The 116,815-nt window shown below is 44.6% G+C and overlaps 5 protein-coding genes across 7 annotated transcripts in view; 2 read left to right on the top strand and 3 right to left on the bottom strand.

Moving 5' to 3' along the window:
• LOC119648728 (ankyrin repeat-containing protein kinase A) overlaps positions 1–8,216 on the bottom strand; it is an 11,096-nt gene extending 2,880 nt beyond the window's left edge. The window contains exons 1-4 of the mRNA XM_038050543.1: positions 7,735–8,216; positions 6,287–7,674; positions 6,153–6,215; positions 5,948–6,096 (exon numbers count right to left, since the gene is read on the bottom strand). Coding sequence (XP_037906471.1) covers positions 5,948–6,096; positions 6,153–6,215; positions 6,287–7,674; positions 7,735–7,951 — 1,817 coding nt within the window. The 5' untranslated portion in view covers positions 7,952–8,216. The remainder of the gene's footprint in view (positions 1–5,947; positions 6,097–6,152; positions 6,216–6,286; positions 7,675–7,734) is intronic.
• A 14,233-nt stretch (positions 8,217–22,449) lies between these two features.
• On the top strand, positions 22,450–32,341 carry LOC119647621 (alanine--glyoxylate aminotransferase 2, mitochondrial). Its single transcript, XM_038048664.1, has 6 exons — positions 22,450–22,693; positions 30,114–30,414; positions 30,479–30,602; positions 30,832–31,399; positions 31,489–31,871; positions 32,139–32,341. The coding sequence occupies exons 1-6, from the start codon at positions 22,672–22,674 to the stop codon at positions 32,238–32,240; spliced, it is 1,500 nt and encodes a 499-aa protein (XP_037904592.1). The 5' UTR covers positions 22,450–22,671; the 3' UTR covers positions 32,241–32,341.
• Positions 32,342–38,440: 6,099 nt separating this feature from the next.
• On the bottom strand, positions 38,441–76,741 carry LOC119647623 (transmembrane protein 64). Of its 3 annotated transcripts, none has more exons than XM_038048668.1 (4): positions 75,837–76,741; positions 54,259–54,382; positions 54,029–54,190; positions 38,441–38,571 (listed from the first exon to the last, which is right to left on the bottom strand). In XM_038048668.1, exons 1-4 carry the CDS (start codon positions 76,346–76,348, stop codon positions 38,461–38,463), a joined length of 909 nt encoding a protein of 302 aa, XP_037904596.1. In that variant the 5' UTR covers positions 76,349–76,741; the 3' UTR covers positions 38,441–38,460. The 3 variants fall into 3 exon arrangements, with proteins under 3 accessions (XP_037904596.1, XP_037904597.1, XP_037904595.1); XM_038048669.1 differs by lacking the exon at positions 38,441–38,571 and adding an exon at positions 38,620–38,742 and having other exon boundaries at positions 75,837–76,729; XM_038048667.1 differs by lacking the exon at positions 38,441–38,571 and adding an exon at positions 49,117–49,339 and having other exon boundaries at positions 75,837–76,655.
• A 98-nt stretch (positions 76,742–76,839) lies between these two features.
• On the top strand, positions 76,840–86,784 carry LOC119647622. The gene is made up of 3 exons (XM_038048665.1): positions 76,840–77,107; positions 85,730–86,335; positions 86,395–86,784. Exons 1-3 carry the CDS (start codon positions 76,917–76,919, stop codon positions 86,723–86,725), a joined length of 1,128 nt encoding a protein of 375 aa, XP_037904593.1. The 5' UTR covers positions 76,840–76,916; the 3' UTR covers positions 86,726–86,784.
• Positions 86,785–93,148: 6,364 nt separating this feature from the next.
• Positions 93,149–101,337, bottom strand: LOC119648301 (gram-negative bacteria-binding protein 1-like). The gene is made up of 4 exons (XM_038049960.1): positions 100,962–101,337; positions 93,937–94,671; positions 93,526–93,875; positions 93,149–93,470 (listed from the first exon to the last, which is right to left on the bottom strand). The coding sequence occupies exons 1-4, from the start codon at positions 101,104–101,106 to the stop codon at positions 93,267–93,269; spliced, it is 1,434 nt and encodes a 477-aa protein (XP_037905888.1). The 5' UTR covers positions 101,107–101,337; the 3' UTR covers positions 93,149–93,266.
• Between the last annotated feature and the right edge of the window lie 15,478 nt (positions 101,338–116,815).

Here is a 116,815-nt window from a genome sequence, read left to right as displayed (position 1 = left end):
ATCAGTGAGCAGTACCGAAACAAGGGCCCAGTTTCATGGCACCCAGACATATCAGGTACCGCTGCCATCTGGGTTCGGAACGGCACCCTCCTGGGGGTTCTTGCCCAAGGCCGAGGGGACGGCTTTGTCTGGATTCGGTGTTCAGGGATAACGTTTTTTAGTGTCTATCTTACGCCGAATGAGACGATGCCGGACTTTCGTTGGAGGCTTGAGGCTTTGGAGGACGCTATCTTAAGCACGGATGGGCGGATCCTGGTCGGGGGTGACTTCAATGCTAGGGCACTTGAATGGGGCATGCCTCACACAGATTCCAGAGGGAAACGAATTCTGGAAATGGCGGCGAGAACAGGACTGGTAGTTCTAAACACCGGATCCACCCCAACGTTCCGGCGCCCGGGCGGCGAAGGAAGCATTCCAGACGTAACCTTCGCATCGGAATCACTGGTGTCGCTGGTGGAGTGACCACTAATACATTGCTTTCGAAGTGGTGGACACAAACTCTCGGTGTGCGCCACCCCAGCGATCTTTCTGTGTATGGAACGTCGCGAAAGTGAACACCGGGAAGTTTGTCGAAACTCTGGGAACAGGTGGGGCCACGCTGAAGGGTACTCCTGGCGGTGGCGCCGCGGCTGACACTGTCGTAAATTCAGTTATGAACCTGATAACGACGGTCTGCGGAGCCTCCATGCCCAGGAAGACATCGAGGCGCGGCAAACCTCCCATGTATTCGTGGACAGTGGAAATCGCAGAGCTCCGGAAGGAGTGTCACAGGCTCCGCCGCTTAACACAACATCTAGGCGAACGGGAGGAGGCATGTGCCATAATGATGGAGTACAAATCAGGCAAAAGGAGACTCCGCAGCGGGATACCGAATTCTCTCATGGCCGTGTACAGTCTTACCCTGGCTATGCTATCATAGGCGGCTTTAAAGTCGATGAAGAGATGGTGCAACTGTTGTCCATATTCCAATAGTTTTTCCATCAGTTGCCGCACAGAGAAAATCTGATCTGTTGCCGATTTGCCTGGAGTGAAGCCTCTTTGGTATGGGCCAATGATGTTCTGGGCGTAAAAAATATTCATAATAAATAAAGCAACATTAACCTTTTATTTTGCATTTTTATTGGCTTGGTTCCGTGAATATTGTGTTTGCTTGCGATCTTCCTTGTTTTCGTTTGCGGAGCTTCTAATCTAGGTTTACAACATCAAAGTAAGTTGATTTCTGTTACTTCTATTATTTCCATGCTTCTGTATGAGGTACTTATACAGGTGTTACGGGTTGATGGGGTGTCACTTGACCCGAGGCTGTGGTGCAACTCAGTTAATGGTTTCTTCGAAATTATTCCTTGCACGAAGTTCGGATCCGTAACAGATTAAGACAACAACGAAATCCAAAATCTATCAGAGATGCATCAACTTCAGCGATATTTCACCCAGGTCGCCCCGTCGCCAACCAGCAAACGGGATGCGCGACGCATAAAGGTAATCACCCTATGAAAATGGTTTGAAACGTGCATCTGTAGCACGGGAAATAACTCCACAACGATGACTAAAATATACACTCCTGAACCGTATGAGTAGAAAACACTCCAAAAAAAAAACTTAGTCGCGACAATTTCAAATTGGAATCTCTGAACCTGAACCGCCTCTACCATAAAAACCAAAACACAAATTGTCTAGCTCCGGCCAAGCTTTGGCCCCAATTGTGGGCGGATTTACGTTGGATATAATTCGCAAACTTGTCGTGTTACGAATTATAAAAGCTAGCCGCTTCGGTGACGCTGCTCCCAGGACAGAGATGAGGCGGCGTCTGATGAGTTGCCTCTGCCCTGGTACGCAACCGTAGCTGCTTCGTTACTCTTTTGACTTTACCGTAAGGCCAACCGACAAGAAAAAAAAGCGATGGCTGTTACCCGAGCGGTCCATTACAAAGAACTCCACGATGAATTGGACACTCTGCACGGTGAGAGAGACCTATATCGACTTGTCAAAAGTCGACACCAAAGCAACTTTAAAAGACCGACCCCAATGAAACAGGCACTACCATTGTAAATGGCAACGACATATGGAGAACTGAGCGAGTTAAATAGCTCAGATCAATACTATCAATAGTGCGATAGTGAACCGCGGTTAAAATTGCTCCACGTAACAATGCAATGTAGACGAAGTAGCGCTCCAAAATTGGCGTTCTTTTTGGTCGACGCAACAACAAACGTCTCAAATACAAAATTTACCTTAGTGTCGGCTCTGTCGCTCCGTATGATCGTAAGTGCTGGCCAGCTATCAAAGTCAATGAACGACGCTTCGCAGCAGTAGAGAGAGGAGGAATGGAAGATAGAGGAGGATATAGTGGCATAACACGCCATGATCATATTCAAAATGAAAGCATTCCTGATCAATATGAGACTACACCGCTTTTGAACGGGACAGAGGCAGAAGAAGAAGAAGACTAGCGTTACGATCTGAAAGAAGTCTCCAATGGGCTGCATTGAGTTGCTCACAGAAACCCTCCTCGTCTGCATAGGAAATGCTCGCCATTCTCGCAGATAATATTATCACTACCGCAGCACCTCCTCCTCTTTCATACGGGCTTGGGCACGTCTTATAGGGGGTCTGTAAATATAAAACCTTATAAAGCTCTAACCCCAAAATAAACGATGAAGGGTGAAACACGCAACAGACAAGCTGAAAAAAAGTGGGAGGACACAATTGATCTCTACAACAGTCAATTCTCGCATTCGCGAGCTGGATGATGCGGTGCCAAGATCGAGATAGTTCAAGGAGAATATTGCAAGAGGCTGTACCGCCATCAATGGTGTCACTAGACAAAACAAATAACACTACTTTTTCGTCCACTTGTTTAGCACAAAAATCATAATCCAGCCTGCACACTTGACCAGTCTTAAAATCAAAAAATGTTATAATAGTAAATGGAGTGTACAAACTTTGTATGAAGAAGCTCAAAGCACGTCGGAGATCAAGGATCTCTCAGGGTTAGCCGAGATGGCAGATAGCGTGTTCGAAGTACGAAATTCGGCCCCCCCCAAACCACCTTTACAGTTGGATGCTCTGCAGAAGGAGCTGACCGCTCTCTGTTCAGAATTTAGCAAAACTGACGCCGGCCGGGGCTCTCGCTCATTTTTAAACAGGCAGTTCACCGTGGCGCGATAGGGTCTGCTTTTATCATGCGCGGTTGGGAAGTAGTCTTCGCAGATGGGCTACGAAGACGAGGAGATCGGGAAACTAGTACCCACACTGTCAAGAATGGCAATTGGTAGCGTTCAGCAGCCAAGTCGTCTTCACATTCGCGACGAGTCAACAGATCGCCTGTTCCTCATTGACACCGGCGCCGACATTTTTATGATCGACATACGAGCTATAAGCAGCGAACGGGTCGAGAATTAGCACCTTCGGGCAACAGTTGTTGTCGCTCTAGTTAGGTTTCCAGCCTGCCTTGAAAGTTTTGTGTGGCTGATGTGTTCCAGCGATTATAGCCGCCGATTTTATTCGCCATTTCGGTCTAGTGATATATCATATATCCGAAATCAACGCATAATCAACCCGACAACAGATGAGTCAGCAAAGAGGTTACGTGTGGCATTGACCTGCGTTAGTCCCAGGGTTCCAACCCCACGGCCATCGGTGGAACATCACAACATAACGGCGGAAAAAGCTCGCCGGCTTACTCCCGAGAAATTGACCACAGCAAAGTTAGAATTCAAGTAATTTTTGAAGATGGGTCACTGCCAGCCATCGAACAGCTCGTGGGCGAGCCCGCTGCACCTTGTTCCAAAAGAGGATGGTTCCTGGCGGCCCTGGGCTGATTGTCGTCGCCTTAACGCGATCACACGGCCCGACCGATATCCCATGAAACATACCGAAGACGTTTTGGCTTTTCACCAAATTCCCCCTACGGAGAGCGACATACCCAAAACAGCGGTCATCACCCTGTTCGGTTTGTACGAATTCCAAGTGATGACATTTGGGCTTCGAAACGCCGCCCAGTCTCGAGAGGAGAGGACTCGATTTTTGGTTTTATCAGTGAGCCCAGAGCAACACAAGCAACACCTACGCATACTTTTCGAACGATTCAACAACCATCGGCCGGTCGCGTTCAAGGAGCTTCGAAGGTTCGAGCGCTGAACTATTATCGCCGTTTCATTCCTAATGCAGCGAATCTTCAAGCCCCGCTTAATGACATGCTGTGTCTGCAGCCGAAAAACGACAACGTGCCGATCGATTGGACTGACTCCGCCATTCGAGCTTTCGACGAGTGTCGCGAGAGCATGGTTTCCACTAGATTACTAGTTTATTACGAACCAAACAAGCCGTTGGCCTTGGTTACCAACGTGTCTGATGTGGCGGTCGGAGCTGTCCTCGAGCAAAAGCAGGGCGACCGTTGATTACCGCTCGCATATTTTCAGCGGAAGATGTCCAAGGCTGAATAAAATTACAGCACGTACGAACGCGAGCTCCTCGCGATATACACAAGCATCCAGCACTTACTCGAGGGAGCTCGGTTTGTAATAAAAATAGTTTTCGCGTTTGCCCAGATATTGAGCAAGTCAACTGCTCGACAGATTCTCAGCTACATCTCGCAGTTTTCGATGCAGATTAAGTATAAAGCGAGACACATAAACACTGATGCAGGCGCTTTATCTCACGTGGAAGAGATATCTCTGGTCTTGGACTTGGACCTCAAAGAACTGGCCGACGAACAATCTCGCGATCCGGAGTTGCAGCAGTTGATGACTAGGGACGACACATCCTTGGAACTGACAGCTCTTACCAACCAATACGATGTTTCTGCCGCATAGACCTAGGAGCATGCGGAGCCGAGTTTTCGACCTATTTCATCGTAATTCGGACCCGGACGATTGTTCCACCCAATATCGAAGAAATACGTTTGGCCTAGAATGCGTAACGACATTCGGCAGTGTCAGCGCTCGAAAGTGGGAAAACACACGAAAAACGGCAGCTAACCGTTTCCGATGCCCGACCAGCGGTTCTAGCAGGTTCACATTGACATCGTCGGACCATTTACTCGGTCAGGCGGTTTCCGATACTACCTCAACATGCTCGACAGGTTTTCGCGTTGGGCCAAGGTCTGCCCTTTGATGGACCTGTCGGCGGAGTCAGGGGCCAAAGCTCAACCTGAATATCACGGTGCACCGGACATCGTTACCACGGATTAGGGCGTACAGTTTAAATCCGCCTTGTCAAGTCGCTAGCGAATCTAATCGGCTGTAAACGAATCCGCACCACCCCGTACCATCCGGCATTCAACGGAGCGATCGAGCGGTGGCACCAGTCGCAGAAAGCATCCCTAATGTGCCATGAAGACAAAGCGAATTGGGTCCAGCTGCTGCCTAATGTGTTAATTGGTCATAGAAACAGTGTTAAAGGGGGCCTCAGGGCGTCGCTGGCTGAGTTTGTGTTCAGAACCACGTCGTTAGCTCAAGTTCCAGGTTTGTTACCAGTCACTCCTCCGGCTCAGCTACCCGTTACGCCAGACGGTCTAGTTCAACTGCCAGATTCAAAAGCTGGCTTGCATCGACCAACTCATTAAACATTAGCGGGGCGGAGTGCAACATTTGCGACAGCAACGGATGTGCAGCATTTCCACTCAGCCGAGATGCCGATAACCGTTGGTTGTACCCTTTCGGGGCGGTTCGCTCCCCATCAAGACGTCTCGGCGTAACTTGCGGGTGTACGCCCCTTCTCGCCAGCGATGTTGCGCCACCCAAGATTCATCGATTTTGTGAGGATAAAATCAGTTCTACACGTAGCGTTTGATCTTGGTCCTTTACTCGCGCGCCATTCACATCCAAACAGCTTCAAAGGACTTTGTGAAAATTGTGGAAAGAATTTTGATCGTGCCAAAGTCCCAAGACCAGCTCAATCCTCTCCATTTGGTCAATCGAAAATCATAAGTTAAACCACGACTTACCTTAAATTATTTTCAGCCGTTGATGCAGCTCGTCTTAAGTCCCTAGAAAGTTGCTGCGTTCTAGACGGTCTTCGCGTCACTCTATCACCTCCGACCGCCCCATCTTCACGTAAGGACTCGTTCTCCCGTCGTAGCGTGTCCACTTCCGCCTGTAAAACCAACAATCAAAATCGACTCCGCCTATATTCACATTCACACGATTTACCGTCAACTGCTTAACTTGTTGTTTCAGTTTCGACACCTGATTTTGGGCAGCTACCGCTCGTTTCTAGATTCAATGAGAGGTAAAGGCAGGATTAAAGCGATGTTCACTCAACCTCAAACAAAGCCGTCCCTTACCTTACTCTGATCTAAAGTCTCCTCAACTTGCTCCATGCTTTGTGCCAAACTCGCACTGTACGCGCTCTCATTCGACCTCTCCTGCTCTAAGCGTCTTTCCAGTTCGCCAGCTCGTCGTGTCTGTTCAGCCAGTGCCAGCCTACTCTCATCCAATTCCCGTCGCAGTCGTTCATTCTCTAACCTAAGGCGTGATAACTGTAAACTTGGCGAATTCTCTTCGGGCGAATCAAGTCCCGGCAGTCCGGCCGCCACGTCCGCCAACCGGCCAGCCGAATGGATGATCGGTCCGTCTGACAGGAAATCAGGCAATGTCTGGCAAATATCTGCTGGGTTCGCTGCTATGCTGTGTAAATCCTCGACGAAATCAACTGGTGAAATGGGAGAGTTGGGCGGCGAATTGATGTTCATGTCGAGACTGCAGTACCACTGGTCTATCCAGTGATCCTGCACGAAGTCAGGCAGGGCGGCGGAGTACTCGGCGCCGGGTCGATTCGGGTGCATGTGTGAGCCAATTGGCTGTTGGTGATTTTTAGATGACTGTCTGCCACCAGGATGTCTACCCGCCGCAGAATTCAAGTTGAGATGGTTCGGATGGAACATGTTGGACGAGGAAAGGCCACCGGGCGGAGAGATTCGATTGCGATGTGGCGACACAGACTGCGCCCCGTCCATATCGTAGTTTGAGAACGACCGGTGCACGTACTGTTGCCGAGCGAAATCTGCACCATTCGGAAAGAAGTTATTCATACTATTTCCAGGATTTTCGTTACACAGCCCGGTCCCAGTCAGACATTCATTCGCTTTCAAGTTCGCTCCGCCTGCGTTGTTGGCTGTGTTGCCTGCAAACTCAGCCAAGCTGGCTTGCGAGTCGAATGAGGAGAAGCGTGGAGATCGTTTCATTTTCGGCCCCTCCCCCACCAGCGAAGAGATGGACGATGCCGATACAGACGACGATTGCAAGGGAGCCTGCGACTGCTGACCACCAAGAATCGATTGAGGAACCTTGGGCCGTGCTCCTGTCGAGGACTGATATGAGGATGAGGTCGTGGTTGCAGTGGGTAGGGTGGGTGTGACGTTCGAAGTAGCCGTGGATGAGACTATCGTGGGAACGGCGTCCGGCATCGAGCTGGACAACGTCCCCGTGCACTCCGTGTTGTCCCCGTTGATTGGATTGCTATTGTTGTTTGGACTATTCTTAAACTGTTCATTGCTATGCGGTGCATTTGCCGTCACTGACACGTTGCTATTATTGTGTAAATTACTATTACTGCTGCTACCTAACGAGGATGCTGTGGACGAGGCTGTGGTTGTGGATGTATCGCGATTTAAGAAATGTTTAAACGAAAATGGGTTCTCCTCTCGGCGCGGCTGTGTCTCTGGCGTGTAACCTGCAATGTCGGATACTTTGCTTCATGGTTGCCGGGGAAGGAAGTCATCAAACCACTCACCATCTGTGTTTGCGCTTCGGGGACTTCTGCTTTCGCCACCTCCAACTGTGAATCCTGTCCCGGGATAACGTGATGACAAGTTTGAAGTCGCGGACATACTCGGTCCTGCTGTGATGGTGGACGATGCCGCCGCCGCGGGTGCCGGAGCCGACGACGGGACCACCGTCTCATTATTATTGTAGTGATTTCTTAGGACACTGTCATCGTCACTTGCCATAATAATAGACCGTGTAGAAAAAAGAACCGAGAGCGATCGACGCAACAACTACTTTCTACGAAAATCAACTGAATGACCGTCTCTGCACGACTGGGAACTGTGTGGTGGGACGTGTACGACTTGCAGGAATCTTTCTGTTTTGCAATTTCGCCCGTCGCTACGTTTTTCGCTGACAATGTCCTCAAACTGAAGAATGAATTTTCTACTTTTGACAACCGCACACTTCACTACATACAGAGACAGAACGACGATGACAGAACACGAAATGTTTTCCTAATGAAATCATTGTTTGGTTGGCTGCAGTGGAAGTCAAGTGCGATTTTGAGAAAATGTCAGGAGGGAAAATGTAGGGTTGGGTAATCATATTCCGTTCGATAAAATAACGGATATGTAACGAAATTTTAACTTTCTACATTTTGGATATAAAGATGAGGAAAAAATTACGTAATACTTCACATTTTACGTGAATTTCCAAATAGGGAAGGAAAATTTCCTTGGGATTGGAAAGTGAATAAAAATACGCTATTTGGCTTAGCTCTCCGATAAATTTGAAAAGGCCCGTGTTTTTTGTAACTCCTAAACGAGGCTACTTGGACAGAATTTAATTTCTTTTCAAAATTAAGGTTATAAGATTGCTTGCACGCTGGTCGATTTTTTGGAACGCGTTACCCATATCTGTATTCAATTTATGCTCGTGAGGCCCTTTTCAATGAACAAACTCTCGTAAGTGTCCAATTTGTTGCGCTTGACCGTTACCCTCTCCATTTTATGGTCATGTTCTACAATATGCCGTGCGACTGCAGAATTTATATGTGTTTTTCTGCCCCGTTTTATTACCCCAACTTCTTTTAAATGTTCCTTGACCCGAGTGTTGACTAGCCGTATGATTTGCGCTATGTAGGTACATGGGGAATCTCCACAAAGCATTCTGTAGATGCGACTTTTTTCCTCTTGCTTCTTCAGGTCTTTTTCATTGCTTAATTGCGCGTTGAATGTATGAATCCTGCTTGATTCTATTGATTTGACGCCTTCTTTTGCCAAAATCTATCGGAAGCCTGGGAACATTTCCATTGAGTATGTTATGCTGACTCGTTGTGTTTCCATCTCCATCCTCTCTTATTCTAACAAAGTTGTGAAGCGAATCCGTTCCTTCGTATCTTGCATCTTCCTTATTAAACTATGGATTAGACTTGGCCGAAATCCAATTTTGGTGGCTGTATCCACAATGTATTGAATTTTCTTTTTCAAACCTCTTGCATTGTGAATTTTATATTGGGATGCCACTTGTTGATTTGGTTAAGTATATCTAGTTCATCCCCCCTGTTTTAAAGGGCCAGAACGTCATCCACATAGCGTAACCAAATTCAACGTTTGCCTTTTTATTTTCCTTTCCAGGCCTACTATGAAAATTTAACTTAATAGTGGGGATAATGGGTTACCCATCGCTGTCCCTTTGGTCGTCTCATAAAATTTATTCCTAAAAGGAAATTAATTTTCTGACATACATGTCACCGCTAGTTTAGTATACAGTTTGGCCTTTCTTTACTCTCCGGAGTACTATCGTGCTGTTCGATCCATTCTTCCATCTTTCGTTGGGCTTTTTTCACCGGAATGCTAGGAAATAGTGCCTTGACATCGTATGAAATCAAAATTTCATTGTCCTCTATACGACACTTTTTCAATCTTTCGACGACTTCTGTTGTACTCTTGTAAATATTACCAATTTTCTGCATTTCACATATCACCCATTTGGCTATGTTGTACGTTGGAGAGTTCGTATTTGCTATTATCTCTCTCATTTCTTCTCCTTCTTTGTGAATTTCTGGTTAGCACTTAATGTGCCTAAGTGTCGGGTTAGGCATTCTAAGCTGTGTCACGTTTGGTATAATTGATTTGCACTTTTTTGTTTACAAAATCTATTTATTTTCACTCAAATTCTGAACATATTTAACTTAGGGCTAAAACTTCTTACTAGACTTATCCTCTAGCAATTAAAATTTGAACTAGAGACTATCACTCCTTCTGGGGTCAAGCAGTGTACTGCAGGATAGACTGATGCGGAACATAGCTCCCTGAGGCCAACCTATCTTTGTCTAAGGATGAGTTGTCTCTCCTCTGGGACGGTGTGTGCCTTTTCAGGGGCCAAGCCTCTCGTCTACCAAGACCGTTAGTGAGTGGTGATAGCCACACCCTGTACGAGGTGACCCTACTATTAACAAAACGCTACGGATCTAGACTGGGGAGTCGAAAAACACCTCCCCCAATCCAGGGTGTCATGCGAACCGTGCCCATTGGATAGTTTGCAGTCGGGGGTAACTGACTGTATTCGAACGGAGCCTCACTGATACCTGGTCGCCTCAGTGAGTAAGTTAGATCTTACCGTGCTACGGGGGGCTATGGCACGGCGGACCTCTTAACCCCCATACTCGTGGGAATCAAATGAGTACTAAATTAGAAAGAAAAACAAAAACCAAAAAAGCGGCGCCCCGTACCGCACCAAAACTGGTTAATCAGGTGGAGGCACGTCTCCGAATTACTGAAAGCCAGGTGACTACACCCAAGAAGGGAGAAGTTGGGACGTCAAGCAGTGGATCCAAGGTGAGCATTGGTATACTGCATGGACTACAGCCAACGAACACCACTGCTCAAAGAGCAGGGACCAGCAAAAGCACGTCTGAGATAAATATAACAGACGTCAGGAAGGAGACAGGTCTCAGTGGCGCCGGGGTTAAATGGTACCTGCGCTATCTGAAGGAAGGCCTGAAACCAGAAGAGGCCCTTAAGAAGGCTCAGGACAGACCTAAGCCATCTCTACCGGAGCCGAGAAAGCGGGGAGCAGCAGAGATCAGCCCGCATGAAGGGAATGCCCCCAAAAAACCCAGACCTGAACCCACTGGAGGAGAAAACCCGGGCAGGTCAGGAGTGAAGGCAGGACCCAGGAAGCCCGGCATTAGCTATGCTAGTGCGGTCAAGGGCATTCGACTGGCCATACTGCCAAAAAGGTTTCCCGAGCAAATACTCACTCGGGAGGAACAGGAAACCATTGAAGAACTTGTCGTCAAGCAGATGATCAAGGGATGGACGTCGAAACTGGTGTTCACCGGGATACGCTTTCGACCAGGCCTTATACTGGTGGACTGCGCGACGGAAGGTACCGCAGAATGGGTCAAAACCATAATTCCTAGATTGCCAGGCTGGGAAGGGGTGGAACTGTCAACATGTGCTGGAGATGATATACCAGGAGCCCACATGGTGACAGTTTTTCTCCCAAAGGCCGCGGCAATAGTAACAGAAGACCTCATGAGACTCCTAATTGCTCAGAACGAAGATCTCCATACTCGACTATGGAGAGTCTTCAGAAGCAAGGTGGAGGGAAAGGGTAAACTCCTCACGATCGGGGTAGACGACCGATCCCTAGAGGCAATTAAACGTCGGAGTTGTCATATCAATTACCGATTTGGCAACATACCCGTGCATGTGCACAAGGAAAAGCCAAGGAAAGAGACCTCGGAGGAGGCATCGGGTGGAAAACTTACCGATGTCCCTGAAGAAGTCGCGGAAGCCATAGAGGCGGAAAGAACGGGATCAACCAGGGAAATAGACCTGCTGCCCAGTGAAGAGCAGAAGCTGGACGACCTAGACCTAGGGCTCGGGGTGGACAGCGACGCGCAGGAAAGCGCCATGTCGGAGGAGGAGGGTGACACTCCGACAGTGGAGAAGAGCTCCAAACAATGACGGAGCCAATGGCCAGCACTAGGATAGCCCAGATAAACCTCCACCATGCGAGAGCTGCATCTGCAGTGATTGCAAGGGCAAATTCCAAGGAGAACATTGGAATAGTGCTGGCTCAGGAGCCCTGGGTGTACCGGGGGCAGATTCGCGGTCTGCAAGGAGGAGACATGCAGGTAATTTGGGACTCGTCTTGTGAAAAACCAAGAGCTTGCATAATTCTCAAACGTAATCTAAAATACATATGTCTTTCAGAGTTCTTAACCGGGGACCTTGTGGCTATCCAAGTCTCATTGGAAGCCGGGAGGAGCACTCGAAAGGTAGTGGTAGCATCGGGATACTTCCCAGGAGACGAGAGCCGGGCTCCACCGGAACAAGTCGCAAAGCTGACGGAGTATTGCGAGGAGAGGGCGTTACCACTTCTTCTCGGCTGCGATGCCAACGCCCACCACGTAGTGTGGGGAAGCAGTGACACTAATCGTAGAGGTGAGTACCTTCTCGAATTTATTCTTAGTAATAAGTTAGAAATATACAACGTAGGGAACACTCCAACATTTGTGACCGGCACCAGACAAGAGGTACTAGATATAACTCTAGGAAATACCCTAATGAACGGGATGGTCAGTAATTGGAGGGTGTCGGATGAACCCTCAATGTCTGATCACAGGATAATCAGATTCGACATTGAGGGTAACTCCGAAATAAAAAGAATAATAAGGAATCCCAAGAGAACGGATTGGGAATCCTACACAATGCACCTGAGCAACAACATTGCCCACCTTCAAGGGAGCGGTGACATCAGGAGCGAATTAGAATTAGAAACGGTGATGGAAGACCTCAACACAATCGTCATTGACGCATATGAGGCCAGCTGTCCTGCCAAGACAGTCAAGTCATCAAGGGATGTACCATGGTGGAACAGAAACTTAGCCAGAATGAGAACGGAGGTACGAAAACTCTTTAACCGGGCAAAACGAACCGGGGACTGGCGGAGGTATAAAAATGCACTGACTGCGTATAGCAACGCCATCAGGGAAGCGAAACGGAACAGCTTTAGGGAATTCTGTGAAGGGATTGAAAAGATCACAGAAGCAACTAGGCTGTACAAGGCTGTAGCCAAAGACGGGAGAATATCCTCTGTCTGCTTGAAAAAGGAAGATGGGACATTCACCGAGAATGAGGAGGACAGGGTACACCTGCTTCTCAGAACTCATTTCCCGGGGTCCTACCCCTCGGCGGCAGGCGACAATAATCTGCCTGACACCCCAACAACGAATAAAAGGGGAAGGAAAGAGAGCTGGAAACTAGCAAAAGAGGTATGCTCAGAAGCTAGGCTAAGATGGGCAGTGGGAACCTTTCAACCAATGAAATCTCCCGGAGCAGATGGCATTTTCCCTGCACTTATCCAGAGAGGCCTAGGAATTATCCTAGAGTCTCTTCTGAGGGTGGTAAGGGGGAGCATAGCACTGGGTTACATACCAAGGGCATGGAGACGGGCAAAAGTGGTCTTTATTCCGAAGGCGGGTAAAAAGGATCCTTTTCACCCTAAATCTTTCAGACCAATCTGCCTAACATCGTTCGTACTCAAAACGGTGGAGAAGGTCATAGACAACTATATTAGAACTAACGTTCTAAAGCGTAATCCCTTACATCACTGTCAACACGCTTACCGGGCAGGAAGGTCAACTGAAACTGCTCTGTATCAGCTGACAGAGGTACTACGGGACGCCATTGAAACAAAAGAAATTGCACTGTGCGCGTTTTTGGATATCGAAGGAGCATTCGACAACACATCGCACACAGAGATACAGGATGCCCTGAGCCGCAAAGGAGTGGGAAACACCCTGGCACTCTGGATGGGCAAAATGCTAGAAAGCAGACAAATAGAGGTACAAACAGGTACAAATTCTATTATCATGAACACCACTCAAGGCTGTCCACAGGGCGGAGTACTATCGCCGCTGATGTGGAGTATGGTAGTGGATGAACTCCTGGACGTGTTAACTAATACTGGAATACAAGTCCAGGGCTACGCGGACGACATTGTTCTAATCTGTAGGGGCAAATATGAAGATACCCTATGTGATAGAATCCAAACTGGATTAAGGGTCACTAGTGCCTGGTGCAGGAAGGTGGGACTGCGGATCAACCCAACCAAAACCACCATAGTACCATTCACTAGGAGGCGTAAGCTGGATCACCTGAAAGCCATAACATTACATGATATGGAGGTGAAACGAGAAACAGAGGTCAAATACTTGGGAATCACGCTAGACCAAAAATTACTCTGGAAGACACATGTGGGAAACACTTGTCGGAAAGCCACGAGGGCTCTAATGACTTGCAGATCCATAGCAGGAAAAAAATGGGGTTGTAGCCCGAAGATACTACTTTGGATATATACTGCAATAGTAAGACCAATGATTACCTATGGAGCGGTAATCTGGGCAGAAAAAACCCAACTCAGCACACAAGCCAGGGAATTACATAAGCTCCAAAGGCTGGCTTGCGTGTGTATCAGTGGGGCAATGAGGACATGCCCAACGGCATCCCTGGAGGTCCTTCTGGGATTAACCCCTCTCCATCTGCACATACAGATGCAGGCAAGGAGATCAATATTCAGGATGGCCGGTAGCATGAGTGAGGCGGGGAGCTGCCTAAATCGAAGGAAGATTGATATCCTTTCTAGGCGGTATCCCGAATTACTGATACCGAGGGACAACATGACAACGAGGTTTCACTTCGATAAGAAGTTTGAAACACGTTGGAGTAACAAGACAAACTGGGAAAGCGTGGCTGCGACATACGGCTTAAACCAGCAACTGATTACTTGGTACACTGACGGATCCCTCACAGCAGAGGGAGCGGGTGCCGGTGTCATTGGTCCAAGGAAAATGTACTTTGAGCCAATGGGCAGGTACACTAGCATATTCCAGGCGGAAATTTACGCCATAGACAAATGTGCCTCCTTTAATCTGCAAAGGAACTACAGGGGGCAGAACATAGCTATTCTCACCGATAGCCAAGCAGCGATCAAGGCACTTAGGTCCAACCAGGTGAACTCTAAACTGGTATGGGAATGCCTTGAGAGACTGAATACACTCGGCTCGTCCAACAAGGTCTGGATACTTTGGGTTCCAGGCCATGCTGGGCTGGAAGGCAATGAGGCAGCGGATGAACTAGCCAAGAAGGGAGCAGGGATGCCTTTATACGGGCCAGAACCCTTCTGTGGCATCGGAAACGGTTTCATGGCTATGAATCTAAGAAACGAAGAAAAACGGCTGAGGGAACTATATTGGGCGGGCCTACCAGGGATGGAGCAGTCCAGGGTGCTTATTGGGGGATACGAACCCATGCGCACAAAGGATTGCTTAAACCTCACCAAAAAGAACCTCCGAATCATAGTGGGAATTCTCACTGGTCATTGTCGGCTGAACTACCACCTAGGGAAGCTAGGGATATCTACGGACACTGCCTACAGGTTCTGTGAGGAGGAGGACGAAACCTCTATGCACGTCCTGGGACAGTGTCCAGCACTTGTGCAAAGTAGGTCGATACATCTGGGAGAACACTTAATACCAGATGCAAAGCTGAAACTTCTGGAAGTGGGGAACATACTAAAGTTCCTAACGGTTACTGGCCTGCTTGAGATACTATGATCAACGGGTACACTATAACCAGTAAAATGGGCACAATAGTTCTTCAAGGACGCGGTGCGACTTTCCCTTAACAAATAATAATAATAATCACTCCTTCTGTGCTTTTTCCACTCGTTTAATCGAATCAGCCGGTTCTTAATTCGAAATATTCTCCAGATTCTAGTTACTCTTCTAACTACTAACGCGTTACTTTTATCCACTTTTAGATAGTATCCATCCTTCTATTTCAGCTGGTCAAACATTTTCTAGAAAAGCGACTTTTTGCTACTACGTACTATGCCTGAAGAGCGCAGCTTAAATTTCGAACCTCTTCAATCTGCAACAATAGAACGTTACGGGACGTGGTCTTTACAGAAGATCCGTCCGAAAACAATCTTCCAAGAAAGAAGATATATCTTATGTTGTTAACTTTCGGAAATTGAAAAAGGATCCACAATTGATAAACTTGGCCAGTAGTGTGAGCCGTATCAAACGAATACAAAATTAAAATTAATTGTTAGGGAATCTGCTGTTGCAGCTAAATGTCTCCAGCGAGAAGTCAATGGACAATTTTCGCACCTAAGCAGAAAGTGCAGAAGTGAAAGCCTGAAAGCAGAAATCGAGTGCAAGGTCCTTGGCAAGGTTATATTACGGGAGGACAATGTGTGGCGCTGAGGGAACAATCTAGTCATAATGCAATAGAACGGAGTGCAGTAAAGACAGTGAAGAAGATATATGGGGGTGCATAGACCGCTATTATTAACTTTCCGGTGGTGATAATAATCATTGGCGCAACAATCCAATTGGATCAGGGCCTTGAAGTGTGTTAGAGCACTTCATTCAAGACCGTAACGGTACACTAGAGAATAGCCTGCAGGAGGCAATGTGGTCAGTATTGCGCTCGCCCGCGATCATTACCCTGATTTGACTCAGGTACTCATTCACAGCTGAGTCGACTGGTGTCCGACGGCAAACCACGATACAAATACCACTGCCACCAGTGAGATTTGAACTGCGGCCTTTCGTACGATAGCCTTGTGCTCTAACCACTTGTCGGACAGCCTTGCCTTGCCTTGCCGGTAGTATCAAAGGTTAAACTGATTTCCGCGGGCAAGGTAAGAATAGGTTGGGTCGCATTTCGACATAGGAAGAAAGTGTCTCTCAAGAGATGCTTAAAATATCTCGATTTTGATAATTTTGCAACAACATTCACAAGCCAACACGATAGATCGAAAGGGTACAGGCAGTGTGGAGGAGAGGGTCATCTGATTTAATATTGCACTGGTATTCACGATGCACGGCAAGGCAAGCTTCCTCCTGTATGCCAGACAAATGTCTGGCTACATGAGGTTGATACAGAACTAACCTCAATCTGCGAGGCAGGTCAAGACCGGCTTCCCCAAACCATTCAAGAGTTGGATGTGAAGGTAATCTGCGGATTTTACCGAAATTACCGTAGCGCTTCGTGGGAAAATGATGCGTTTGTAAATAAGGCGATGTGGACATGCAGAAGGCAAGCCATACGGGAAATTGTGGTATTCCTGGGAGTCGGCTTTGAAAGGATCAACGGCATCCATATCTACAGCTGTTACGCTTTTCCTGGTGTACCAATAGTGCAATGTGAACAGATGGTAGACAGCTTGGTGTTGAGGGTCAGTTGAAGGTTACGCTCGATTGTCCATTCGATTTACCACAGTACTTCGTTAGCGAGAGAGGTAGTCTGACAGAAGAGTGAACACTACATCCATAATTACCGGGTCATCTCTCTTGACATTAGAAACGGAGGAGTGCATAGTCGAAGGCATAACAGAAGTGAACAACTACGGTAACTGGCTGACTCACTGGGGCTTTTGAGAAGTTATTCCTGGCGGCCCTAAAAGGAAGTCACGACCCGAAGAGAACGACACTGGAAAAAGCTGAGTCAGTTACATCAGGGGCTAACTGAGACATGTAGCATGTGGCTGACCGCAGTAGGAAATTACACTTGTAGAAAATCTCGCTGTTGGCATTATTCTGTCAGGTGAGGGGGGGGGGGTGTATTTCCCGCCAAGTAGAAGAGGCAGAAATTCGTCCTGCTATTGAAGCCACAAATATTTTCATATCGCCCTATCTATCTTTCAGACAGTCGCCTGCTCCTGTTTGTTGAGCTGGTGAATTGTCTATCGGAGCGATAGTATGCGATTCGTCGAGCTCTTTTTACAGTGAATGTAATAGCAATGGTCGTGGATCTGTTTCGGAAGGCGTCAGTCGTTGGTAACCGTTGCGCGGTAACGATCCTAGATCTCAGGAATGCCTTTAATTTCGCCAGGTAGGGTTGGCGCTTCAGGTCCCTCGAAGACTTTCGGTAAAGTTGCACTCTTTCTCCACTGTTTTGCGTCATACAGCTTCATATGGACTCATTCGTTAGACCTCTAGGATATTGACAGTAACCCGTAGTGAAGTTGTTGGTGTCTCCCATTGTATGACTTACCCATCGCCATTTCCTCTTCTGATCAACATATCCATGGGTATCTACCTCTATTTACATAGCCGTAGTTTATTTTATCCTTACTTATGGATCTATTGTATGATGATCTACGTTAAGCCGGGAATACAATAGAACCGACCTCGACCGAATTCAAAGGATTGCATGTTTGGATACTACTGGAGTCATGCAGTTTTCATTCTAGAGGCTTTTAACGTATTTTTACTCCTCTTTCTACTCGATTTTCATAAAAAATGCATTGTGTCATCATGATATCAGACTTTGTGGACAGCTTAGTCTCACGGCCATAGTAGCATACCTGAGCGTTTACCAAATGAACATTGGAAGCTTCCCGCAGAATAAATACAATTCAAAAAAACTATCCTACAAAAAAATTTTTCCTTCGGCGCTCCTAATCAGGGCGGAATGGGAGACCGAACCAACACTCAAACGAAAGTGCTGTTTTGACTGAGAGTCAAGTCGCCACTAAAGCCTAAGAGTCGACAGTGACATCCTCCAAGCTGGTGACTCCGTGACGGGATGAAGTAACTATCTGGGCAGCTCGTTGAACACCTCCCTCTTCTGGTTTTCGGGACACGGTAATACAGGGTGGAATAAGCTTTATGCTAACTCAAGAAAAATTGCACCTTCTGCAACATGCATGTTATTAGCATGGAACATTTTCCAATATAGTCCGTAGTTTAAGTATAGACTAACAGCTATGGAGTGGGGTGAGATTCACGTGCATTTCCTTTTTCATTCTCCAGCTCTAGCTAGAACCTGGCAGCAGACACTAAGAAAATCATTCTTGGTCGACTTAAATGAGATTTCTGTTTATTTCCGCCCTGGGAGTTGGAGCTTAAGAGTACACTTAAAGCCTTCCCTGCTTGTCGTAAGAGGCGACTAAAAAGGATAGAAATTTGTGGGCTAGCAAATTTTAAAACTCTATTGCTACCGAAACGTCAAGAACGCCTCGGATAGGGACTGATCTCACGACAACGACCTTTAGCTGCCGAAAACGGACTATGATTGGTTTCTGGAATGTGCACACGCTCCTTCATAACGGTAGCGAGGATCGTTAGAATGCTCGCTTTCTCCGACTTGAGCGGGAATTCCAACGATATAAATTGGATATTTTGGGCCTAAGCGAAATAAGATACTGGGACTCTGGAGAGTACTCCTCCCCCTCTTGCCATACTTATGACAATGTGCTTTGGCACTCTGGAAAGCCAAGTGGTAGCAGACGCGAATCCGGTGTTGTGTTGCTTTTGACGACTACCATAAGGCGTGCTCTCTTGATCTGGAAGACGTTTTCTGACAGACTTCTAATTGCAAGATTTCAGTCCAGGTTAAGGAGCATCATAATTGGGTAATGCTATGCACCAACGGAGACTTTAGATATAGTTAAAAAGGATACTTTCTATCAGTAATTAAACGCGGCTCAGGGAAAGTTTCCTAAAGGTGACATTGTGATCATGATGGGTGAACTGAATGCTCGAACATATTATGGGAGAGCACGGTCTTGGCGACCGTAACGGTAATGGTGGGAACCTCGTGGATTTTTGCAACTTCCACCAACTTGTTATCGGAGGCACACTGTTCAAGCACAGAGTCTGTCATAAGGTCAGTTGGGTTTCAACTGACCGACGCGTATGAGCAATCAAATCGACCGCTTCGCGATCAGCAGTAAATTTTGGAGTGGTCTTCTGGATGTGCGTAACAAGAGAGGTGCTGACATCGGTCTCGAAAGGGATTACCATCTGATGGTCGCTTACGTTCGGTTGCTTGTAGCGTCCATCATTTCACGCAGGGTTGGGAAGCCACGACTCCCTAAGTTCAACATTGACCGTTTGTACGACCCAGCTATCGTTCGACAGTGGGAGAGCTATCTTACTCATCGAACGGCAGATTTACTGAGTAATCCGCTTGAGAATATCGATGAGCATTGGGGCGCTAGTAAAAATGCTATTTTCTCGGGTGCTGCACAGGTCGTCGGCCACGTTCCGAAAGGGCTGTCATAAGATCTGGCTGACTGCGGAGTCTTGGACGCGGATCAATGAATGGAAGGGGTTGAAGTCTCTTCTGACCGCTGCAGATGATGGCGGGCGTGACGCGCTCGAACTCCGACACCGAACGAAATCGTAATGCTTTCAGAACTTTAAACCGCATCACGGAAACAAGCTCTTCCGTAATGCGGTATAAAATTCTGAAATCATTGTGGTCGCAAAACTTTCGATGGTTCTGTGAAGGGCAGTAACAGTCGACTTCTCATACACGATGATGAATTACTGAAGAGGTGGAAAGTACACTTCACCAGGGTTCTTAACCGTATTGCATCCGGTGAGGACCTTCCTCTTGTGGATGAAATGGTTAGTTACCGTAACATGCGGATATGGACTGTTCCTCGAAGCTGAAGAGAAATCATTTCGGCCATTAATACATTCAAGCGAAGTAAAACCGCTGGGCTTGACGGTCTCCCGGCAGAGGAATCCGAGACCTTACCCAGAGAGTGGAAGAAGTTAAGATTTTTTGCGCGCGTGATCTTTCTGCGCTGCTATATGGGAGTAGCACATGGAAGGTTAACTCCACTGTTGCTCAAAAGCTCCAAACTTTCGTCAATACCTATCTGTGTCGCATCATCGGTTTACACTGGCCTCACACTATCTCAAACGAACAACTTGGTCGGCGCACAACTTTGGCACTTGTATGCGATGTGATAAGAAGACGGAAGTCGCAGTGGATAGGTCACATATTAAGGAGACGTGTGAGCTACGCCATGCAGTGGAATTCACTCCCCCAAGGTGGCCAACGAGTAGTAGGGGACAGTAGAGGAGGAGAGCGAGCGTCTCGAGAAGTCGTGGGAGAAGTTGAATCGCTTTTTTGGTAACCGCTTGGTACGTGGGTGTGGTTGACGCGCTATACCCCACCAAGGAATGAAAGGCAGCTACAATAGTTCTTTTTAAGGTTTTGTGTAAACACAAAACCTTATTAAAATCGGTTTACCGTCTGTCTGTCTGTCTGTCCGTCACACGCATTTTTCTCGGAGACGGTTATAGCGATTGACACCAAATTTGATAGAAAGGTGGGAACTGTGAACGCTCACGCATACAGTGAATTACATCCTTTTACGTCGAATTTAAGGGGGGGTCCCCACACATGCAAAAGGGGGGTGTAACATTTTTTTTCATCAAATATAGTCATGTGGGATATCAAATTAAAGGTCCCGATTAGTACTTTTCAAAGCCGATCTTAGTTTTGACATTCGTTGGAAGGGTGGGGAGCGCCGGGGGTTGAAAGTGATCACTTCTTTAAGGGGGCCATTCTCAGAAACTACCAAACCGAAAAATCTGAAAAAAATCAGGAGGCTGCCACTATATGGTGCCTGGGCTCCGAAATACCTTCCATGCCGATATATGTTTAAATAAAGTTAATAATAGTATATTACTACAATTTTTTGTAATTGGTTAGAAACCCCCCTTATGTTCATCCTAGTACCATGAAATTGCAGTAATATAGGCTATAGCATAGAGCATGATCTTACCAAGTTTGGTGAAAATCGCACTATTACTAACAAAGTTATAATACCTCAAATTTGTTGCTTCTTTGAAAATTGAAGACTATGAATGTCAATATCACCCGAAAGTGGATGCTCTCACATAATATATGGATATATTACGTGCTACGTACTAAGAAATACACAAAACCTTTCGTACCTGAAGCGTCCAGCTTCCGGTTTCCCGACTTGTTTATAATAAAAATGGGGTGTAACATGAACACTTAATTTACAAATGGCGCCCAACGTGGGCCAGTCTCCCTGAGCTATTCACACTGTTTTTGTAGCGCTTTTATACAAAAATTTATCTAGGGGAGGGAGATAGTACTTATTTTTTATATGAAAAAAATGTTAATCATATCATTTATAATTTATGAAATCCTTATCAGCTATCAAGCGCATCTTTTTCTCAGAATTTAGATTCAACTTTTCAAATGACCCCCTTTATAACAGAGAAGAGAATTTTATCAAAGGGTTCTTAACACTTGCCTCTGGTCCCAATTCTTGAGTTATATGGTAATTTTTTTGAACCAGTTGTTGCCATATCTTTAGTAGTACGTTCTGAAGCATCCGTCCACTTTGGGCGCGATATTCACCAAAGTCCTCCAAATGTTTAGCTAATGCTTTCTTGATGAATGCTAGTTTTTAATTTAGGGGACATACTATTTTCTAGAACTGTATTTCCACAGAAACCACACATAGTCTGGATTCTAATCCTTTATATAACCTCACTCAGGTCATAATTACTTGCATGACTATTTGTACGATATATGGCCGTGTTATACGAGCATTATCAGGTAAATCATCTATGTTAGGTCACGACTTCAAAAATCGTTTAGTGATAAAGATTAGATGAATTTCAGAGATAACACCTGTTTAATTTGAAATGAATATCTACAACTTGTAGCTCGTGCTTCAGGAAAATTATTCCATTAGTTGAACTATACAAACTGAGAGTACCTGCCTCCAACGTAGCGTGCTCGTAACCATAGTCCCACTCCAAAAATATTCAACACTCGGAATATTTACTCAATGGAGAGCTACTATAATATCAACAAACCAAGTCAGGAGTCCAAATAAAATAAACTTTTTAAAAAAATTCAGTCGGCTCGAAGCAGCCACCCGTGTTATATGGCTCTTTTCGAATAGTTCGAATTTTTCATTCCCAAACGGTGGGAAGTGCCTACTCTTGGTCGGGGGTTATTTTCATCATTGAATCAATTTTACTCACTTTTCGGGGCACGTGCCAAGTTATTCAGTAAAATAGTAAAGAATAATTGAGAATTTCCCCTGTTTACTTGTGTTCCTGTTCGACTGATCAAGAATTAGATAAATAATGGTTTTGCAACGTTTTTTAAGTACGTACGTAATATATGCATGTCTCTATTACCGATTTTATTAGCCCCTTATAGTCGTTGTCTGGAAATCGTTTTGCATAATCGATCGTGGGGAAAACTGACCCTCCTGATCAGTATGCACATCCATTAATTTCCAAGTGTAACTATTTCCTGCAGATAAAATGCGCATTTTTTAGTGATAGTGAATTCAAGTGAACTTGACCTCCAACAGCATATCACGACCAAGTGAAAGTGATAAAGGTCCACACCTCACACCATGGGGTCCAAATTATCTTCATAGCCCACAAAGTGTATCTGTTTCGCTATCAGTTGACTATCTATTGCGTCCGCAAAGTTTGGCTTCCAAGTATCAGTCTCCGGTGAATTTCTATGCTTTTTATGTTGATAACGATATTCACCAAGACCGAGATTGCTCGAGGGGCTCGAGGTCACGCAATTATTATATTTATAATAGATGAGAGAGTGTATCTCCAACGGCCGGCTGAGACTTATCTCCGTGTTTATTCTATTCCGCTTGTTGTACAGACTTGATTAGGGGATAAATATAGAGCAGACGCTTGGAAGTTGGTGATGTCCGAAATTTAGATTCGCAGTTGAAGTTGGTGAAAAGATCGAATAATAGATTATTTATGAGGGTCTGGGCTGTTTGTAAGATTGAAGCATGGGTTTGTGATGGATGCTTGCCTAATATTTATTTGTAAACAGAGACATCACGCCACGCCTCGATCGGTATCTGAAAATCTGCTCCACCGTCTCATGGATTAGTGCTGCACCATTCCATGGAGATGATCATCCACTCCGTAGCGATATCAATAGAAACGCGTATAGGAGGTGTATAAGTTATATTTCTTGAAGTTCATGTCGATATCATTGATTGAAATTTTATAATTAATTGTCAGTTGCGATAAATGCCAACAAATATAAAACCTTTCATGGCACGCCGTTCTATAACTCCAATATAAGCGTTTATTTGATACTAAATTAGACAACCGTACTGTACAATTAATTATAGAACAATTCTTTCAACTGGTACAATTCGAGGAGTATTTATAACCGACGGGATATATTCTAACTCTAGAACTAAATCCCTTCGTGGGCGGATTTTCGGTCCTCTTATACCCCGCGGAACATTCCAGAAAGGCATGCGAAGGCTTTGCTAGAAAACTACTTTGCACCTTTGACAGATCTCCTTACCGGCATTCAAGTCATCTGTTAGCAATTATCTTAACTAAATATTCGCGTTACTTTCATAGAATTTTGATGTCCTGGCTAATTGTCATTACTGCAATTTAAATTGACGTCACACATATTTTTCCTAAAGTGATTTTCGTCACACTGCCCACCGCCAGAACTTGTTCGCCCCGAACAAGAATGGCTGCTTTCCTCTGGACGTTTTAATTTGTTTTCATCTCTCCAGGTACTCAAATTCCATGTGCGTCAGGCTTTTATCCGCTTCGCCTAATTTAGTTAACACCATCATTAAATTGCTTAATTTCCAACGAGGTACTTCCAATTTCGATTGCGAATTTAGTGCTTCCTCCTTATTATGCTGTATATTTCTGGAGCAATACCAATTGATACTCGACAAACCCAACAGAGCTGGTTTTTACATCAAATCCTGTTTGTTTTCTATTACTTGAAGTGTGTAATTTGTCGATATTGCTCGCTGATGACGGTTTTTCTTCAACCATAAAATCTCGTTTAAATGTAGGTCCAATTTCACATATCAGCACATCCGTTCGTCTTAGCCTCTTCAGCCCTTTTGCAAACTCACGGTCATCATCTTCATCTTCTTCTTCTTATTTTTCTTCAGTTTTTGCCCCGATCACAAGCGGGGTCGGCTTGTTATGATCGGTTTCGCCATTTGGCTCTATCGAATGCCTGATCTGAGTGCAATCTCGAGGCGTTTAAATCCCCATCCAGCGTATCAAGCCACCGGTGTTTCGATCGACCTTTTGGTCGTTTACCATCGACTTCAATGTTCAGACCTATCTTGGCAAGTGAATTCTCGTTAGCGCGAATTGCGTGACTATACCATCAAAGACGCCTCGCTCGTAATTTTTCCACGATCGGTGCAACCCCATAACGATCGCGGATATCCTCATTTCAGATTTGATCAAAACGTGTCACGCCACTAGTCCAACGCAACATCTTCGTCTCCATTACCGCAAGACGTCGTTCATTGTCTTTAATAGTTGGCCAACACTCAGAACCATAGAGAGTGACAGGATGGACGACATTGCGGAACATTTTAGATTTGACACGTTCGTTGATATGTCGATCACAAAAAATACCAGTTATGGAACGCGAATTCATCCAGGTTGCGTTAATGCGTGAAGCGATTTCATAACGCAGTTCTCCATTGGCTGATAGAGTTGACCCGAGGTATTTAAATCACTCAATTCTGGGCAGATCACTGCCGCTGACAGTGATTGTGCTTGTTTCATGGGCATCGGTCGTCAAAAATTCAGTTTTGTTTAGATTCAATCTGAGACCATGTTGCATGAGGTGATCATTCCATTTTTGGACAAGTTCCTCGAGATCATTTTTGCTATTAGATGCCAGGAAAATACCATCTGCATAAAGCAGTGTATAGAGCGCTGGACGTTGGATGTTCCGTGTGACGGTGTCCATAATAAGAACAAAGAGGAGTGGTGAGAGGGCACTTCCTTGATGAACACTAACAGAGACACGAAACGGTTTTGATACAACCGCAATACTTTGAACTCTACTTTTCAGATCGTGGTAGAGCAATTGAATCTAGCGCACGAGTTCTTCTGGCACTCAGTGTTGTCGTAAAGCATACCAGATGAGTTCGTGAGGCACACGGTCAAATGGTTTCTTTAGATCCAGAAATGCAATGTAAAGAGGGCGGAGCTTCTCACCGTGCTTCTCCATGAGTAACCGCGCAACGTGTATTGCGTCAGTAGTTCCGCAGTTTTTGACAAATCCGGCTTGATTCACAGTTATTTCAACGATTTCGCGAATACGGTTGTCAAAAATGCGTAGATCTATGTTTCATGGAACCATGCTGCTCTTTGACAATGAGGTGACCGAAGTACATGGTTAACCAGTCGTTCATGTATCTTTCCAGGATTTTGGAGCAAGGGGAAAGAAAAGAGATGGGGCGGTAGTTCACAGCAAGAAAAAGGTCTCCGCTCTTGAGAATAGGGATGATAAGAGCCTCTTTCCAGAGATGGGGAAAGTAACATTCTTCTAGAATTTTGTTATAGATTATACACAGGGGGAAGGAAATATGTTTTCTACAGTTAAAAAAAAGTAGTTAGGAAGCCCATCGGGGCTAGGTCCGACATTGGCGTAAAGATAACCAGTGAGGAGCTCAACCAAGAAAGGCGTAAGGAGAGGAATGAGCACAGATTCGGAGCAATCTGCAGTTAGAAGAGGCGTAGAGAATGGAGTGGTCGAGGAAAAAAATACGGAAGAGAAGTAGGCGCAGAGAAGGTCGCAGTATTGCTGTGGGGAGTTGGCAGTGAAGTCAGCAAAACTGATAGAAAAAGGGAAAGATTGGCTGGGATTACAAGAACAGCGAGTGTGGGACCAAAAGGGTTTTAAGTTCAGCGGCTTCGACATTCAATAAGTACCTTTTAGGCGCCTTTTTAATTATCGACTTCACAGTAGAGCGCATGGCCTTAAAGTGAGCAAGGTCGGCAAAACCCGAAACTTCTTCCACAGTGCATGTTTCAGGGGAATGTTATCAAGGATCTCCGTTGTGAGCAAAGTTGTGTACGAACGCAGGCAAGCAGGGGACATAAAAGGAGTGGAAATCGGACAGGATATTGTAAAAAGTGCTAAGAGCTTGATCACACGTTTAGATGTTTAATATGTAACCCCAATTGATAGACGCTAAAGCTGAGTCGAGCTGTCAAAGTTGGCTTTGCAGAAGTTGAACTTGATTTACGCGCAGTTTTGGAGTTTGAACGGGGGAGCTCCCCTCTCAATTCGAGTGGGGGGTGGTGAGCGTCAGTTTCGATATACGGGGATGTGTAAGAGAATAAAAAGAGGTGGCGCTTGGGGAGGTTGAAAAGGAAGAGATCGAGAGTGCGACCCCAACAATTTTTGGTGGTATTGAAATTCAGGGCAGAGCAAGTAAAGGAAGAAAGTAGAAGGGGAGAATGGGAGGTTAAGGAGGTCCTTCACAGAATCAACGAAAGATTTAGGACCACATGCAAGCACTTTCGTGTTGCCATATACAGTTTTGAAATCATTACGTTCTGTGGGATCTTCCGCTTCCCTTAAAAGAGCAATAGCAAATTTCCTCTTGTCACGGCGTGCACTATGCTGAGTTTCTTGGGATTTCACTTGGTATCGGAGTTTGAGTGCGTCACGCCCGCTATCACTCGCAGTGGTGAATAGAGCGTTCAACCCCCTTCCGATCATCAATCCGCTTGTATTTGGCCGAGGACCTGTGTAGCACCCGAGAAAAGCATTTTGATGGCAGCCCAGTGCTCATCGATGTTCTCGGGCGGATTACTCAGTATATCTGCGGTCCGATCAGCAAGATAGCTCTGTAGAAATCCGCGAATTTCCCACCATTATCGTTACGGTCGCCAAAACCTGTATCCCCATTACATGTCCAAGCTAAGTGTTGTCAGAGCCCACCTTGGCATCCTTGGCAATCAAAATGTCACCTTTAGGAAGCCTCCCTGAACTATGTCTAATTGCTTGTAGAAAGCACCCTTTTCCACTATATCGAAAATCTCCGTAGGTGCAAAGCATTGCGCAATTGTGGTGCACCTTAACCTGTAGTAGAATCTTGCAGTTAAAATGTCTGTCAGAAACCGGCTCCCAGGTCTAGAGAGCGCGTCTTGGGGTAGCCGTCAGTCAGTACAAAAGAACATTGCCATAAGTGTGCCAAGAGGGAGGTGGAGGTCCTAATTCTTATGCTCCATCGTGGGAACCAATCCATGTTTCGCCCTGGAACCTATACTACCCACTTCACTCAGAGAATTGAAAGATCGATCCTTCAAGTTAAGTGGAGTCAGTCCACAGTCTGGCTTAAAGACAGCCGTATGCAGGGGAGTCGCCTGCTCTTTGCTGTAAAATAAACGTGTAGCGAGTCGACTTGGCGATGATGTTGTGCCGCCACGTCAAGCAGGCCTCTACTGCCGACGTCAAATGATAGGTTCATCCGCTCCACGGCAGAGTTTTGATGATGCATTCGGAATTTGGACATAGTTGTCCGTATCCGCCACTGGACGTTTTCCAGGTCGGTTTTCGCAAAATTCATGCCAGACGTAGTGGCATGGCGGGTGTCTTCGGCGGTGATCCCTTCAGCATGCAGGTAACCCCAAAGTCCACCCCAATTTCGCTTTCATCACCAAAAACTGTACTGCCTTGGATTTGTTCAGTGATCTGAAAAAAACTCCGCTGGTTCTTCACGTAAGTTGCATTCTGGACACGTCTAGAGTGACTTTCGCCATATCGTCGTAACCGACTGCATATAACAGAAAATTTCTGCTTCATGGTGTCCAGAATGTCAACTACGGATGACATAGTTCCTGTAAACCTTCTGCACTTTATTTGTCACCCGTCTGCTGACATTGCCAGTGTTTATTTGAAGCAGTCTAGCAATATCCTGCCTTAGTGAGTCCGGCCGACGTTCCAGACGAATTTGCCATGGTGGATCTATTCGGTCACTCAAGCCTTCTTCTGACCATGCATTCTGACAGCCACAATTGTGCCACAATACACAGGTGTTTGTAGTTGCAGCAGCGACATATTAGCACACAGCCGAGATGCAATCTCATCATTAATTTGAGATACAATTCTTGGAGTTGCTGGAGACTCATAGAACCTGGGAATACCTGGTATATGCAAAGCATCCATATCTGAGAATTCTATACACGCTCTTTGGAATTCGTCCCGAACCTCAGCTGAGACTTCAGCTGGACGGTGGAGAACGGGGCTTCGGTGAGTACTGAAACTGTTGCTTGCGGTACGGCGTGGTGCTGTTGACGCCGCCGCCTCTGCGCCAATCGACTTTTGGTCACCAGTTTTCGCGATAATCTCACGTCGAATATGTTTCCTGATGATGGCCAGGATCATGTCGCTGCGAGTACTAAAGCGATACTGGTCTGCGACTCGCTGCACATACACGTCCGCGAATTGCGGGAAACCCTCGGCGAATCTCAGGTGCAACAACGGTGGTAAGATTTTGTACCCGCCCTCGCTGTTATTTCGTTGTAGGATCGGATGACCTTCATTTCATTTTCACTTCATCCGCTGCCTATGCGAACCTGCTGAAGTAGTCGCCACAGATTGTGGCGAAACAGCTGCAGTAGGTGGAGCAATGCTCCTGGTCGTCATGGCGCCTAGATGTCGAACCGCCCCACGACTAGCGGTTTCGCCGTTGTGCTGTCCATTACGGGAGCCCGACCCAGTCACCAAGTCAGACGACTTCCGCCGGTTATCCGTACCGGACCTCAAATTTCTTCTTCTTCTCATTAGATCGATTTACATTTTATATCTAACTGCGAGGTGAAATGAAGAGGAACTAAATCTTTGTTTTGAGGACTCCCTCCTCCTCCTCCAATCGCTAATCTGCAACACTCAAATTAATCACAGGTGCATCCTCTAATTCTATGGCCTGAGGATGCCAAGGCTGGGTGCGAACCTCAAAGGCCGTACCTCATTGAACATCTGAGGCAGAAGCATCTACTGAGAATGCGATTCGTCATGAATCTTACCCCTCGAATGCGCCCCTTTGGTCCGCAGTTTTACAGCTCCACGCAAGCGATCGTGCCGTCATTGTTTTTGTTTTTAATTTCCAGACTTAGCTAGATCTTTCGTTAGGTTCGCGCGATGATACGTGGGGAACTGAATTGTTCAAAGAATCCCCCACACTCCCAAGCCTGGCTAGCATAGGGTCAAGCGAATGCGTGTCAACGGAATACTTCGGTGGAGCTTCAATATATTTGAATGGACCACCATGGTCACTTTCGCCGACTTTATTTTTAGGATAGCTTGGTCGTCTCCCGCTACTCAGGATGGTCCTTGGTCATCGCCCTATCGCATAAGTTATTAAAGGCGACAAATTAATTGTGGGTTATCCCAGAGGCAAAGTAGGAAAGTAGTGTAGGCTTCTCCAGAAATCCTGGAGGGAGTTGAAAGACATTTCCAGAAACTGGAATCGATCGCGCATAGGTGCTGCTGACGCTTTATGCTTTGTGAAGAGAAAGTTTGTTTTTATCTATAAATCTAGGTCCTGAAATGTGTTTGAGCAAGGTCATAGGTATATATTACCCTAATTACCCTAACTGAGTGGCCTTTCAGTCACAATACAAATCTTTTTTCCACCAATGAGATTTCCTACCATTGCAACAGTCTAGCGCTCAAACCACTAAGCTATATGGATACTAACCTAAATACTCATGTCGAATTATATGAATTTTTATTTTAGAACCCCAACCCATCTCACGATGCCATCAACAATTCTTCAGACTGAAATCAACCAAATCAGCACCAGTGGTACAAGCTGAAATGCCAAAAGTTGAACATGATCCTCCAAAATACTCAGGACCATCTTACGAGGATGTTGTAAAAATAAGGAAGGACCGATTAACTCCAAATATAATTGCTCACTTCAAAAAACCACTCCTGATTCATCATGGGAAGATGCAGTGGTTGTATGATCACAGTGGCCGCCGGTATTTGGATATGTTTGCTGGAATTGTAACCGTTTCTGTGGGACATTGTCATCCGTAAGGTTTTCTTGAAATTTAAGAAAAAAGGACTGGGCATATCCTATGTGAATTGTATTTGCAGGAAAGTTAATGAAGCATTGAAAAAACAATTAGATACACTATGGCATACCACGAATATCTATATGCATCCTAAGATTCACGAATATGCAGAACGACTGACTGCCAAGATGCCGGACGGTTTAAAGGTTGGTGTCATTTTTTATATTTGTAAAATGAGGTCCCAGCAGGCCTAAAAAGAGAGGGCGATGATTTTTTCGGGTCCGGAACAGGGACTATAAAGAACTCCACATAACTTTGAACCGGTCTTTATACGACCGGGGGGGTCTCAACTTTGGGCAAGGGTGCACGAATCATATTTGCTTTAATGATCCTTAAAAAGAGCTCTATTGTAAAGTTCCAATCTTTCCTTTGTAGTGTGTTTGCTTTGTGAATTCCGGTTCAGAAGCAAATGATCTGGCCATGCTTATTGCTCGTCTGTACACTGGAAACTATGAGATCCTTGCCCTCCGTAACGCTTACCATGGAATGTCACCATACACAATGGGTCTGACAGCCCATTCGACATGGAGATATCCCTTGCCAGCCGTGAACTCAGGCATACAACATGTCATGAATCCTGATCCCTATTTGGGAATCTGGGGTGGAGCCCACTGCCGTGATTCTCCTGTACAAACCACCCGAAGCTGTTCCTGTGATTTTGAATGCAAGGCTGCCAATGAATATTATAAACAATTACGACAAGCATTCGAATTTTCGTTACCGCGCGGACGAGTTGCCGGCATGTTCGCTGAGTCGATTCAAGGAGTTGGAGGCACTGTTCAATTTCCGAAAGGTTATATAAAGAAGGCTGCTGATTTGGTACGAGCAAATGGGGGGTTGTTTATTTCTGATGAAGTTCAGACTGGGTTCGGACGAACAGGAGAACATTTCTGGGGATTCCAGGATCATGATATCATCCCAGATATCGTAACGATGGCAAAAGGTATTTCATTCTTTAACATAAAGAACGACCAGCTCCGGTCTCCTCGTGAGAGCACTGGCTGATGAAATCCTTAACTTTAATTCTTCCAGGAATAGGAAACGGTTTCCCACTTGCGGCCGTAGTAACAACACAAAAAATAGCAGATTGTCTGGGCCAAGCTTTGCACTTTAACACTTTCGGTGGAAACCCTATGGCAAGTGCAGTAGGACTTGCTGTTTTGGATGTAATTGAAGAGGAAGAACTCCAGGATAATGCCCTTGAAGTAGGAACATACTTCTTGAAAGGACTGGCTGAACTACGTGATCGACATGAAATCATTGGTGATGTACGCGGTAAAGGACTTATGATTGGGGTTGAACTGGTACAAAGTAAAGACACAAAGGCACCATTGAGTGCGCCACATGTTTCACAAATATGGGAGACTTGCAAGGACTTGGGTGTGTTGTTTGGACGTGGTGGAATTAATGGAAATGTAAGTATTGGAGCGATGGAGCCTTTTGGATGAAGCTCATTGTGGGAATGAAGTGGAGGAATCATAGACCGTCCTGCTTGAAACAAAATGGAGGAATTAACGTAAAAAGTTTGGACCAATCGAATTTCTACTCCTATATCTAGTTGTGTGTACAAGGTTCAACCAGGAAGGTTATGATATTCTCATTTCAATCTTTTTTTTTATAAATTCTAGTTCACAATCTTCTTTCCTACTCATATTTTCTCCTTCATTACATTTCTCATTTAGGTACTTCGAATTAAGCCCCCAATGTGTGTAACAAAGGATGATGTCACATTTGCATTGGATGTTCTAGATAGATCTATAGCGCAAAATACCAAGCATGATTAATTCATTTTATCTGATTTTTTGGTTTGGAAGTATTAAATTAAGTTGCGAATGTAAATATAAGTTACTTAACTTCCATTACAATAAAGTGAATGATTTTTTCATTATTGACTTTATTTTTCAATCAGAAAATAGATACATCCTATGCTCTTGAATTAAGGATAGCCATCTGTGAATACTAGCAGCCCCCATTGTGTTATCTTGCACGAAAATAGTGAAATAAGTTTGAATATTCCTCTCAGCACATTTTCTTAACTATTTGCATTGTAATCTTTATTTTTTAGTTTAGTTTTTAATTTCAGTGTTTGCTGGAGTAAGTTTAGAAACCGTACATAATAGGGTTGAATATTATCAAAACATCCTGGGGGTCCTTTGAGCATTTTGATCCCTCGATTTTTATATTATTATACAAAAAATCACATGTCCTTCTAACTGATCCATGGATGGGCGTGGATCCTGATAAAGAAACAATAAATTAAGGGGATTCGCACGAGCCTATCGACAGACCAACAACAACGAATAAGGATTCGATCAGGCGCATGGACCGTAAAATTTCGGACCCGAGTGCTACAATCGAAAGGGAAGATCCACGTTGAACCGCGGCTTAAATCGATGCTTCTCCCGCCTCTGATGTATTGTGAGGCTCGATCTTCGAAGTTCCCTCCGTGCCTTGGCATCTTCAGGCCTCCAGTAGGGTTGAGTTTTTCAGTGATTTCGGCATGCAAGAAGCGAATCGTCATCGCCCGAGTCGTCATAATTATGCATGCAGTCACGTCCGAATAAGTCGGCATAAGTTATCGGATCCAAACCTACGGTCAAGTCCTTAAAAATTCAAGCTACGTCTATCGTCATGCCTGTAAAAATCATTTGTATTCCATCCATTGTCACGTCTGTTGTTTAAATGTGCCGCATGAGTTGAGGCAGGCTGATGTAGAGGTACCTGATTCACTAAGTGCTTGTTTGGGTTCGAGGATCAAAGCGCAGACAATTGCCCTCGAACTATCCTCCACCTCACCCTGTCCATTGCCATTGCATTCTACATGGAAGGATCAACCCAACCTACAGGAACTCTACTCGTGGCCACCACACCTAGTAGTAAGATATAAAATGCACTACCAAAAATGTGGAGAATTTTACGGTAGGAGTTGCCTGACTTGGTGATTGGGTCGGGCTCCCAGAATGGACATCACGGCATCGAAACCGCTAATCGTGGTGCGGCTCAACGTCTAGGTGCCACGATGACCAGGAGCATTGTTCCGCCTGCTGCAGCTGTTTCATCACAATCGCCACAAGTGTTTTATTACTGGCAGCGACACCATCCCAGCCATCACCAGGGAGCGTGTTCGACTTGAGCTCATCGCGGAAACTAGCGGCTAAGAGTCGATGGGGGGCAGAAGCGGCGGCATTCACAACACCACGCCGCACGGCAAGTAACAGTTTCAGTACTCGCCGAAGCACTCCTCTTCACCGTCCGGTTGAAGTTTTCGCTGAGGTTCGGGACGAATTTCAAAGAGCGTATATAGAATTCTCGGAAATGGATCCTCCCAGGCTCTATGCATCTCCGGGAACTTCGGGAATTCTATCTCAAATCAATGATGAGATTGCATCTCGATTGTGTGCTGATATGTCGCTGCTGAAACTACAATCACTTGTGTATTGTGGTGCAATTACGGTTGTCAAATTGCACGGTCAGAAGATTCGCTTTCGCATTATGGGATTGAGGGACCCAAAAGATTTAATATGAAAAATTCGTCTGGCGATGCCAGCAGACAAGTGAGAAATAAAGTTCAGAGGGTTTACAGGAACTATGTTGTCCCCAGTGAGACACCCATAGTTGAAATTCTGTACACACTAAAGTAGAAAATTTCTGTCGTATGTAGTCGGCTACAATGGTATGGCAAAAGTCATTCCAGACGTGTTCAAAATGCAACGTACGCCAGGAACAAGAGGAATTTTTTCAGACCTCACAGCCAATCCCAATAGAGCGTCCAGACAATACAGTCTTCGGTAACGGAAGCGAAAGAATATTCGGGAGGACTTTGGGGGTTATAGGTCCAATAAGCTGAACATGATGACTGGATCACCGCCGAAGGTATTCGTCATGCCAATAGGGCTGCCACGATTTTGCAGATGTTACCGAAGAGGAAGTTCAACGAACTATAAACAGCTCGAAGGAGTGGTCCTGGCCTGGATCGGGTGCAGAATTTCTGGTATAAAAAATTTACCAGTATCCCCAGTCGTTTGCCATATAACATAAATCTGCTCATTAATTGGCCGGAGAAATTTCCACCCTTCCTCACTGCGGGACAGACTTCTACTAGTACCTAGGAATTCTTCAAGGAATCCATGCTCGAGTTGGTGCTTCGAAGGATGCTCTGGAACATGTAAAACTGGTACTGGAATCGCATTTCTCGGAGAAAAATACACACTGAATATGTTCGCTACCCCTTCACTGGCTTATGGATTCAGAATATTGCCGCGCAAGAAAACCGATCTGGGAAATGTCCAGCGACGGATACGAACTTCTACGTCCAAATTTCGAATGCACAATCCAAACTCTGTCGTGTAGTGGCTGAACCTGCCTCGTGACATCGAGGTAGAGGCGTGGTTGAGGTTACGTCGATTTGCTGCGAAATTATTATATTTTTATAGCATAGAGCAGGCGCGTCCCTTACTTGCGGCTGTTTGCAAGGCAGATCGGCTGATTGCACTTAACTTGAAGCATCGATCTTCCAATCCTCTGAAAGGGGGGAAGTTGGACCAAGAGCTGATCGATGAATGGAAGTTGAAGGCAATGCACAGTAAACACGTGAATTGTCTGTTCCATTCAGGACGGCCGACCCAAGGTTATAAAAATTTCAAAATGGAAGAATGAGTGGAGAACGACCAGCGCAGAATATGTGGTTCGACGTTAGAGACGTTAGACCATCTCATTTCTGGCTGCACTGCAATGGCACCGGTGCAATACACGAAGAGGCATAATGCTGTATGTAAGGTGATTGGTATGAGCCAAAACCAGTATTTGATAGTTCTGCTTACAGCATGTATTGGGGCCGGCAAGTTCTAAATGATCCTTCATACTCCACTCAACAAGCCTGACGTACTGTTAGTTGACAAGACGGGTCACTCCGCGTATATTATTGATGTTGCTATCCCCCATAATAGCAGCATTGAACAAAAATACGTGGAAAAGAAGGTGAATTATGAGCCACTGGCTCAGGAAATCCAAAAAATTTTGCGCCTCGATAAAGTGGTTGTTGTTCCCATAATATTATCAGCTACAGGTACTGTACCAAAATCCCTCACGGCTTCCCATATTGTCCTGTGAGATTTGAACTGCAAATTTCCGCTACGACAGCGCAGCGCTCTAACTACTTGATCCATCTGGATAAATAATCAAATGACTTGACATAAATAATCAAATAGCGAAATGATCATTAGTCTAAAAACAAGAATCTTGAGGATTCCTTGGTCCTTAACTTTTTATTTCTATCACAACAACTTTCGGAAAACTCACGGATTGCATCCCGACCTCAAAAATTTGTTACAACATGTACGCAGGGAAACTCCCGCGACAGTACTTATCAACGAAGAAACATCTCTCGAGTTGCTCCCCGTCGAAGGGCAATAGGTAACCAAAATAAAATAAAAAGGATCACGATAATTCAATCTTTTTCATTTGGAATCCGAGAACAAAGTGAGGATGAATCTTTGAGGGTGGAGTGGGACAACATTTAGCCCACTGCCTCCGTATTCTTCCAAAGATTCATCTCACTCGTCACTCCAAACCGACGAAGAAGAAAGGTTATACAATTTTTTAATTATATGAGCGAAGAGATTGCCGTTCCACAGAAAGGTAGGGAAAGACACTACTCAGGAGCTCGGGCTGCACTACCTTTCGGCATAAATCTAGAGACTTTTAGACAATCTCTATCCGACACACCGAATGGAAGTTGTCAGTGGGAATAGGCTGTCTTATATTAATTCAGGCAATCGGAACCTAGGAAATGTTGGGCCCCACGTTGGCTGCGATTTGTGATGACTAAATGGGATTCACGATGGTTAAATGACCATGCTATATACCTGGAGACGACCAAGAGAGCTATCAAAAAACCTAAAAAAAATGGCGAATTGACAAAAAGTCGGGAAAATGCAGGTTGTAGTGACCGCGGCTGCGCGACGGGAGGGGAATCTCATTCGGCTTTTTCTTAATTATAATAATTTGCTTAAATAATGTGCAATTACCCTAATATTCGCAGATTGCACATTATTGAATGCATTCGGGCGAATTGATCTTGACAGAGGCGAATGATTTGCCACATTCGCATGTTGCCGCAACATTGACTAGACAAAGTTCAAGGCAATGTAGCGGCAAATGAAGCGGTGCGGGAAAAAAGAGGAGGACCGTTGGTTTTGTTTTGGAGAAGAAAGGAAGTGAGTTTTTTTTGGGAGGGAAATGGGGATCGTTGGAAAAGTTGTGAAGATTTTCGGGAGAAGAATAAATGTTACTTACGAGAGCTAGAACGAAATTAAAAATTCGGATTGAGTGAAGAATTAAAGAAGGGGAGAAAGTGTACATCAAATATCAGAATAGAAGAATATTGAATTTGTGATTCTCTCATGTGCACGTTATTCAGATAATGTCATGTGATAACTCAAGTATATTTTAACCAAAAGATTCCGAGAATAAGTTCAAATCGTTGACAAGAGTAACAAATGATAAATGCACAGTGATTTAAAGAAAAAAACGGGAGGCCGAAGGGCCCGGAAGTCTTTGTTTTTGAACTGTTGGCTGGGACGTAAACGGCACAAACCCTTTGTCGTCTCTGTTCCGGATAAAGGAAGCCTCCAAGACTGCTTCGAAGACTAACCGTGCCGCGGTTTAAATTAATATTAGCATCAAAAATTATAACATTCGTGGAAATAAAGTGTTACATCAGAAAACAGCAGAAGAAAGGAGAAGAGGCGACTCCAGTGGATGTGAAATTTTCGGGAAGGCTTTGCCGCAACAACTCTTCACCAAGCGGATTTGGAAGGACAAATGAAAAGGAAATAGAATTGAAGGAGAAAGGACACAAAAAAAAGAACGATTCAATTAAAATTTTTATTTTTAGGATGTTCAGCTTCTAGCATATCCTTCTTTAATGAATTTCGTATTATATTAATACAGCAGCACCCTTCGAGCTCGGAGTGACGGCCTAAGTGAGTTTTTTTTTAAATTTTCTTTTAGTTTTTTTTTCTTTTTATTGCATTTCTTTAATTTAAATTAATTTTTTTTTTCTATTTTTGTCTTTATTCTATATTTATAATTTGTTTTTTCCTTTAATATACTATGAATCGTGAATAATTCTAGCGTAATTTGAGGACTTCCTCCCTCTCTTTACCTCCTTGCTTCCGCAGAACCTGTATCGGAAGGGACACCTTCAAAAATGACAAACTGGCCTGCGGATGTCAAGGAAGAGTGGGAGCCTCAGGGGCCGCGCCTCATTCAAGATCTGAGGCGGAAGAGGCAATAATCGGGGTTGTGATCCGTCGTGGATCTTCCCCTCCTTGATCGCGGCACTCGGGTCCGGAGACTTATGGCTCCACGCGCGCGGCCGAGCCGTTTTTTTATATTTATTTTCCAATTTTAGTTCGCGTTCTGGTTGCTATTCGATAGACCGTCGCGAATTCCCTAATCTTGTCTATTTTGGAATCCGGTGCGGACCCACGCATCGGCATAGACACGTTGATTTTTGGTAGTAATGAAGTGTGAGGGATCAAAGCGCTCAAAGGACCCGCCCACATTCCCGAGTCTGGCTAGCACAGAGGCGTGCAAGAACGTGTCGACCGAGCACTTTGATGGAGCGGACCTTCACGGTCAACTTAGCCAATTTGTTTAGGTTTCTGGGATAGCTCTGCCCTCTAGGTCGTTATCGGCCACTTAGGATGATCGATCTGATCATTCTACCCATTTAATAATTCATTACAAGGTCTAAGCAGGAAGAACAGTTATTACCCCTAGTGCCAAATCTAGTCTCAGGTCCATAGAAAACAACTTGGTATCTTTATTTGAAATAATAAAACCTGTTTTTCGTATTCGCTAGGGTTGACTTTTATTTTGCAAAATACCGATATTTCGGGAACCACTTGTTCCCTTCATGCTAACAAGTCTTGTTAGCACCACCCAATAAATATTAAACATACTTTTTCCAATAACTTACCATTTTCGTTTTCCAATAATTTAGACACTTCGAGTTAAGCCCCCAATGTGCATAACGAAAGAAGATGTTGACTTCGTCCTGGTAGTTTTCGAAGCAGCATTGGATGAATATAAATCAAAAAGGATCAGGAGCTGTAATCGGAACGGTGTTAAGAGTGATTGTGTGGTTTAACAATAATATAAGCATGGAATCACAGAAAAAAATATTTTTTGTTATGTGAATAACATTCTTGCTTGTTACTACCACCATAGACTTGAACATTATTGCTTTTCCGTCAATGTAAGTTGAGTCCAATAATAATCCTGAAACATTTCAAAGTAAAATTGAAAGTTTGGAATTAAGGAGTAAATTAAAGATAGAATATCAAATCGATCTTTTATTTCATTTTCCACTTTTCTTATTTAAAAAAATATACAGATAATGAACGATAATATCCTAAATGCAAAGAATTAGAGCTAAGATGCAGCAATACGAGCATCTTTTCGTCATTGGTATATGATTCTTGTATGATTGGTTTAGAATGCATTTTATTTCTTTAATAAATATTTTATGTAGTTTCACTGCCATAATACTTGACTTACAAAGGTAAAAGAATAACACATGTCATGTGATTGAGTGCAGATATTACATTGTAGTTAGAATTTTGCATTCCGATAATTCACTTTCAATATTTTAGAAAGATCGTAATTTAGATTGAAAGAAATCATTTTAAAAGTGGTTGATAATTTCTCAAAATGAAGGCGCTATGTGAATTTTCAGGCTAAAAAATGAGACCAGTTGCAGGGCCCACTAGGCATTATAGTAGAAGCAAGCATGAGTACAAAATCATGGATGCGCGACACTTTATAGTTTGCATACTAAAGTTGGCAGGAAGTATGAAATGCAGTGAATAAAGCCATCAGCTGCATTCACAATGAACTCAGGAAGGCGGAACGTAGGAAAGGGGGTAATCCTAAAAGCGGAGTGGTCTATGGCGCTCTTACCCATTCCAAAAGGTAATTCCTGAATAAGGGACAGTATTGATAAGAAATTGAGCTTTCAATGCTGTTGGCTGCCATCTGAAGTAAAGTCTGACGGGGGCTTCGCCGGAATACCGGGTAATGACGAGTGGTTTTACCGAAAAATTCCACTTCTATTGAAAAAGGCGGACGCTCAGACTGACAAGCAGTTTTAATTAGGTTTTTTTTCTAAGGTCTCATCACCCTTACCCTCACTGTTAGAGCACATGGGAACAATCAAATTGTAACAAAATTAAAGCCTCTAAAGCGAGACTGGAGGAACAGCAATAAAACTCCATTTCGAGACCGTAGTAGTAAGCAAGCAGGTACGGCTAAGTCGACTAATATCCGACATCCAGTTTACGATACTAGCCTCTCTTCCGTCACCAGATTTCAACCGTGACCGTTCGTTGCTTAAACTTAGTACTTAAGACACTAAGCCATGAGGACATGTGTCAAATCCTTGTTACACTTACAGTCCTGATCCTGATACTGTAGACTTGGTAGAGCCCTAGACAGCGGGAAGGAAGTAATTTACACTTTGGTAGGTGAACTTTACAATGCTAAACTCGAAACTTGATGAACAATCTTATAGGTCAATTCCGCGTTAACACGCCAAACAAATTTGTGGCTGACGCTTGTGTGGTGCATACCGCAGTTCTCCATTAGCTGATAGCATTGACCCCAGATATTTTAATTGCTCAGCGTTGTCAGCTGCAGTAACCTGTCCAAAACTGAGCGAATTAAATATTTCGGGTAATGCTATAAGCCAATGGAAGACTGCGTAATGAAATTATTTCACACATTAATGCGACCTGGATGAAGTGGCATTCCACAACTGATGTTCTTTGGGATCGACGTATCAGCGAATGTCTCAAATCTAAAATATCGTCCGTCTGCCGCTCTCTATAGTTCTGAGTGTTGGCCCACTATAAAAAACAATGAACGGCGGACTGGTGGCGTGACACGTTTTTATTACATCCGAAATGAAGATATCTGCGATCAATATGGGGTTGCACCGATCGTGGAGAAACTCCGAGGAAGGCGTCTTCGATGGTATGGTCACGTAATTCCCGTTAACGAGAATTCACTTGCCAAGATTGCTATGAACATCGAAGTCAATTGTAAGCGGCCAAAAGGCCGAGCGAAACAACGGTGGTTTGATACGCTGGATGGGCATTTAAAAGCCTCGAAATCGAATCCAGATCTGCCATCTGATAAAATAAAATGGTGAAACCGATCACGACGAGTCCCCCGAACGGGACAAAGGCTAAAGAAAAAGAAGAAAATGTGAGGAGCGACGAGGGCATGACAGCTTCGTGTCACATAGTTGAAAATTCCATTGTCCTCAAGTTTTTAGAAAGCGATTTAAATAAATCATTTGACGGAAAGCCCTGTATTGATAATAGTCAACTTCATACGCTCCAGAAGTAGATTCTTCATGAATGGAATTTTAATATTTCATTCCAATGTCAATTATTCTCGTTAATTATGACGTCAGCCTCTTATTTGTATGGCTTAGAATGAGGAAGAAGCAAGAATGTTAGGATTCGCAGGAAATTGATATGCATGTGCATGTGTATGCACGAGACATAGTCCTTTATGGAATGGGACATATTTTGAGGCCTAGATTTCATCTAAGCGCACCACCCTGATTTTTTTCGGATTTTTAGGTTGGGTAGTTTCCGAAAATGACTCCTGTCTCATCTTAAGTGCATAGATTTTGACTCCTTACTCACGGACTTTGCAATTCACGCCAAAACGAAAGTTTCGGAAAGTACTAATCGAGACCTTTCATTTGATACCCTAGACGAATATATCTGGTGAATTTTTTTTTTAAATCCCCCCTTTCCATGTATGGGGAGCCCTCCTTTAAACTCCACCTAAATTTATGCCACTCGCTGTATGCGTGGGATTTCATAGTTCGTTCGGATCGGTTCAGCCATTTTGGAGAAAAATGCGTGTGACAGACAGACATTGAATCGATTTTAATAAGATTTTGTTTTACACAAAACCTTAAAAAGTGCGTAAAAGAGGCAACTAATCAGACGCTGCCTCACCTCTGCTCTCGGAGCAGCGTTATCAAAAATGGCTACAAGTGGTAATCGTTCTTTTATATCTTCCTTTTGTTCACAAGCGGGATCAGCTCGTCGTGATCGGTTTCGCCATTTGGCTCTATCGAATACCTGACCTGGGTGCAATCTCGGGTAATCGTTCTTTTATGTATAATCGCAAAAACAACATGAGTGCGAATTATAACCAAATGAAATCCGCCTTATATATTCAGATCCACACTAGGCTGACCACGAAAGTGGAAGAGGGTTTCATCCCGATTGGTCCGGTCCGACATCAACCCCCATGGCTTAGGACTCCTTCAATCCTCAAACAAAAGTAGTTCCAACATGTCATACTGTTTCCTGTTCAATCTTTGGTGGAGTATAGGGATCCACACAGTCTCTGATGGGACTCATTATCATCATACTTGATGCTGCGCAAGTGACAAGCTCACAGCACCGAGACAAACACAAGACATCCATGACGACTGGCATTTGATTCCCCCTAATCATTGGACAATTTGTGAACTAACCCCAATGCCTTAAAGTACCGTTTGCCAAAAGTTTGTTGAAAGATTGTGACTACACATGGACAAACAAGAAGAAAAGTTCGTCATCTCTTGTTATATCCAGTAATGTTGGCACATTATGACCCGGCATGATCGTTGACTATAGTAGCTGACGCAAGATATGGAAATAGTAAACTGAGATTTCACATGCCACACGACAGGCTGCTTATGCAATCATCATCAGGTTGACGAAGAGGCGTTGGCTTTACTTGCAGCAGTTGAGAGAGTTCTTAGCAAGAAAAACTGCGAACTCTTGGCCGCGTTCGAGAGAAGAATCCTCCGAAGAATTTTTGGCCCCCTCCATGAGGATGGACGATTCCGTAGCCTACACAATGACGAAATCTATGAGCGATACCATGACCGTTCGGTTGTGGATAAAATCCGGCTCAATAGGTTACGGTGGGCGGGTCACTTAATCCGTATGGATGAGGATGATCCAGCCCGGAAAGTCTATAAGGGCAATATCTATGGTAGAAAAAGAAGACGAGGCAGACCCTGCCTAAGATGGAGCGATGGCGTTGGTCAGGACGCCAGACAGCTTTTAGGGATATCGAATTGGTGGACCTCGGCGCAAAACGGGGATGTCTGGAGTTCCTTATTAAGGCAGGCCTGGACCGGATACCGGTTGTTGCGCCGTTGATGATGATGATGATGAGTTGAGAGAGTCATTCAAGGCAACCCATTAGGCACAGCTTGATCTCCGCTGCTCTGGGAACACTGCGACCGAAAATAGTTACTAGGCATTGGTCGTTGCTCTAATAACTGGCAACCACTTTCCGTCACTCTGCTCCTGAGGCAGAGATGAGACGCATCTGATGAATTGAAAGGAATATAATTTTTACTAAATTTTCAAAACTAAAGGAAACATTAAATTGAGTACCAATGCAGTGCTCTGAAACTAACCAATGATTTCATTCAACCCAACATCTTTCAACATAATTCAAAAGTGATTATTTAAAGCTAAAAATATCCAATTGTGTATAAGAATAAATACATATATTCCATTGAGAAAATGCTTTGTTCATTTCAAAAATTTGGTATAGTCATGATTAGAAAAATATATATAAAGTTCGTTTCTGTTTTTTTGGTTATTTACAAAATTCTTAAACTCTACACCTTACTTTGCTAAGAGTTAATAAATACACATATAAAAACAACTAATCACGACTAAGCTTGTCCAATGATACAATGATTGACGTAAATCTAAATTAAATGTTGAAATTTTTCTTTGATATTCGCTGAGAAGATTTTTCGATAGACATTTATCAATTGTAAGCTGACCGAAAGTCATAATTCGAGTTGGGTTCTAGCAGTAACTTTAGAATATTCCTAAAAATGCATCTTTATCTTTTCGCGAAAAAGAGTAAAAATTGAAAAACTGTCGGTAATTTTGGGGCTTTCGTTGGATCTTTTTTTTTATGAGGTCGTTACATATGAAACTGTTGATTTACTGATCGTTATGACCTATGAATCTTGGGCAATAATTGTTAAAAAGTCATTTTTCTCGAAACAAGGATAATCTAACCTTTACAATGGTAAGGTTAAGATACTCTTTAGGTTAATCTCCCTCCCATATACAAATAATGCCACCATTACGCATAGGAGGTACAAAACATAACCCAATGCTTGAATTTTTATGGTGATTGAAAATCATTGCAGCAGTGTGCTGTCCTGAATCTATAGCCTGCGTGGATACGTTTTGCGCACTTTCGTTCACAAGTATTGGCGTGGTAATGCAGTCTAATTAGGAGTTCTTCAACGGGACCCGGGTGCAGGAGTGGAAGGAAAGGAAACGTATCGTGTCGCCCTATACCTCTTTAGCGGCGGCCTTTACTTAACGGACAATTAATGCATTGGATTCAAAGAGGCGACGGAGTGATGTAATCGAGCTCTTTTTGTTGACTCATTTGGAGATCCAACTTTTACTAGATCGACAGCGGAGCCTAAGGGGAATCATAGAGAATGCGAAACATGAGAGGTTGCACCCAGGTCTACTTCATAACAAGGACCTGCTGATACTATTGGACCAGCTACTGAATCAGGATCCCCTGAATATGGAGGCTGTGAGCTTGATCCATCAGTTGTTGAAGCAGTTAATGAAGGTTCAAGATGGTCGTGATCTTCTTTTTAGATTGGAGCAGCGACCGCTCCAGCTTTTCCGAGTGTACACTATTCCGCCAGCCTTTGATGAAGGTTTCCACTACTGCAGATTGAAAGCAGATTATTTGGCTGTGAGTTTAGCCGCCCAACATTTTCCTCTGACAAATAAGGTAGAAATTAAGGATTGCATCCAAATTTCATCGTTAACGGACAGGACACGCTTTGCGTGCGAAAAGAAAGTACCTATTATTTTATCAGCGTGCTGTGCGTGGCTGGTATTTTTGCCAAATCTGGTAATAAGGAATGCCGTTGCACTTGGGTGGATCCGTGGAATGGATTGGTGAAAAAGAACGCACGCAATCACTGGTTCTTAATCTTCGGTAGGGAAGTGGCAACTACACTTCATTGCTCAGATGGCAAGGGTGAAGATTTTACTCTCAGTAGAATTGAGGTCTTGGCGCTTGTTGAGCAATACATATTGCAAGCAGATGGCTTCCGCTTGACGTCGCAGGACGTAGTTGAAAAGGAAGTGACCATTAAACGGGGTTCGAGAACTTGCATGGCTTAATCAAACAGGATCCTTGCATGTATTGGGCACTGATTAGAAACACAAGAGGGGGGGCGGGGAGCTAGGCGGACCAAGGAGGAGGAAGTCGACCGACAACATCAGGCGAATGGCAGACAGCATATGTACATCTCCACTGATACGTTAGGTGTTATGTTTGTTTTTGTCATTACAGTGGCGACATTAGCATACGCAAGACGGAGAAGAATGACATCCCGCTCGCAATCTGTTGAAGTTTCTATTAGACAACAGTCTGATTCAGATGTACCTCCAGTTATTAAACAGCAACCAATAAACATCGACGTTCAATTCGAGCCCCATTTTGAAAAGTAACCCCCACCACTAATGTAACGTAATGTAACGAGAGTAGACATCATCACCTACATTTTTCGGAACAGCAGGCGTCAAATTTCAACAACAGCAACATAAGAACACTTACATGTTAAAACTAGCGACTTCGAAAAACCATCTTAACAATCTCACTTCACCACAGACAAATATATGAAAAGCATGCATAGAATGTTACGCGCAGTTTGGATCCTACCACCCACCTACCCCCAAGGTATTCGTCGCGAAATGAAGCTCGATTTGACTATCTTGTTTATAATTTTCTTGCGTATCCTTAAGGCAAGAAGATTATAGGAAGAAAACCCTTGATAGCAATCGGGGTAAGTGCGCGGTAGAGACCAACTTGTACAGGGTGTTCAGTGCATTCTTTACCTGGACTGGTTTTTTTGTAGCTCGCCATGCTCCTGTTTACAATTACAATTATAAGCATTCCACCCTAGCTTGTCAGCGTTTTTATTCACAAGTCAAATTGACTGGTTTTACTGGTATTGGAAGCGTTTTATTGTTATGCAGCAGGCAATTTTGAATCAAGGTTCTCCCAAATTACAATTATTTCTATGATTTCATCACCTTCAAAAATATATAGCGTGGAACCAGTCATAATCCTAATCCTATCGTCAGGCTGACCTTACACGATCAGTATTTCATCAGTCTGCTATTAGCCGATCCATCAAAAAATGGTGACCAAAGAGCAGTATAGGTCCCAGGGCGAAAGGGGGATTGGTATCCACGATGGAGCATAAAACCTAGGAAACGCCTGCTGAACCAACACCACCAGCTCTACTACCAAAACCTATCTCCACCTCTACGTGGTGACCGCTGGGAACTCTTTCCTAACGAAAAGCTGCAGACGGAGAAGGACGAAGGCGAGTCTCCCGCGCCTAAAAAAACGGGACAAATTGTACCAACTGGTCCTTCTAGCCTGTAGGTTGGGTATGGTGCGAATTTTCTCATGGAACGTGAGCTCTCTGTACAGAGATGGAGCTGCCAAGCAGATAGCCGATACCCTCTCCCAATATAGGGCTGATGTAACAGCGTTACAGGTGATGCGTTGGACAGGGACCAGATTCCTGGAGAAGAGTCGCTACAACATATATTATAGTGGCCATCCAGTAAACCATGTGCTCGGAGTAGGTTTCTTAGTCAGCCAAAAAATGAAACCTGCTGTTATCGGCTTTGAAAACATAAGCGAACGGCTATGCACTCTGCGCTTGCGAGGTAAATTTAGAAATACAACCCTTATTAAGACTGCAAAGTTGGAGAAGGATACCTTCTACAAGGCAATAGAATGAACCCTCGAAGCCTGTATCACGTTGCTGAGTACCATGAATAAGATATTCTCCGTTATGTTGCTAGGCCGGATAGCCCCATACGCCCAGAACATCATTGGCCCATACCAAAGAGGCTTCACTCCGGGCAAATCAGCAACAGATCAGATTTTCTCTCTGCGGCAAGCGATGGAAAAACTGTTGGAATATGGACATAAGTTGCACCATCTTTTCATCGACTTTAAAACCGTAAGAGAATTCAGTATCCCACGAAATTGATAAGACTAACTAGGCTGACCCTGACCAATGTGCGAGGCCAGATAAAAGCAGCAAGATCACTTTCAAGACCATTCGACATCAACAACGGTCTAACACAAGTGGATGCCCTATCATGCGTCCTCTTTAACGTGGCCTTGGTGAAAGTGATTCGTGATGCTGAGATAAATGCGAGGGATACATGGGAAGAACGACCCGAGACGTACAAACTGCCTTCATCCAGATCAAACAGGCGGCGCGAGATCTTGGGCTGCACATCGATGAAGGCAAGACAAAATATATGGTGGCAACGTGAGCATCTAAAAAAAAACAACCAACCAACAACATCAAGCTGCACTGGTCAAACGGGAAGAATAAAGATAAGAGAGACCCATTAACGTCAGGTTGTGGATAAAATCTGGCTCAACAGGTTACGGTAGGCGGGTCACTTAATCCATATGGATGAGAATGATCCAGCCCGGAAGTCTATAAGGGCAATTTCTATGGTAGAAAAAAAAGACGAGGCAGCCCCTGCCTGAGATTGAGCGATGGCCAGGACGCCAGACAGTTTTTAGGGATATCGAATTGGTGGACCTCGGCACAAAACCAGGATGTCTGGAGTTCCTTATTGAGGCAGGCCTAGACCGGATACCGGTTGTTGCGCCGTTGATGATGATGATGAAATACTGATCGTGTAAGCTCAGCCATAGGATTATGATGAAATGCCAAACTGATCAAATATTGTTCGTCTAGGATAAAGTGGGCAACACAATTAAGATGCGTGCGTAATCCGCACGAAAGAAGCTCCAAACCGCATGCAGTTTCGATGTACAATCAAGATTTGAAGTCAGCAAAGTTCGCTTCACATCGACAAGGTTCGTTCTGATGACAGATTACGCCATTAGCAATTTGGCGGCGCTTTTCGTTTTCGACTGACACTTTTAAATGTAATTAATTTGAATGAATTTGTTTTGAGAACGACAGAAGGCACCATTTGCATTACAAGTGCTAATTATTAATGTCACTTGCATTAGTTCCGTCGCTTCCATTCATAAAAATTGAATTTGTCGTATTTGCACTCTTAGTGGCATTTAATTGTATAATTTTCATTACATAAAATATGCACGCAAGTCGATTGTCCGTGCACAAAATCACGGCATTCCACGTAATCTTCAAGTTTATGCATCTTCCTATAATTCGTTATGAAATTCAATTTTCATCTCATCTTCGCACGTTAATCAGTCAGCATCCGGGGATGTTGCCGCGCTTTTCTTCCTCCATAAAAATTCGAACATTGGATCGGCAGTTTTGTCTCCTGTGTGCAGTCCTTTTGCCCATAGAATAACAAGAGTTGAAGATCGAAAAAATCAAAAATTGACTGACGGTTTCGTCCAGGGCAGAGGCAACTCATCAGACGCTGCCTCAGCTCTGCCCTGAGAGCAGCGAGACCGAAAGTGCCAACAGGTGGAAAGACGCTCCCTTTTATCATCGCAAAAGCACGACAAGGTTGCGAATTATATTAGACTTAAAACGCCAGTCGTTGTAGTCCTCCTCATTTAGTCCGGTCTACCATCACGTGGATGGGGACTTAGGATCCCGCAGATCCTAAACAACAACCCAAGAGTTGAAGAGTTAACTTGTGTCTAACCCCTCCTGGCAGAACTAGACCACTAAATGGCGATAGGTGGTATTTACCAAATGCGAAGAAACAAATGCGATAAAACCGTATTGTCAAGGAGTGAATATGATATAAGCTTTGCTTCCTTCCGCAAAAAGATCAGTAAAATTGTGTATGTAACGATCCAATAATTGCCTTAAAACAATGGGAACCATTTCAGTAATAATTGTAGAAAATGCAAATCAATTCGCAGTTTTCTGATTTGCTGCTAGGCTTGCCTTAACTTTTGTCAGTAAATACAATTGACGCAACGGAAAGAGAACTACATTTTTCAAGAGTAAATCCTTCTCGAATTATGACTCAAAGTCAATTCTCAATTCCCGAAAATTATACAATTTGCTCATCTAACAACAACAATTGACTATGTTCGATGATTTAATTAATGATTCAAAATAATATTGGAAAATTCTTCCATTAGTTAGAAGCTTTACTCATTACCATTTGAACTTTTCTATATTTCTTTTACCACAAATCTAACACTCAAAAATTAACTTTTTTTTTGGAAGATATTCGCTACCCTTGTACATTTATCACAATCATAATTGCATCAGTATTGATAATTGCGAAGTTTTGGCTTGTAGATGATTGAAAATGTGGAGGCACAGATATGCAGACTGACATGACTTACAAAAAAAAAAGGACTCATGGAAAACATCGTTACTGATTAGCGTCCAGGAAGACAACAAAAGAAAAAGATAAATCGCTACACTTGTCGTCTAAAAAGTGCAAATGTTGAACAAGTTTTTTGTTTGTTTTATCTGTGTAGTGGGCTTAGAATGCCAATATCTCTAGTGATTATCTTAAAACTAAGAAAACAAATGTTACACAACAAACAAACTAAAAAAATATCAACAAGGAATCGGGACTGTCGGGGTAAATATTCATAATTTGATACTTTCGTCTTAGGAGATAGAGAGATGATCTTATACGCTAGCTTATTCAGATCGTTTCTAAATATCAACAATAATTTTATGTCCATCTTCGAATTCTGATAGTAATGCAACAGAAAGTTCATGACGTGCTTTATGTACTACCCAGGCCATCAATATCACACCTATAAGAACCTTTAAAGAAGAAAAAATGCATAAAATATTAGTTTTCCTCACACAAATTTTGAAAAATGTAAGGTTATTGCAAAGGATTGTTTATCCCACATAGTTTATTCGAAATGAGACAGCATTGGGTTTTAGAAGCATTGAACTGAACACGATTTGGTTTGCCCCAAGCGATATTTCCTCATTCAATGACTCAAACATGCGCTCCCGGCTGACATGTAGTGTACTACGACGAAAGTCAACCAGCGAATCATACGAATACGCGAAGTCAAAGGTGCTGTTATCAGCAAAGCTGTGGATTGGATTGAAAGTGCTACTTAAGAGCTCATTAATGAAGATAAAAAAGAGGGCGGGTGACAGAACAGTACCTTGAGGTACCCTGGCATTTTGGGTATGAAGTTCTGATTCATCACCGTCCAATACAACTCGAATGGAACGACAATTGAGGTAGCTTTCAATCCAGTTGACGAGCTTCTCATCAAGACCAAATGCGCGAAGTTTGGCTAGGAGGGCAGGGTGCCATACTCTGTCGAAAGCCTTCGAAATACCAAGGGCAACAACTTTGCCCTCGCTGTGATTATGAAGACAATGATTCCATTTTTCCGTGAGAAGTGCCATCAAGTCACCGGTCGAGCGTGGTGGTTTAAGTCAAAATAGGTCGCTAATTTAGAGTTCATACATTTTTCAAAAAATTTTAACAGAATTGAAGTTAATGCTATTAGTCGGTGGTAAGAGGAATTACAAGTCTCTCCTTTTTGTGTAAAACAAATCCTTATTAAAATCAATTCACTGTCTGTCTTTTTTTTGACTGGAGGGAAATCCATCATCGATACGCATCTGGGATCTAGGACACGCATGCCGGACTCTTACCGACTAAAATCTCCCATATTTTCTCCACACTCTCCCCGCGAGACTACAATTCTGGTATTGCTTCGCGGAGCTATTCAGTTTTTAACTGTTTATTCTAAACGAGCTGCTACCGCCTCATGTGGCGTTAATTGCAGTAGCTTTCCTTCTGTGTCTCCGCTGTGCTTCTGCTGATTTCAGCTGGTGGTGGATCCTGTTTCACCATTGCAACTACCGCGTCCTATGCTGTATTTGATTGCATCATGTATCTCATCAGATTTTCGAATGTTAAACGAACATTTAGCTCTGTGGAACATCAGAGGAAGAAGAAAAGAAACGGGGGGAGTATCCATGATAAGAAACTCTGCAGAAGCAGTATGAGTGGTAAGAGGGAAGCTAACGGGTGACTGAGGGGTTGAGTAGAGTAGTTTTGAAAAGAAGAATGTTGTGGTCAACGGTATGAAAGCCTTTGGCGAAATCGGGGTAAATAAATGCACGAGGATTTACAGTCCCCAAATTTCCACCAAATTTCGTATCAATAGGAGTAACCCTTTTTGAGGAATGCAGTGTAACAGGCAGACAGACGGACGGACGGACAAATAGATAGTGAACCGATTTGAATAAAGTTTTGTTTTCAACAAAACCTTGTAAAACCATACTAAAAAACATGTTCGTCCCTCCTACCAACATCGACAGAGCCACCACGGAGTAGCATATGCGGCTTGCAAATTCTTGTGATTCTTCATTCGTTGATATCAAGCTGGTGGAGAAATTCGTTTAATTGCGGAGCGATTTCTTTTTCCCTGTTAAACGATGCATCATCCCGATAGAAATTCCTTTGGGAAGACTCCAATAAGAGGGCGACAATAAACCTCGAATACGATTAGTTATTTGTGTTGTTGTCGATCGGCGATTAAGCAAAAGAAATTCTTAACTTTTGAAAGGAACATTCGACAGGTATTACCGGGGACATATTTATGGACTAGCAGGAAACGACTACTTGGTGTCGAGCAACGAATGAGTTCGGGAATGTGGAAGAAATTCTACAATGATTCACATTAAAAAATGTTGAAGGTTTTTGGGATGGAATTGAAAAGACGCTTGCTTCTTTTTAGCGCTGCTGACTTGACGATATTATCGCATTTCAACGCAGCAAGGAAACAGATACCAGACAAGAGAATATGTGGCAGACGATCGCCGACCATCTGGCCTGCTTGTATTTTTTTGGGGTTTCTGCTTAAGAGCAACCGAGCACTGATCACGATGTGTGCCTGCCTCCGTCAGCACTTGCCGTGGCGTCGGGTGCTAAATTTTTTTTTCGGGATGCTGTTGTTAATTGTCTAACTTGTAGGAGCACTTGCTCACAGCCGTTGAGTGAGCCAGCTACTATTGAACAGCTGGGAACTGCCGGTCTCAATTCTGCGATACAGAAGATGAAAAACAAAAATTTGTATACTTTCATCTAATTTGCGAATCCATGAATTCCGATAGAATGCACAATCACAAGTAACAGCTGGTCACGGAATTCATAACAGAAATACCACTGAACAAAAGAAATTAGCATTTTCCCAAAGATTCGGCACGGACAAACGAAACATGGTTGTTTATTACTCTTTGCCGTGATAAATGTAGATTTATTTCTTTTCGTTTCATTTCTGTAAAAACAGTTGATCTGAAACTATTGTGATGTCGAATATTCTACGAACAAGACAAACAATTATCGTTTTATTGAATAAATTCCGGTCGTTTACATTCATGCACCTATTATTAGGTGCATAACTTTGCTTCCGCCGTTTTTTTTTCCAAAATTTAAGGCGTTATTTTCAGTTTGTACATTCATGATTGAAAGTATTGTCCATCGCTGCTCACTACGTTTCCCTAACTATCCGGCAGAAAACGAATCCTGCGTCGAAAGGACTGGTCATCTTTTGAGGCGATCCACGAATCAAGCCAATTTTTCCTTTCATCGTAAATGAATGATCGGCCAGGTCCTGCGAAGTGGCGGGTGGGTAAAATTTCCCATAACTGACAATATTATGGGAGCTGTAACTGCCCTATCGAGATGTCAAATTTCTTTGATTTACCGAGCCGGTGACTCATAGTTCGTCTTCTTGCCAACAAACAGCACGTCACTTCTTAACTGCACCGGTCGTTCTCCACCCGCTCTTTCATTATGAGCCTTTTATAAGGGAGAGCGGTGGCAACGCGCGCCGTCCTACCTCCGTTTCAGCAAAGAGCTCCCTAGCACACAAATTTCTAGATATTTGTAAAAGTCTGTCTTAGCCATAGCAATAAGGTGTCTTGATGACATTTGCGGATGGCTCGCCTTTGACATTTGTCTATACAAAATTTCTTTTGAATATCTAATCACCCAGAAGTCGCGAAAACTAAAGCGAACTCAACGAGTCCCCTCAGAAAACGCCTCTTTCAGATTGTGGCGAAACAGCTGTAGCAAGCGAAGCTATGTCCCTGGTCATTGTGGCGCTTAAACGTTTAACTACCAAAAGTTTAGCAATTTTGACGTCGTGCTGTCCATTACGAGACCCCGAGAAAGCCACCAAGCCAGACGACTGGGTATCCAAACCAGACTTTAGTCTTCTCCTTCTCATCGTTTGATGGGTTTGCATTTTATGCCTAACTGTCAGGTGTGGTGGTAGCCTCCCTGGGTAATCTGCAAGACTACTTACGTTTATTGATTATTTTTTCCCTTTGTCTTTAGTTCATTAATTATTATTTTATTGTCAACGCTGAATTTCGATTTTTGATGAGGAAAAAAAACCAGTAGCCCTTTGCGCTCCTTTTTCCTAACTACCTGTAGAGTTTACACTAAATCAGGGGGCAATTTTGACCGGAAAATCCTAGGCAGGGTGGGGACTCCAAAGACCAGACTTCACTACGATATGATGACCATTGCAGACCATTCAGGTAATAAGTTTTACGTGCGCGAGCGGGCGGTTTTTTTATTTTTCCTTTCTCAGCTTCGTGTTTGTCGTGTTGACCTAATATCACGCAATATCCCCTTTGTATTTCAGTTTTTAATGCGATTCCACGCATTGGACTCAGGGTATGTAGAATTTTTTATAATGACGTAAAACGAACTGTAGTGCCCAAAACAGCGTCCCACATTTCTGAAACTTGGTGGCCCAAAGATACCCAAGCGTGTATCGACTGGACATCGGTGTAGCTGCAATCAAATGCTTTCGAAGTTTGATGGTAATTTCCTTAGGTTTTGAGATAGTTCAGCCCGTGGTTGGCTGTTTGGTCATCCTCAAAGAGTCATAACAATGTTTTCCATGAAAGCAATGTTTGAAAAATTATATCGATAGTCAAGGAAAACATTTTTTAAATGAGTTTTTGAATTTGATTGAAATTAAGTTTACTGTTTTGCAATAAAATTAAGCTCCCAATTCTTTAATCGTCAACGTTTCGTTAGAGTCCGAAAAATATTCAATAAAACCTGTAGAGAAAATGAATTCCAACCATTATGGGCCGAGAGGAACATTCGCTACTTTGAAACCTAACTCAAAGTGTTCTAAATGCACGAATTTCATTATAAAATCTAATTTCTCTCAAAATTATACATTATAATGGGGATTTTTTATAGGAATATTCACATGGCCACCAACACTGGATTTTACCATAAATAAAAAAAAAATACTTTTCAAAGTTGGTTGATTTTCAGATTCAATGCTAATCATGTTCTAACAATACCCCATCCCCTTCATGAACACAACTCACACTACAAACTCAATGTTAATACAGTTATAAGATATAAACAAAGATAATTCTAATGCTTTTTGGTAATTCTTTCGTAAATAACTAAATAACTAACACTTTTGTACATAAACTCACCTGAACTGCAAATATAATATAGCCAGTGATTGCAGTTTTGTGATCATTGAGGACGTCATGCATTGATCGCAGTGTTGAACCTAAATAAACATTAATGGCTTGAGCTGGTAGTAAACCTAGTAATGTACCCAGATGGTAGCTTTTGGCATCAACGGAACTAATCTGCGAAACGATAAAAACAGAAATGATATGCATCAGTGATCATTGTTTGTGAAGGTCAATCTACTTACCCCGAAAATTGTATTTTGTAACCCGAATGGTAGTGGCGTTAGGCGTGTAAATAAAACAATTTTAAATGCTCGTGGTCCTGATATTACACGTAATATCGCTCGACCAGTGTCGTTTTTTATTAACCTGTGAAAAAAAAAAAATAAATAAGTTTATGTAGGCAGAACAATTCATTTGAGATTAGAGGAGGGCAGAATTGAAATCATTTTAGTCGACTCCCCAGATGGACCAGACGAAAAAAGTAAGAAAATTCCTTGCTTGGAAAAATCAGAAGAAGAACGAAGACCGCTACGATTTTGTACCAGGGCAGAGACAACTCATCAGATGCTGCCTCACCTCTGCTCCCAGGGCATAACCGAAGCGACTCGCAGGTGTTATACGCTCCTTTTTATATTTCGCCAAACACGACAAGGGTGCGAAAACTCCTCAATCCCTAAAAGAAAATTGTCTAGCTCCGGCCAAGCTTTGGTCCGAATTGTGGGCGGATTTACGTTGGATGTAATTTGCACCCTTGTCGTTTTTTGTGAACTATAATAGGGAGCGTATAACACCTGGGAGCCGTTTCGGTCACGCTGCTCCCAGGACAGAGGTGAGGCAGCGTCCAATGAGTTACCTCTGGCTTAGTACGAAACCGTAGCCGTCTTCGTTCCTCTTTTGATTCTGGTGTTAAACCCAAAAAGAGGAATCAGTGGAACATAAGGATGTGGACTTAGAATTCCTCAACCCTAAACAAAAATTATCTTTGCTTGGAACTAGAGAAGCAAAAAATACAAGAACTCTGTCGAACATTCCTTAGAGCTCCATGAAGATTTGGGAAGTTGATTATCAGCGGAGGAAGAAACTATGCATTAACCTATTTTTATACAAGTCGGAAACTGAAAGCTGGGCACTTCAAATATGAAAGGCTTGTGGCACAGCAGGATTTGCAGCATTCGAAATTTATTCGAGCGGTTAGATGACGCCACCGGCGCTCTCCGCACATTTTAGAACTCGCCACAGGAGTGGGGAGCAGGCGGTGAAAAAGTGCCGTTGGTTGGCGGCAGAGGAACCGCAGTAAAAACAATTGGTCTCTTCTGCCTCCAGCCTTGACCAAGGACAGCCATGTTTTATCTATGTAACGTTTTTCCGTATTCCGTTTTGGGGTCTAGATGTCATATAGGGGCATCATGAGTCCCTGAGAATGGTCCCTTAATTTAATTCCCCCTACATCCAACTGATCTCAAAGAGTACTTCTCGAGACCTTTTATTCAGAGATAGACGCGTTTGACAGGCACACAGGCAGAATCTGAACATGAGAAGTGCATTCAATTTGGTCAATTGGAGCCTTGTTCTGCATCGCTGCTATTGTCGATAGTTACTTGTAAGAACAAAGACTTTATTATGATATTGACGATCGAGACAGAATTCGTTGTCTTCGTGTGTACTGTGCCCACTGCTGTGGAACATGATGTACACAAAATTCCGGTTCCGGAAAGGACCACGATAGCGGGTTACGCTGATAATATAGCACTGGTTGTGGTCGCGAAAAAGCTCACGGAGAAGAAAAGAAACTGTTCTCATTACCAAGCGCAGTAGAGATAATTTCCCTGGCATTAGAATTAGTTCCATTCTAAGGAGGATATTGAGTATACGAGGTTAGACAATTAAGTAATGAGACTGATTTTATTGCCGCGCTTGTGGTAAACCTGAAACCTTCAAATTCCCTTCCCCAGCATCCTTCCCCTCTCCATTGATAGATTTGCCATCGCACTAGCTTGTTTAGTTCGCCTGCTGCATTATGTTGAGTAAACGTGTGTTGGTGGTGCTCGTCACGAAAATGGAGAAACGAAATCTAGAGCAACGCGTCGCGATAAAATTTTGCGCCAGATTGGGCGAAATAGCTTCGGAAACGTACGCCAAAATTGTAAAAGTGTATGGTGAGAGTGCTCTTAGTCTTGTCCAGGGAGAGAAGATGAGGCGCGGAGTGGGAGACCAGTCGAGGCGCGGACTGACAGGAATGCGCAGCGTGTGCGTGCCCTAATCCGTGAAAATTGGAGTTTAGCAGTTCGAATGTTGGCCTCGGAACTGAGTATGAACCGTGAAACAGTCAGACAAATTATAAAAAGGCGATTTCAGGATGAAAAAGTTGTGCGCGAAGATGGTTCCAAAGAACCTTTCTGATGAGCAAAATCAGCATCGAATGACCGTCGCAGAAGACTGCTTGGAACAAGTGGAAAACGATCCCACACTGTTTGATCGAGTTATTACATGTGATGAGAGCTGGTTTTTTCAATACGACCCGGAAACCAAACGCCAAAACTCACAATGGTTGTCTCCGCACGCCCCCGCCCGAAAAAAGCTCGCATGACCAAGTCGAAGGTGAAAACGATGAATATTACCTATTTGTTAGCCGTGGAATAATCCGCAAAGAATTTGTTCCACCGGGGCAAACCGCAAATTAAGTCTATCGCCAAGTACTCGAAAGATTGCGAAAGCGAGTCAACAGGGTGCCGGTAACTGGATCCTTCATCACGACAACGCGCCGTGCCACACCGTCCTCAGCATGTCCCAGTATTTAGCCTCTAAAGGGATCGCCGTGTTGCAACAGCACCCTTATTCGCCCGATATGTCACCCTGTCACTTTTTTTGTTCCCTAGAACAAAATCGGTGGTCAAAAGAACCCATTTTGAGTCACTTATGGACATACAAGCGGTCGTGACGAGGGTACTGACGGGCATCCCAGTCGAAGCGTTTCAGAAATGTTATGAATAGTGGAAAACGCGCTGGAATCGCTGTATAGGGGCCTAAGGGACTACTTTGAAGGGAATGACAAAGTTGTAGAATAATTTTTAAATATACGGTTTTTCTGGAATCAGTCTCATTACTTAATTGTTTAACCTCGTACTTGCAACAAAGCATGCACCGCAGCATGATTCTAGCAAGAATGATGCCGAATGTAGAAACGTCGCGGTTTACTTGTAGGCTGTTTATAGCCACGGTGGTGAGTGTCATCTTGCTGTGTTCAGTCGCATTTTGGGGAACGGCGCTGCATTTTTATATAATGTACATAAACTGAGTGTAGCCTAATGGGGACCACTCCTAAGGGTGCACTCTGCCTTCAAAACGGTCTAGGATTATGGGCATTCACCACTTTGGGAATAATATCGATCGACATCTTGGTAGAAGAGATAACGTGCATATATAATGCCGAATCCATCTCTCTTTTATGCCATACGGAAAAACCGAAAGCGAGAAATCTATAAGTAGATAGCAGGAGCGATGGGGTCGATCAAAAAAGGGTAGCTGTGCACACAGGTTTATTCCTGATATCGGAGAGTGGCTGGAGAGAAAGTACAAAGGATCAAGTTAAATCATAATTTTACCCATGAAATACACCATCAGTACCTCTACAGGTTTAATTTGGATACTTCACCTGATTGTCCATAAAGTAGTCGGGCCTGGAGGACCAAGTGGAGGTATTTGTCCAATGCCCGAGATTCATGGAAAATCAGAAACCTAGAGGAAACTCTAGGTGAAGTGCTATGATTGGAAAATTTGACGAGGGGAATACAGACCCCAATGATTGAAATGCGATCAAGGCAATGATCGGATCTATCCAGTATAAACTGCGAAAAGTGGAAATGGTGAAGCAAGCGCGGTTACGAACGCCATGCATAGAAGAAATCGAGTGAGCTAACCCCGCCTCCTGGAGAGCGGGGGCACTGGGCCGGGTTTTAACCGATAAAAATTCCGCACACTTGCGTATAGAGATTAGGGATGCACAGTTATAGTTTTAAGTGTATAGCATACACAACTGCGAATAGGAGGTCATACTACAGGGCAATATTCAAGGATTTTTTACTGAACTAAACTTTCGCAAGGTTACAGTTTAAATATCATTGGTAACTGAGGAATTTTTCTCACGGGCTGGTTGACGATTCAGCTGCGAATTAGTGCCTGTATTGAATTAGGGAAATAATCCTGATCGAGTGTAATGCTAACCAAATATGGTTCCTAGCGTACCATTGCAGTTATGAAAGTACCCCAACATGTTTCAAGGATCAAATAAAAATTCTGGAAAGCAAGATAAAGCCAAAAATTCAGGATGTATGAATGATGATGCCTATGTGTTGATTATCTAAACGGAATTTGCGGCCAAAGCTTCAATCTTGGTCTTAAAAATAACCTGATGTAGTTTAAAATATGTAAACCTGGAGGCAGAAAATTTCTTTAGTGGCAAGGCTAGCTTCAAGCGAAAAGGTTGGAGCGCTAGAGTTCCGAATTTTCATTTGAAAATATAGAAGCCAAGAGACAGAAAATTATTTTGGCGGGAAAACCAATTTCAAGAGAAATAATTGGATGCTATGTTAACCTGGTAGAGTTCAGCTGGAGGTGCAGACGGCCCGCTGGAAGCGATATCTATACCATCTGATTATAGAGCTATACTTCGGTATAGTATTTTTACTGTGGATATATTTTAGCATATTAATGTTCCACGATGTTAGCTCAATACCAGAATTGGTACGGTTAGTAAGTAGGTAACAACCCTTGGGATGTCAAGTAACAGTACATAGAAGCAAACCTTTTGACTACTTTCTGCAAGCATTGTTCATTACCCTATAAATGAAGTTATCTACTCAGAGGTTTGTTTTATTATGGCTTGATTTCAGAATGAATATATAATTCCTGAACAAACGAAGTGTGGTCGCATATTCCTCGAAAATGACCCACGTGAAAGACGACCAATAACCAAAACCACACTAGAAATGGTAGATGATAGATAGCTGAGGCTGTGGGGACATCGAAAAAAAGCGTGCGAAACATCTTGCACATCTTGATTTTCGTAACAATGGATAGACCGATTTCCTTATGCTGCGATTTGTCACCATGGATGATGCATTGGTACACCGCTATATTGTGGTACTGATGAGGGAAGGTGGTTTAGTCCCAAGGAAATCGAAGTAGAAAGTCATAGCCAGTGAAGAGAAAGAGATCCTGTTACTTGATTGCCTTAAAAGGACAGAAGAATCAGAGGAATGAATGTTACTCGAGCCTTCATGATCAGCTGAATGTCAAATCTCACGAGTAAGGGCCTGATCTGAAGAAGAAAAAAATTATATTTCACTAGGACGGATTTGCTTATAAATGGGCGTCAGCGGTCAGAAAATTGTACGATTTGAGGAACGTTTTGCTCTTCTATCTCGCTCTCCTATTCTTTTGATTTGGCAACCTTAGACTTCTATCTGCTTCCAAACTTGAGGGAAGTTGTTTTTGTGAAGTATTTGGCGTTCAATGATCCTGCAGATTTTCATAGTCTTGCAGTATCTCATTTCCAGGAAAAAATACTGATGGTGGAAAAACGCTAGACCAACTGTATTGAAGTCAAGTCAAGTCAAACTTTTTTTCCTATTCGCTAGTGTTAATTTATTGGCTTTGCAAATACCGATATTTCGGGAACCACTTGTTCCCTTCATAAGTGCTAACAAGTTTTTATTGTTTCAATGTCGTTGGCTAACCTGGAACCTAGTTCTTTAGTTTTTGTTTCATTCGGCTAGACTGGATCGCACCCATCACTATCCTCGGTCGTAAACTCGGTGCAGATAGAGTCAACGAGCTTTCAAGCCTTTATCTAGCGTGTTAAGTCATTACTGTTACAGGTGACCCTTAGGCTGTATTTCTTCGAAGGCTAGTTATCACCACCATGGATGACATGATCGTACCAATGAAGATATTTCTCTCGCACTTGCCTGACATGCACCTATCTACAAAGTCCTTGACCGTGCAAATTCGTTGTGGTCACAACGTCAGCTTTAAAGAGGTAAATTCAGCACACCCTCGCAAACTGGTCAGAAAAGTGATATAAAGGCATGTTATCTGATGCTACTATTTTAAAAATGATTGTAATTCTCGAAGTTATGGAAAACAAACTTCTGTTTGAGGACCATCAACCTGACATGCGAGATACAATCTTTCAGATAGCAGACAGAGAATTCCTGGTAAAATAATAGCATAATTACAGAGATTGGAATACAGGGAAAACCCCAGAATATGTGCCTTCAATGTTATCTTCGACTGCCACTCAAGTCTACCCTAGAAAGAAGAATACCAGAATGGTAATGTTAAGAAAAACACAAGAAAAGTGTCCACATTCACCTTCTAAAATAAAACTGAATATAATTTCGATTAAGCGAATTTCCGGGACCCAAAAATATTTTCGACAACGAAATATAATACACAGTTTTAGGTTTACAACTCCTACAATAAATTCAATACTGATAAGAACGAAAATTACTGATTGATATTTTCACCTAATAAATGCTTCAGTAGCTGATAAGCATGAATTGATTAAATTCAAGAAAATTTTAATTGTGATACTTGTTTTTGTAAGTTAACAAAGCGGTTGTGGGTAAATGTAGATGAAGATAGAGTTGAAGGCATTAACCCAACCGTTTAATGCCAGTTTTCTTTTTGTTGTTGAACTTATTAACGATAATGCGTATAGAGAAGCTTGAAGACAAACTGAAGAATTCTGGCTGGCATTTGTTTAAGGAGATAACCTTCTAGTGGTCAAGCATATCCAACAGCATTCTTTCACTTGAAGATGGACAGCGATTTTACACTGCATGTGTGTCAGTCAATTCGATGCAAATGAGAATGTAGGCTGTTCGTTGAACTCGTGGGGAGCTTCTTTTAGGCATTTGGAAAAGCAACTTTATACAGGAAATCCCCTAAAATTGAATAGGCCACCGCCTCCAACAGATGGAATTTCAGGATTATCAACGAGATTCTGCAGCAATCTGGAAACAGCAGCGAGTCCCGCAATTGCCAGTTGTTCTGTTACGAATTCATTGTGTATCCCATCTTGGTACGGTCAATGGTTTGGTGTCCATTTGTTAGCAAAGGTTTTTAAGACGGGTACTGCCAATTAACATTCTGGAGGCAATGGTCCAAGGGATTTGCAGCTGTGGATGGAATTTCTAAAGTGTGGTCCGATCCAGCACCGAATTTTTTATATTCATTTATTTTCCTCATTTCGTAACAATTTCACTTAATTTATGATGGTGTACTTCTGCATGGTTTGAACCAGACTGTGCGAAAGTCCCAGGACATCAAGGGAAGCCGTCAGGGATTTAGGTACAATACCTGTAGCTGACAATATTATGGGAACTACGCCAAATTTCTTTGATTTCCCGAGCCAATGGCTCATAGTTCACCTTCTGCTCCAAGTATTTCCGTTCAATGTTGCTATTATGGAGGATAGCAACATCAATAATATACGCGGAGCGACCCGTCTTGTCAACTAACAGTACGTCAGGCTTGTTGTGTGGAGTGTGACGATCAGTCAAAACATGCCGGTTCCAATACATGCTGTAAGCAGAACTATCAAGTACTGCTTGCGGCTCATATCGGTAAACCGGGCATTTCCCGTGATCAGCCCATGCTTATATGCAAGGTTTTGATGGATAACCTTACATACAGCATTATGCCTGGTGATGTATTGCACCGGTGCCATAACAGTACAGCCAGAAATGAGATGGTCCAACGTCTCTAACGCCGCACCACACATTCTGCACTGGTCGTTCTCCACCCGCTCTTTCATGATGAGCTTTTTATAAGCTCGGGTGGCGACCACGCCATCCTGAATGGCACACATGAACCCCTCCGTCTCAGCAAAGAGCTCTCCAGCACACAGCCATCTGTTCGACAGATGCAAATCGACAAATGGCTGCCAAAGACAATTCACATGTTTACCGTGCATTGCCTTCGACTTCCATTCATCGATCCGCTCTTGGTCCGACTTCAACCCACTCAGAGGATTGAAAGATCGGTCCTTCAAGTTAAGTGGAGTCAGCCCACACTCTGCTTTACATACAGCCGCATGCAAGGGACTCGCCTGCTCTTTGCTGTAAAAATAAGAGCGCAGCGAGTCGACTTGGCGATGATGTTGTGCCGCCACGTCAACCACGCCGATGTCACGAGGCAGGTTCATCCGCTCCATTTTATTCTTCCCCGAAAGATGCGATTTCAGCACCAGCTTTATACGTCACAGGAATTCGGACAGCAGAGCATCCTTCAGATCACCAACTCGAGCATGGGTTCCTTGCAGAATTCCCAGGTACTTGTAGAAGTCTGTATCGGTCATAGCTTCGATGTGGAGGTCACCAATGCTATGTCCGGCATGCGGCTCGTGATGACCTTTGCGGATGGCTTGGATTCGACACTTGTCTAATCCAAACTCCATCCGAATATCACGGCTGAACATGTCTATTATTCGCAACAGATTTCTAAGATGGTTGTCAGTACCAGCATACAGCTTGATGTCATCTAAGTATATCAAGTGTGTCAATTCGCACTTAGCACGTAGGCCATACTTTATTGCAAAACCATGCCCTCTAGCATCATTCAGTAGCCATGAAAGGGGGTTCAGTGCCATACAAAACCAAAGAGGACTCAACGAATCCCCCTGGAAGATGCCCCTCCGTATACGGATGGGCTCTGAGGTATTAGCACCCTCAGATGACTGTCGCCAAAAACTTTATTAGTTTCGGATCAATGCGATACAGATGTAGGATGTCGATTAGCCAGGTATGCGGAACGCTATCAAAAGCCTTGGCATAATCGATATAGCAACTGAAGAGGTTTCTTTAGCCTTTAGTTGCTTGTCCTACAACTACCGAGTCGATAATGAGTTGCTCTTGCAACCCCTTGACCCAACTCGGCAGCCCTTCTGCTCCTCGAACAGAATGTTGTTGGTCTCAAGGTGCTCATTGGCCCTTCCACTAATAATGGACGTGATGAATTTGTAGAGGGTTGGTAAGCAAGTGATCGGTCTTGTGTCTGCGGGGTCCTGCAGCGTCTCCTTCTTAGGAATAAGGTAGGTAATCCCCGCAGTGAGGAAAGGTGGAAATTCCTCCGGCCGACTCATGACCTCATTTATACTGCGTGCCAACCGACTGTGTACGCTGGTAAATTTCTTATATCAGAAATTCTGCACCCGATCCAGACGTGGGCCCCCTCCAGTTCTTCGAGATGTTTATGGCTCGTCGAACTTCCTCTTCGGTAACATCCGCAAAATTCATGCCAGGTGTATTGGCATGGCGGGTGCCTTCGGCGATGATCCACTCACAATGCTGGGCAGGTAACTCCCAAAGTCCACCCCAATACTCTTTCGCTTCCGTCACCGAGAACTATATTGTCTGGGCGCTCTGTTGGGATTCGTTGAGAGATCTGAAAAAGCTCCGCTGGTTCCTCGCGTATGTTGCATTCTGGACACGTCTGGAATAACTTTCGCCATACCGTCGTAACCGACTGCATATGACAGAAAGCTTCTGTTTTAGTGTGTCCAGAATTTCAACAACGGGTGTCTCACAGGGGATGGCATAGTTCCGGTAAACCCTCTGCATTTTATTTCTCACCCGTCGGCTGGCACTGCCAGTGCTGATCTGAATCAGTCTAGCAATGTCTTGCCTTAGTGAGTCCCGCCGACGTTCCAAACGAATTTTCCATGGTGGATCTCTTTTGTCACTCAAACCAATAACACGAAAGCGAATCTTCTGACCGTGCAATCTGATAGCCGCAACTGCACCACAATACACAAGTGATTGTAGTTGCAGCAGCGACATATCAGCACACAGTCGAGATGCAATCTCATCATTGATTTGAGATAGAATTCCCGGAGTCGCTGGAGATACATAGAGCCTGGGAATGCCTGGTCTATGCAAAGGATCCATATCCGAGAATTCTATACACGCTCTTTGGAATTCGTCCCGAACCTCAGCGGAAATCTCAGCTGGACGGTGGAGAAGAGTGCTTCGGCGAGTACTGAACCTGTTGCCTGCAGTGCGGCGTGGTGTTGTCGATGCCGCCGCCTCTGCCCCCATCGACTCTCGGTCACCAGTTTCCCCGATGACTTCAAGTCGAACACGTTCCCTGATGGTGGCCGGGATTGTGTCGCTGCGAGTAATGAAGCGGTACTGGTCTGCGATTCGCTGCACAGTCACGTGCGCGAATTGCGGGAAACGCTCGACGAATCTCTGGTGCAACAAGGGGCGGTAATATGTTGTACCCGCCCCCGCCGTTATTTCGTAGTAGGAGCGGATGATGAAGAGGTTCATTTCTTCAGTCCATTTCATCCGCTTCCTACGCGAACCTGCTGAAGTGGTCGCCACAGATTGTGACGAAACAGCTGCAGCAGGCGGAGCTGTGCTCCTGGTCGTCGTGGCGCCTAGACGTCGAACCGCCCCACGACTAGCGGTTTCGACGCCGTGCTGTCCATTACGAGAGCCCGACCCAGTCACCAAGTCAGACGACTCCCGCCGGTTATCCGTACCGGACCTCAAATTTCTCCTTCTTCTCATTGTTGGTGGTGCATTTTATCCCTCGCTGCCAGGTGTTGAGATAGCTTCCTTAGTGAGTAATCTGCAAGACTGCAAAGTTCCTGCACTTTCCTCACCTACCCCCTGAGACGCTGCCGTGGCGTACAGCCATTCAGACTGAAGCTATCCATCCCTCCTCCTTTCACAACCGGGCTTGGGACCGGCTTCGGCGGAGTATTTATTATTTTTTATTTATTTATTTTGATTATAAATATTATATCCTTTTTTTATATTTTTCTTTTTAAAATCTGTTGAGCTCCGTGGGAGTTTCTCGGTTTTTGATATTTGCTCCCTCCGCTTTCTGCCAGGCCGTTTTCCGCTTGGCTACAGAAATTGTTGCGGTGGATGTCCACAGTCAGCTACAGTTATTTGTCCCCTCCGGTGTTTCGTCCCTTTTCTTTTTCCGCTCCTCTGAATATAATGAAATATGTCGGGTGAGGAAAAATTCGCGCAGGGCGTCATACCGCCACGCACCAAAGAGACTCAACGAATCCGCCTGGAAGTTGCTTCTTCGTATATGGATAGGCTCTGAGAGAATTCTATACACGCTCTTTGGAATTCGTCCCGAACCACAGCGGAGACTTCAGCTGGACGGTGGAGAAGAGCTGCTTCGGCAGGTACTGAAACTGTACCGCGATGATGGCCGGGATGTTTCGCTGCGAGTAATGAAGCGGTAATAGTCTGCGACTCGCTGCACAGTCACGTGCGCGAATTGCGGAAACGCTCGACGAATCTCTGGTGCAACAAGGGGCGGTAAGATGTTGTACCTGCCCCCGCCATTATTTCGTAGTAGGAACGGATGATTAAGAGGTTCATAACCTCAGTCCATTTCATCCGCTGCCTACGCGAACCTGCTGAAGTGGTCGCCACAGATTGTGACCAAACATCTGCAGCGGACAGAGCAATACTCCTGGTCGTCGTGGCGCCTAGACGCCAAACCCCCTCACGACTAGCGGTTTCGACGCCGTGCGTCCAGTCAAAAAGTCAAACGACTCCCGCCGGTTATCCGTACCCGACCTCAAGTTTCTGCTTCTTCTTATAGATGAATTTGCATTTTATACCCATCGACTAAAAATCCCGAACCTGATTGAATTTGGCACTACTAAAACTGTGGGGCGGGGGTTGTTAACGAGCGGTCCATGCTATGAGTTATATTCGCCCGCCATTATTAAACTTACGAGTCTACTTATAACATGGAATAAAGGAAACTAACAACCAATTCACGAAACCGATTGAATTTTCGATATTATATAAGCGTTCATCTTCAAATCAACACTCTCTTGAAAACTAGAGGTGAAGTAGACATAGCCCCGTTGAAATTCAACGAAATAATGACCTTGGATACTCGGGTCTCTACATCACCATCTATAGCCAATCTTCCAAAAAATGGTACACCACATAGGCTGCTACGCCTAATCCAGGTGGAGCGCACATTGAGAAGACAATGATAGATACACAGATCTCTCGACCTAAAAGAACAATTAGTCAGAGTGATCCCTCCAAGCAGCCTTCAAGGATCAAGGGGAACAACTGACTTTTCCTTGTGGAAGCTACTATGTGGATGAAGAAATTTAAATGTAAATCGACACTCAGATCAATAGACGACAATTGGGCAAGAAAAGATTCCAAAAATGTGAATGGTTACGCCAAATGAAAGAATTGTAGGATAGAAAGTATTTCTAAGCGGTCTTCTTGGATGTGTTACAAGCCGAAAGCCTAATCTTTTTGTTTGGAATCTTTTCTCTTGGAGTGCAAATTCAGGGTGAATTACAAAAGCTTATCCCGCGATTGCAACATCTAAATTGGAGTTCCCCAAGGCAGTGTCCTTGGACCGATACTCTGCGTTATCTATACGTCGTATTCACTAACTGCCGTTAACCAAAGAACCTTCAACATTTTAGGTATGCATGTCGATCCTCAGATTGCATCAAATAACCTACAAATCCACCTACGACGAATTGTAAAGCGGGCTACAAAACGAACCGACAAAACTGCGATAAGAACTCAACCAATAGTCTCCCTCAATCCTTTAACAAAATGAGGTAAAATATTATATCTGATTATGCATAGACCAGAGTGAAATTATTTGTAAGAAGAACCGGCCCGCTGCTATCTGCCAAAGTAACGTCTATCCAAGCGACAAAGGTTTTCCTGAATGACTAGTTCGAGTACGCAGAAACCACCACTATCAAATACTGTGTATCCCCAAAAATCTGATATCAGTTAGACCTGACGGTTTCATAGCTATGAATCTAAGAAACGAAGAGAAACGGTTGAGGGAACTATATTGGGCGGGCCTACCAGGGATGGAGCGGTCCAGGGCGCTTATTGGGGGATACGAACCCATGCGTACAAAGGATTGCTTAAACCTCACCAAAAAGAACCTCCGAATCATAGTGGGAATTCTCACTGGTCATTGTCGGCTGAACTATCACCTAGGGAAGCTAGGGATATCTACGGACACTGCCTGCAGGTTCTATGAGGAGGAGGACGAAATCTCTATGCACGTCCTGGGACAGTGTTCGGCACTTGTGCAAAGTAGGTCGATACATCTGGGAGAACACTTAATACCAGATGCAAAGCTGAAACTTCTGGAAGTGGGGAACATACTAAAATTCCTAACGGTTACAGGCCTGCTTGAGATACTATGATCAACAGGTACACTATAACCAGTAAAAGGGACTCAATAGTTCTTCAAGGACGCGGTGCGACTTTCCCTTAACAGAATAAGAAGAATAGGCCTGACGAGAATGGAGCGGAGTCCCCCGAAGTCCGAAGTTTTCCCTGGGGTCAGGAATAGACATTTTCATCCCGGATACAGTTTTTTTTTCTATACGATTTTTGGGACAGTGATCTTGCGTAAGCATGCATTGGCCGCCCACATACGACTTGTAGCAATATATCTCCGTTGAGGTGGTTCCGCGTCTTCGCAGAACACCGTTCATCCTGGTCATGGACGAGGAAGTGGTCTCCTCTATGTGGTACAACAAGATTGCCCAGCAGCACCTCTTGTCACCTTACGATACATAGGGGAGAGGTATTGTCTGAAGCGCTCATAAAGCAAGATTTGGTTTGCTTGAATGTCCCTTCAAATAATTGAATGTTGGAGAGCTCCAGCGGCGTTAGTGATATTACCGTTATATGGGTAAATGTTGCAGCAAAGGTGTTTATCCAGTCATGGAAATTTTTGAATGAGTGTAATATTGGTGACCATACTCCTATTGAGGTCGTGCGGGTGTTGTTTCCCGTCTGTCGTCTCCCCTCTGTCGTTTTCCGTCTCCCGTCTGAAGTCTATCGTCTGACGGAATAGGTATGGTTGTAATTGGGTAGAAAATGGTGCTCAGATGGAGGAGTTAGTCGGCCGCTTTCCCCTCACTGAGTATGCCCTTTTATCAGTGGATGAGAAAGTTGAGCCTTTGGATGAGTGGATATGTATCGTCAAGGAAGAATGCTTTGCGCAATAAAGGTCGCCTGAGGAAGACATTCCGTCAATGTGAAGTTGATCCCTTTGTTGATGTCGACCAACGTAGGCTCGCTGACAGGCGAGGCGAATTATGTTATAAGGAGATGTGGAGACAGACGAAAAAAGAGAACTGGAAGCGTGTCTGTGCCTTGCTCGGTGCACTGCTTCTGAGATCCGAGCCTTCGGTGTCTTCTTGCGATCGCGCTGAAGTGGGGAGAGAAATTTCCATTCTGCAGTGTTGTGAGGTGGAGAAAAGCATGACGAGTCCTCGGAAGTCATCTGACTGGGATGGGATCATTGGCGAGATGTGCAAAGCCGTCTATCTGGCTATCGCATCTTATGGCCAGTGTCTACACGATTGTTCTTCACGGGAGGGCTATTCCGCTGTTTTTTGGAAGACTGCCAGGATTGTTGTGCTCCTGAAATTACCAGAGGAGGATAACAGTTATCCGTCGAAATGGTAGTACTTTTTCCGAACTGATAGTTGAGTACATATGCATCGTTAATGCATGGTCTTTTAAAGCCCGGGTTGCAATCTCAACGGAACAACCCGTCGCAATGGGGAGCAAGGGAGCTATATATCAGTATATTTGCCACATGGCGATAGATGCATATCTCCATATATTTTGCGGTAAATTAACTTATAATTCATGCACTGCAGCAAAGCGTGTTGTCAGCAACAGCCATTAAATTTTTATCCCCGTTCTTGCTATTTACAAAAAGCTGATGTATATAAAATTGAACCCGCAAAATAATTCTTATTCATTTATTGAATTGTAGCAGGTCACGAAAGGCCACATAATTATCTTTTCCAGGCAATAGACAATGGACATGATATATCAAATGAAAATTTCTCAACGTCCATTGTATGCATGTTGGAGTCACTAGAATACACACTTATTTTCCTGTAATCTGGAACACCAAAATAACTCCACATTTCCATGAATTTCTAATCAAGATTTCACAATCGCTTTCAAATTATATTTTCAATTTTTGGAGATACTGTCTGGATTTGAGAATCTTGTCTAAAAAGATAGAGCACATGTCATAGATAATGTTTTGATAAATGTGGTATTGGTGTTTGTCGGCTTTCATAGGGGGGAGGTTGCGGTTGCAGCGTTATATACTTGATAATTCGATGATGTAAAGATTGACTTTTCTACCAAATGGAGTACTCGATTAAACGATGGATTAGTTCACTTGAATATATACGTGTAAAGAAGGGCATCCGGAAGTTATCAACCGATAAATTGGAGAGAAAAGGTAATCAATGTTATGGTTTATGAATGAAAAATCACATGCTTCACTCACTGGCGTATCAGAAAACCGAGAGAGATGAAGGAAACCGTGATACCCCCCCCCCCCCCCCCCCCGGAAACACACCTTCTAATCTCTTACGATATTAAAGTACCGCCTCCTTGGAGACCCTAACCTACCCTAGCATTTTGAGGTTTTATTGATTCCAAAATGCCCCTTAGTTATGTTATGTTTTCTGATTACACGCGCCGCAGGAAATAATCGCCTCGCTCAGAAGATAGAGAAAAGATACCCAGAAAAAGCTAAAAAAGATATAATTGCACTCTCTGAATCACAACAGCCAAAATATTCCGATCCAAATGGCCAGATTTCAACCTTTGTAGAATGCTGTATCGGCGGACGCGAATTCTCGGGCCACAGCCGTTTTCCGCTCGGGTGTTTCGTCCCTTCCCTTCTTCCTCTCCACTGAATTATAGGAATACGTCGCATGAGAAAACAACCGCGGGAGGCGCGATATCCCCGTTGGCAGCCGTCTCGATTAGGGTGCCTCCCTTTTAGCGGCGCAATCCGGTTGCGTGGTTCCGCCAACTGGAGGCGCAATTTGCGCTGGCGGCCGTCACGGTGGACCCAGGTTCAACCAGCGAGTTGCTTCGAGAAATGAAGCAGCTGGATGGGAATAAGGTCGTCTTTGAGCTGCTGAAGTCCCTTTGCCTGCACCCGCGGCATTTTGGCCTGCGCGGGCTCGGAATCGCTGGAGATGTTGGCCGACAAAGTACATAAGGTGTATGGGCGCCCCGTGGTCGCGGAGGTTTCCCGAGATACGACTCGCAGGGTGGATGAGTTCATGTCCATGATGGCGACACTTGCTGACGCATTTACAAAGCTCGCAGTGATGATTGGTACGTTGCGTTCGCGAGGTAGTTCCTGATCGCAATCACGGTTGAAGTCTGCTCCCCGAAATGGGCGCCGCGACCTTCATCGGCCTCGACGATCTGCTTGTACAATCGAGGGTGGCATCGTCATATTAGGCGCGGACTTTCTGTGTCACTATAGGTTGCTTGTGAACTTGCAGAAAAAGGTTTTGATAGACCCCGCAATCTCATTACAGACGTCAGCGAAAATTTCTACCTGCCAAAATGACACTCTTTCGATAATCTTCGAGGACGTTGCGAACCATCGTATTCGCGCACTCCTCAGAAAGTTTCGCAACATTACTACGGAAAGAAGTTTCTCCAAGACGGTTAAGCACGATGTGCAGCACCACATCAACCCTACCGGCTCTCCAATCTTCCCCCGGTGCCCACTTTCACCCCAGAAACTTGCTGTTGCGAAGAAAGAGTTCGAAGACTTAATGAAACAAGGTATCTGCGGACCACCCAGTAGCTATTGATCCTCTCCACTTCATTTGGTCCCTAAACCAAACGTTGAATGACGACCATGTGGAGATTATAGGCGTCTGAATACTCCGACAGTTCCAGAACAAATATCCCATTCCACTCATCCAAGATTTTGCACAATAGCTTACGAGTTGTCGTGTTTTTACGACCTTGGATCTAGCCAAAACGTAACACAAAATCACACCACTCTGTCTTGAAAAACTTAAACTTTTATTTCATCTACATGGATGATGTTTTGATCGCTTCTTCTTCCGAATCTGAGCACTTGGAACATCTCGAGTGCATATTTCAACGTCTCTTTAAGGCCGGATTTGTCTTAAATGTCGAAAAATGTAGATTCCTCCAGAGACAAGTGAAATTTTTCGGCCACTTGACAACCCCTGACGGTATCCAACCTGACCCAGACAACGTTGAGGCGATAATTAGCTTTCCCCTGCCAACCACGGTGAAGGATCTGCGAAGGTTCTTGGGCATGTTAAACTTGTTTCTTGCCCAAGGCCCATAATCACCTAGTGATCCCGAACGCCTACTTGTCTGGGTCCAAAATTAAAGACTTCCGCGAGGTTGCGTGGTCTACTGAGGCCGTCTATGCGTTTGAGTCACCCCTAGCTTTGTTTGTCGATGTCTCAGATACAACGATTGGCGCCGCTCTTCACCAACGGGTGAATCAAATCTGACAACCGTTGAGCTTCTTTTGAAAGCAGCTCAACCCAGCTCAACGCAACTACGATCATGAGCTACTAGCCGTGTACCTCGCTATAAAATACCTTCATTTCTCTCTTGGGGCCAGGCCGTTCACTATGTTCCCGGAGCACAAGCCTCTTACTTTCGCGCTTAGGCAAAAGCCCGCCAAAGCGTACAGACGCCAACTTCGACACTTGAGTTATATCAGCCAGTTTACTTCTAATACCCAACACATGGCTGAAAAAGACAATGTTGTTGCAGATGCTTTGTCTCGAGTCTCGAAAGTCAAAGTCCCCGCCTCGATCGATTATACGGCAATCGTCGAGGCACAAGAAGACGGCGCAAAGTTTCAGAGCCTGCAGGCAAACTCCAAATACAAGTTCAAGAAGTTTCCTATTTTCAGCTCAAAATCTTATTCACTTTGCGAGACCTCAGGTAAGGGATCCAGGCCATTCATTCCGGCCGATTTTCACAGGGAAGTATTTCACGCAATATACGGTCTTGTGCACTCAGTCATCAGGACGACGAACCGGTGAGGCATCGAAAAATGCTTCTTGCCGTCCATGAACAAGGACATAAACAGACTGTCCATCGCGTGCCAGAAGTCCAAGGTCGTCAAGCACGTACGAAAGGAAGTAAGTGTATTCCCTAGGTTAACCAAGCGGTTACAGACCATCCATCTCGACATCATCATCTCTTTGCGAGACTCGCACGGATTCAAGTAGTGCCTGACAATTATCGACAGGCTTACGCGGTGGCCTGAGCCAATACCTCTGTCTGGCATTACGGCACAATCATGTGCCGAGGCCCTCTGTCGAGAATGGATTGCACGCTTTCGTGTGCAGGGAATGCAATTCGAATCTACTCTTTTCGCGAAGTTAGGAAAGCTCCTTGGCTTCAAACGGCATATGACTACTCAGAGTGAAATTATGCGGTGTTTCCAACGATTAATTAATTGAAATAATAAAAACTTGTTGTTTCTTTTTCGTTGGTGTGGGTATTTATTGTTGCAAATAGTGCAAACTTGTTTGCACTGATGAAGGGAACAAGTGGTTCTCGAAATATCGGTATTTGCAAGAATAAATACCCACACCAACGAAAAAGAAACAACAAGTTTTTATTATTTCAATATGACTACTGCATACCAACCACAGACCAATGGTATGCTGGAACGTTGGTTGGACGCTGAAGGCCGCTTTAATGGCTCGCGACGATCCGTCGTGGTCGGGGTCGTTCCCTGTCGTCCTCCTGGGCCTCTGTACAGCCCAACGAGAGGAATTCATGGCCAGCCTCGCGGAGATGGTTTACGGGGAGAATCGTCGCCCATCGACCCTGTGCTAGACACCAGAGCAGGGTTAGGCGACTAAGAAATGTTACGTCTGCTCAAGGACGCAGTTTCGAAGATGCGGCCAACTCCACCAAGGATCTTGATGCGTGTAGAGAAGTCTTCACTAGGGTGGACGCTCCTCGAAGGCCGCTGGAACCACCATATAAGAGCTCCTTTAAGCTCCAAATGAAGGAACCCATTGCTGTAACATTTTTTCCATGGGTATTCCCGAACCATAGTAAATTCTTTTCGGCTTTCCCTACTGTGGGAGTCATCGCTTCGTTGAGATCTCTGTAGCAGATCGGCACACCGATCACATTCTTGGCAAACAACGTAAAAGTAGACCCTAGTGCGGAACACAACCCAAATGTGTTGGTCTTACGCTTTTTGCGTGTATTACCGGTGACCGGCCTGGCGGGCTGTTTTGATTATGCTACAGGTTAAAAATGCATAATTCGGCAAGTCTTCACACGACCTCCTCGTGGTGGCCGCTGAAAACCATCTTCGGACGGGCCAAGAGCTGAATTTCACGAGAAACTTTGCTGTGGACTTTCCAACCAGAGCAAAGTGGAAGACCGGCGGCGTGTTGCAAGGTTGTGACTCAGTATTCTTTTCCGATGGATCGAAGATGGCCTGTGGAGTCGGCGCGGGTGTTTTCTCGAATACACACAGTGTATCCAAGTTGTATGGTCTCCCAGGTTTCGCCAGTGTATTCCAAGCGGAAGTACTGGCGGTACTGGAAGTCTGTCGATGGCCCCAAGCGTAACGTAGCCTTTCTGACCGACAGTCAAGCGACCATCAACGCCTTGTACTCAGCGACGTCATCTTGCAGGCTGATAGGGCAGTGCGCTGAACCGTCTGGGCGACACGTTCCAGGTCACCCTTCTCTGAGTTCCCGGGCATAGGAACATAGAGGGGAATGCTCTGCTCTTGGCAGCCCTTCGGTGAATACAGATGGCGAAGGCTTACGAGCTGTGCCAAGTCAAGGAGAATTTGGCCCGCTTATAAAATAGGCCGATTATGAGAGCTCCTGTGCAAATGCATTCAAGATTACTGCGGTCTGTACGGGGCACTGGTCCATAGGAGACCATGCCGCCAGGCTCGACATACCCCACAATTCGCATTGCCGAAGCTGCGGAGAAGGAAGGGAAATGCTCATGCGCTTTCTCGGCGATTGCCCAGCTCTACCTAGAGTCAGACTACGGTCACTGGGTAAACCATTCTTTGGGGACCTCAGAGAGGATTTCTAGCTTCAAACTGGGAGAGCTGCTTTCCTTGGTAAATCTGAAGATCAGAGCCGACTAGACTCTGCCTCCCTACTCTCATAACAGCAGTCACGGTCTTAGGAATCTGTGGTACCAAAACGGCGCACCACAGCACTAATTGGGCTCCTCGGAGCGGCCACTGATACCTATCTACCTACCGCTGACCGAAGAGCTTGCTGGTCTCGAAGGGGATATCAGTTTGTCCTTAAACTCCGCCGAAGATTCTACTTCTTTGGGGGCAGTCACGTCCATGACCCCATTTCCAACGAACTTCGCCTTCCTTCGCAATATCCTTCTCTGACGTCGACAGTATACGATTTTTACGTCCACATCACCGGGTTCCATTGTTCCGCTTTTTCTGGAGGAGACGATTCTGACAAGTGAGATTGCCTGTATTTCCCCCCTACGCCTTCATATTGGCTGACGCTTCCTCTTACCGAACCTTTGCCTGCCGGTTTCTTATTGACTTAGGTAATTTTGCCTATGACAAGTGACCCTAATCGGATTTCCAGTTTCACTTATAATGGGACTTGCTATACTTTCCATTTTGGCTGGCTGTGCCGTAGGCACTAGTTGCAGACATTCCATTGAGCTGGAGAGCATAGCTTTTATCGATTTCTCCGTTGCATTTGGTGAGGCTGCAAAATTCGGCCATGACTTGGGCTGGATTCGAAGTTTGACTCAAGTCAATATCCTTTTATATCCATGTGTGCTAGCGGTTACGCAATTAGGACAAGGTGCTGGGCAAGAGGAACCGGGAGGGGAGTATAGTACTCTATTCCGTAAGAAGGGAAGTCGGAACGAGTACAATCCAAGGGTTAACAATCTGGAAAGCCTTAAATGCGATTGAAGAGAATTTCGCAACACTTTATTCGGAACTTATTACCTCCCATACATTGAGAAAAGGGTCAACAATCGACTCAATATAGAGCCTTCAGTGGAAAATAACTAAACGACTATCTTCACCCTAAATCGATAGTTCCAGGGTATAATGAACACATTTGTTGGAGAGCCTTTTCATAACGAATTCCATCATGCAACGCCCTACAACCTGCCTTAATTGACCTCGAAAGATCAATATCATAAATCCACAGAATACCAGAAGGCACTCGCCTGAATTCTCGCCACCATCTACCTCCGCTTTCCTCATAAATAACCCAACCGACAACAAATAGTCAAACGCAGTTACTCAAAACAATAAAGAAGGCGCTAAGCCGCAAGGTAAACACAACTTTATAGTCATTTACTATCTTCTCTACAAATTCCCGACAAAAAAAACGGCCCCTCGAGCTTTTGGTTATGCAAATAACGTCCAAGGTTACGCTAGGCACGCTATCAGTACGACGAGTGGCGCATGTTGCCCGCTATTTCACGCGGTTTTCGATATCGTCACACCCCGAGTTTTCCGATATTGCACGCTTAGAACATTTTGCATTTGTACACAATGCAATCTCCGTTTCTGTATCCGAATCCGCAGGAACGGTGCTTATCAGTTTGCACTTTTTTATGACTGCGATAACTCGGTTGGAGCGACAACGGAAAATGGATTGTTTGGCGGTAATCAGTTATGTGAATCACAGTCGGGGGATGGCAATCCCCGGCGAAAAGTTTGATCCATTGTTTAGATTAGATTAGCGACTGTCCATGCATAAAAGATTGTCTGTAGGCGACACGCTTTGGGTTATAAATTCATTTTGAGGAATTTCGGGATTTGTGTGTGGGTAACGGATTGGATTCGAGTTCTTTTGGACGCCAAGCGTTGCAGAATGAGCCAAGCATGCATGGGATGGGTTCAGATAAGAGCGTGAATGGAAAAAACAAAGCGAACTCACCTATGAACTGGAAGTTTATTCTGGATGCATCGTATCGTGTTGTGAGCCACTGTTACGCCCAGGTTGGCTCCCACCACCACCGTCGCGAATCCTTTCAAGCATCCGAACAGGTACCCGCTCGTAATCATCAGCACTAGGTACCCCACAGCAACCGGGAAGCTCACAATAACGAAAAGCAGCATAAATGCAAAGAATATCAGCCACGGGTTCTGGTGCTCGATCCAGAACAGCAGCATCTTGGCATAGTCGCGGCACAGGTAGATAACGCCCAAAATGAGCAGCAGAACCGCGGCAGACAGGAAGTAGTTCAGGAACGGGGTCCCTGAGATGAGGCGCTGCAGGGTCAGACACCGTGACTTCTTCTGCTTCTGCATCCGGGACCGTGTTGTTCTCGGAGACAACGGCACTGGAGTGAACACAGTGCATTCGTCGTCATCGTCGTCGTCGCTATCGCTCGAAAGTACACCGCCTTGGAGCGGCTCATTTGCCTCCAACTGTCTGGCTGCATCCATAATTGCGTCTCTCGCGCGCGGGGGAAAGTCTCATGGAATTTCTACTTTGCTGGGGGGGAATATTCTTATGGAAGACTTGGATTGATTAACTTAAAATTACGCGTGCATTTGAGTCGGAACTGAGGGTGAAGCCATTTAATTTTAATTCCGAGACAACGAGTCTTGACAACACCGAATTTTCTCAGCAGGAAGTAATTTTATGGACAGCGAACTTGAAACCACGGAACCTCCGAGCGATGCGAACACCACCCAACACACAGAAACTGTCAAAACAAACTGACACTTCCCCAAAATTTTTGCAGGTGATTTTCCAATAAGACTAATTTCTAATGAAATGCGTGCAAATTCTCGCATGCGAGGAGACACTATCACGAGATTCCATATGAATTTCACTTGTGATTTCCAGCTGACTTTTTACCTACTTCACAATTGTTTACGTTTTGAGCCCACATTGTTATGGACATCAGCTGTTTCTTGGGGAATTTGGTTTGTTTTGACAGCGCAGAATAAGTGGATTGCCATCTCCGCTTTAATAAAAACAGAGAAGTTTCGGATTTGCATCGGAATAATGGCGAGCAGAGTGTGGGGTTTATTGTTAACCAATAATAAACGTAAATTCGCGACTTGTTGGGGGAATCCCCTGGCATCGTATTGTAGTTCAGTGATAACTTCCGATTCCCGCCAAATAAATTTGGATAAGGAAAAGGAAGATCGGGTTTTGAATATTCTAAATGGCAACGACAAAAATGAGCTGATGAGGTAGGATATAGTGAATTTTGTTTGTTTAAATATTCCAAGTTGATAATTAATAGCTTTGCGTGGAAAGCACGCGTGGGCCTCTCAAGATGGGACCACCTTCAACCAAATTGAATGCGTTCTGATTGAACGCAGTTCAATCTTGATGAATGTCAGAACATATAAGGGGGCCAATATGAACTCGGATCACTATCTCGTTGGCATATATAGTCCGAGTCCTAAACGGCTCTCTCACTTCCCGGGCGGCACAGGTCGTCACCTCACTCCCATTCTGGACGAACTCTGGGAAATCGCGAGCAGTTTCGACGCCTTCATCCTCGGCGGCGACCTCAACGCGAGGCACGTATCTTGGGGCGACTCAGTCAACAACGAAAACGGCAAAGTGCTCTTTGATTGGTTCCAATCAGGTCCATTCCTTAGCGCGGACATCATTAACGCGGGAGTGCCATCCTTTCCTCGTGGATCCTCTTTCCTAGACGGCTTTATAATCTTGTCCAATCTCTCAGGATGTGTCACTAGCTGCTCCTCTCTAGCAGCCCACTCGGACCATCATGCCCTATCATGCCCCCTATATCTACAGCAAATTGTCCCTTCACTCCACCATCCGCACAAATGCAGATCTTTCAATCTGACAAACTGGGACGATTTCCAACGAGACTTGGACAGTGTGCTGGGCCCTCCCCTGGACAAATCGCGCATCCATTCTAATGTTGAGTTAGATACATACATCCGGAGAGTGAACTCTGCCTTTGAAACTACAATCGACAAACACGCCCCAGTTAAAGAACCTGGTTACTACAAATACGGGTGCCTTTCCCCCTCAACCCTCCTCTTAGTCCGCGATAGAAACAGACTACTGCAGCGCAGGAAACGTTTATTTCACCGGTTACGGAACAGATGCAACGTTGACTACCTTCTCCTCTCCGAGATCATCAAAGACCTGTCCAGCAAAATCAATGGAGCTATTCGGTCCAAACTGAATGCATCTTACAGGAAACTCCTCAAATCCCTCAAAGCCCACAAGTTTTCTCAATAATTAATTGATTGACCGGAAGAAAAAAAATATACTAACTTCAACCAAACCCCGATAAAAATAGGCAACCTCCAGTGTCACTCCCCTGAGGAAAAAATATCCGCCTGCGTAGACTATTTCAGCTACTTATTCAGAGCCAAATCGCCAGAGGACCCCATCTGGAACTCAGTGGTCGCCAATGCTGTCAGCGATAAAAGGTTGAGCTTGGAAGGGTCTTACCTTTGCCCCTTTTCTCCTAGATGCCCGGCTGATGTAGTCAGAACAGACCCGTTCGCTCCCTTCTTTACCTCCCTAGAAGAAGTTGAACTTGCAATCTCCCGGTGCAACAATAAAAAATCTTCGGGCCCTGATGGCATCTCGAACTTTGTTCTGCGGAAGTGTGCGCCTACCATCATTGAACGGCTCGCCATCCTCTTCAACAACTGCCTGAACAACGGCCATTTCCCGGTATCTTAGAAATCAGCCCTCCTCATACCTATCCTTAAGAAGGGGGGCTCGGGCGATCTCAAAGATATGAGGCCCATCTCTCTTCTTTCCAATATTGAAAAAATCTTCGAACGTATCCTACTAAGTCACCTCAATAGACACTACTTCACCATCATTCCACTTAATCAATTCGGCTTCGAAAACCTCAGATCCACCGAGCAGGCGATCCTATGCCTGCAAGACTATATCCTCAATCAACTGGAAAACAGGCATTGCACCGTAGCCTGCGCCTTAGACCTCGAAAAGGCGTTTGATTCTGTTTAGAAAGAGGGATTGCTCTACAAACTAATCCAGTCCAATTGCCCCCTCCCCTTATTCAGAATCCTCGCAGATTTCATCTCCAACGGAACTTGCCACGTGCGTTTCGATGGACTACGCTCCTGCGACTTCCCGGTAAACTCAGGAGTCCCTAAGGGATCTATTCTAGGCCCCAAACTTTTTAAGATCTTCCTCCACGACATTCCCCTTCCTCCCGTAAATTTATCCCCCACGACAACGGCAACTCAGGCAGCCCTTCTCCCGCCCTCTTCCCACAACGACAATGGTCCTTCCGCGTTAGGAGGGATTCTCTTCGCCGATGACACCATCCTATATGCGAGTGGTCTCAGGCCCTCAATAGCCTCCCTCTCTCTCAATATCCTAACTAATAGGGTCATCGCTTATTTCAACCGGTGGGCCCTTACCGTTAATTCCCTTAAGTCTGAGGTTATTTGCTTCAGAATCCCCACTGGGAAGTGCCACTGGCGCACAGTACCAGAAAGCAAAAACCTGCATTTACGCATTGCCAACCACACACTCAAGCCTCACGTCAGATCTGCTATCGCCAAGGCCTCTAAGGCCTCAGCTGCCTTAAGAAACCTCCTCTCATCCCGGGCCCTGTCCCCTGCCACCAAAACCCTTTTATACAAAACTCTCATTCGTCCAATCCTGACCTACGGTTTCCCAGCATGGGCTACCATGTCACCGAACGTAGCAGAATCCCTCCAACGCTTTGAAAGGACGATACTCAGGAAATGCACGGCCAAATACAGAAGACCAAACCTAAAATTTCACCAAAACTCTATTCTGTACGACCTTTCAGGGGTTTGCCCCATAATTCGGCACATGATCAAGTTGTCGCACGTCAGACTGAAAAAGTGGCTGTCGCACCCTAACCCGCTGATAAAAAATCTCGCTAAACGCAATGCACTATTACGCGAGCAGAGGTACTACGTGTCAGGGCTGACTCTTCTCTCGGACAGTAACTCTCCTCTCAACCATCACCCCTCCCCTCCCTCCTTCATCCCCTCCTTTTATCAAAACTCCCCGGACTTTCACAGAGGCTAAAAGCGTAAGTCCAATGTTCTGGCAGTCAATCCCCGCGCAGGCGTAGATAACCTTCTATTATTTTTTCTTTACTTAGTCCAGATTAAGACAATAGACACTAATTAGCCTGTACATAATGTAATACCTCCAAGCATTAATTTCTTCCCTAAATTAAGGTCCCTCCTTCTACCAATTAAGCCCCACAATACATGCCCCGCAATCCCACAGTCCTTTTCATCCCTCCCGCCTTGGGTCACTGTCCTCGCACAGACCCAAATCGAGTAAAAGATAGCCCTTTCTCAGAATGCTAACACCATTGAGAAAGGACTGCGCTTTACTCTAATTCCGTTAATCAATCCTGTCCACCGGTACCTAAAAACTCCCTTTTTCCCGTTTCCCAGTACGGAGTACTATTTTGTGTTATGTTTGTTTAGTTTGTTTAGTTGTAAGTTATAAATTATTCTTAGGTTTAAGCACATGCTATGTCAAATGAGCACTGACATGCACCACCTTTTCACATGTAACCAGCTAGGCGTAGGTTAGCGTTATATACTTAATTAGTCACGCTTGAGCTTTTAAGTTATTATTCCTTTTGTACCGCACATGTATTTCTTTTCTTTGCTCAATAAATAAATCTGAAATCTGGCATATATAGTGCTCCGGGCTTGAATTACAACACCACCTAGAATGCCCTTTGACAATCAGATGAGAGTAAATACTGAAGCCATTCACACCTACAACGGGGGAAATGGATGCCGCAATAACTGCAGCTAACAGATCTCCTGGAGATTAAGCATCAACAAATGATCTTCACAATCAGCTGAAGAACGTTATCATAAATACGACCACAAACATACTTGACCCCAGCCTCTTTCAAAGAACGCGGGCACGCGCAGAGACCTATCACGAAATCTGTTGACCGGAGAAGCGACTTCATAGACGGAAAAAGGCAGCCTGGGAGAAAAGTACAGGGAGCAACCGCACCAGGCGCGGAAGTTTTACCAACAAGTCAGCAGGATGAAGCCTTACACACCTCGATGCTCATCTTGCCGAGACAAAGAGGGAAATCTGATTTCTGACAGAATAGGCATATTGGAGCGATGGGTTGAGTACTTTGATGAGCTACTGAACAACCAGAACATCGGCGAGTTGGAGGTCCCGTCAACTGAAGACGACGGACAAATACTGCCACCACCAAGTATAGAAGAAACAGTCATCAGTCAGAAAAGAGCAATTCATCGACTTAAAAACCATAAGTGGCCAGGAGCCGATGGAATTACAACCGAATTGGTTAAATATGGGGACGACCAATTACACCAAGTGGTTCATCAACTTGTGTTCAAGGTGTGGGACAGGGAATCAATGCCTGACGACTAGCAACGGGGCATTATCTTTCCCAAACATGAAAAGGGGGATATCACACAGTGCAGCAATTATAGAGGTATCACGTTGCTGAGTACCATCTATAAGATATTCTCCGCTATCTGGCTAGGCCGGATAGCCCCATACGCTCAGAACATCATTGGCCCATACCAAAGAGGCTTCACTCCATTCAAATCAGCAACAGATCAGATATTCTCTCTGCGGCAAGCGATGGAAAAACTGTTGGAATATGGACGTTAGTTGAGGCGGCAATTGGAGCGAGATCTTGGGCTGCACATCAACGAAGACAAAATATATGGTGGCAACGTCAGCACCAACAACCAACCAACCAACTACATTAAACCGCACTGGTCAAACGAAAACAATGAAGATAGGAGACTACAACTTGGAGACCGTCGAAAATTTCACCTATATAGGCGATGAACTCTACGCACGGTTGTTGGCTGCCATCAGAGTCCATTTCAGCTTACAAAAACTGTTCCGTTCGAAACGTTCACCATAGGGTCAAAACTGTTACTAAACAAGACTATGCCAGTCCTTATGTATTCCTCTGAGACTTGGGTTCTTAGTAAGAAAAGTTGCGAGCTATTGGCCGCGTTTGAGAGTAGAATCCTCCGAAGAATTTTTGGCCAGGATGGACATTACCGTAGCCTACATAACGACGAAGTCTATGAGTGGATAAAATCCGGTTCAACAGGTCGCCGAATCCATATGGATGACGATGATTCAGCCTGGAAAGTCTATAAGGGCACAACCAGGGTGTCTGAAGTTCCTTATTAAGGCAGGCCTAGACTGGATACTGGTTGTTACGCTGTTGATGATGATGATAATTAATAGCGCGTTCACTACTCCTACGCACCATCATTCCAGGTCTTGCTGAGAACACTACACTCCTCTATTGTTCTGCGTCATATGATGCTAGGTAGACCCATTTGTCGGCCATTCTAGGATAGTGGATTCCATACCATACTCCCGTTGTATGTGAGTACAGCTCGGTTATTTGCGGTAGGCCCCCTAGTGTGAGTTTCATGGGGATTGTGGTTATGCTCAAGCGAGAAGAGACCTTCGGGCCTCGGCGTGGTGTTGCGTTTCAACACGGGTGCTGTACTCCTTAGTTCGGTAGAGATTTAGGTATGTCTTGAATCCACCAGTATGAATGCTAAGCCATGCACTTGGTATAGACTGGTACCGTTGTTGCTTGTCTCAGCGGGGCTCTGATTGTAGCTATAAAATCAATCCGTATCTTAAGAAGACCGTAGGATTAAGTCTCCACGACAGGTACCTACGTTTAACATTCAAGGGCTTAACTGTCAGCGCAACTGAAGTCGAGGAAGCAATAACACCAATGAAATCAGGGAAAGCCACAGGACCTGACGACATCGCATCTGAGCTCTGGAAAGGGAAGAACTGAGACCCAACACTGTGGCTCAGTGAATTCTTTAATCGAGTTATTCGGGAAGGTAGAACACCATTTGACTGGCAAGAAAGTACCACAGTTTCAATATAGAAAAAAGGTAGTCCAGCAGAATGTTCAAATTACCATCCGACCCGGTTACTTTCCAATACCATGAACATTTTTGAACGCATTCTTGACAACCGTAAGCGCGAAATCGTCAAAATTACCGTGATCACCGAACTGCGGAACTTCTGATGCAATACACGCTGGGCGGTTGTTCGTGGAAAAACACCGTAAGAAGCGTCGACCTCTTTACATTGCATTTCTTGATCTTGAGAAAGCGTGTGCTACACGAATTCATTTAGTACGCTCTACAACAACAGTGCCAAAAGACCTCGTGCGCTGGGTTCAATTGCTCTACCATGATCCGAAAAGTAACGTTCGAAGTGTGGCAGGTGTATTAAAACCGCTTCGTGTTTCTGTTGGTGTTCATCAAGGAAGCGCCCTGTCACCACTCTTCTTTGTTCTTCTTATGGACACCGTCACACGGGACATCCAACGTCCAGCGCCTTACACACTGCTTTATGCAGATGATGTTTTCCTGGCATCTAATAGCAAAAATGATCTCAACCAACTTGTCCAAAGTGGAATGATCGTGGTTTCAGATTGAATCTGAATAAAACTAAGTTTTTGACGACCGATCCCCATGAAACAGGCACAATCACTGTCAGCGGCAGTGATGTGCCCAGAACTAAGCGGGTCAACGCTATCAGCCAATGAAGAACTGCGTTATGAAATTGCTTCACGCATTAACGCAACCTGGATGAAGTGCGTTCCACAACTGGTATTCTTCGTGATGAAGATAATGAACGGCGTCTTGCGGTAATGGAGACGAAGATGTTGCGTTAGACTAGTGGCGTGACACGATTTGATCACATCCGAAATTAGGATATCCGCGATCGTTATGGGGTTGCACCGATCGTGTAAAAATTGCGAGAGAGGCGTCTTCGATGGCATGGTCATGTAATTCATGCAAACGAGAATTCACTTGCCAAGATTGGTCTGAACATCGAAGTCGATGGTAAACGACCAAAATGCAGGGCGAAACAACGGTGGCTTGATACGCTGGATGGGGATTTAAATGCCTCAAGATTGCACCCAGATCAGGCATTCGATAGAGCTAAATGGCGAAAACGACCACGACGAGCCGACCCCGCTTGTGAACGGGACAAAGGCTGAAGAAAAAGAAGAAGAATACAGCCTACAAACGCGTCATTATCTGATTACGGACCTTGGTAATTATATGGACTTCTCTCGGGAATGGTGCGAGAAGGGATCGGATGGTGTCCTTAGGACACTTTAGTCCATCATGGGACATTAGTCAAAATTTCACGTGTCTTTTACCAATGCCTGGAACCGCACCAGAACCTAAAATACAAAAAAAAGTAATATCGCGACCACGCGCGTGGACCCACAAAACCTAAGATCCGAAAGCGAACCTCCTCAAGCCATAAAAATTAAGAAATATCCTTTGTTCAGTGTGAGTTCTCGGGAGCGAGGGATGAGAAGGCTTGAGGAGCATCAGGTGACAACCGTCATCAGAATCAGAAAATGAGAAAGTACATGAATAACAGCTTTACCATTGCCGCAAGAAGACTACATACAGAAGAATCTTCTTCCGGCGCATTGCTTGAATTTGTCTGGTGGATGAAAAGCATTGCGCGTTATTCGATGTTCACCAATCACTTGCGCATGGAGAATTCCATGCACATTTTAGGTGGTGTTCATGTCGTGTATGTGATGCATGGGATGGAAAAACCTATACAAGAAAACCATTTTGCCGCCAGTTATCTACCTCGTACGTAATCCGCGTATATGCAATGATATTTCGTGCCGCCTAGAAATTCGAAACGCTCCTTCTGTATGTAGTCTTCTTGCATTGCCGGAATCGTCAATCGTTCAATGAGTTGTTAAAGAATTCCAATTCCAAAATTCCAGCCGCAGTTGTTCAGGCTGTGCTTATAACTCAGGGGATGTCCAGCACAATTCAGGGAGATGAACCTTTCGGACTGCCGAGGAGAATATGTGGTGCTGTTCTTTAATCCTCTAGACTTTGGATTTGTTTGTCCGATTGAAGTTCTTGCCTTCTCTTGGCGACTGCAGGAGTTCCGAGCTCCGATCAGCTATGCTGCGTGCTCTATCGATATGCGCCTTTTATATGTGGCATAAATCCGCTCGTTGCTTGCAGACAAATCCTGGTCAGCCTCCCGCGCTTATGCCATTTTAGACAAAGAAACCGGTATACCACTTCGTAAATTGTTCATCATTGCCTCTTCATCAGATGAGAGGCTACGTCAGATCACTATTAAAAACCTGCCTTTTGGCAGTAGCTTCGATGAAATGCTATTTTTATTTCAGGCATTCTAGTTGATTGACAAACCCATTATGTCTTGCAAACTGGGGATCCAAAGATAAGTCCATGATCAAGAATGCTAACAAATCCAGGGAATGTATTAGTGCCGTGAAGTGAAGATTGTCCTTGACAATTGCCTTATTTCACGTATTCATTACATAATGTTTGGACAATCACCAACTAGATCAACTAGAACTACTCTGGCCTAGCTAGGATAGGGAGAACCCCTTTCACAAATTTTCCATGATGTGCAGCATATCTTCAATTGATCGACTTTGCTCATGTTACTTACACCAAGACATTATCGGATGATCCCATCGAAGTGGATATTTTTTTGTGTCTCCATAGGGGGCAGCTGAAACGGTCTCCTGAAAATCAAACTGATACGCACATATAAGTTTCAAGCTTTGCTTTAGAAACAATAACAACGCAAGATCCTTGCTGTTGGGTCGAACTACTCTCTCTCCATGCCATGATGGATTGCGCACTCGATCGAAATTCGAGGATTTCAACATAATTTTTGTGGGACTCGTTCTGGGATTATATTTGTTTGAACTTTTGAAAACTTTCATTATATCCTGAATATTTTAAAAAAGTCCATTTTTACAGATATCCCATCTCAAAAACTCGCCTCGATAAAATCCAAAGATGGAAAGCTAAAAATGGAAGAATTGAAAACATCGAAGACCTCCTACAACTGGACGGTTTCGGCGTAAAAATGCTAGAAAAAATGTGTGAAAACATCATAAGCCACCTGGACAAACCCCCACTTGAAACTAATGCTTCGTCATCAAAACGTCCGGGTGTTTTTACAATTCCTGCCGTGCCAACTGCCATGCGTGACCAATACAAATCCTGCGTATCAGTCTTCACGACGGTTTCAAGCATCACTTGGGCCCGAATTGTTTTAACGGACAACAATCCTTGTCACTTGTCCCATTGGCAGCACCACGAAATCAGCGAAAAAAGGATGCACATCGGAGATCTTGTACGAAATATGCTTTATGTGATAAAGATGATTCCCGAGGCGGATTGCTATGTAATGGAAAACCCCCAAATTGCACAGGCAGCAGCCCCAGGTGGGGCGGAACAAGTTAATATAAACGTGCAAAAGGCGCAGATCACGGGTTTGTTGAATTACGGCTTGATGTCGCGTGCAAATCTGAAACTAGACCAATCGAATGTGTTTTACTTGAAAAAGTATCTTTCGTCAAGGTACGATTTTATGATTCATAATTCTCAACGGAATTCACACTTTATTTTTACAATTTCAGAATTTTCAATACTCTAGTCGGAAATGAACGTGTTTCCACAGAACATGTTGTAGCGGAATTGCTAAGAACGGTTTACAATGTTGAAGATTGGCTGGAGAACAGCGGTAATGAGCGGGGGACGAGTGGTGATAACCTCACGTTACGGAGTAATGTAAATGTTCCAATGGAATTACGTGAAGTTTATAATAACGCCGAGAGATATCAACGCGATTTTCTCGGTCAAGCTTTACTTATTGGAATGACTTTTATTCGATTATGTTTGTTGCGAACACCGGAAAGTCTGGCGTCGGTTTCACGTAATCAAAAGGATGACATTGATTTGGGGGGTTGAAAAGATCATTGTGATATCTTAGTAGGCAGTTTAATGAAAATATATTTACTCGTTTTTCAAAGAAATTATTTGTCTATTTGTTTTTGTTTCTTGAGGGACTCGTGCGTCTGCATCAATTTGATGTCGAACCACAGCAATTAGGAAGAAAACGTCTCCCTTATTCCTAGCGCACAAACCCTCAAACCCCTTCTACAATGAAATAGGCTAATGTAATGTAGGCGTTAGGATCGACTCGCTGGGGGATGGCAAAAACTCCTTTCCTGCCGCGCGTCGAATTTCAGGATTTACTTCTCAGAACGCGTCTGATCGTTTGCAATCTTGCGGTCTGTCTGCAAGATCGCAAACATCATGCACATTCCTCTACTTGTTAAAGCGGCTCTGATGAAAGTGGCGGCGTCAGAGAACATCGTAAATACCGTCATAGCCATAGGCCCCCGAAAAGTATTACTTCGCGAAGAGAGCTCTGGTTTACACCAGAACAACTAAGCCACGTGTCCGCCGCGCTTTCCGGACTCGTTTCGTATCACAGTTTATCATACTCCAATTCCACTTCACGAAAATATGGGGTCCGATAACTGCGTTGGGGGCGTCGTTTAACCATAACATGCTCCGGGCCCTCGGGTGTAGCGGCGCATTCGGGACGGACTCATCCAATCCAAAGCGATGCAAGTACTTCCCGTAAGGAGTTGTATTAGGTAGAAGTTCAATTCTGCATGTTTGCGGTCGACCCACCTCTCAATGCAGGGGATCAGTGTATGGTCCCAGCGGCCTTTTTCGTAATTATCCCACCGTTGCTGCCATTTCCTGTACCATTCCTTCCTAGTGGCCTTTCGGAAGCTATCAGTCACTTCGGCGGGTTCCCCCTCCTTCTCCGATTGAAACAGTGTGCCTCATTTGCTAGAAGTTCCAAGGGAATCATCCCCCCCCCCCCCCCGTGCGGAAGACAGGTCATTCAGGAAGTCATGGCCCCCCCGGCAGCCGGTTTTATAAGGACGAAGGTCAACGGTGTCCATATTTACAGCTGCTACGCTCCTCCTAGTGCAACCTTAGCACAATATGAGGAGATGTTAGACAGTCTGGTGTTGGATGCTAGAGACCGCAGCCCTAAAATCATTGCGGGCGATTTCAACGCGTGGGCCCTGAAGTGGGGAAGCCGATCGACGAACACCAGAGGTCAAATTCTGTTGGAGTCATTTGCGGAGCTGGACAACGTGGGATGCGTGCCCACCTTTCAAGGAAGAGGGTCGGGTTCGATCGTTGACCTGACATTTGTTAGCACTTCACTGGTGAGGGGGGATGGCTTGGCAAGTGAGTGAGCACTACACCCACAGTGACCACCAGGCCATCTTCCTCCGCATTGGGAACCGGGGAAGCAGTCAACGACGCTCTGGAGGTGGAAAGGCTAAGGCGGTTGGCTGGTCTATCGGAGCTTTCGACGAGGAGACATTCCTGGCCGCATTGGAGGGAGCCCATGATCCGGATGGAACAGCGGTGGAAAGGGTCACACAGCTGTCTCAGCGTGTAACCGAAGCATGCGACGCTACGATGCCACGACGACGTTTGCACCACGGCAAGGGGCCAAACTACTGGTGGAACACGGAGATCGCTGTCTTGAGATCCTCTTGTCTCCGAGCGAGGAGACTTTCCCACAGGACAAGGGGAAGGCCGGAGCACCAGGAGCGTGAGGAGGAATACAGGGATCTGCGAAGCAACCTTAAGAAGGCCATTCGGAGAAGCAAGCGGGAATGCTACCAGAAGCTCTGCATGGAGGCTAATACGAATCCGTGGGATACAGCCTACCAAGTTGTAATGAAGAAGATCCGCGGGCGAAAATCACCTCAGGTGACATGCCCACGGCTCTTGTTGCAAATAATTGCAACTCTTTTCCCGCAGCCGGAGCAGGACGAAAGAGAACCCCAACTGGCAGCTCAGCAGGACGTCTTCTCGATCCCTGATGTTAACGAAGAGGAACTTTGGGAAATCTGCAGACGTATTGGGGACAGCAAGGCTCCGGGATTGGACGGAATTCCGAACAGGGCTCTGAAGGTGGCAGCAAGGCCAGACCAAGGTGGTTCGCAAGCACATTCGAATCGTGCATGGCGGAAGGAGTGTTTCCCGCCCAGTGGAAGAGGCAGAAGCTGGTCTTGCTACCGAAACCCCGAAAACCACCCGGCGTGCCCTCTTCATATCGCCCTATTTGTCTCTTAGACACCATGGGGAAGATGTTGGAGAGGGTGATATACAACAGGCTGCTTCCGTTCGTCGAGCTTGCGGGTGGTCTTTCAGAACGGCAATATGGGTTTCGACGAGCCCGTTCTACGGTCGATGCAGTAGCAAAGGTCGTGGAATTGGCTCGAAATGCAATGGCCATGGGCAAATGCTGTGCTCTGGTGACGCTGGACGTCAAAAATGCTTTTAACTCAGCCAACTGGGGCTGGATTAAGGGCGCTTTGGCCAAACTGGGTGTTCCTAGCTACTTGGCTCGACTCATCGAGAGTTACTTTTCGGACACACTTCTCTGGTACGAGACGGGCGACGGGCCAAAGGAGTACATTATGACAGCAGGTGTGCCTCAAGGTTCTGTATTGGGACCGCTGCTGTGGAACATAATGTACGACGGAGTGCTTGGCCTTCGCGTGCCGGAGGAGACAACGCTGATTGGTTTTGCGGACGACTTGGCGGTAGTTGCAATTGCAAAGCATCCCGAGGACGTGGAGCTTTATGCAAATGAAGCCATTCATACCATCAAGTCATGGTTACGAATGGTCAAGCTGGACCTGGCGGACGAAAAGACGGAGGCGGTCCTCATTACCAACCGTAGGAAGAACAACACGGTTACCATCCAGGTTGGTAATCGTGAGGTCGTCTCAAAATCGGTTGTCAAATACCTGGGGGTGATGATCGATGCCAAGCTGAGTTTCAAGGGACACTTGGATTATGCGCGAGAGAAGGCAGCAAATGCCAGCTCATCCCTTGCAAGGATGATACCTAACGTTGGAGGGCCGAAGTATAGTCGCAGGCTACTCATCGCGGGAGTGGTGAGGTCGATCCTGCTATACGCGGCCCCTGTCTGGGCGGGAGCGTTGAACCACGCTGTCAACCGGAGGAAGCTATGTTCGGCATACCGGCCAATTGCGCTAAGGGTGTGTAGCGCATTTAGGACGGCGTCGACGGAGGCAGTGTGTGTTATCGCAGGAATGATCCCTATAGATCTTCTAGCGAGCAAGGCACACTGGCTCTACGAAAAACGGAAGGCAAATCCAGCCGAGGTGAATGCGGATTTCCGAAAAGCCATCAGGAGAGAGTTGTGTGGCAAGTGGCAACAACGATGAGATAACTCCGACAAGGGCAGGTGGACCCATACATTGATCCCGTGTATCGAGAAATGGGTCAACCGAAAGCACGGAGAATTGAATTACCACCTGACACAGTTCCTTACGGGACACGGTGACTATAGGAAGTACTTGCATCGCTTCGAGTTGGACGAGTCTCCCAACTGTCCTGAATGCGGTGCTACACTCGAGGACCCGGAGCACGTTATGTTCCATTGTCCCAGATTTCTGCAGCAGAAAAGGAGGTTGAACAGCATCTTGGGGGCGGACATTGAGCCCTCCAACCTGGTGGAAGAGATGTTGAAGTCGGAGGAAAACTGGATGGCGGTAAATGAGGCAGTAACCGTGGTGCAGACAAAACTCCAGGAGTTGGATCGAGCTCGGAAGGCGGCGCGACGGAGACGTGACATGGACGAGCTGGTATAGCGAACCAGAGCCTCCCCCGTGAAGTAATACTTCACGGTGGTCCCGCGGGGAGGGGCAGAAGAGTAGGGGTGGTTTTAGTGGGTGTGAATCCCACACACTGCTGCAACCTGGCGCAGCAGCGTCTTTCTAAGATTTCCACCTCCATCCATAAAAAAAAAAAAAGGTAATCATCCCCGCAATGACATGCAGTGCCTCACCAGATATCGTCCTATATCCACTATACACCATTAGCACGATTGATCGATATGCTCAACTTACTCTTCCCTGGTTCACTGTATTATCCAGTGCGTACGCCCATACAGGAGCCGCGTATAGCGGCTAGGATTTCACCAACCTTGCGATAAGTAGCTGGCGGCTAGATTTCGACTCTCCATTATTAGGCATCATCCTTGCTAGAGATGAACTAGCCTTCCCTGCCTTTCTGCGCGCATAGTCCAGGTGCCCCTTGAAGCTCAACTTGGCAACGATCATTACCCCTAATGATCGATTTTGAAACGACCTCGTGATTCCCAACCCGGATTTTGACAGTCTTGTTTTTTCTGCAATTGGTAATAAGGACCGCCTCCGTCTTATCTTCCGCCAGGTCCAATTGCACATTTTAGAGCCATGCTTTGATGGCATGAATAGTTTCGCTTGCATACAGTTCGACGTCCTGGTGGTGTTTCGCAGCTACTACCACCTACCACTGCCAGGTCCATCTCGCACCAAAGAAATGTCTCCGAAAGGTAACTCTCGATTATCCGAGCTAAGTAACCAGGGACACTCGGTTTAGCCAAGGTGCCCTTAATCCAATCCAATCATCATCCAATCCTCCCGGACCAGGTCTACGACCGTTGCAATGGCATCGACTGTCGACGGCGCTCTGTGAAACGGAACTGCCGCTCCGATAGACCACCCGCTAGCACGACGAACGGAAGCAGCCTGTTGTATACCAACTTCTCCAGAATTTTCCCTATAGTGTCTAAAAAACAGATAGGGCGATATGAAGAGGGTGCGCGAGGTGATTTTTGGGTGGTTTCGGTAGCAGAACGAACTTCTGCCTTTTCCACTGCGCGGGAAACACTCCTTCCACCATGCACGATTCAAATGTACTTATGAACCATGCGGGCCTGATTCTGGCAGCCAACTTTCGAGCTTTGTTCGAAATCCCGTCCAATCCCGGAGCGTCATTGTCCCTAATTCCACCAGACCACAGATCTCCCGTAGCTCCTCCTCAATAATCCCTGGGAATATGAAGACGTTCTGTTGCACCGTTGATTGAGGTCCACTTTCTTCCTGTTGTTGGAAAAGAATTGCGATTATTTTGAAAAATAGTCGCGGGGGGCCGTCACTTGGGGTGATTTTTATTCACGAATCCTCTTCATTACAGCCTTGTAAGCAGTGCCCTACGGGTTCGTATTTGCTTCAAGGCACAACTGCTTGTAGCAATTCCACTTACTTTCCCGTATAATCTTCTTAAGGCTACTTCGAAGATCGCTGTATTCCTTCTCCGACTGCCGATGTTGTGGTTTTCTTTTGGTTTTTTGGCAGATACGATGTCCTCAACAGGGTGATTTCGTGGTTCACCAGTAGTTTAGATTCCTATTGTGGTGAAACTTCCGTCGCGGCATTGTAAAGTCGCATGCCTCAGTTATCCGTTGACACACCCGGCTCACTTTTTCCAGCGCCGTTCCCTTCAGGTCCTAACCTCTTTTTAAAGCCTCCAATGGACTACTCAGCTATCCTGGTTTTTCCGCTTCTGTTGCTCACTCGACAGTCGCCCTCCCCCTCTTCCAGATGTCAAGAAAGATGGCCTGCTGGTAACTGTGGGTATAGCGTTCACTTACCCGCCACACCATCCCTCTCGCCAACGATGTACTGAGGTAGGTCAGATCGATGATCCTAGCCCTCTGCTTCAGAAGGTGAACACGCATCGATCATTGGCTAGTACGATGTCCAGTTCTGCGAAGGTTTCAAGCAAGATTTGGCTCCTCGTGTTTGTTAATCGACTTCCCCAATCTAAGGCCCACGCGCTGAAATCGACGGCAACGATTTTGGAGCTGTGGTTTCTAGCGTCCAACACCAAGCTGTATATCATCTCCTTTTATTGCGCTAATGTTGCATTTGGAGGAGCATAACAGCATAGGTATGGACGCTGTTGACTTTTGCCTTTACAAAGCCGGCTCCTGGGAATGCCATTGTTTCTTGAGTGCAAGTGCCAAATTTTGTACTTCTAGCTTGAATGTTATTGTTTGCCTCCTGGGATCCGGTAAGCTAACAGTCCAAACAGGACCTGATACTACCCACAAAGTACGCTAGCAGGACTGATGGCAGGCGCTTAGTCGTTAATAAGTTGCAATCGTTAAGTTGATAATATTAAGCGATGATGCATGCTAGCAGTTTTAGTCGTTATACAGTTGAATGAATGATGCCAAGAACCAAAGACGGTGGTAGCAGGAAATACCACGTCGCGAGACAATAGAAAAAGTATCATAATCTGGCTCTATGTTGCCCCCTGCTTTCGTATATATGGGGAGCCCCCCTTATGTAAAGGGATCCACAGACCACACGCTCTCACCAATTTTGGTGATAATTAGTCTAGCCGTTTCCGAATAAACCAGGTGTGCCAGACAGACTGACATCGATTCAATTCTAAGAAGGTTTGGTTCACACAAAATCTTAAAAATTAAACTTCATATGGCAACATATATTTATTCCTAAATTAAAAGTATTCAGATAAGTCTTTCACAGTCTTCCAACCTAAAATTAAATGCATCAAAATCTATGTTTCACCTGTTTGCCCCCTATAACGCCCACACTCGAACATAGTCAACCACTAATCGAGAACTCTGTTCAGTCCATGTACGACCCCATTTATCCCGGGCATTCCAGAACATAAGCTCCGCCTTCGGATGACTATTTTGCCAAGGTTTAACATTGACCCCTGACATGCAACCATCAGGGAAATCGGAAATGCCTCCCGCGGAAAGAGCAAGTGTTATGTAGAACTGCAAACCACAAACCAATTAGTGTTAGTCTGAAGAGATTGACTCAATTCTGTACCTCTTTGTCGAAGGGTGCCATAGCTGAGGCTGAATTTCGATTGAATCCACCATTGATGATCGCATATGGGCTGCCGTCGACAGCAAGGGTAATGGAGTTGTCCGTCCAAGTTAGCGAGTATGTGTGGAATTGATTGCCCCAATGTTCAGATCCTTGAATACTTTTCAGCCAGGAGTCACGATCAGCTTCTCCCGTCTTCAAAATGGCACCTCCAAACAGATAAGAACCATCTATTGCTTGACCTGATCTAGTCCTCAGTACTGGGTTAGCTCGAATGTAGGCGACTCGAAGTTGTCCGGAGGCATAGCCCGATATTCCATAGTCACTTGTTTGCGGTTCTAGTGCAATTACTGTAAAAAGGACGAAAATTATTAACGCTTTGGTGGAAGCTAAAAACATGCTTGAACTTACAAGGAAACAGCCAATCTCCCTTCGGTAATTTAGCTCTTACTTCGATTTTTCCATACCGAAACGAGAACGAATCCTTTGTATTTATCCTTCCCGAAACTATTGGTGGTAGAATTCGGAACAATCCTGCTTGCCGCTTGCATTCCCGTTCGGGATCAACAATTCCCGTGCATTTTTCTCCGAAATTGATTTCTCCACTGCGAATCTTTATTTCATCATAGCCAGGAATATCTTCGATACGATTGGGTTGGATATACAACTTCCCTTCTGTAATATAGCAATTGTCCGGTTTATCGTCGTACATGACAAAATCAGCATCATCCACATCGAGTGGTATTCGAACTTCACGCCTCCATGCCGTTGAGTTCAAAATATTGAAATTATCCTCGAAGATCAGTTCACCCTGGCATACATTCCTTCCCCGAACCGTGGTTTTGGTTTCACCACAGGTTTCTGGTGGTGAAGTTGGCTTAGTTGGGGTGGTGACTGGTTCCTGTGAACCCGAGCCTGAACCAACTCGATATTGCTTATCGGTTAATCGATAGCCTCGACTTTCGTGCTGCACATGAATCCAGTAGTAAATCGTTTGACCGGGTTCTAGGAAGAATTTTCTATTTTCATACACCCAACGACCATTTGTAGGCTTGATGACTTCGCCAACCAGGTCACCCGGCTGGGAAGCTTCTACCCTGTGATCAACGGCACCGTGAAAAGCGAAAAGTCGCAGGCCTGGCTCATCTGGAAGAGATTTGTTTTTTTAGTCTTTTATAAAAGCAATGTGTTAACTTTAATTAATAATTACAAGACCAGCGTTCGCCAAAAGAAGGAAGCTGGATTACCTCAAACTCCTGGATAAGGACATAGCAGAATTGCTGACGAAGGGAGGACTGATACTGGGATACACCCATTAGGCCAACAAACCTTTGCCTTTCTCAGGGTTCGGCAGTGATCCTTATTGAGTCCCTCACGATACGGGCAGTGGCATACCCGAGTAAGTAGCTCCAATCCCTTCGATGGCATTATAACTGCGTCCTAGAATTCCTGGTGAAGAACGAACGTTCAACAAGTGGGAATACAGTAAGAGTCCCTGGAGCCGTTGATGGCTCTTTGTCCGGTATTAATAGATCGCGTCGCTGCGAGCATGCGCTGATTCGTCCGTGAGTTTCCGGGACTAGCTAAGCATAGTTCAGGCTTCAGAGAATTGGGGTGGGGGCTTCGTTCCCGAGGGTATACCAGCTTCTGACTGTTGCCACCCATTCCCTTGCACACAATATGCTAGTACCATTTTCAGAGAGAATACAATTTAAAAGATTGAGGAGACAGTAGGGAAGGGGAAAGAGTTAGCTACGTTTGAACGAAGTAAGGAAATGCTTCGCTCGACCTAGGGCTCAGCAAAAGAGACATAAAGGACTGAACACCCGACAAGTGAGCGAGATGCGCACGACCAAATATAGAGAAAGTCTTGCAAGGGATGTAACCTCCAGTATGAGGACGGTAACCTCAGTACCCTGCAATGCTTCTGTTCCGGAAAAGAAAAAATTGCTGAAACTGAGCAGATTGATTTGAACTTAAGCCGAATGGTAGCGCAGTCGAGTGTCCTTGCCAGAACTGAAGAGGAAAGGCTTAACAGAAAATACCCCGCAGATGTGAAGCTCATGTGATCTACAATTGGGAAACCCTCATGCACTTTCTCTGCGATTGCCCAGCTCTGGCTTGAGTCAGGCTGCGGACACTGGGTAAACCATTCTTTGGGGACCTCAGTGAGATTTCTAGCTGCAGGGCCGGAGAGCTGCTTTCCTTCGTGAATGCTACGGGCTGGCTCTGAAGATTCGAGTCAGCTGGACTCTGCTTCCCTGTTCCTATAACAACAGTCACGGTCTTAGGAGTTTGTGGCATCAAAACGGTGCACCAAAGCGCTAATTGGGCTCCTTGGAGCGGCCACTGATACCTACCTACTTACAGTTGCCCTCTAGAAAAACGTCAGCCAAGATATAAAAAAACGGGCTAATGGAGCTGGAGGAGCTCTAGCATTTTCTTCTATAGATGGACAAGGATAGCAACAGAAGAAGCACAGAAAGCAGAAGCAACCGCACTTTATACTGACAATACTGTAAGCGCCAAACGGACCACAGGTAGTCCTTTGCAGAGCCAATTGGGGAAAACGCGGCTGAAGAAGATAACATAATAAGAAGGTGGAGAAAGACCCTTTGTCTAAAGTCAAAGCAGATATGAATGGTGGAGCACCAAAAGAAAAGGTGAGGAGACAAAGCGCGACTAGACCATTAGCTCTGCCCATTAAACGAGCGAAATGCAAAAAGCCTATGTGCTTTCTGGAAATCCGATATTTTGGCTGTCTCACTGAAAAAGTCAAAGTGACGGAGGTCATCAAGCGTGAACGTCCAGAGGTAAGCAATACCCGGATAACTATCATTACTACGAATTCTCGAGGTGAAAACATCGCTGTGTTGGAAGTTGCCGAGTGTGCCGCAGATGGTGCCAGAAAGACTGCAAAGCGATGGTTTGGAATGAAAACGAGAGTTGCGTTCTATGCTCGGGTCCTGCCGTGTCTGGTGAAAATATTTCACGAACTGCAGGTTCGGAGTGGTATTCACTTTTTAGAATGAAATTGGAAGGAGCTAGGACTGGGCTGGCATGGTCTGTATCCGACAGATTAACATGCACCGAAGAGCAACCGCTCAAGATTTGCTAGCGGAGATCACTGCGGAGATACAGGCTGATCTAGTACTACTCAACGAAAAGTACCGAAGAAGGGAACCAGCTTCATGGTACCCCGTCTTGCCAGGTAACGCTGCCATCTGGGTGGGTGGGTTGGGACGGCAGGCGACTCCGGTCTCTTGCCCAAACCCAAGGGGTTGAGTTTATCTAGATTCAGTATTTAACATCCATTTGAAACCAGGCGAGACGATGCAAGACTTCTGACTTATGCTTGATTCCCCACGGGACGGTGTGTTGGGTAGGTAGGGTTGGAGCCTGGTTGACGTGACTTCAATTCCAGGGCATTTGAATGGGGAAGCCACACCTAGACCACGTTCAGCAGGAAAGGGATTCTCGAAATGGCGGTGGAAACGAGATTCGTGGTTTTAAACACCGGATCCCCTTCAACGCCCATGTTGCGAAGGAAGCGTCCTCAACGTAACCTTTGCATTGGAATCACTGGTACCGTTGATGAGCGAGTGGCGAATTCTTGGAGACTTCCCGCCAAGTTACTACTAATGTATAGCGCTTGAAGCAATTGATGCTATTTCTTGACGTGCATCAGCTCGGTACTCTTGCGAGAGATTCGTCAAAGCTCTTTGAATAGACAGAGATGTGCTAAAGAGACCTTCAAGAGTGTTGGGGTGGCAGCTGACACTCTCGTTAATTCAGTTATAACCCGATAACGACAGGTTGCGGAACTTCCATCCTCCAGAGGACACCCAGCCGTGACAAACCTCCTAAAAACGAGTATTGGTGGACAGTGGAAATTGCCAACCTGCGGAAGGAGTGTCACAAACTCCGCCGTTTGGCACATCGTTTGAACGGTCTCCACAACAATGATAAAGTACAGATCAGCCAAAGGGAGGCTCAGCAGCGTGCTAAACAAAAGTAAATCTCACTGCAGGCAGGATTTAGTCAACGAAGTTAATGACAAGTCATAGGAATTCGGTTACCTAGAAATTCAGGGCTTACTTTATGTCGAACAGATGGGCCTCTGTGTACGGGTATTACTCGGTAAATATGCCGTACGGGTTGATGACAACAACGTGAAAGACGGCCAAAACTGCTCACCTACTTCTCGGTGCTTTCTACGTTTACCTAAAAGAGGGCATTTTTCCTTCTCGGTAGAAAGTACGAGGCTTGCGCTAATTAGCAAAGGGGAAGGAGACCCTGGATTGCTGTCTGCATACGGGCCGGAAAAGTGCTCGAAAAACTCATCAGGAGTAAACTTACTAAAGCGATATGTGCTGCTTGGGATTTTTCTACGCAGCAATTTGGTTTTAAAGCACGGAGATCCACGGTGTATGCTGTTATGGAGGTCCTGGATGCGATTCATCGAACTAAGACACACAGCCAACAATCGCGACGGGTAGTGCTCCTCGTAATGTTTGGCGTCAAAAATGCCTTCAATTCTGGATAGTGACCAGATACATATGCTAGGGACACTTGAAAATTAATTCCAGGTGATGATCGCTTACGGATATTGAGGGATTATCTGAAAGACCGCTCCCTGGTCTTTCAGATACTAGAAAGCCAGAGGAGGATGGAAGGAGGCTATGGAAGGTAGCACAGGGATCCATCCTATGGGCAGACATTTGGAACGTTTCCTAAGGTAGTAGCCCTTGGAAAGAAGGTGCAAGGGCCTTGCCCAAGTCCAGAGACGGAGAGTTTTGCGCATGGCGTCTGCTTATCGGACTGTCTCAGAACCAGTTGTGATTATAATTGCGGTTGTGATCCCCACTGCCCTTTTTAATTGTTCGTAAAGAACAAAAGCGGTTGCTAGTGAAGAACGATGTGGATGATGCCGATCACCCCTTGTGGAAGGTGAGCAGAATTCGTCAACAACTTTAGGCAGCCGCAAGTAATTCTTTTCAGACAACACTGCCAGAAAGATGCTGAGGAGTGCTGACAGGTAGGGGTGCGTCGCGCATTATGTCTGGGTTCTTCTTGTTGCGAAGAAGATAAAGTCTAACCGATGGAGGGGCTGAGTGGCGGTTCCTTGAAGTAACGATTTCTTTCCATCCCTCCCTTCCCGTTGGTGAAAGGAATTCTCTGATTTGAAGGTTCCCTAAAACGGGAGAACAGGAAGGCTAGCTTGAAGTAATGTGACAAACGGTTCCAGGCTAGTTTCCTAGTGTTTAGTTAGTAATCCGTGGTGTAGCGTTGCAGGAGTTCAAAACTATGTGAATAAACGTATTCACTTGCCCTTAGTAAAATAACTATATAAACCATAGATTTCGTTACTTGCTCGCCTGTAAATGTGTGGACAGGAAGAATGTATCAAATCCGGCCAAATGGAGTTAAATTGCGAGGCCTTTAGTAGCGACTGATATTCCCAATGATCTTATTGCTTTTATCCATAGCTATTCGGAGGAACGGTAACTTCGGCATGACATTGATGGTGGACTCAAAGGGTGTATTATCTTCGCGATTATCCCAACGAGGCTTTCTACTATGATCAAAAAGTACCGGACGGCGCGATGGTTGAGGGGGTAGACCGTCAGCTTCCCAATCTCGCTGCTCTTGATTCAAATCCCAGTCGTCATGGGTGTCTGTGCTCGTCTTGAGTTTGTCCCGCTGCTGTCAGCGTGTGTGAAGATAGTAACACTAAAGCACCATCTGACTGTGCGGATGTTCTATACTCCACTAAAGAGTGAACAGGACTCAATAAAAAGTACCAGGGATTTATGAATAAAACAAAAATAACTTAATTTTAAGACAAATTTATTTTATCTCTCTCCAAAGAACATCTAATTGAAGCAGCACATGTATGCCAGCGTTCAACCCACTTATCCATGCACCGCTAGTAGGCGGGCAAAAGGATGACGTTTAGCTGTCTCGTTCTATTCAGCTTGATGTCATCTGTGGACTGAAATCTCTTTTCCTGAAGTGGTAATTCGAGTTTCGGAACGAGAAGGAGAAAAGTCACACGGGGCCATATCCTGCGAATATGGTGCTTGTTCGATGGTATTTACTTGGTGTTCGGTCAAATAATCGAGCACAATTCCGGCTTGATGTGATGGCGCCTTTTCGTTGTGCAAAATCCGCGAATTGTCGATCGACAATTCTGGATGGACGTCCGGAACGAGGCAAATCCTCTATCATGGTACGGCCATTTTTAAAGTCTTTATACCACTCATATACCCGAGTTTTCAACAGAACAGATTCCCCAAACATTTTCAATGCATCAACACACGAAATTTCGTTAGCAACACAAAATTTCAATTGCGACAAAAAGTAACAAGATGTCATTTCAGTTAAGGTGGTACCAACTTAAAAAAAATCGGGAACAACTGGTTCTACCATGCGCAGTTCATTTAAATTCTAAATTCCCGGATCATTTTCATCATAGGGAGCCACAACATACTGAAATAGTGAATAACACTGGGAAATGGTTGTAGTTACAAAATATCTTGAGTATGTTGGGTTGCACTTATGTGAAGACAAACTTCGGGACCAGAAACTTAAAATGAGGATGGTGTCGAACGAAGAAGGTGTGCAGTATTTTAGGTTGTTCAGGCTTAACGAGAGGAAGTAATTCGCCTCAGAGTCAGTGTTTTTAGGAGGTCTGAAATAGAGATATACATTCAACTATATAGTTGGAAATAAAGGGATAATGGAGAGGCCTGAGGTTTCTCAGTAAAAAATTGGGTCTTGGGTTCAGACCCCACGTTGGGCGCCGTTTGTAATGAACCAGGTTCATTACGTTATGTGAAGGCAATAAGAACCATATCGCATTCTTATCTAGACATATAACTTGGGATTTTGGGGACAACAGTGATGCTGTTAATTCGCGAATCTTAGAGAGCTCTCCTATCATACAATGGCCAAAATATTACATCAACCTTATCAGTTATACCACTATAAACTCTATTGGAATTACCCACATATTTTTTCTTCTTACCTCATCGTGATAGCAGGAACTATGTGAAGATTGCTTGAGGAGTAAAAACTCGGAAGGAAAATGGTTATCAACACCCGATTGGTAACTTATGAAGTCAGAATCGGTTTTGGGGGTGCTCTTATGGAGAGAAAGTAATATAAACTTCTCTGGTATGATTTCATATTTAAATACTTTTTCAAACTTCAAATGCATTAGAGATAACACAAAACCTGATCTTCATAAAAAAAATCTTATCCCACTGATAACCCCTGCTTTCGGACAAAATAACCACAACAACCCGGACAATGCAAAAACTGAATATGGCCTTCATGACTTTCGAAGAAACCAGTTCCATGAATCTTCTATATTTACTTACTTTGAAGTGAAATTTCTACTGCAACCTAAATACTATACAATTAAGACTCACCTGGAATTGATACACGAAACCCTTTGGGCTCGAGAATCTCAAACTTGGGCTCAGGTATTGAATAGCAGGAAACACTTTGCACTGAAACAAAAACCACCGCAATAACTACCCTCAATAGAGACCTCGATCTTCCGGTTTTTAACATTTTCTCCGTAATTTCCAATAGATACTTTCAAGGGTTCATATGTACGTTAAAGAAACAGCAACTAAGTGGAAGTCTTGAACTGTAAGGAAGGTCACGGGGAGCTCTTCTCACACTCGGTAGTAGGAAGCTATGGTAGTCTTGGGGTTTCACGTCTCCACGAACTGTACTGGAATTACTTTGTCAGACCTTTGGTCGACGTAATCTCTTGGCTAGCTCGGCTCTAACTACTTACGAAGTGATCGAGCTGGTGTTGAGCACGAACTGATCAGCCCCCAGAGTCTTACAGATCGTTCTGTCTTTACCGTCTCAGCTCTCAAGACCTAGTTAAGACTGAGAGTCTTCATACATGGATTGTCTTTTAGGGGATTTTTTCGCTGATTAAACGTCTCATTCTACTTTTTTTTACAAACTGTGGAGGTCAGCATTAATTATTGACTGTGAATTCTAGTAGCAAATATTTGAGATCCGTTTTCGAATCAATTCAACGATCTTCACATCAGTTTTGCCTGAAGTCTATCTTTCATTCGTGATGATGCTTTTTAATAGCAGCATCGGAAATTCGATGGAACTGGGATTTTGGGAAAGTTTTAGCCACCACAAGGGGAATTCAGAATAACCCATTTCTAACGAGGCGTTATCCTCTTCTCTCTTGGAAATACGCTTACGGAAGTATTGTCATATTCTCATCTTTGTGGTCGAATGAATTCTCCTCCATAATTTGTACAATATGGATAGGTTCCATTGTTGAATTGTAATAAAAGCAAATTCACTGGAGACTAATTAAAGGTTTACCTTTTCTGGAAAATGTTTCAATAAGGAGGCTAGCCCACTCTGTCAGCCCAATTTTATAACACATTTTAAGATATGGTATCTGTTTGTTTTTCATAACCGTCTTTAGTTTCAGTATATCTTTCTCTTTCTCTTCTCTTTCAACTAACTCCTATGTCGACACTTTGCTTTTCCCTCTGATTCCACTTTCATTATATAATATAAGCGGTCGACATTGAACTTGAAGGGTTGCAACTCCTAAACCCTATGAAAAGGGCTGGACGCAACGTGCAAGTCAAGGCAATCGATAATTAGATGGTGATCTCTTTCGATTGCGATGTCAGCGCCTCTCTTGTTATGTATGTATATTCAGAAGACAATTCCTAAATCTACTGCTGATTGCAAGGTGATCAACCTGCTTGCTGGTACGATATGGTTCAGGTGAAACCTAACTGACCTTACAGCAAGTTCTGTGCTCGAACAATGTGCAAACAGCGACGAGTCGGTGAAAGTTGCAGGAATCCACGAACTAACCGTGCTTCCCCATCACATATCCAAGTAAGTTCTCAGGACACAACTTCACATTTGGATCACCAATCACCCTTAGGAAGCCTCGCCTGAACTGCCTGTAATTACTCATCGAGAGCATCCTTCTCCATTATATCGGAAGTCCCCGTTGGTACATATTATTGTGATGCTGCCTAACCTCTAATGGGATTTTGGAGTCAGAATCCTGTCAGAAACCGGATCCGTCGGAAACAACCCAATACCAGACTCGTGTTTACTACCACTTAACTTCCCAGAGCACAAAAGCACGTTGCCGTAAGTGGCAGGGGCGTACTCTCCAGAGTTCCAACATCTTACTTCGCTGAGGACAAGAGGCGGAGAGGAGGAGAGGAGGAAGCGAACATTTTAGGTACCTTGAATGTCGTTGTCGAAGAGGGTGTGTTCTTTTTTCATGTTAAACAATGATTTTCCACTTCCTTTCTCTCATAAGTGGAGCGTTGTACGTAGACCACGCCCATGCGGCATCATTGTCGGCTCACAAAAGTGTGATCCAGTTCTCCTTAAGTCGTCTCGACAAGCCTACACTTCTCCTCTACTGTTCCGCGCCACGTGCATCAATTGTAACCCATTCATCGGCCATTTTGAAATAGTGGACTCCATTCCGTTGTAAGATCAACTCCATCGCTGGTTACGCCCTGCAGTTGTTGCCCTTTTTTAAAGTGTGATCTATTCACTGCCACTTCCACTTTCTAGTCAACACGTTCACCGGCACCTAATCTATACACTGACACAGCTCTTTTTCGAGATTATGTTGTGCCAGATTATCCCGATAAGATGGTAGAAACAGGTATAAACGAAGGATTGGAACTTTCGATTAACAGAGGCAGTCACTTTCTGTGTGATGCTCCCATATTACAAACCAGGGACAACATTGGTACCAAACAATCTCAACTTGATAATGGTATTGACAAACCAGCCAAAGCGAATCCAGCGCTCTTGAAGTTGGTTTGTTAAAGCTTATTTCCAATCCGATTCTTTCTACCCCTTTTCAAAGTCTAGAGCTATTTAGCCAAGATGCATGGCCCGATGAGAGAGTAAACAGATATCATCAGCATAGTCGAAGTGTTTGGGGAATGAAGACTTATTTTTTGCTTATTTAATTTCAAGATTTAGGGAGTTCTGGGTTCATATCTACTTGGTGATTGATTGGATCAATTGGGCAGAAACTATCTTCCATTTTTTTTCCGCAGGTCCTTCATTTTGGGCAAAGTGATTCACAGGAGTTGTTTGGTCCCTTATATATGTATACTCACAAATCCCGCATAAACTTGAATTATATTCTGAGCAAAAAAAAAACAGCTACCTTAGCGGTAGTAGGAGTAGTTCAGCGTTAAACTTGAACGTTAAACTCGTTAAGTTTGGGAATTGAGGAAGCCCTGAGTTCGTATCGACCTTAGGACGGACTAAACAAATTAGGAAGCCACTTACTTCCATTCTTACGGCCCACGGACCCCTCTTTTTGGGTTAAACACCCAAGCTATCAAAAAAGTTGGTTGATGATTTCCTCCAGGGCAGAGGCAACTCATCAGACGTTGCCTCACCTCTTCCCTGGGAGCAGCGTGACCGAAAGTGGCTAAGGTCGCAATCGCTTTATTTATATATAGCCGCAAACACGACATGAGTGGGAATAATATCCAAGTGAAGTCGGAGTCGACCTAGAGGGCATAGCTACCCCAAACATCTAAAAAGTCGGCCGTCGACCGTAAAGATTCGACCGCAGATACTGAAATTCCATTGAAGGGTGCCACAAGTTCCACTGAAGGATGCTTGCACGCATCTGAGCTAACCCGGCATGGAAATGCGGGGATCCTTTTGGACACTTCAGTCCCTCAAGTGTCTTTATATCGGTGCATGAAACGGTATCGGAACATGAAAAACAACCAAGGGAATACCGCTAATGGAAAAACTAAAATGAGCGGTATTCGTGAGCCATGCGGAACCCTTACAAAGCAGCCATTGCACCAATTATTCCTGAGGAAGAAACGAGAATAAATGTTGATACTACCGACAAATCAACGCTACAGTTGTGCTATGAGAGATGGGGACATCAGGATAAGGCACATTTCAACAAAATGCTTGAGAAAGGCTTGGGCATTAAAGTTAAACTAGTTAGAGGAACTTGTGAGCCCTGCATTTTGGTAGACCATTTGAGGAGTCGTTCTCAGAAATGAAATATTTAGCTGTATTCAAAGGTTTCTACACCAAATTTCGTTATGGTTCTTTTGGTAAAATAGAAGTCACAAGCTGAGAATTAAAGAGCTCTTGAGTGACAATAGTGGAGAGTTCGATAATGCAGATGTAAAAGGGATTTTAAAGAAAAAATTCAATCACGCAAAGATTGACAGCACCATACACGGCTGAGCAAAATACTGGTACCAAACGTAAAAGCAAACAATTTGTGAAATGGCGAGAATTTTCAAGTATTCTAACCTAAATGCTGAGTTCTTAATCGAACTGGGAAATCATCGGTAGAAGAAGTCAAAAAAGTTAACTGACGGTTTCGTCCAGGGCAGACACAACTCATCACCTCTGCCCTGGGAGCAGCGTGACCGAAAGTAGCGACAGGTGGTAATCGCTCCATTGATTTATAATCGCAAATAAGGCATGTGTGCGAATTATATTGAAGTGAAATCCGACGTAAGTTCAACCCTAAACGCTGCTCCCAGGGCTCAGGTGTGGCAGCATCTGATGAGTTACCTCTGCCCTGGACGAAACCACCTGCAACCTTTTTGATTAACTTGGGTGTTTAACCCAAAAAAGCGGAGTTTGTGGTCCGGTCCGGCACCAAGTGGATGCGGAATCAGGACTCCCTGCATCCTCAACAAAAAATTAAATTCGGTCTGGTTTTGAGTCCATTATTAATGTCGTTCCAAAACCGTATTTTCTCTGGGTGGCTGTCAAGAAAACCAACAAGAGATGAGAATATCAACCGTTGTTATTGAACACACAATTTGATTCTAGTTGTGCGGAATTCGATGCATTCCGCAAATCCACATAGTTTCAGCCAAACCGGTAACCATTTATTATTTGAAGATTGAGGTCGATTTAAGGAAGCCAAATTGTCAATCTTCTCAAGTTTCTAGCCCGTTTTCTTGCCCAAAGTTTCGGCTTCTATAAGGTTGAATTCGGAAGCCGCCTGGCAATGCAAATCCTAAGTGACTCTTCAAGAGTTGATTTAACTTTATTTTTTCGTTCCAGTTAATGATAATAATAATCGTTAGCGCAACAATCCAATTAGATCAGGGCCTTGAAGTGTGTTAGAGCACTTCATTCAAGACTGTAACGGTACACTACAGGATAACACTACCCTGTAGGAGGCAATGTGGTCAGCACTGCGCTCGCCTGAGATTATTAACCTGATTTGACTCAGTTACTCATTCACAGCTGAGTCGACTGGTATCCGAAGTCAAGTCACGATAGAAATCCCACTGCCATCAGTGAGATTTGAACTGCGACCTTCCGTATTCCCTTAAGTATTCATCCATGATAAGAACCGTAGAGAGAAAATCAAAACCCGAAGTGAATACGGGCCCCTTATCAAAGAAACTTAATCGTTTTAAAATCTCTTTTCCGGACTTTTGGGAAATCTCCAGGACCGCGGAAAATCAACCCTACGCACTCCTTTTGAGCCACTTACGTGTGGTGGGGCAAACTAGCGTTGGAGGTGTGAACCAGCGTTGAGGCCAGGCTGTCGGAGAGGGTCATTGAGCATCTCGTGGACGCCAAAGGCCAACACAGAGATCCATCCCCTATTTTGATTCCACTCAGGTGATCCGTGGGTTCCACGTTATAGCTTGCGAGGACCAATTCTCCAGGGTCTTTCTCGATTCGTGGGTCGCTAAGATCAGCGATGCCTGCTGATGGCGTCAAGCTCAAAGTCATCCAGACCGATCGTTCGCATCTGGTTGCCGACGATCCGCATGGATAAGGACAAGCTTGTCCAATTCCTGTCTCTTCAAAGCGAACATTTTTTCCGTGGACGACTGGGTATTTATCAAGGAGGAGGAACCCCATACAAACAGGCAAACTTTTTTGGTCCGTATGAACGGAGAGTACCTGTAAGCAGGTATATAGAGTGCAGTTAGGAGTAAGGAACGCAAAGGTGAAAGCGTTCCGCTCTGCAAAATCGGATGATGACCTAGATCCAATCAACGCTGCAATGATCTGTTGGAGGAGATGAGGATCGAATCTCCGACGGGGACTCACGAACCCCCCACACACAAGCAGATCATACTGAAGGTAATGCAGATAAATTTGAAGCACTCGAAGTGCGCCTCGGCTAATCTGCTTGTTTTCCTCCTACGCAGTAGTGTAGGAACCTTGGATCCGAGGCGACCATCAAAGGACTCCAAAACAAATATTATAATTTATTCCACAGCACAGGAGATGCTCATCATAACAGGGCTAGGGTCTGCATCCTCGCGAGGAAGGGTCTGCACGCTTTTCTGTGTCTAGACCTGAGTTTCAGCGACCTATTCCTGGTCAAATTGGAAAGAACGTGTATATTTCTTTAGCTTATATGGTTCACGACCGATCAGAAGAACTGCAACATTTGAGGACCACCATAGCAACAACGAAGGGCAACCTGTCGATAGGCTACGACGCCGATGCAAGACATACGCTTTCGGACAGCTCCGAAATCAAGAAAAACCATTTTTTGATTTTATTATTAATACAAATCTAACAAGGTTTAACAGGGGCAGTATACCAGCCTTCCATTTGCCCAGCTCGGAGAACTGTAACGGTTGGGGGAGGCTCTTCATATCACCCTACTCATCAACAATGGGATTCATAGGGTGAATAGAAATAGAAAGTTCATAGGGTGAAAGAATAGAATGTCTGACCAGATCCTTCTCAAATCATAGTTTGATACTTTTCAGTCTATATCTCGAAGCAGAGGTTTCCAAACCCTTCAGCGACCACAGGAGGATCGACTGGATAAAATTTGATCAAGTAATTAAGAACAAACTCTCCGGTGCGCAAATTGCCAAGATTGGCAAGACAGACGAACTGGGGTCAAAGGTCGGGACTCTGGAAAAGGCATTCGATACCACCTTTAAAGTCTCGTGGCCTTCTATGATAAATACAGTAAGAAGACACTAACACCGTGGTGGAATAAAAATCTGCCCAGCTTCAGGAATCTGACCGGGGGGATCTTCAAGATCTGCTACAGGCATACATTTTGGCAGCCATACAAAGACTGCTTGAAGAAGTACCAGTCGGCCATTAAGACCAAGATCGGCGGTCTTGGTTGGACTATTGTTAGAACATTAAAAGCACCAGTAAATCCGCAAGGCTCAGTACGATTCTGTTCAAGGAACACGGGAGCCCACCTTTTTTTAAAAAGTCGGAAGGCTTCTGGACTGAATCTTGGAACTGCTGGTTCAGACGCACTTTTCCGTCAGCGAAGAGGACTCCTGAATACACACAATGTATCCGAGTCGTATAGCAGGTTCCGCTAGTATATTCCAAGCAGAAGTACTGGCGATACTGGAAGCGTAGGCATGATCGGAGCCCCCAGTGTAACATAGCTAATCTGATCAACAGCCAAGCGGCTATTAAGGCCTTGTACTCAACGGCGATATCCTCTAGGCTGGTGGGGCACGCTTAAGGTCACCCTTCTCTGAGTTCCCGGTCGTAGGAACATAGAGGGGAATGAGCGGGCTAACGAATTGGCCAGGCGGGGATCTGTTCTTGGCACTCCTTCGGCAAGTACAGTCGGTGTCCCACTAGCGACTGTTGATGGCGGAATCTACTGGCAATACTTAGCAGCCGCGGACCTTAGATGGCGAAGGCTCGCAAACTGTGCCAAATCAAGCAGAATTTGGCCGGCTTATAGCAAACCCCGATCACGAGAGCTTCTGTGATGAACGCGTGCAAAATGCATACAAGACTACGGCGGTCACCAGGTTTTTGGAGTCACTTTTACTTCCCTTTGGCATTTCTACCTGTAATCGAGTCAAATCTGTCGGATGTGAGGCGTTGCTTTATCCCATCACGTCAGCTACCACTTCTCCCTTCTTCATTTGTGAACAATATTAGATTTTTGATAGACAAACATTGCCTTTATTCTATTAGTTATCATCTTCCATATATTTTCCATTCAGTAGACCATTTTCAGGTGGGAAATTACGGTGTCAGCAATTGGAGGACAAATCTTACATTTACGTTATCTCCTTCCACTAATTAACTATTTACACGGAATACAAGACGCTTAACGACACTAACAAATTGGTTTTCGAACGTTTCAAGTAATTAAGCACTAACTACTCGTCATTAACATTAAGGCGTACTCGTTGTAAGGCAAATGGTCACTTTGAGCCGATCGGCTTGAATAGGAGGCCGGGCGGTCGTGGTCGCCTCTAAACACTCATAATTTGGCTTCGTGCTGGGCGAAACATGATTTGTGTTTTCAATTGGAATAGGCCGGAGCTCAGGTACGGTAATACTGCGTCCAAATAGCCGATAAACATCTTCATTGTGCTTTATGTGCACCCAGAAATTAAGGACGTCGCCGGTCGTTAAAGATACATCCATGTTCTCGTAGACCCATCGTCCATTAATTGGTTCCAATATTTCCCCGTAGAAATCGCCAATCTGCATTCCTTCCAGGGAGCGGTTAACAGCCCCATGAAATACCAACTGAGATAGTCCAGCAATGTCTGTAATATGAGGAAATATACATTAATCTTCCACATGAAATCTAATAGATGAGATGAGCTAGTTTTAGTCATTTTATTTTTATTCCAGATCAGACCCGATAACCTCTCTCTCATCAATTTGGAAGTTATTATGGATTGTGAGAAAAAAGTCGGACCATTCGTGGATACTCTGAAAATCAGACCTTGTATAGCTTACCTGGTATGGAGGCACGTAGTCCTCGGGGAAGCAGGATTTCCACTTTTGGCTCGGGGATGGTAATGCGGCAGTCTCCATTTTTTACGAATGCAACCCCTAGGATGACCAGAACTGGCCACAAGGCTCTGGGGTGGATCGATAGCATTGTATTGATTTGCGGTAAGGTCCCTATAGCACTACTCACTGCGTAGCGTTCAAATCAGCACGAATACAAAACATTGGGTTATCAGACCGTGGACCGAGATGGGGGTTACGATTCCCATCCGATAGAATGAAAATAATTCTTGGAATTTTTCTTTGGCTAGGCTAAGATTCATTCTCTGTATCGACACTGATATGTTTACAATTTCACTGGTACTCGCTGGCTTTAGGCTGGTCATAGTTTTATTTTAGGCTGGCGTATTATTCAGACTTACCTAAATTTAAATATAACCATGGCCATGATGATAAGACCAGGCATGAGCTTTCTTTATGTACATCCGCTCCCCAATCTTTTGGTGTTAGAAATGTGTATGGATCTCTTCGACCCTGCAAAGACTTAATTGGCTACGAATAGAACTCAAAGTTCAGTCGCTGCAGTTCGCCACCTACAGTAACACAATTTGATTATTTAATTGAAATGCTCTTAATCTTTATCAGCTGATATGGGTTGCAAATTGAAAGTGTAGGTTACTGGGTCAGTAAGGGTCAGATAAGAGACAATGTCGGAGTCGAAAAAAAGTCTTAGGAACATTTCTTTTTTAAATATTAAGCGTTTTGGAAAATATTTTAATTATATTGGTATTGTAGTGTGGGCTGTGTTGTTCCATAGGAGTAGCACATGAAAAGTAACCCCCAGTGTCAGTCAAAGGCTCTAAGCATTCGTCAACACCTGTCTGTGTCGTATCATCGGAGTGCGTTGGTCTGATACTATTACAAACACAGAACTTGGTTGGCACAAAGGCCTGGCACCCGCACGCAATATGATCAGAAGGCGGAAGTAGCAGTGGATAGATCACACATTAAGGGGGGCTGGCAATTGCGCTACTGTCTACGACATGCAGTGGATTCCATTTTTCAAGATGGCCGATGGATAAGTCACCCTAAATGGACTTGATCAGGAAAATATCACAAAGTGCTAAATCAAGCGAGTATGGTGGATAGGGCCGTGAAGTGATTAGAAGGCAGAAGTGACAATGGATAGGATTGGAGATTACAATTGTTCTCCCCACGTTTTCCCTCCAGTCACACCCTGATGTTAAGAATCAAAGTTGGTGTCTAACGACCCCTTTTTAAGGTTTTGTGTAAAATCGGTTTACCGTCTGCCTGTCTGTTTGCCTGTCTTTTTTTGTGGAGGTGGAAATCTTCAAAAGACACTGGACTGGACACACCAGTGTGTGGGATTTTTACCCACTAAAACCACCTCCGACTCCCTCCCTGCCCCGCGGAACCACCATAAGGTATTACATCAGGAGTCAGCTCACTCTAGTTTAGTCACCTTTCTTCTATATGCTACGTACGTGGCCGCACTTTTCGCAGTTTCTTTTGAATAGATGTGATTATGGAGTTGACCGCATCCCAATTCTCTTGATATGCTACCATTTTCGGCACCAGATTTTCAGGTACCAGAACCTCTCCTAGAGTCTCCTCTCGATTCCTCTTTCTTTCACAAAACTCGGACAGTGGAAGAATACATGCTCTGGGTCCTCTGGAACGCAATTTGGACTATCGGGTGAGGTCTCCAATTTAAACCTGTACAAGTGTTGGCGATATCCTCTGTGTCTCGTGAAAAACTGGATTAAATTATAATTAATCTGACTGTGTCGCCTTTCAACCACTCCATGATGGCAGAGACGAGCTTATGAGTCCACCGACCCTTTCCCGAGTGTTTCCACGGCTCTTGCCATCTATTTATGGATCTCCCCTCTCAGCGTTTTTCTACTGCGATAAGGGAGAAATTGGCTTCACATTGTATATATTCGCCATCTCATCTGGCAAGATGTCAATCGGCATCATTCCAGAGATGACGAATTCTGCGTTACGCACGGCAATCACCAGGCAATTATTTTCGAACCACGGAGAAGATGGGGAAACAGCATCCCCAAAGCCGAGAAGGACATCAAGCAGGTCTACAAAAGCACTGGATGAGCAAACCTTCATGAGAGCATGACTAGACCAACCTAATAAGGCTGGTGGTCCCAAGGGAAAAGGTTTCCATGTTACACAATGCATCTTCAACGCATATGACCCACCCATGCCTAGGAAATACACGTTTCCGAATCCCGAATCTGACGGTATTGCCGGTAGTAACCACAGAGGAATTCTTGAAGATATGCAGCATAATAGGCACTCCGGGCCTGGGCGAAATGCCAAATACGTCCTTAAAGCTAGCCATCAAATCCAGACTGGACATTTTCGAAGCGTGCATGTCCCAGGAGATATTCCCTACAGCATGGAAGCGGTTGAAAATAGTATTGGTGCCTAAGGTTGCTAAACCTCCAGGGGAGCTATCATCCTCTGGTATGACGCCGATGACGGACCCCACGAGCGCTTTGTTTCCGTGTGTGTTCCCTAGCGCTACACATTGGGCCCACTACTGTGGAACATCATGTGCAATAATAATAATAATCGTTGGCGCAACAAACCATATTGGATCAGGGCCTTGAAGTGTGTTTGAGCACTTCATTCAAGACCGTAACGGTACACTACAGGTTCTTGCCGCAAAGCAGCAGCAGCTGGCTGTTGTCGCAAAGCACCTTCGAGATGTTTGAAGGTGCAGAGTTACACTCAGGCGAGGCAACCAGTCCTGTTGAAAGTTGGCTAGAGGTCTGGTCTGACACTTGCAGAGGAAAAAACGGAAGCAGTCCTCATCACCAAGAGCCGGAAAGAAGATAAAACGCATCAGTGCAGCCTTAACAAAGATTCAGTTTGCGATTGAAGTAGATCTTCCTTTCCGAAAGGTATTTTCATTACCTTAGTTGGTCAGAACTAATATAATTGCACAACAGCCTTTGAAAGATTTCGTCCTTTCCGTTATGCTCTCTACTCTCGCATTCGAGAGCCCACAAATTGATTTTTGGGGCCTCACAGGCGGTGGATTTTCCGAGATATCTTGCCTCCCCGACGTCGTAGCGTTAAAATTCTTGCACTTCATCAATCGGGGCCGCCTCTCCTTTCAAATGAGGTATCGCCCACAGAAATTCGACAATTTTGCATTTTTGGCTATTTTTCCGGCCAGGGGTTGCGGAAATTTTCTTCGATTTCTTGGGGCCTCGCAGGCGATGGATTTTCCTCGATATCTTGCCTCCCCGACGTCGTAGCGTGAAAATTCTTGCACTTCCTGAATCGGGGCCGCCTCTTTGTTCGAACGAGGTATCGCCCACAGAAATCCGCCGATTTTGCATTTTTGGCCATTTTTCCTAGCCGGGGGTCGTGGAAATGTTCAATTTTCTTCGATTTCTTGGGGCCTCGCAGGTGATGGATTTTCCCCGATATCTTGCCTCCCCGACGTCATAGCGTGAAAATTCTTGCACTTCCTGAATCGGGGTTACCTCTCCTTTCAAACGAGGTATCGCCTACAGAAATCCTGGGCATATCAATAGTTATTTTAAGTGAATTCCCTCTAGGAAAATTACAAAACCTTCAAACGGAAGCTTCTGGTTTCCGATCACCGGCTAGTTTAGAGCCTCGGAAACATAGCATCGAATGCCCATCAGTGTAAAGTAGAAAATGTGGACGCTCGATACCAGAAAAATTGAACTGCATTCACTTTTATATAAATAATTATTATCAAAGTGTATTGTATTATAAACAATAGTAGATTTTGATGATTAATCTTGTTATTTCTTCCTTCTCCGAATCTCTGCTCTCTACGTCTCTTTTTTGTTTGTAGCCAATCAAAAATTCACACGAGATCGGTTTTCCATCGTCTTGGACATGGGACATTGGCATTGCATCGTCTTCATTGAGTATAGCGTGGAAGAAAGAAAATTCGTTGAGTAAATTTCTATGGAAACAAGTTGATGTTATCATTAAAGAGCGGAATTTTCTCAAGTTCTGAGTTCTGTGCCACGCAAATCTCCATTGGAATTGATTTTGGTGCTGCCAAGGTATGGGAGGTGTTTTAGATGAACTTCGAAAAATCTCAAGAAATAGAGTACATCAGATGTATCTGGGTTTCAGGAAAAGATTTTTATTTAGTTTTGGAAATATTCTAGAATATTTTGTTAAAATTAAATTGTTCAGTAATGTGAAACTTTATATAAATTATTCCTTCTAATGTTGTAGTTTCTTAGCGCCATGTTTGACTGTTTTATTTTTCTTTTTTCTCCCAAAGGCTTGTGTTTTCTTTAAGCCTTTCCTAAATGAATTAGAAAAGAAAATTCTCAATTCCTTTCTGAGACGCCTAGAATTCTGTAATTTGTTCTTGTAAAGTTGAAATATTTTATATTATTATAGCCCAAGGAATAAGGGGAAGTCTCAGGGGTAGTTGATGGATGCCTCCTTCATAAGAACACTAACTCCGTTTTCCCGGAAAATGTGGGCTGATTTCGTTTGTAAACCGAAGCAAAATTAGACTTCTGGTGCAATCCCCTTTGTCGACTTGTATGACTCTTAAAAGATAGATGTAAAGAAGTAGAAAGTCGGGAAAATTATAAACACTCAAAAATTATTGAAAGTGCTGAAGTATAAAATGGCTCAAAATTCAAAGTGCCTAATTCAATTTTGATGTTCAGCAAAGCTTGGAAATAGAGTATTTACCACACAGCAGTTACCCAGCGCTATCATTGTACTGGTTTATTTCCCCTGTCATCAATGAAGGTTGAATTTTCAACTCCATTCCCAAAAGGGTGGATGGGGAAGGGAATATATCCCCTTAAGTAATAGTGCGATTTCCACCAAACTTGGTAGGATGCTCTATATTATAGCGTACGATGAACTTAAGGGGGATTCTGCGGCCAATTACTAAAAATTATAGTAATATACTATTATTAACTTTAGATATCGGTATGGAGGGTATTTCGGAACCTAGCCACCTCTTGATTTTGTTCACATTTTGCGGTGGGGTAGTTTCTGAGAATGGGTCCGTTAAATGATCGTTTTCGGCCCCTGCACTCCCCACCTTTCCAACGGATGTCAAAACTAAGACCAGATTCGGAAAATACTAATCGAAACATTTCAACCCCGCTTTTGCATGTATGGGGACCCCCTTCCTAAAATTCTATGTGTTCTTATGTAATCCACTGTATGCACGAGCCTTCACAGTTCCCACCTTTCGATCAAATTTGATGCGCCACAACCGTCTTCGAGAAAAAGGCCGTCTGATGGACAGACAGATAGACAGTAAACCGACTTTAATAAGGTTTCGTTTTACATAAGACCTTAAAGTGCTCTGGAAAATTCATAAAATGAGGAAATGTAATATTGTAGAATGACAAAACCAATTATGGAGGGTACAAAATAAAAATTTTCTTACAATCATTGACCACGGTTTTTATGATTTATTGCTTCTCTTTATTAGAGAGGCTTATTTTTTCGGAGACAAAGAAAAACGTTTCACAACGGCAATGAAAATGAGACTGAATTTCAGAAAGGAAAGAAAATCTAGCATCAAATCAGTAAAATTCCTAAAATGTCTCTTTGGCTCTGTAGGAATTACTTGATTTCCTAAAAAAAACATTTATCTCGCACTTCTCACGGTCATCTCCTCATGTTGAAAACAGTACGAATTAACGAGATTTTTTAGCTGGGAATACGAATTGTAAGGCGTTTTAAGTGTACGTAAGGTATAGGGAAGCTACAGTCGGAAAAACATTCATCCGATAAATGGCACTACTCCAACTGAAGCCAGTCTTCTACAGTGTTCCGGCCCAGCGACATTCGGCAGCATTCTTGCAAGTTTTTCCCAGACGACTACAATTTCGTCTAGAGCAGAGGCAACTCATCAAATGCTGGCTCTACCCTGGGAGTAACATGACCGCAATTCGCAGATGTAGTTCATTCCCTTTTATCAATCGGCAAACACGTCATACGTGCGAATCATATCCAGGGGAACAACCACCTAGTCTTTCTTGCTAAAGGCCGGCTGAAGCTTAAATAATTCTTGTTTAGAATTGACTCATGTTGCTCTCAGGCCAGAGGCAGATCCAACGCCTGATCAGTTGTCGCTGCCTTACACGAAAGCGGATTCGTCTGGGTGTAAGCTCAAAACGAGGAGCGTATGAACTAGAATTTTCTCTCTAATTGGCGGGCTCTATCAATTGTAACCAAACATTTTTGCAAGTGCCGTGTTGGTACTAGCCGCCTTTTGACATGCATATTCTAGATGCCCCCTAAAGCTCAGTTTGGTATCAGTTATCACTCCCAGGTACTCGATAGTTGATTTAGAGACGACCATATGTCCACCAACTTCCACCTTCATAGTGCTTTTCTTTCCACGGCCTTTTTCAGCGACCTATTTTCCGTTTTCACCGTTTCTGTCACGTAAACCTTCAAATCCTCTGGGTGTTTCGCTGCAATAATTACAGTCAGATCATCGGCAAAGCCTACATTCATAGCCTTCTCTGAGACGGGAAGCATAAGTACCCCAATGCACATGACCTTCAACAGCAAGGGGTCCAGTACCACTCTCCCTGTAGTACCCCCACTGTTACGATGTACTCTTTAGGACCCTCATTTGTCCCTCACCAGAGATTTCTCTCTGAAAGCTAATTCCCCACCAGATTCGCGAAGTATCCAGGAATGCCTACATCAGCCAATGAATTGAATGCGTTTTTGACATCCAATACTAATGCGACATTGCCGCGACTAAAATTCAGTGCATCTTTTACCAATGTCATTACCATGCTTATTGCATCCATCGTAGAGTAGGCACTGCCGTAGATCATTGCTAGTTTAGGCTATGGGTAACAGTCTGTTGTAGATGACTCTCTCCATCATCTTTCCATTGTATCGGACGATCTGCCACTGAATCTCCAGGCAGCTTATTTTTTCCACTGGGCAAGGAATATTCCTTCTTTTAGGTACGCCTCGAAGGTGTTAGTGAAGAGGTGGGACCTAATCTTCATAGAAGTATCTCGTTACTGAATACCATCTATTAGATATTTTACGCTATCTTGTTAGGCTGGGTAGCTTGATACGTCTAAATAGCTTTCACTCCAGGCAAATCTGAATCGGATAAGATTTTGATCTGTACAGCAAGCGATGAAAAAATTATTGGAATGTAGCCATCAACTGCACAATCTTTTTATCGATTTCAAGGCCGCCTATGATTGCATATTCAAGCTAAAATAATACATGGCCATGAAAGATTTCGGTCTTTCTTTTTCGGTAGCCTTTGTTTCGTTCACAAGCGGGGTTGGCTCGCCGTGATGGGTTGCCTCATTTTATTTTATCAAATGCATAATCTGGATGTTGTTATGGGGCCTTCAAATCACAATTCAACGTATCAAGTCACAGTTGTTTCGGCCGGCCTTTTGGTCGCTTAACATCGACTTCAATGTTCACACCAATCTTGGCCAGTGAATTCTCGTTAGCG

The sequence above is a fragment of the Hermetia illucens genome, chromosome 2, assembly GCF_905115235.1.
Source record: "Hermetia illucens chromosome 2, iHerIll2.2.curated.20191125, whole genome shotgun sequence".
In the NCBI taxonomy this organism is placed as follows: Eukaryota; Metazoa; Arthropoda; class Insecta; order Diptera; family Stratiomyidae; genus Hermetia; species Hermetia illucens.
The sequence above is the reverse complement of the archived record's forward strand: the minus strand, read 5'-3'. Positions and strand labels throughout refer to the sequence as shown.

Bases quoted from the DNA above. Each gene is read 5' to 3' on its own strand.
- LOC119647621 (XM_038048664.1), top strand. From the start codon at position 22,672: ATGGTTTTGCAACGTTTTTTAA. The intron at 31,400-31,488 runs GTATTTCATTCT...TAATTCTTCCAG, and splicing joins TATCGTAACGATGGCAAAAG to GAATAGGAAACGGTTTCCCA. The intron at 31,872-32,138 runs GTAAGTATTGGA...TTTCTCATTTAG, and splicing joins GTGGTGGAATTAATGGAAAT to GTACTTCGAATTAAGCCCCC.
- LOC119647623 (XM_038048667.1), bottom strand. From the start codon at position 76,348: ATGGATGCAGCCAGACAGTTGGAGGCAAATGAGCCGCTCCAAGGCGGT. The intron at 54,383-75,836 runs GTGAGTTCGCTT...TTTTTTTCACAG, and splicing joins AATAAACTTCCAGTTCATAG to GTTAATAAAAAACGACACTG. The intron at 54,191-54,258 runs GTAAGTAGATTG...ATCGTTTCGCAG, and splicing joins TACAAAATACAATTTTCGGG to ATTAGTTCCGTTGATGCCAA.
- LOC119647622 (XM_038048665.1), top strand. From the start codon at position 76,917: ATGGCGAGCAGAGTGTGGGGTTTATTGTTAACCAATAATAAACGTAAA. The intron at 77,108-85,729 runs GTAGGATATAGT...CCATTTTTACAG, and splicing joins GACAAAAATGAGCTGATGAG to ATATCCCATCTCAAAAACTC. The intron at 86,336-86,394 runs GTACGATTTTAT...TTACAATTTCAG, and splicing joins AAAAAGTATCTTTCGTCAAG to AATTTTCAATACTCTAGTCG.
- LOC119648301 (XM_038049960.1), bottom strand. From the start codon at position 101,106: ATGTTAAAAACCGGAAGATCGAGGTCTCTATTGAGGGTAGTTATTGCG. The intron at 94,672-100,961 runs GTGAGTCTTAAT...AATCTCTTCCAG, and splicing joins GTTTCGTGTATCAATTCCAG to ATGAGCCAGGCCTGCGACTT. The intron at 93,876-93,936 runs GTAAGTTCAAGC...TCCTTTTTACAG, and splicing joins GGGAGATTGGCTGTTTCCTT to TAATTGCACTAGAACCGCAA.